Below are 137,159 nucleotides of genomic sequence, written 5' to 3'. Positions count from 1 at the left end.
CGTTTTGGATGTGTGCTAAGTCGCTTCGGTTGTGTCCAACTCTTTGCAACCCTATGGACTGTAGCCCACCAGGCTCTTCTGTCCATGGGATTCTCCAGGCAAGAATACTCCAGTGAGTTGCCATGCCCTCCTCCAGGAGATCTTCCTGACCCAGGGATCAAACCTGCATCTACAATTTCTTCATTGGCAGCAGGGTTCTTTACAAGTAGCTCCACCTGGGAAGCCCAGGTATATTTTTTAGAGCTTAATTAAGAAGATATCACCATAAAAGTTCTGGGTTGATATTTATACTTGGTGAGGGCTGAGTCTAGACAAGGGAAGCAAAATCAACATGAATTTTTATCATGTAAGAGTTGAAGTAGAAGCCATTATGTACTACAGTTGGTTAGCACATTTCATTGGTGTAATAATGACATCACCCTCCTTGTTAAGGGAATCTAGTGACACAGTCGCCATGTTTGAAGATGGACACCATGACTGGTGCTTCCACTAAATCAAAAGTTTGTAATTGGTCAAGGATTTTTAAAACTGTTTGTGTTTTCCTCCAGTGTTCCATCCCACCTCCACTCTTATTTACTATTTTGATGCAGATATTTGGGCTCTGGTCCATCTGAACGTACTGATTCAGAACTGCTTTCTAGATATGTGCTGGACTCTGCATTTTTCAGAAGCCAAATGTGATTCTTATACATAATAGTATGTTGGAACTAATCCTTTGACAAATGAAATCATAAATGGAACGCCCAAACACAAATGAACTATGCCACATTTTGGTCTTTTCATAGATGTATGCATTCCAATTACTTGTATGTGACTGGCCCTTCCCCAGCCATAAAAACATCCACCATGACCTTCAGTTCTTCACTCTTTACTTCCTGGTTTCCTAGCCTGCTGGCCTCCAAACCTTGACCTGTGATAGTAAGCTGATATTTCTCTTTCTTTTTGGTGGCCACTCTGGACAAGCTTTTCACCCTTCAGATCCATGCACCACATCACAGGGAAGAGACAAACTGGGGTCACAGGCAGTGGACTAGCAGAGTTGTCTTCCTGTCCATTTACCACATCAATAGAGAAAAACAAATTCATTCATCCACTCATTCATTTAATCCTTCATTTATTCAATATACATTTATTATGGGAATCCCTGGTGACTCAGTGGTAAAGAATCTGCCTGCAGTGCAGGAGGTTGTCTGCAACACAGGAGCTGCTGCTGCTGCTGCTAAGTCACTTCAATCATGTCCAATTCTGTTAGACCCCATAGACAGCAGCCCACCAGGCTCCCTCTGTCCATGGGATTGTCCAGGCAAGAGTACTGGAGTGGGTTGCCATTGCCTTCTCCAGCAACACAGGAGACACTCATTCAATTCCTGGGTCGGGGAGATCCCCTGGAGAAGGAAATGGCAACCCATTCCAGTAGTCTTGCCTGGGAAATCCCATGGGCAGAGGAGCCTGGCAGGGTACAGTCCATGGGGTCACAAAGAGTTGGACATGACTGAGCGACTAAACCACCACTACCCACCAAGCACTTTCTACACCCTGAAGATACGTTCATAGAGAAAACAGGCTTGGGACCCACGTTATGGTGTTTGTTTTCCAGCAAGCTTTAATTAGTTACTTTTTCAATTAAACTTGTGAATATTATAGAGAAAAAAGTGCTTAGTGAAATAAGTCAGAGCAAGACAAATACTAGATGACAGCACTTATATGTGAAATCTAAAAACTAATATAAATGAATATATATGCAAAAGAGAAACAGACTCACAGATTAAAAGAAAACAAACTCATGGTTACCAAAGGGGAAAGAAAAGTGGGCAGGGACATACCTCAGGTGTGAAAGTGCTTAGTCAAGTGGCTGGAAACCCAAGGGAAGATGGACAAGAAAGGAGCCTGATATCCTAGATCATGCCTGATCTTTACACTAAAGATTTTCTTCGTATTTTAACAACCATGTGAAGCCCGGGGAAGGGGAATTAGGGGATGCAATCTGCATGTCAAGCACTCTGCTCAGATCTAGAAGATGAATAGGAGAGACAGCAGGGAGAGCTGTCAAAAGGCTATGGCATGTGGAAGATGACTGTAACTGAGAGGAGAAGAGCAGCAGGCAGTGGAGGTGAAGAGAAGTGGGCAGTTTGGGGATTTAGGAAAGATTGGTGATTGATGAAAACAGGGGATGAGGAAGAAGGTGGTGTCAAGGATTATACCCAGTGATGGACACATTGCTCCTCCCTTGTGAACCCCTCATTCATGGACTCTCCTCCGGGATGGAGGGGGAGGAGCAGATGACAGACACTAAGAGAACAGATTTCAAGTGATCTATGCTCCACCTGCCCCTCAAAGCCTTCATCTACAACATAAAGAAAAGAAGAGTATTTCCTGCATAGGATCATGGGGTAGAATAAATGACTTAATACACATCAGCTACTGAGAACAGTGTCTGGCGCCCCATTGCTCCTGTCACTATTACTTCTTCCTGCACTGGCTCCTGTGGGAGAAGTAACAAGGTGTGGGAGTTGAGAGTGTGGGCTCTGGAAGCAGTTACACCTAACTCTGAATCCCAGATCTGGCATTTCAGCTACTATTTACTATTTAGCCACTATACCATTTCAGCTCTATTTTCGTCGTAATTAATTTTTTTAAAGTTAAGATTTCTCTTTAGCTCTACATTTTTTTCCAAATATAAGCTATTTCAAATGTCCAAAAATATGAAAAATGATGAATCAGGCATTCCATACACACTCCCAGATTTAACAAATGTTTACACTGTGCTTCACACCTACTTTTAAAGATGTAAAATGGTGCAAGACTTTATTAAAGAATTCTCTCCATGATTTCCATTTATTTCCTTTACAGAAGTAACTGTTATTCTGAAATTAGTGTGTCTCTCTCTGCTACCGGCTTCCCTAATAGCTCAGTTGGTAAAGAATCCACCTGCAATGCAGGAGACCCCAGTTCAATTCCTGGGTCGGGAGGATCCACTGGAGAAGGGATAGACTAATCCATCCAGTATTCTTGGGATTCCCTTGTGGCTCAGCTGGTAAAGCATCTGCTGCTACAGGTTTTTAAAAATACTTTTATTACATATTAGTTCAATTCAGTTGCTTAGTCATGTCTGACTCTGTCACCCCACGCCAGCCTCCCTGTCCATCACCAACTCCCAAAGTCCACCCAAACTCACGTCCATCGAGTCGGTGATGCCATCCAGCCATCTCATCCTCTGTGGTTCCCTTCTCCTCCTGCTCCCAATCCCTCCCAGCATCAGGGTCTTTTCCAATGAATCAACTCTTCGCATGAGGTGCACAAAGTATTGGAGTTTCAGCTTCAGCTACAGTCCTTCCAATGAACACCCAGGACTGGTCTCCTTCAGGATGGACTGGTTGGAACTCCTTGCAGTCCAAGGGAATTGCAAGAGTCTTCCCCAGCACCACAGTTCAAAGGCATCAATTCTTTGGTGCTCAGCTTTCTTCACAGTCCAACTCTCACATCCATACATGACCACTGGAAAAACCATAGCCTTGACTAGATGGACCTTTGTTGGCAAAGTAATATCTCTGCTTTTGAATATGCTATCTAGGTTGGTCATAACTTTCCCTCCAAGGAGTAAGCTTCTTTTAATTTCATGGCTGCAAACACCATCTGCAGTGATTTTGGAGCCCCCAAAAATAAAGTCTGACACTGTTTCCACTGTTTCCCCATCTATTTCCCATGAAGTGATGGGACCAGATGCCATGATCTTAGTTTTCTGAATGGTGAGCTTTAAGCCAACTTTTTCACTCTCCTCTTTCACTTTCATCAAGAGGTTCTTTAGTTCCTCTTCACCTTCTGCCATAAGGGTGGTGTCATCTGCATATCTGAGGTTATTGATATTTCTCCCAGCAATCTTGATTCCAGCTTGTGCTTCTTCCAGCCCAGAGTTTCTCATGATGTACTCTGTATAAGTTAAATAAGCAGGGTGACAAGATACAGCCTTTACGTACTCCTTTTCCTATTTGGAACCAGTCTGTTGTTCCATGTCCAGTTCTAACTGTTGCTTCCTGACCTACATACAGATTTCTCAAGAGGCAGGTCAGGTGGTCTGGTATTCCCATGTCTTTCAGAATTTTCCACAGTTTATAGTGATCCACACAGTCAAAGGCTTTGACATAGTCAATAAAGCAGAAATAGATGTTTTTCTGGAACTTTCTTGCTTTTTCGATGATCCAGTGGGTGTTGGCAATTTGATCTCTGGTTCCTCTGCCTTTTCTAGAACCAGCTTGAACATCTGGAAGTTCATGGTTCACATATTGCTGAAGCTTGGCTTGGAGAATTTTAAGCATTATTTTACTAGCGTGTGAGATGAATGCAATTGTGCGGTAGTTTGAGCATTCTTTGGCATTGCCTTTCTTTGGGATTGGAATGAAAACTGACCTTTTTCAGTCCTGTGGCCACTGCTGAGTTTTCCAAATTTGTTGGCATATTGAGTGCAGCACTTTCACAGCATCATCTTTCAGGATTTGGAATAGCTCAACTGGAATTCCATCACCTCCACTAGCTTTGTTCATAGTGATACTTTCTAAGGCCCACTTGACTTCACATTCCAGGATGTCTGGCTCTAGGTGAGTGATATTTTTGCATATATATATCTCTCTCTCTCATAAAAGTAGTACTGTTTTGTATGCTTAAAATTTTCATATAAATAGTATCATACTTAAAGGAGGTAGAATTTTTCTCAGGAAGAAAGAATGGTGTTAACATTTGAAAATCTATTGCTAGAATTTATCACATAAATAGATTAATAAGGAATTAACATAATTTTCTGAATATACTATAAGCATTTGCTAAATACTCATTACTTATTCATGATAAAATGCTCTTCAAATTGCTAATGCATCACACAACACCAAAATTTCTTAACTGGGGTATTATTAATATTTTGTTTCAGGAAATTCTTTGCTGTGGGGGCTAGATATATATTATACAATGTGTAGCCTGAAAGAGTCTCTTATTCATGATAATCAAAACTGTCTCCAGACATTGCCAAATATCCCTAGTGACAAAATAGCACTTGGTTGTGAAGCACTGTTAGGCAATTTTTTAATCCCTATGAGATTCAGTTTTCTCACTTACAAAATGGAGAATATAATAGGACCAATGCTACAGCAAACCTGTGCAATAAAATGACATAGTTACAATGCGTGCTGGCAGTTTCAATAAGCCCTCAATAAATGTATTTGCTTGATGGTGGTCACAGTGATCGTGATGATGGTGCTGCTGATGATACTGATGCTGATATGGGCAGGACAATACTGTTGAAAGACACACAAGCATGTTTGTGGTTTTGTTCTAAGGTTTTCCTCTTCACTCATCAGCGAGGCCCTCTGTAGTCATTTCCTTAGGGGGGATGATGCAGAAGAGTCAATTTCCCGCTTCAGGGAATGTGTGGTCTCACTGACAAGTAGCAATGGTTTTGGGAACGATGTGCTGAATAAAGTGGAAAATTTTCTACCCTGGTATAAAATCCTGGGATGAGGGGAAAAGGAGGAATCAGGATGCTACTAGGAGGATTAGGGGACAGAGTGGCCTCTGATAGGAGGATCAAACCTGGAGGAGCTGCCAAAGGGACACAGGCCACCTCAAGAGGCCTCCCATCTTCTGTGAACCCATAAGGGTCCGCTGTTTATCTTCCACATCCCTGGGAAACAAGCAAGCTCCAACATCCCATCTACTGGGTTTACATGAATAGTGCTTATCATCTCACTGAGGCTGCCAATAGCTGGCCTTGCAGCCTATGCCCAGCAGGGAACTCCATACGTACTGCCAGCACACTGCTCCCCTGAAACCAAGCAGGACCCTATGGGGCCCTCCTAAGCACAAGAACATTTCTGTGTCCCCCATTCCTTGTTTGTAGGAAAAAAGGTTCAGCCTCCTACACCTTCCATAAGTCCCAAAGGGCCAATTCAAACAGTGACTAGCTGGGGGGTGAGGGAATACAGAAAGAAACAAGAGTGTAGTGATGGGGGACCCTGTCGTGGCTCTCCCTTGAGAGAGGTGCATACATATCTCTGAGTTCCTCTACAGGAACTAATGCCCCCACCCAGGTGGAGGACGGTAACTTCAGGCTGAGCACAAGCAGACCCCAGATGGGTTAGAACCATAAGACTGATAAGTGAGATTCCTGGAACATCACCTTATTAAATCCTCCCCACCAGTCAATCAGATAAAGGTCGTGTACCCTGCAGCCCTACCCTCAAACATTGCCTATAAAAATTCTTCCTAGAAAACCATCAACAGGTCTTTTGAACATGACAAACCCTATTCTCTTGCTTGGCTCTGCAATAAAATCTTTCTCTGCTCCAAACTATGATGTTTCAGTCTGTCTGGCACACAAACTGGGTTCAACAGCACACTCGGTGATGCTATCTGTCCAGAGTGAACTGCACCTATCCGTGCCCTGGACGCTGATGGACACCTAGTGCATCAGGACCTGTGGGAACAGTTCTCCTGGACATCTAGATGGCCCTTGACAGTCTGGAGAAAGAGGATGTCTGGATGAGAAAGTCACCTTGCACCCATTCCTCGCCCTTACATGGACACAAAGGAAACACCCCAAAACCCCCAGTGCTGCATTACAAGTTTGTAGTTGTTGCTTTTTATCATGGAGACTAATGTTTGTTGCTGGACAAGTAACAAAACTTGCCTGAGTCTCAATTTCCTCTACTACACACGAGCCTGAAATCACTCAGCTCTAAAATTTTATGGTTTCTCTCTCTCTCTCCACTTTCCCACAGATTAACTGTTCTTCATAAATATGTAGTAACGGCTTGAGAAATATTCAGATGTCATCAGTTTTAAGTCACGAAAGATTGAGATGTAAAAAATAATATAAAAATGAAAAGTTGGGCTACTTTAACAGACAGCATGAATTGACTGCCAGGGAGAACTTGCTTATAAAATGCCAAATTAATGGCAGTTTTACTCAGTTTTTATTCACTTCCCTCATTTTCATCTGCTACGATTTTTAAATAGTACTTGCACCTGAGGCCAGAGTGTACTGACATTAAAACAGGTTGCCCAGACTTTAGAACCAACAGTGAAATGAATGTCAGAAATGATAAAATCAGTGATCTTTAGGTAATGGCAGTTGTAGGCACTACCCCTAGTTTACAGAAGGAAACTAAGGCTTTGAAAAGTTAGACAACTTGTCTCACATAATTATTAAATGGAGAAGTCAGAATTCAAGGCCAGGCCTACAAGACTATAAACTCCATACTCATAATCAGAGACTACTCAGGTACAGATTCTATACATTTTATTCCATGCGTCATTTATATTCATCTTGCCTCACTAACTTGCAGATTTAGCTAAATGGCCAAATATCAGAGCCAATCTTTCACCTTTCTTTCTTTCTTCTTTCACCTGACTCATTTACTCAGATCCCCTTCATTTGGAAAACCCATAATTTACAGGTTTGGGTTGAGCTACAGTGTCATCCACTAAAGAAATCATTTAGGGAAAACAAAAGCATGAAACTTTCTAAGAATTTTCTAAGTTACTCCTGAGGTTTTGCAAGTAGGCCACTGACTCTCAGCTTTTTAGACTAGAGCTAAATTCAAAAGGGACTATATTAAAAAAATGAGTCATTCATCTTTCAGAACTAATTTTAAGTGGTTAGAGAATGAGAAAGTTTGTGTAAATATGCTATGGTTATTAAATTCTGGTTTGGTCTACACTGAAAATGGATGTAGGTAAATATCAGCCATAGAATGGTAATTACTCAAGTTTGTGAACTCCCATATTGCTGAAGCCCCACCCGAGTGGATTTCCAACTTAAACTACTATATAATGAGACTGTTTCTGATTTTTCTTTTCATAGCAATAAGACAATACACTAAGAAAGAAAAGATGGATACGTTTGAATAGATAAAACAGTTTAAACTGGCATGGCAAAAGACACTATGAAAATAAAGTGAAAGTCGTTCAGTTGTGTCCGACTCTTTGCGACAGTCCATGGAATTCTCTAGGCCAGGATACAAGAGTGGGTGGCCTTTCCCTTTTCCAGGGGATCTTCCCAAGCCAGGGATCAAACCCAGGTCTCCCACATTGCAGGTGAGTTCTTTACCAGCTGAGCTACCAGGGAAACCCAAAAGATACTATAAACACAGCTAAAAGACAAATGAGGGGCAAAAGATTGACAATGTAGGTAATATACCTATGGTAAATATTTACACTATCTAAAGAATTTCATCATCAAACAAAACAATCTAATTGAAAAAGGACACAAAAATATAGTGACAAAAGCATTAATGACCAATAATCCTTTGAAAAGATAATTGAGATCACCATTAATCAAGGAAATGAAAAATAAGATAGATACGTAATTGGTTTATCTTTCAGATTAACAATGACAAAGTGCATAATACCTAGCGTTGGTAAGAGAAGAGCAATAGACACTCTTATACTACTGATGGAGGGTAATTCTGTAATATCTATAAAATTTTAAGCACAACTACTTTTGACAAATCAACATCACTTCTGGGTAATTTTCCTATGAAAACACTAGACACTTGCTTAAAGGACATATATATGTTCAATAATGGTTAATAAAATTTTTAGGAAAAATTTATATTAGAATTATTAGGGAAGTGAATGTAAGAATCATAAACCATCCTTAAATAAACTACTATGTGGTCATTAAAAATAATTAGGTATATGTGGATACACTGGTAGGGAAAGAGCTTAATATATGTTCATAATAAAGTTTAGGCAATAAAAGTCGTAAAGCATTATTATATTCCATTTGTAGTGATACCAATAATAGTTATTATTATTGACAACTGCAAATGGTTACTGAAAAATGTCTGTAAGGATATAAATTAATCTGCAAATAGTATTTATCTTTTAGACCTGTGACTAAAGTTGTATTCTGTAAACATCTGTATTGTTTGTTCCTTTGATAATAAGCATGGATTATTCTTTTCTTCAATTAGAAAATTGCTGGAAAATTTTAAGCAGTTAATCATTTAATCATTTCACTTTGAAAGGCTTCTAGAATATCCTAAAGCAAGTGAATAGATATATTCTAGGAATGATCATTCTGTATCTCACCAATGATACTTCAGAATTCAGGGCAGGCATCTGAAGGGGAGTAATTGAATCTATGTTAACAGAGTAGGGTGTTGTTTTTTGGGGGGTAAGATTGAGGAACACATGACGAGAAAATATTTCAGCTTATTTTAATATGTTAGATCATTTACTTTCTTCTAGGTATTAGTTTAGCCATGTAAGATGGCAATAATTATCCCTACATTAATTTCTTCGTTAGCTGTGCAAAGACAATGAATAACTCCATACAGGTAAAAACAGACATAACCTACAGGATACTCAATAAGTGTGATGAATTCTGTAACTCTGGATAACTCCCAAGTAATACTATATCAGTATTTCTTCAAAAGGTACACATTTGCTTTAGTACTTTCCCTGTGATCCACTATCTAAATTGCATCTGCCAGCATGCTTGTGGTCTATGGATTTGTAACATCATCCATCAATCATAGGCAAACTCTTATGACACAATAGGTTGATCAGAGGAAAAGATGGGCCAGAAAAATTCCAGTGTCTGGGAGTTACACTTAAAAGAGCAGAGAGTGATATTATCAATGTTAGTCATATAGCATTTAAACTTCGTTGTAACCTCCTGTGTGGTGGCAATTAAATTGTAGTAGGAGCTGTCAGTAGCATTAGTCACCTCCTCCAGATCCTGTACTAGATGATGACTATCCCCCCAAATCTGATAAACACAGAATAGAAGAGTCAAACTTTGCTGCCAGATAAAGAAGTTTAGCCAAGAGAATGCACTGGTCATAGCAAACACTCTCTTGCAACAACACAAGAGAAGACTCTACACATGGACATCAACAGATGGTCAACACCAAAATCAGATTGATTATATTCTTTGCAGCCAAAGATGGAGAAGCCCTATACAGTCAGCAAACACAAGACCGGGAGCTGACTGTGGCTCAGATCATGAACTCCTTATTGCGAAATTCAGACTTAAATGGAAGAAAGTAGGGAAAACCACTAGACCATTCCAGTATGACCTACATCAAATCCCTTATGATTATACAGTGGAAGTGAGAAATAGACTTAAGGGACTAGATCTGATAGACAGAGTGCCTGATGAACTATGGACGGAGGTTCGTGACATTGTACAGGAGACAGGGATCAAGACCATCACCATGGAAAAGAAATGCAAAAAAGCAAAATGGCTATCTGGGGAGGCCTTACAAATAGCTGTGAAAAGAAGAGAAGTGAAAAGCAAAGGAGAAAAGGAAACAGATAAGCATCTGAATGCAGAGTTCCAAAGAAGAGCAAGGAGAGATAAGAAAGCCTTCCTCCGCGATCAGTGCAAAGAAATAGAGGATAACAACAGAATGGGAACGACTAGAGATCTCTTCAAGAAAATTAGAGATACCAAGGGAACATTTCATGCAAAGATGGGCTCGATAAAGGACAGAAAGTGTATGGACCTAACAGAAGCAGAAGATATTAAGAAGAGGTGGAAAGAATACACAGAACTGTACAAAAAAGATCTTCACGACCCAGATAATCACGATAGTGTGATCACTCACCTAGAGCCAGACATCCTGGAATGTGAAGTCAAGTGGGCCTTAGAAAGCATCACTACGAACAAAGCTAGTGGAGGTGATGGAATTCCAGCTGAGCTATCTCAAACCCTGAAAGATGATGCTGTGAAAGTGCTACACTCAATATGCCAACAAATTTGGAAAACTCAGCAGTGGCCACAGGACTGGAAAAGGTCAGTTTTCATTCCAATCCCAAAGAAAGGCAATGCCAAAGAATGCTCAAACTACAACACAATTGCACTCATCTCACATGCTAGTAAAGTAATGCTCAAAATTCTCCAAGCCAGGCTTCAGCAATACATGAACTGTGAACTTCCAGATGTTCAAGCTGGTTTTAGAAAAGGCAGAGGAACCTGAGATCAAATTGCCAACACCCGCTGGATCATCAAAAAAGCAAGAGACTTCCAGAAAAACATCTATTTTTTGTTGACTATGCCAAAGCCTTTGCCTGTGTGGATCACAATAAACTGTGGAAAATTCTGAAAGAGATGGGAATACCAGACCACCTGACCTGCCTCTTGAGAAACCTAAATGCAGGTCAGGAAGCAACAGTTAGAACTGGACATGGAACAAAAGACTGGTTCCAGATAGGAAAAGGAGTTCATCAAGGCTGTATATTTTTACCCTGCTTATTTAACTGTATGCAGAGTACATCATGAGAAAGGCTGGGCTGGAGGAAGCATAAGCTGGAATCAAGATTGCCGGGAGAAATATCAATAACCTCAGATATGCAGATGACACCAGCCTCATGGCAGAAAGTGAAGAGGAACTAAAAAGCTTCTTGATGAAAGTGAAAGAGGAGAGTGAAAAAGTTGGCTTAAAGCTCAACATTCATAAAACTAAGACCATGGCATCTGGTCCTATCACTTCATGGGAAATAGATGGGGAAACAGTGGAAACAGTGTCAGACTTTATTTTTCTGGGCTCCAAAATCACTGCAGATGGTGATTACAGCCATGAAATTAAAAGACACTTACCCCTTGGAAGGAAAGTTATGACCAACCTAGATAGCATATTCAAAAGCAGAGACATTACATTACTTTGCCAACAAAGGTCCGTCTAGTCAAGTTATGGTTTTTCCTGTGGTCATGTACGGATGTGAGAGTTGGACTGTGAAGAAAGCTGAGCACCAAAGAATTGATGCTTTTGAACTGTGGTATTTGAGAAGACTCTTGAGGGTCCCTTGGACTGCAAGGAGATCCAACCAGTCCATTCTAAAGGAGATCAGTCCTGACTGTTCTTTGGAAGGACTGAAGCTAAAGTTGAAACTCCAGTACTTTGGCCACCTCATGCGAAAAGTTGACTCATTGGAAAAGACTCTGATGCTTGGAGGGATTGAGGGCAGGAGGAGAAGGGGATGACAGAGGATGAGATGGCTGGATGGCATCACCGACTCGATGGACGTGAGTTTGGGTGAACTCCGGGAGTTGGTGATGGACAGGGAGGCCTGGCGTGCTGTGGTTCGCAGGGTGTCAGAGAGTCGGAGGTGCCCGAGCGCCTGCACTGAGATGAACCCTGGCCTCCTCATGCACTGCTGGGTGCATAATTCACGGCAAAGCCAACACCAATCTGACACTCATGTCCACTTTCTCCCTTACGATCTTTCTTCACTGAAAAGGCAAAGATTAATTACAGGAAGGTTTCCTCAGTCTTCCCCACAGAAGGAGGTGGCCAGGAGACACTGATCTTCTCAAAAAGACTACAGAGCCAACTGTCAAGCCTACTTTCTTCCCTGATAAGAGACAGATGGGGTGGAACAGTTACCTCTCCCCCATCCTTGTTTCTGCCTGAAATGCAGGCATGCCTCCTGTGGAAGCCAAGCTAAGTCTAAGAGGAGAAGGCTGCGAATATCAGAGATGAGTACCTTGATATCACCTAGTTCCTTAGTCAGAGTCAGGAGCTACCTCCTTCCTTCCTCAGAGTTCTTTTTTGATTAGAAAAAAAAAAAATTCTGTTTAACTCAATATTAGATGGATGTTCTGCTACTTGCTACTGAAAATGATTTCTAATACATATTTAGTGTCAATGGCAACCCACTCCAGTGTTCTTGCCTAGAGAGTCCCAGGGATGGGGGACCCTGGTGGGTTGCCGTCTATGGGGTTGCACAGATTCGGACACGACTGAAGTGACTTAGCGGTAGCAGCAGTGTCAGTTTACTAATATGTAAAATGGGGTGAGTAATGTTTATCTTCCAGTGATGTACAGAAACATACATAACATCTAGGTATACAAATAGGACAAAATGTGTGATATATTCATATATTCAAATCAGTGCTCAAGTGATAGTCCTTGGAGAGGCCCTATCTGACAACTCCATGTAATTAGCATCTCTCATCATTATCCACTTTATTTTTCTTCATACAAATTTGTATGAAAGAAAAAAAATAGTATCAGCTTTTGTTTCTCTACTTATTGCCTGAGACTCTCCACTAAAATGAACCCTTCATGAGACTAGAAACTTTGAGTTCATTGCTGTAACTCCAGCACTTGGAAAAGTGTTTAGCACATAAATTACATTGAATAAATATTTATCAACTACTGAATGAACAAATTAGGGTATGTAACATGTTGAGGCATATAAACACCGTAATACATGATAGTGGTTTAGCTATTGATAAAACAGCTAAATAGAGAGTAATGGTTAATGCACAAGCAACACCCACTGAGAGAGACAGAGCCTGACAGCAAGAGGTCATTACATCTACCATGGAGATTTAGCGTACTCATGCATATAAAGTCATACAGACAGATGTTTACTGCAACACATCTCTTGTTAAAGCAAAACAATGCAATCTAAATATCCACAGATATGCAAAATAAATTGTGCATTCTTGTCTCCCTTCATTAATCACAACCTTGTGAAGGGGCTCACATAACTCGATGAAGTTATGAGTCATGCCTTGCAGAGTCACTCAAGATAGATGGGTCACAGTGAAGAATTCTGACAAAATTTGACCCACTGGAGGAGGAAATGGCAACCCACTCCAGTATTCTTGCCACAAGAACCCCATGAACAGTATGAAAAGGCAAAAAGATATGACACCAGAAGATAAGCCCCCCAGGTCAGAAAAAGTCCAACTGGGGAGACATGGATGGGTAATTCCTAATAACTTCAGAAAGAATGAAGCACTGGGCCAAAGCGGAAATGACACTTAGTTCTATATGTGTCTGGTGGTGAAAGTAAAATCTGATGCTGTAAAGAACAATACTGCATAGGAACCTGGAATATTAGGTCCACGAATCAAGGTAAACTGGATGTGATCAAGCAGGAGACGGCAAAACTGAACACTGACATCTTAGGAATCAGTGAACTGAAATGGATACGAATGGGCAAATTTAATTCAGATGACCATTATATCTACTACTGTGAGCAAAAATCTCTTTGAAGAAATGGAGTAGTCCTCATAATCAACAAAAAAGTCTGACATGTAGTACTTAAGTGCAACCTCAAAAAATGACAGAATGATCTCTGTTAATTTTCAAGGTAAACCAATAAACAGTAATCAAAGACTATGCCCCAACCACTAATGCCAAAGAACATGAAGCTGACCTTCTAGAATTAATACCAAAAAAAGATGTCCTTTTCATCATAGTGGATTGGAATGCCAAAGTAGGAAGTCAAGAGATAACCGGAATAACAGGCAAGTTTGGCCTTGGAGTAAAAAATGAAGCAGGGCAAAGGCTAACAGAGTTTTAGCAAGAGAACACGCTAGTCATAGCAAATACCCTTTTACAACAACTCAAGAGATGAGTTTACATATGGCCATCACCAGATGGTCAATAGTGAAATCTGATTAATCATGTTCTTTGCAGCCAAAGACAGAGAAGCTCTATACAGTCAGTAAACACAAGACCTGGAGCTGACTGTGGCTCAGATCATGAACTCCTTATTGTCAAATTCAGACTTAAATGGAAGAAAGTATGGAAAACCATAAGACCATTCAGATACGACCTAAATAAAATCCCTTATGATTATACAGTGGGGGTGACAAATAGATTAAAGGTATTAAATCTGGTAGACAACATGCCTGAAGATCTATGGACAGAGGTTCATAATGTTGTGTATATGAGGCAATGACCAAAAAAAAAAAAGAAAGACAAGAAGGTAAAGTGGTTGTCTGAGAAGGCCTTATAAATAGCTGAGAAAAGAAGAGAAGCAAAAGGCAAAGGAGAAAGGGAAACATATACCCAACTGATTGCTGAGTTTCAGAGAATAGCAAGGAGAGATAGGAAGCCTTCTTAAGTAAACATTGCAGAGAAATACAGGAAAACAATAGAATGGGAAAGACTAGAGACCTCTTCAAGAAAGTTGGAGATACCCAGGGAACATTTCATGTAAGGATGGGTATGATAAAGGAAAAAACAACCTCAGATAGGTATATGATATAACTCTAATGTCAGAAAATGAAGAGGAACTAAAGAGCCTCTTGATGAGGGAGAAAGGGGCTAATGAAAAACCTGCCTTGAAACTCAACGTTCAAGAAACCAAGATCACGGCATCCAATCCCATCACTTAATGTCAAATACAAGGGGAAAAAGTGGAAACAGTGACAGATTTTATTTTCTTGGGCTCTAAGATCACTGTGAATGGTGACTATATCCATGAAATTAAAAGATGCTCGCTCCTTGGAAGAAAAGCTATGACAAACCTAGACAGCATATTAAAAAGCAGAGACATCACTTTTCCAATAAAGGTCTGTATAGTCAAAGGTACAGTGTTTCTAGTAGTCATGTATGGATGTGAGAACTGGACCTTAAAGAAGGCTGAGTCCCAAAGAATTCATGCTTTTGAATTGTGGTGCTGGAGAAGACTCTTGAGAGTCCCTTGTACTGCATGGAGATCAAACCAGTCAATCCTAAAGGAAATCAACCATGAATATTCACTGGAAGGACTGTTGCTAAAGCTGAAGCTCCAATACTTTGGCTACCTGATGCAAAGAGCATTGGAAAAGATCCTGATGCTGGAAAAAACTGAAGGCAACAGGAGAAGGGGGCAGAAGAGGATGAGGCAGTTAACAGCATCACTGACTCAGTGGACATGAAATTGAATAAACTCTGGGAGATAGTGGAGGACAGAGGAGCCTGGAGTTTTGCAGTCCATGGTGTCACAAAGAGTCGGACACGATTTAGTGACTGAACAAAAACAACAACATCCATGTCATGGAATAATGTGATCATCCTGACAGAGGATGAGTGAGTGGATGGATGAAATGGAGTGAGGGCTAGAAGAGCAGAGTGAGAAGGCTCATCTTAAGTAAAGGAGACCTAAGTCTCACACCTGGACTGCTCTAGATTAGTACTGACACTTGTTGACTGTTTTGAGGCTCTGCCTTAGAGGTCTTTAATCCTGCAGTGTTGTCCATCAAATATATACCCTGTGTGTGTGTGTCCTACTAACTAAAAGGCTTACAAAGACAATGAACAAAACTTCCATTTTTCAAAAAGAAGAGCTACCTGTCAAAATGGAAAAGAAAATTGCAAAGGAAATTTGAGATTATTGAATTTGGCTTCCTCTTTTAAAGAACAAATAGCAAACTTAGTGAGACTACAAGTAAACTTGATCAATCTCATAAGGATAGTGAATGATAGAGTTGAGAGTAGTAATACTTTCTAAACAATACACTACTGATGGCCCACTGGGTGGCAGGTGCTGACCTAAACATCTTATACACTAGCTCTTTTCATCCTCATGACCACTCTGAGAGGCAATTTACAGTCAATTCTGTTGTAAAGAAGCTTAGAAACAGCCAGTTACCAGAGATCTCAAACGCTCCTATGTCAGAGGCCCAGGGTTCAAACCAAGGCTGGTCTGACTCCAAGTAGCATCCCATACATCATGCATGTTATCCTCACCCCACGTGTCTTCTGCATAGTGTGGTGAAACAATTCAAACAGAACATCCCTTGGCCATTCTCAGTCACATTCATTTTCACTTTTATGGGAGATGATCTGAAAGTTGATTATCATGAACTCTTGGATATACTTTTAAAAAACATTTTGATAGTCCTCTCCATTTTGAAGTATGCACATTCAGCTCTGCATGGTTTCTTCCAGGCAAACAAAGACAAATAGTCAATCAACAGGATGGCCTGTCAACAGATTCCAATAATGCAATGTTCTAATAAAAACTAGTTGTCTGTCCTAGAGATCTAGCACACGTATGCATAAAAAGACATAGACATAGATGATCACAGCTACACCTATTTCATAAAACCAAAATAATGCAAGGTGAACGTCTACCCACATGTAAATAAGTTGTAGTACATCTACATCTTCACATACTAATCAGCACTTAAGAAGAACGACCTAAATATATGTGTTCATGTAGACAATCTACAAAATACACTGTTAAGTGAGAAGAAAAACATAGAAGTAATCATAAAATATGGTCCCATTTACTTAAAATAATCACAAAGCAAAACATATATATTGCTCTCTGCACCAATTATACAGTGTATTCATGCCAAAACATCCATAAGACATACACACCTAACTAATATTAATGAGGTAAGGAAGAGGTTGAAGGGTTGGGGTGCAAGTGCAAAATTCCTCTGTTCTTCCCTACAAGAACTTTACCAAATAAATATGTATTACTTTATACTTGTACAGTAAAAAAAAAAAAAAAAAAATACTAAAACCATTAGTCAGGAATGGAGTCTGAAAATAACAATGTGCCCCGTGCAACATATAAGCAAATCTCACACTTAATTCCAAGTTTCCTTTCATGAGAAGTCTCTCAAATACTAGACAGTTATCATTTAGGAAACAGAACAATTTATTTTTCAATTTAGAACATCCACAAAAAATATACATTTTGATTGTACACTATCTTTGCTTGGCTCTGAGAAAACAATGATCACTTTAATGCCTGTTTCACATAAAAACAACGACAGTGAGCACCACCACAATATCCCACCCTCATGCTGAAGCAGCTTATCTGATTAGTGAATAGTCCCAGGGAAGAGAAATCGAAAAACTCTGTAATTATTTACATTCCTTCTTGAAAAGAAAACAAGAATGATCCTGGGAAAGGTAAAATACACTGACGTATTCTTCTGAAGAATGCTCCTGACTCCTGTGTCCGGAAGCCCCACACCATCTCCAGCAAATTAAGAGGAAATGGGTTAAGGACATCAAGGCGGTGAAAGCAAATTGTCCATTCACTCCCGGCCGCCTCAGAAGTCATTACTGAACATATTCCAGAGGATAATAAATAAAACTGATTGGGTGTGTGGTTAAGAGCTTTAAAGGAACCTGAAGCACCTTTAAAGAGAATTGTGCTGAGAGAAGAGTATTAAAAAATGAGGTATTTCCTCTCTTCACATTTAAATGTGGTGGCTTGGGAGAGAAACCATACTTGAAATGGATAGGAGTAATTTTCCATCATTATGGAAACCTTAAACCACCTCTGACTGCTTCCACCATCATCTCTTAACATCCTAGTAAATTGCAGTTATTTGTTCCAAACAAACAGAAAGGCCCATGGTAAAATGGAGCAATTTAAGGCTGCAAGAATACGACACCTGTAATTCAATTTCATGGCAGCTGGTTTCACAACATGCTCCTCTACCTCTGCTTATGACATAGGAAACTTCCCTCCAAGTGTAACAACTCTTCTCTCACTAAGCCGTGGACTCAAGGCAATAAGTGGACCTTAAATGGACAGAGACACTCATCACAGGCGAGGTATAACTCAGGTTCACTTCCCCGGGCAGCTTGACATCCACAAGGCACTGAGGCTAGCAGGGAATTATTAAAGTCTCAACTCCCAGTACAAAGCAAGGAAGGATTCTAGAAGAAGTGTTCTGGGGAAAAAAACACCCACCAATTATCACAACAAATCTCTAATATGCAACACAATAAAGAAGGAGCTATAAAAATATGTGTTTGCATATGTATATATGTATATATTTAGAAAACCTAAACTATCTTTTGTAAAAGAACTGTAAATAAAACACAAGCCTGCTAGTAACTATGACTGATTAAAATCTGATTGGTGGAATGAAATCTTAAGAAGTTAATCAACATCTGGAGACTATCTAAACCAGTATTAGTATTAATAATATTACTGAATGAGTACTTACCCTTGTGCTAACTGACTTCAGTATATTCTCACGACTTCAAGAACTGTAGACTGCCACTGTCACTTCCATTTTAAAACTGAGAAAACGAATCTCAGAAAGCTTTATACTCACCCAGAGTCACACAGCATATAAGAGACTAAAGCAGACACTCAAACCCTGGCAGGGAGATTCACACCTAGCTGCATCCCGCAGCGTCCTGCAACTTGCCCATGTGGATTAAGGGAATGCTTTCAAAATGCTGTCATGAAAACTTTAGACTCTGGCTAGTGTTTATAAAGTGCTACCCCACATAATGCCTCACTAATTTCTTCTATCAATACCCTAATAGTAAGAAAGGGTATAATTATCCTCATTTTACAGTTCAGGACAGGGAGACTCAGATGACGCCAAGGGAGTTGCCCAGAGTCTCACAAGTGGCAAAGGAAAACTTGATCCCAGAGCTTGATACCAAAATCTGCCCTCTCTGTAGGTCTGAGACTGGAATATTTGTTGACGTTCAGGGTGTTGAAGTCAAGTTGGTATGAATTCACATTGACTGGGTGGGTGTTTATTAAAAGGACGGTGGTTCTATTTGGATTTGATAAGAATATATATAACCCAGGACTTCCAGATACTTATTTTTGCATCAGAAGTTTCTACTTTTTATAGCTAGAGATTTATCACCTGTGCATCATTAGCTATAGGCAGAATCTGAACTATGGCAGACATAGAGACAGACAGTCCCAAGCTTGGGAGCTCCTTCCTCTACTGGGAGGGAACCAAGGTCATGGCAAGTGCCTCTGATACAGATGAAATAGGCTGAGGGCTAAGATGCATCAAAGAGAGCTCTCAGATGTTGGTACAGCATCAGGTAGCACAGAAGTCTACTTAAAACAAAAGAAAGGATTCCATAGCAAGATCCAGCCTCAGGTTCACAGACACCAGAGAGAATATTTAGTGTCACTACACTCAACTTCTGGTGTACAGGACAAGACCACATGGACTGTCTAAATATTGTGAGAGGAGGCAACGGGGATTCTTGTCCCTTTCTCTGAAAGCTGCCTTCAACAATCTTCACCATCTTATGTCATGCACAGTCCCAGGACCTTCTTGTTTGGCCAGCAAATTTAATAATATAGGCAAAGCTGAACACAAAAGATAGACCATCATATCACAGACACCCATGAAAAGGGCATTTCTCTTCTTTTCTTCTCTTCCCACATTGATGACAGAAAGGGAGATACTAAAAAATGTTTAGTCCAAAAGGAATAGCCACCTGTCTTAAGGGAAAACACCACCCTGGTCATAAACTCGAAGAAAAGGAAAATAGATCTACAGTGTATATAAATGGGTTGACTCTAACTATAGCATTAAGTGACTATGAAAGAAAGCAGTCATTCACATGTGTTACTTCAAATGCAGTTTCCACAGAAATCAGTTCAGGTACAAGGAGTGTTGTGGGGCTAGGAAATAGGAACAAAATCAGAGTATTTGCAATGAAACACCCCAAGGATCAATTTTTCAGTGCTTCAATTTCAGGTAATTTTAATTTTTCTGACTTTGGGGGATCAGTTTTATTTAATATGAAAAAGAAAAATGAGTTGTGAGAAATACAGTAAAACTTTATTTTTTAACAGAGCACCTACTGAATACATTATTGCAATAGTGGAAAGGCAAAGAAGCTTGGGTTCTTCCTAAGTAACAGGTCACCTTTATCAGTTATGGAATTATATGCAAACCATTCCCTGAGTCTCTGTTTTCTTATCTCCAGATAGGAAGATAAGAATAAAGCTTTCTTTTTTTTTTTTCCTTTTGAGGAGCTTGTGAGGATTAAATATGACATGAAATATAATTAGAGCAACACCTAAAACGGAGTTAGCACTCAAGAAATGTCATCATCATCACCACTGTTATTGTTCTAGATCATTTTGTGAGCCAAGAGGACAACTCTCAAGCAAAACAAGAAAACTCAGGGAAACTGATGCATGGTATGGCAGAGTTCATGAGTTCTTAATTAATTTCAATCAGATACAGCTATAACTAGATAAGTGTTTCAAGGTGATATCAAATAGTTGATTTAATAAAATTATGAGTATAAATTTCAAAGCTTATTGATGAAAAGTATCTGCCTTAAGATGTTAAATTATTCCAGAAAAACTGCCAGTGTCTGGAACTTCTGTTTGTTTTCCTTTTCTATTAAAGTCAATAAACTTCCACTGAACATGGGTGATGAGCTGGCTGCCAAGTTGGTCACCATGGAGGATACAAAGACAAGCTTAGCGATTGCCTTAATGGTGTGTAAGGTACTTTTTTCAATATCCACAATGACAGAAAACCTTTGTCCTTCAATGTTAGCATTGATTATTGGAAACAGTTCAAATGAGTTTACAGCCAAGAGCAGGCAGGTGACTAAACTGAGTAATAAAACCCAGGCCTGCTCCACAGTCAGATTTTCCCATGTGCCTCAAAATAATTCTGAAAGTAATTTTTCAAAGGGCTTTTGCAAATGAGCATTGGCAGCACTGCTGAAATTAGTGCATGGATCACTAAGGTGACTACTTTGAAAAGACAGCATTAAAATTTCAATATTAAAGGGCTGGAAAGACCCCCGCCCTCTGCAGCAGAGCCCATATTTTCTACTCCCTATTTATATCTTCCAAGGCCACTTGGTCCTGTTACGCACACACAATGCAAGCCAAATCAAGCACCTATTCTACCATCCTACCAACGGTGAAAGACGCCCATAGGTGACCCATGCATTTACCCCTCTCACTTTTCTAAATGGTTCAGGACACTTTCTTATTTCTGTCTTGCTACACTCAAATGAAGCATAACCCATTGCCTTCTGCTGCTAATGTATTTTCTGTTGCTCATGCTACTACCTCAGAAGGCTTCCTAGTATGCAAGCTCACAGGTCTCCTAGAAGGCACAGCAGCTGCAAAGAAACCACTGGAACAGTGTCCAGAGGGTAGTGGGAGTCCTTGCTATGATCCAGTTGAATGGAAAGACCAGAAGAATCCTGTCAGTCCATTTGCAGGCCAAAGCCCCGGTACACCCCAGACCAGTAATTAAGGTGAGCGCTCTGGAGGGAGTGACTCAGAATCACTTCCAAAGGGAAACAGACACGTTAAAGCTTCTCACAGACATCTGATAGTATGTTTTGACTTTACCCTTGACTGCTGTGTGACCAGGCACACATCACATCACACCTCAAAGCCTAAATTTTTTCATACAGGGATTTTAGTGGTTCCTAATTCATTAGATACTGCAGTGATTAAATGCAATAAAGCATGTGACACAGAGTAAGCACTGAGCAAGGCTTCTCAGTGGTGCTAGTGGTAAAGAACCCTGGCAGTGCAGGGGACATAAGAGGCCTGGGTTCAATCCCTGGGTCGGGAAGGTCCCCTGGAGGAGAAAATGGCAATCCACTCCAGTATTACGGCCTGGAGAGTCCATCGGATTGCAAAAAGGCAAGCACAACTGAAGCAATGTAACACACACGCACAAGCATGTCACAATTATTTATAGTTATTATTATTTTTATTACTTAGAAGGTCTTCAAGACTACAACTATTTGCTTAACCCTTCCAGTTAAACTGTTAAATAACTCACAGATTTTTCTTCATAAGAAACATGTACTTACCAAATACATAAGCACAAAGCCTCTACCATGCCAAACACCATTCTTTTTTCACGTTAAGTTACTCTTTTCACTGAAAACTTGTGTTAGTCTGTAGAAGGTTTGGATTCAATAAGACTTTTAAAAATGATTCTGCAACAGACCAAAAATAAAATGTCCCACATTTGGTTTAATAAATGCCTTACTTTCCTGCTTTCTGAAGTAACTGATAACCCTTGGTCTTAATTTCTGTCCAGTGGAGATTAAACCTTACCAGGTGATAGTAGGTGAGCCACACACAGCACGGCTAATTGGATTTTTAATCTTCACTAGTCTTTAGCAACAAACGCCCACAATGTTTGTTTGTTGGCTGCAATGTTAAATTGTCAGCCAATTAAATGCCAAAGGGAACAACTGGTTAACTGGATATTTATAGTGATTCATATCTGGTTTTCAGGGAAACATTTTAAATTATTTTCCATCTAAAGTATACAAATTGAAGCTGCCATTGAATTAAAATGAGAAATGTAAATACTCATCACCCAAGGAAAATTATTTTTAAGACAGGTATAATTACTTAAAAATTAAAATATACAGAATAATAATAGAAGCAAGTAAAGAGGAACATATATATTTTTTGTCTTTAAGCAAGGCATAATTCTAAAAATATTAGCTATTGAATATTAGAAGCACAGTAGAGAAGGACTCTAAAGCAAATGAAAGGTAAATTGGGTTGATAGTTGATATTCCCGATACATTGTTAGAACATCAAAAATTTCAGTCCATGAAACTGACAAGCAAACAATTATACTAATGATTGTTTTCCTTCAGGTTCTAATTATTGAATTCATAGCTAGTTTTTCTCCCAGATCTTTCCTAGCCCCCATTATTAATTTTCCATCATCATATAATCCCAATGCTTTATTTCTTTAAAGTGAGATATGGAATTTTCGGTTACAGTTATGGAATAACATTCCTCAGACTCAGAGTAAGCTGAAAACTACAGCTGTCTGTGTGTGTCTGTTTCAGTATTCTGGAAGAGAAGCTGGAGCCTTGGTATGTTCTAGCTTTGTCCTGTATGGAATCTCTTGTATAAGCCCATTTAGATATACAGATATAAAGCCTAACTACACTATCTTGAAAAATATTGTTTTGGGTGAGATGAGGGGGATGATATAAGCTTTTAACTGTTTCTGCCCAAGGATGTGCTCAGAGACAATGGAGCTGGAACTTGCCAGAAAAGAGATGCATGCCTGAACCAGGTAGACGTCATAAAGCACACCTAGCAAGGGCTTGGTGCTGGGCTGGGGCCAGGATATTGTTGTCCTACCCCTAATGTGAGCAAGCAACTCAGATGTGAGTAAGCATCTGTCAGCTCCTATGGGTGTCTCCCCTGGGCCCTGGCAGGGGCTGGAGGATATGCCCATTATCACTGACAGTTATCACTGACAGTTATCACCAAGCAACAAAGGAGAGGTAGAGAAAAAAGGAGAGAGGCAGGGGAAGAGAAAGGGAGTGAGGGGGGAAGAGGAGGAAGGAAGAGGAGAAGAAGAGAGAAGGGGAAGGAAGGAAGGGGAACACAGATGAAGGATAGATGAAGGAAAGAAGAGGAAAGGAGGGGAGTGGGGAGAAAGAACAAATCACGTCTTTTGTTTGATGTCCTGGAAAACTTATATACAACAAAATCTCTGTTCTGATCCGCAATTGATTATTTTTGTTCATTTATTTACTAAATATGTTTTTCTCTCTCTTTATCCCCAGGGTTAGGACAAAGGCTTTGGAGTCAAATGTCACAGTTTGAAAACCCAGATGAGTGACTTCTTAAACACAGTAGTCTGTGACCTTAAGAAGATCCGTTAATCCCTCTGCATTTCAGCTTCCTGAAATGAAAAAAAAGTAGAATAACAAATTCACCTTTCTTGGTGCTGCTATGAGAACTGGATAATATGAATAGTGTTCAGTGTACTGCCTGATACATAAGTAGCATGTTGTGTGAAATATAAAATATCTCTATCATAAGGGTACTACTAACACTTTCAAATCATATTTCTAAAAAATATCTCCTAAAACATTGATTGCAGGTATAAAATGTTATTCAGCATTTACTTAAATCCTAGCTACCCAAAGTTACTCTAAAAGCAGCTCAACGAAATAGGCTCAAAACCCAAGGAAATAAAACATAAAAATCTTTCTAAACCATGACGCTGTATGGTCTTAGGAAAGTAAAGACTATTCAAATATTCCACTAAAAGAAGTAAGTACAAACACCCCTCTCTTTTTTAGCTATATGAAACTGGGGACGTATTAAACAATGTCACTTAGCATGCTCTCCAGGCTGGATTTAGGATTAAGCCCTTGGAAAAACCATAGGAAAGGAATTGAAGAGAGGATGAAAGAAAAGAAACAGTTCAACCGTGGCCTAGCACATGGCAAAGGGTCTGGCTCATAAATATGAGTGAAATGAATGAATGAAGAAACAGGAAGAAAAACTGCAGCTGACTGTGAAAGGCTGATTAATGTGCTCAGCTATGTCACATTAAACTGAGAAATGAAGCCAGGCACCCATAAATGACCTCACTGTAGCCAGTGGTACTGTAAGTTTCCTCAGTTGGTAGTGAATTTGTATTTGGGCTGACCTTGAATTATATTCATTAACGTTCTATTGTGGAAAATGAGGCACAAAGAGAAGAAAAAGGTGAGGGATGTAGTCTTTGGAGAATAGACTCCTAAATTTGGGGGCACTGGAGACAACAAGGTCCTGATATGTGAAGAGTTTTGCTTGGGGTTTTAGATGAAAAATTCCTCCTACTTCTCATCAAAGAATTTATTTATCAAAATAGCAACTCAAGTTTACTGTGTACATTCTTGTGATAGACACAGGGTAGGCTGCCTCAGAAGAAAACTTGGAGAACTATACTATTATTCCTATCTCACAGATGAAGAAACAGAGGCTTGGTCTTGCATCATTTAATCCATGTGAAAATATGATCTTCATAGAACATTATTCACTCAATAATAGTATTTAATATCTATTACATGACAGGCACTGTACTAGGTGAGGAGTAAAGTTGAATAAAGTACAACTAGGAATAAAGCTGTTGAAACAATATAGGCATGTATGTCACCTTATGGACTTCCAAAAGCCTTATCGTATAAAATACATTTAAGCAATAAGAAACGTCTATTAAAGTGGAAAAATGCTACTCATCTAAAACCAAACTTCTTCTTATTGATATTTAGTGTAAAAAAGTACAGATTTTATAACTCATGTTCTAGATGGTATCTGAAGAAATGAAGAGAGGAAGTATTTCGGGAAAATAATAGCTAAAAGTGAAAAAAAAAAAAATCACTCAATGAAAGACCAGAAAACACTTTTGCTTTTCATCTTCAGTGTAATCCTCACATGGAGGCTTCCTTAACAATAGAGGAGCAACTAACATACACATTTTCAACCATATTCTGAAAATTCCTCTGTTGATTCACTCACATTTTATCACAAATATGCCTTTTAAATGTGGTGCTAAAGAAGACTCTTGATATTTCCTTGGACAGCAAAGAGATCAAACCAGTCAATTCTAAAGGAAATCAACCCTGAATATTCATTGGATGGACTGATGCTCAGTTCATTTCAGTCGCTCAGTCATGTCCGACTCTTTGCGATCCCATGAATTGCAGCACGCCAGGCCTCCCTGTCCATCACCAACTCCTGGAGTTGACTCAAACTCATGTCCATCGAGTCGGTGATACCATCCAGCCATCTCATCCTCTGTTGTCCCCTTCTCCTCCTGCCCCCAATCCCTCCCAGCATCAGAGTCTTTTCCAATGAGTCAACTCTTCGCATAAGGTAGCCAAAGTACTGGAGTTTCAGCTTTAGCATCATTCCTTCCAAAGAACACCCAGGACTGATCTCCTTTAGAATGGACTGGTTGGATCTCCTTGCAGTCCATGGGACTCTCAAGAGTCTTCTCCAACTCCACAGTTCAAAAGCATCAATTCTTCGGTGCTCAGCTTTCTTCACAGTCCAACTCTCACATCCATACATGACCACTGGAAAAACCATAGCCTTGACTAGACGGACCTTTGTTGGCAAAGTAATGTCTCTGCTTTTGAATATGCTATCTAGGTTGGTCATAACTTTCCTTCCAAGGAGTAAGCATCTTTTAATTTCACGGCTGCTAAAGCTCCAATATTTTGGCCACCTGATGTGAAGAGCCTCATTGGAAAAGACTCTGATGCTGGGAACGATTGAGGGCAGGAGCAGAAGAGGGTAACAGAGGATGAGATGGTTGGAAGGCATCACTGACTCAATGGACATGAGTTTGAACAAACTCCGAGAGATAGTGAAGGACAGGAAAGCCTGGCATGCTGCAGTCCATGGGGTCGCAAAGAGGCAGACATGACTTAGCAACTGAAAAAAAAAAAAAACAGCAAATGTCCTTTAACCTTTGGGTTTTAGCCGTGCCAAGCTAGTAATGTAACGTTGTAGCTCCTATCTACATCTGAACGAACCAAAAGGCAGGGAAGTTAAGTAAGTGAACTGGGCTGAATTGTAGCCCCTGCAAAAGATATATGTCTAAGTTCTAATATGTGAATATAACCTTATTTAGAAAAAGGGTCTTTGCAGGATATATAGTAAAGGAAAGGATCTTAAGATGAGTTCACCCTAGATTAACAAGGTAGACTTTAAATTCAGTGACAAATGTCCTTAAAAGAGAAGGAAAACAGTGGCACAAAGAGATGGCCATGTGGAGACAGAGGGGAGACTGGAGTTACTACCAAAAACTAAGGAACGCTTGAAGCCACCAGAAACTGGAAGAGACACAGAAAGATGCCTCTCTTTAGAAGGAGCATGGCCTTGTGAACATCTTGATTTGGGACTTCTGGCCTCCAGAATCATGGAAGAATACAGTTCTGTTGTTTTAAACCACCAAGTTTGCAGTAATTAGTTATGGCAGCTCTAGGGAACTAATAACAGCAAGCGTTCCCAGGATGATAAAAGTAAACCACAGTACCTTCAATCTTTCATGAAAGCTCAAAGTCTGAGTACTCATCATCCGTCAGAGAACACTCTCCATGTATTTGTAGTTTTGATTTCTTCTCCTCAGAGCTGATTAAATCTAGTCTGATTGTTTTAAACTCAGTGTTCCATTGGTTATAGACATTCCTAACTTCAAAATTAATCTAGTTTTAAACAGGCCAGCTGCCAACTCAATAAAATCACCTCCTACAAGTGAATAATAACTGTGAAAGATTTATAAGGAGCAGCAAGAAGGAACTAAATCACACACAGGAATCCTTCAGCCTGTGGCACACCCACCCAAGATGAACCAGAAAGAACGTCAAAGCTGTGGAAGGTGGGAGAGAAAAAATAGGAAGAGCAAGGAGACCATTAGCACAGGACTCTGAAAAGAGCATTCTAAACTTTTAAATTGCAAATGCAATTATTTCAATGTTCACCTCCTCCAACTGTTACAAGTAATACTATTCCTTCTTCTTCTTTGAATTACAAAGGTGTTCAGTGTCAATATTACATATTTTACACCTGATTCCCTATATTTCTGCAATGCCAGTTACACAACTGTCTTTATAGCTAATTCAAAAAGCCATTTAAGGGTAAAGACAATCTCCTATTTTCTTCTCTTACATCCTCAACTTATTTTCAAGGCCAAGTAAGTAGAGATATTTAAGAGATAATAATTGATCTATCTTTATATTCCTGTTATAAGTTTCTATTCTAATAACTATTTTGATTAATGAATACCAAAACATTGGCATGTCAGATAATATCTAAAACATAGGCAGCATTCTCATTTATGTGTGTCTATACAAACACTAACATGCCACAAAACTATTTGACCCTAAATCCGTTCTGGAAAGAGCTATCATCACATCCAAGTGTTCTAATAATATGTTAGACAATTGTTTTTCACAGAGGAGAATGAGAATAAAGAAAATATCTCCCATGAAATGTACAATGTAGTGCTTGCATAAATAATATTAAACTCAAATGTTGCTGTCAGATGTCCCAGTTGGATATATTACACATTGCATTGTATATAAGCCTACCCTGGTTCAAGAATATGTCAAATACTTTTGGGAAAAATCATAATAATAACGTCAATTTAGCCTTTATCTGGTCTAGACACTGTTTTAAAAATTTTACATTTATCAAATTTACATATTTGTTAAACCATTAAATACTTATGGAGTAATTTCATGTGTCATCTTGAGTGGGCCAACGGGTATCTAGACATTTGGCCAAAATTTACTCTGGGTGTCGTGTGAGAGTGTTTTGGAAACACTCTGGTTGTTGTGTGAGAGTGTTTCAAATGAAATGAACATTTTAATTGGTGGCCTGAGTAAAGCAGATTTACCTCCCTAAAGTGAATGGGTCATCCTATCACCTGAAGACATGAATAGAACAAAAAAACTAAGTAAGAGGAAACTCCTCCCTCCTGAGTGTTTGAGCTGGGACATTGGTCTTCTTCAGGCTCTGGACTCAGACTGAAACATCAGCTATTCTTGGGTCTTAAGTCTGCTACCTGATAGACTAGGAAATACACCATCAGCTCTCCTGGTTCTCAGGATTTCAGACTCAAAATGAACTACACATAGGCATTCTTGGGCTTCCAGCTAGCCAACTGCAAATATTGGTATTTCTCAGCTTTCAGAATCATGGGAGCCAATTTCTTAACTATACATCTATTACAAAATTAAATAAAAATTTAAATGCAGGCTTTGTGGGGGGACAGAAAAGGTTATCTGCCTGTAAAAGGCAGCACTAGCTATTTGATGAGGCAACGAATAAAAAGCTCTGATCACAGTTCCTAGGATGGATTAAATGCTCACTAGATATTGGGTAAAAATAACGAATAGAGATATTGAGGTTAAACTTTAGCATCAATTTAGTACTTTAATGCATATGTGCAAAAGTAATATTAAATCTGGCAGTCAAAAAAACCAACAATGTAATGGGGGAAATACAAGACGACCTGGCAGCCGGGTGTGAGAATAGGAGCATAGATGTCCAGGAAATGAGCATTTACCAGGCACTAGCTTGTACCAGGCACTTCAAAGACAACACAGCTTCATCAGTCCATTGAATTCTCACAGCCACAATATGCAGCTGATATCTTCTAAGCAGCTTCTGTCTGGCAGACCTGTGTTTGTTGCTAGGAAGACAGCTAGGTGAGCAAAATTAGGAGTTTCCAGCCTCATGGAGGTCATAGTCACTAATTAGCTGGTGAGGACTGACTGTATGAAGTGCCTACCTGGGCAAATTTTCCTGTAGAGGATCAGATAGTAAATATTTTAGGCTTTGTAGGTGATAATCTCTTGCACCCATTCTACTTTCCATTTTAACACAAAGGCAGCCTCAAACAATATGTAAATAAAGGAGCACTGCTCAGTTTTAAAAAACGCAGGGGGAGGCAGGGTGTACCCTGTAGATCCCTGGATGGCAGAAGAAGCAACTAGCTCCCATTGCAGGGGAATTAAGAAGGATTTCAATAAAGAAAGGAAAGGTGTGAAGTGAGCTGTGCTTTGAAAAGAAACACTAGACTCCCTAGAAAGGCCAGAAGTGGAAAGGGGACTCTGGGTCTCAGGAACAGACTATGCAAAGACACGGAAGCATTAAAGGACAGGGCTGACGGGAGAAGTGAGGAACCATGAGAACTGGAAGACCAGGGTCAGAGAAAAAGGAAAATTAGAAAAAGGCTTTTTGTACATAGCTCTGTGGCTGTTAGAAGCAAAGTTCATATTATCTTTCAGTGTTTCTAAAGGTCAAGCTGCGTTTCTCCTCCCAAAGCTAAATGATAACATGATGCAGTTCAAAAGCTGGTCATATCAAATTGCCATCTAATCATTTAATTAAAGCCCCATGCTGGCACCAGCCATCCTCAGGGCCCATTTTTCATTTGGGCACATTTCATTACACTTTTCAAAGCAAATTTGCCTTTTCAAAGGCAAAAAATGCAAATGACTAGGTTTGAAAGGAAATGCATAACACTCTGCATAATGACAGAGATTTTCTTGGAAAGCAGTAATGCACAGAAAGAGCTATCTTTAGGGACTGAGGATGGCTTATCAGCCCTATAGGAACTCTACATGATATTTCATTACAGCACCAGGATGCAAACAGAAGTGAAATACCAAATACACAAAAACTAAACAGCCATCCCCAGTCTTCTTTTTCAGCATCACTGAAACCACATTTTGAAACAAGATGCATCCTTTGGACCGGTAAGACCAAGGCAGGAAGTGATAAATGGAGGACATTTATAGTGTGGCCAAGAAAATGATGAAAAAACTAGGAGGAATTGACCTGTTCGAAGACAATAATAGGAACACCTAAAGGCCAATTAATATAAAGCGTTAGTGGGCAAATTCAAGTACACTCAAAAAAATTCTCAGGAATACGAAAACACCCACTTTAAGGCAGTAAAATAATCACAATAAGGGAATGAAAGTGACCTCAACCACATAAATCAGCATCTTCCTCTTCGGTGTGGGGAAACTCTCAGAAGCACTGCTCCCCAATTTCTGCATCTTTTACCTTGAAAGATGAAGCTGCAGCACAAAGTTTATGAATCTGCAGATCCCAAAGTGAGAAGCAATTAGTTCAAAGAAGAGCGAGTGGCAAAAAACGAACACCTGTTAATTTATTCTTTACCATTAAGGAGAGAAGGAAAGCTTAACTTTAGGCTGCCAGATAGACCCTTTCTCCCCACGAAAGTGCCACCAGCATCTGGAGCAGCAGCATCCACTGTGAAGTTGAGAGTCTGGATAAAGTTCAGGGCTGCAGACTATTCCGTTTCATGGCCAGAGCACATGTGGATATTTCAAACAAGAGCTTCTGATCAGGGAGGTTCACTAGTACTTGAATCATAGCTGGTTAGCTCAGCCAAAGCCTCCATCAGGAGTAAGCTAAAGACCTCATTCTATTACTTATATAGAAAGGATGGCCATCCCCAGCCGGGACCCCTACAGACTCAGGCATTCAGTGCAGAATACCAACCCAGCTTGGGGACATGGGGAAAAACTAGAGGGTAACAGGACTTTGACATAGCCTGCCTTACAGGTACTTTTTTTTTCCATTTTCATTTTAATTACATTGAAATATAATATATACAGAAAAATGTACATATCATAAATATATACCTTGACAAACTTTCATACAAACATACCTGTGTAGAAAATATTAGGCAAAATCATAACATTACCAGCACACAGAAATTGCCCTTATGCACTCTTAGAATACTCACTATCCTTACTTCTAACAACATAGGACAGTTTTGCATGGTTTGTATTTTGTATAAATGGAATCATATAGTAGATTCCATAATGTTTGGATTTTGGGGGCCCATATTAAATATGTGAGATTCATTCATATTATTAGGTCCAGTTGTAGATTATTGATTAATAATTTCCACTATATGCATACACCACAACTTATGTATCTATTCCACTATGCATAGTTGCCTACATCATTTCAGTGCTTTGGGCTTTCAAGAATAATGCTTCCATGAAGATCCCATACATCTGTTTTGGTGAGCATGGCAGGTTTTCATCTTGCCACTTTGATGTAGAAAAGAAAAGAAATGGCAGTGTGATATTTTGCCATGGCTGTGTCAAATTTGTAATGTTAAAACATGGAATCTTCATCTTTTGCTTGAAGTAATAAACAAAGCAGATGTTCCTGACTCACGTTCTTTCTCTGACTCTCCACCCATCTATGACTCTATCCCTGTCCCTTAGTATCCTATCTAGTTCAAGAGACTGAGATTGGGGAGAGATGAACAGAAATGAGCATTCAAGAAGCCCAGCAGTTCACATGCAATATTCATCACTCTCCTAAAATGAACAACAAAATATGCTTTTAAAATCACATAAGGATTCCTTAAAGAAAAATTTTAGGTAAGAAATCACCCTGCCTCCAGCACAGAAATCAATAATTATAAGACACTCTATTTTTGAAGTGTATCAAGTAGAAGCAGTCATTGAAAGTTATATAAAACTCACAATAATTCAAGCTTCAGATGGGAAAGGCTATGGAGGTAGAAAGGAAAGAAAAATTCTGTCTGACAGGAGTGTGTTCAAGCAACTGGAAGTCTAGAAGGCTGTGGGGCAGGGAGATGTAGCTGGCATTCGGGAAAGCCTTCCTAGCAAGATTTTTCTATTGCATATTTGGAGGGCCTGATGTTGAAGCTGAAACTCCAATACTTTGGCCACCTGATGCGAAGAGCTGACTCATTTGAAAAGACCCTGATGCTGGGAAAGATTGAGGGCAGGAAGAGAAGGGGATGACAGAGGATGAGATGGTTGGATGGCATCAACGACACAATGGACATGGGTTTGGGTGAACTCTGGGAATTGGTGATGGACAGGAAGGCCTGGCATGCTGTGGTTCATGGGGTCACAAAGAGTTGGACACGACTGAGCAACTAAACTGAACTGAATCAATATTCCAAATTTCTCATCTATGTGATTGCAGTCGTACTGACCTAAACCCTGGGTTTAAAACATTGATTGATTTAATCCAAACACAGCAGTCCTTTTATTTACTTACTTATTTATTTTAAGGCCATGGTGATTGGTTCAGGGATGGCTTTAATCCACTTTTGAGCCAATCAGTGTAATTCCTTCTTTTGATCTCAGACATTAGGTTGAGGGCATTAGGCTCCACTACCTAAGAGAGTTCAGTCTTTGTGAGACTCAGTCTTTATTGAGAAGACTAAACATAGACTTTACTGAGTCATCCTTTCTGGACTAGGTGGTATGAAATAGCAGGTTTGGAGGAAAAAAAGCAGGATATGGCAGGAGGGGCATGAATTATATAGACCTCAAAAACCTTAAGACCTCCTTAATGCATAGGACATGTACTAGAAAGCTTCCAATTATATCTTTTTGTCCTAAATGAAGCTGTATGGAAAGTGAGAGTAATTCCTCTATGTTTCTCATGTGAGCTAATGGATCCTCTTTTTAAAATATTCAGATTCAAATTGGGATTTCAATGGCACCCCACTCCAGTACTTTTGCCTGGAAAATCCCATGGACGGAGGAGCCTGGTAGGCTGCAGTCCATGAGGTCGCTAGAGTCGGACACGACCGAGCGACTTCACTTTGACTTTTCACTTTCATGAATTGGAGAAGGAAATGGCAACCCACTCCAGTGTTCTTGCCTGGAGAATCCCAGGGACGGGGAAGTCTGGTGGGCTGCCGTCTCTGCGGTCGCACAGAGTTGGACACGACTGAAGTGACTTAGCAGTAGCAGTGGGGCAACCAAGACTTTCAAAGGTGAAGTAAGTGATGTTTGATCTGGACCTGAAAACATATGAGGCATTCAGTGGATACAGTTGACATTCAACTCTGTTCCCAGAGCAAGCACAATAGGAATGAAGATGTCAGGAGTGTCTGTGGTCAAGTGCCTAGACTAGAAAGGCCTCACCGCAGACTGGGGAGGTGGTACTATGAAAGGCTTAGGACAGGTCAGAGATCAACAAGCTTTTTCTGTAAAGAGCCAGATATTAAATATTTTGTTTTGCAATCCAGATGATTTCTGTCACAACTACTCAGCTCTGCTGTTGTACCATGAAACCAGCCATAGACAGTATGTAGACAAATAGGCATGGCTATGTTCCAATAAAGCTTCATTTATGGACACAGATTTGAATTTCATATAACTGCCATGTACCACAAAATATTGTACTGATTTTAACCTTTTCAATCCTTTAAAAGTGGAAAAAACATTCTTAGCTTATGGGCCATAATTTGCTGACCACTGAGAGTGAGCACAAAATATGTACATTCATACTCTTTCTCCACCATGTGGAAGTTACATGCATGTCTGCTAGGTCCCTTCAGCTGTGTCCAACTCTTTGAGACCCCATGGACTATAGCCTGCCACACTCCTCTATACATGGGATTCTCCAGGCAAGAACACTGGAAAAGATCCCTTCTCCTCCAAGAGATCTTCCCAACCCAGGGAACAAACCTGTATCTCACATCTCCTGCCTTGGCAGGCTGGTTCTTTACCACTAGCGCCACCTGGGAAGCCCTGGAAGCTACATGTGAAGTGAAGTGAAGTGAAGTTGCTCAGTCGTGTCCGACTCTTTGCGACCCCGTGGACTGTAGCCCAGGCTCCTCCGTCCACAGGATTCTCCAGGCAAGAATACTGGAGTGGGTTGCCATTTCCTTCTCCAGGGGATCTTCCTGACCCAGGGATCAAACCCAGGTCTCCCGCATTGCAGGCAGACTATCTAACATCTGAGCCACCAGGGAAGCCCTGGAAGCTACATACCATTGGACAAATTACTACTTCATCTCTCTACACATCAGTTACTCCACAGATAGACAAGGGATCATTATAGTGCCTAGCTCACAATTTTGTTCCAAGAATTAAATAATCTAATCCACAGAGAAATGTTTAGCAACATGTCTGATACATAGCACCCAGTAAAGACTAGCTATCTTTCTTATGATTGATTAGGAAGATCCTTGGATGTGAGGCTACATATCTTAGTAAGAGAAAGTCATCAATGTTTTCTGCCTTTGGAACTTCACAAAGGCACCTGTCGCAAGGACGGGTTAGAAAAAGGAGTACCTTTTTAAAATTGACCTAATGTGTACCATCAATCTAGCTTAGCACATTCAGATGTTTATTAGCATCTTGCTTTTCATTTAAGCAGCATTCCATGTTTTAAAAAGAAATAAAGTCAAGATTTTTTGTTGTTTTTAAGAAATCATGCTCTCAGTTCCATGTAATGAATTTCTTTAGAAACAATTTTTTTCAGAGACTCAGCTGAGCTAATAAAAATTTTAAAACACATGGCCACTTCTGGTTTGAACTGCATTTGTCGGTTTTGATAATTTATTCATTGACTAATTAGTTCAGCCAGATCTTATAGACTGTGTCTCTTTCTACAAGCCCAGATGGTACTCCATCACATAGATGATAGGGAATAAGATCCCATACTGTATTTGTCAGACACCCTACTGAGGAACATAACCAAAAAACGGTTCAGTAAAGATTTGCATTTAATGTCTCTTAAGGTTCTCTGATTCTTTCCACCACTCCCCTCTCAAAACATACTAAAGATCCTAACCTCGTTTAAGATAATTAGCAAATCCCAGGCTTCATAAATATCACAGGGGAGCTAATGAGATGACTTACAGAAAGTTTGCAGCTCATTGTATAAGAGGGCACCAAGCCAGTTTGATTTCTCTGGTCCATGCTACAGGGAAACCAATTAGAGTTTGTTTCTGGTTGAATGATACAAACAAAAAGCATTATAATTTGGTTGAATAGATCTGTTAAAGTAAGAGACTGGGATCCATACTAATAGTAATAAACATGGGCAATAGATATGTATATTTCTCTGTTCCTGCCTCTGACTTGGGTATTCACTTAATGAGCAACTTGTATTTGTTGAGTAACTATTGTATATCAGGCACTGCACTAAGATCTCAGGAAATCTTTAAATAACCCTTTTTTTCCAGTTTTACGGATGAGAAAAGTGAGGCTTAGAGAAACCATGCTCTCACTCAAGTTCATAGTGCTTGAAAATCTGTGCTCTCAACACCGTCTCTTTCTTCAGTCTCTCTCTTTGCCCACCACTGAGTCACATGGGACAAAGGAAGACTCTTTGCTCAGCACCAACCTGCGTACACCTGCTGGGGAGAGCAGGCAAAGAGTCAAATATTGATCCTTTGTGCTCTTTCCCATCTCCATCTCTGCTGTGCTAGTACTTTAACTTAACCGTGACTGGATTAATTTTCAAAACTACGTCTTCAGGATATCTCTCTGCATCTGGAAGATCAGTATATTTATATCCATTTTGCAGATTAATAATATAAGCCTGGGGGGAATAAAGCAACTTGTTCCAAGTCCAAAACTAGTGGATGAATGAGTCCTATTCTTAATCAGATCTGGGTCCAAACATGACAGTGTTTCTAAGACTCTTAACACTTGAGCATAGTCATTAAGGTTCCTCTCATAGCCCCTTGGAGAAGGAAATGGCAACCCACTCCAGTATTCTTGCCTATAGAATCCTGTGGACAGAGGAGCCTGGTAGGCTGCCATCTATGGGGTCACACAGAGTCAGACATGACCGAAGCGACTTAGCATGTATGCATGCATTGGAAAAGGAGATGGCAACCCACTCCAGTATTCTTGCCTGGAGAATCCCAAGGACAGAGGAGCCTGGTGGGCTGGCGTCTATTGGGTCACACAGAGTCAGACACAACTGAAGTGACTTAGTAAGCAGCAGCCAGAGAAGGCAATGGCACCCCACTCCAGTACTCTTGCCTGGAAAATCCCATGGATGGAGGAGCCTGGTAGGCTGCAGTCCATGAGGTCACTAAGAGTTGGACACAACTGAGCAACTTCACTTTCACTTTTCACTTTCATGCATTGGAGAAGGAAATGGCAACCCACTCCAGTGTTCTTGCCTGGAGAACCCCTGGGACGGGGGAGCCTGGTGGGCTGTCATCTATGGGGTCGCACAGAGTCGGACATGACTGAAGCGACTTAGCAGCAGCAGCAGCAGCAGCTGTAGCCCCTATTCTTATATAGAAAGCTCTATCTTTTTTTGAGACAGCTATATAAAAACAAAAACAAATTATCAGTCATATCCAAGATCTTTAAAACACATATACAATCTACATATCCAACATAGGCATTAATGCTAACATTAAGCTAATAATTTGAGCCTTAGTTTCTTCATCTGTGAAAAGGGACTAATAGTACCATATCACTGCATTGCTATAAGAATTAAGTTTTTTTTTAAATACAAGTAAAGCAGCAGTACTCTAGCAGCTACTATAGAGAAGACACTCTGACCTGTATCTTTTGATATCCATCCATCCCTCCTTCCACTTGTCTATCTCTCCATCGCTACACCACACAGATTTGCTGATAGAAAGAGCGATGGGCTGGAAAGCTGAGTTCCTGGCCCAACTCTATCATCGGCTCTGCTGCTCTGGTCATCCTTTCGGCCAGGTTCTGAGACCCACCTGAAAAATGAGGGGCTTTACTGGATCACCCCTAAAATGCCTAATATCCCCAGAATCCACACAAGCATGTCACCATTAGAGCACACTGTGAAACAATGGCAACCACATTCAGTTTCCCAGAGTAATAGGCCAGAGGATGAAATCATATGCAGTTCTGTCTTAATGATCCAGCTGGTTTAGCTGGCTACACATTTTGAAGAAAGCTATGACTAGTCAGTGTAGTGGCTGATGAATTTCAGAAGATGATTTTATTGTGGTTATATAAACAGTAACTCTCAAACTACTGTGACTCTGGGTTGTTTCGGCATAAAGATCTGTTTTGATCAAGCTGAAAGTATCAATCTCTGAGTATTTAAATCTTGAGGAGGGCACATCCCTATTTCCAATAAAACAGGTTTTTTAAGGTTTGAAAATACCACTAAAGAAAGAGTGTTTATATTTCTCAACAATATAGTTAGTTAGTTCAGTCGCTCACTTGTGTCCGACTCCCTGTGACCCCATGAATCGCAGCACGCCAGGCCTCCCTGTCCATCACCAACTCCTGGAGATCACCCAGACTCACGTCCATCGAGTCAGTGATGCTATCTAGCCATCTCATCCTCTGTTGTCCCCTTCTCCTCCTGCCCCCAATCCCTCCCAGCATCAGAGTCTTTTCCAATGAGTCAACTCTTCGCATGAGGTGGCCAAAGTATTGGAGTTTCAGCTTCAGCATCATTCCTTCCAAAGAAATCCCAGGGCTGATCTCCTTTAGAATGGACTGGTTGGATCTCCTTGTAGTCCAAGGGACTCTCATGAGTCTTCTCCAACACCACAGTTCAAAAGCGTCAATTCTTCGGCACTCAGCCTTATTCACAGTCCAACTCTCACATCCATACATGACCACAGGAAAAACCATAGCCTTGACTAGACGGACCTTTGTCGGCAAAATAATGTCTCTGCTTTTGAATATGCTGTCTAGGTCGGTCATAACTTTCCTTCCAAGGAGTAAGCGTCTTTTAATTTCATGGCTGTAGTCACCATCTGTAGTGATTTTGGAGCCCCCAAAAAATAAAGTCTGACACTGTTTCCACTGTTTCCCCATCGATTTCCCATGAAGTGATGGGACCGGATGCCATGATCTTAGTTTTCTGAATGTTGAGCTTTAAGCCAACTTTTTCACTCTCCACTTTCACCTTCATCAAGAGGCTTTTTAGTTCCTCTTCACTTTCTGCCAAAGGGTGGTGTCATCTGCATATCTGAGGTTATTGATATTTCTCCCAGCAATCTTGATTCCAGCCCGTGCTTCTTCCAGCCCAGCGTTTCTCATGATGTACTCTGCATATAAGTTAAATAAGCAGGGTGACAATATACAGCCTTGATGAACTCCTTTTCCTATTTGGAACCAGTCTGTTGTTCCATGTCCAGTTCTAACTGTTGCTTCTTGACCTGCATACAAATTTCTCAAGAGGCAGATCAGGTGGTCTGGTATTCCCATCTCTTTCAGAATTTTCCACAGTTTCTTGTGATCCACACAGTCAAAGGCTTTGGCATAGTCAAGAAAGCAGAAATAGATGCTTTTCTGGAACTCTCTTGCTTTTTCAATGGTCCAGTGTACGTTGGCAATTTTATCTCTGTTTCATCTGCCTTTTCTAAAACCAGCTTGAACATCAGGAAATTCACGGTTCACATATTGCTGAAGCCTGGCTTGGAGAATTTTGAGCATTACTTTACTAGCGTGTGAGATGAGTGCAATTGTGTGGTAGTTTGAGCATTCTTTGGCATTGCCTTTCTTTGGGATTGGAATGAAAACTGACCTTTTCCAGTCCTGTGGCCACTGCTGACGTTTCCAAATTTGCTGGCATATTGAGTGCAGCACTTTCACAGCATCATCTTTCAGGGTTTGAAATAGCTCAACTGGAATTCCATCACCTCCACTAGGTTTGTTTGTAGTGATGCTTTCTAAGGCCCACTTGACTTCACATTCCAGGATGTCTGGCTCTAGGTCAGTGATCACACCATCGTGATTATCTGGATCGTGAAGCTCTTTTTTGTACAGTTCTTCTGTGTATTTTTGCCACCTCTTCTTAATATCTTCTGCTTCTGTTAGGTCCAGACCATTTCTGTCCTTTATCAAGCCCATCTTTGCATGAAATGTTCCCTTGGTATCTCTAATTTTCTTGAAGAGATCTCTAGTCTTTCCCATTCTGTTGTTTTCCTCTATTTCTTTGCATTGATCGCTGAAGAAGGCTTTCTTATCTCTTCTTGCTATTCTTTGGAACTCTGCATTCAGATGCTTATATCTTTCCTTTTCTCCTTTGCTTTTCACTTCTGTTCTTTTTGCAGCTATTTGTAAGGCCTCCCCAGACAGCCATTTTGCTTTTTTGCATTTGTTTATAACTACCTAGCAAACATATGACTTAACTCTCAGCTAGAAAAATAGAGTACACACAGCAGAGACTTGAAAGTTGGCTAGATTTGGTTTCAAATACAAGTTCAGCCCTAACTAGCAGTATGACTTTACACTACCAATCTAATTTTAGCACTTTTATATCCTCATCTAGAATATGAGTAAAATAATACTTAACTTGTATGATGAAGATGATGAAGAGACAATGGAATAGAATATGTAAGGCATCTAAAAGGGCCTTATGACTTAAAGTACCTGAAAAGGAACATACCCTCAACATGAACTGGGGTTTTTTCTTCCCTAAAAACCTGTTGCTTGCAATTCACTGCTTCCTGTCTCAGTGGACACCATCACTCATCTACTTGGACTAGCAAGAAACTTAAGAGTTATCCTTGTCACCCTTCTACTGCTGGTAACTTCCTCTTCTCATCCCCTTCGTCAGCGTGCACTGTCCGTTACCTCTCTCCAATCCCTCCAGTCTACCACCCACTCACTTCAGTCCACTGTCCTCACTGCCCTTCATGTTCCCACATTCTCAGGTCTGAACAGTACTACTTGATTCTCCACAACGCAGCCAACGTGGTTTTTCTCAATTGGGGTAATGTTGCTTTACAATGTTGTGTTAATTTCTACTGTACAATGAAGTAAATCAGCCATATGTATAACGTATACCCCCTCCCTCTTGGACCTCTCTTCTACCCTCTATTCCACCCCTCTAGTTCATTACAGAGCGCCGAGCTGAGCTCCCTGTGCTTCCCACTAGCTACTCATTTCACACACGGCAGCATATATATGCTAATCCTGCTCCCCAGTTCGTCCCCCCATTCCTTCCCCTGCTGCAGACACAAGTCCCTTCTCTACATCTGCATCTCTATTCCTGCCTGCCAATATGTCCCATTTTTCTAGATTCCACATGTATGCATTAATATATATGTTTTTCTCTTTCTGACTGACTTCACTCTGTATGATAGCCTCTAGCTCCATCCACGTCTCTACAAATGATCCAATGTCATTCTTTCATGCATGAGTAATATTCCATTGTACATACATATACCACACCTTTCACCACATCCCTCCTTATCTTTAAGACCTTCTGGACTCCCTGATATTCCTAAGGTAAGACCAAATTCTTCAGTATGATCTTGAAAGCTCTCCATGAACTTCACTCCTGGTTACTTCTTAAGCCCTGTCTGACCCTACCACCCACCTCGCTCTATGGGTTTTTACTAATATCAGCCTTTCTTGAATGCCTGAGGGTTTCCAGGACGATCCAACCACATGACCTGTACTTATACTTGAACGCTCCATTTATCAGCTCCCTCATACACCTCATATCTTAAGAAGTCATCCCTTCCACTTCAGCCTAGTTCAGCCCTCCACACATGCTTCTATGTAGCTTCATAAACTTTTGTTTTAAAATCTACAACAGCTTATGGTTAGAGGTTTGTGTAATTTTTGCTTAGTGTTTATGTCCCTCCTGTAAATTCAGTGTAAATTCAATGAGCAGGAGGGATCATTATCATTTCTGCTATTCTTGTTACTGTTTTCTGGTAATTAACAGAGAGCCAGGTCTAGAGTAGGTGATCAATAAATATTCTGGGACAAATGAATAAAAGTTATCTCTATGCCCTCTCTCCTCCTCTCTCTCTTCCACAAATATTTATTGGATGTCTACTTTATGCCAGTTATTCCATTTGAGAGTATTAACATTCTTTCTCAATCTCTGTTTGAACATTTTTAATAATGTGGCCCTCATTACCTCCCCAAGTCTTCATTTTCAGACAATACTAATTCTTTTGCAAAACAAGAACTTTATGAAATGTATCTCTCTGTAACTTCTATTCCTTTGTATGCATAGCTTATATTTTGCTTTCAAAATTACAGAGAATAAAGGCAGTGATGTTTACAAAAATTCATGATATTTCTTTGTTAACTGAGTTTCCATCAATATCGTGAGATTTACACTTGGTTTCCATGGTTCCTACAGTAGCACGTTTAAGGACAGATAAAAATGAACTCTATCTAAAAATACCTAACTTTAAAAAGATATGTTACATATCAGTTTCTAAACACAGAAGAAAAGGAGAGGAAGATAGAACAGAAATTTAGGGACAAATTCAGTGCTATCATAGACTCATCATAGTCCCTTGTAATATTTCGTCAGATTATCTATGTTTGCCACGAGACCACGAGTTTCTTGAGGATAAGTTCACGTCTTCACAGTAGAGTTTTTATCCCAGCACTTAGAGCACTAAGCCTTCAATACAAATGCACTGAATAAATGAAACAATGAGCACGAACACTAGAGCCCCAGCTCTAAGTTAAATAATAAAAACACTGTGTTATATTCTCTCATGTGGTAGAATGAGGTAACCAATATTTGAGATAGAACAATGTTTTTTAAACTGTAAAACAGTACACATAGTGTGATTCTATTTGAGTAAAACAAACAAACAAAAAATATGTGCATACAGATAAATGCACAGCATATGCCTAGATATCATCTCGTAAGGCATCCACACTCTTGACAGTTGTTTGTAGGCAAGTAATTTGCCTAAATGGTGTAGACACATTTACTTTTTATTTCACCCAAAACTGTATAGCTTTGGATTTGTTTGTGTTTTGATTTGGTTTCACCTTTATTTACAGTAAGAATATGTTCCTCTTGTGATTAAAGGAAACAAATTACAGAGCTATTACACAGTTAGAGGAAAGTAACAGGCTGATAAAGAGTCTGGAGCCCATGAGAAATGAATAACCACCAAAGGAAATGGAGACATTCAGCACATTAACTGTCTCCAAATATCTACAGAGCTCTTGTTCTGCAAAAGGGAGCAGGCTGCCGTCCGCAGGGCAGAATGAGGACCACTGAAGGGCCCAAAGGCTCAGGGATGTACATTTCAGTTCACGGTTCTTTCCCTCCTTTGAGCTTTTCAACAGCCAGTGTTACACCCTTAGAATTAGAGATTTCTGCAATATAGAATCCCTAAGATTATGTTCCAACTGGTGTCTGGGTGATATGGTGTGGGTCCATAATCTGCTTTAACTTCCTGAAGAATTCATCAACCCCCAAATAAAGGAGAACCAGTAGGGACTGAATGGCTACTTATCATTACTAACATAAGGGGAATCATACACTTTAAATTTTCTACATCAAATATTAAAAATAAGAAAAAAAACTGCAGTTCTGGATTTGTTTGTTTGTTTCTCCACCATGTAAATTATTTACTTTTCAAAATCAGGTATTACAGTTCACTGAGGGCAAAAACTATGTCTTATATGACTATATTTTCCTCTATATCGAGCACAGCTTCTTGTACAAAGAAGGTCTTAATAAATGTTGAAAAAGGATATGGAGCAATACATGAGAAAATTCTTATGGTAGATTCTTCCCTTTTCATTGTCTGATATAGTGATTATATCAGTAAAGTAGAATTTCATCTAGGAATTGGTGGTGACACAATTATGATGATGATAACTAAAGTGTTATTAAGCACTGTGTGTCAAGCACTTTGTTAAGCATTGTATCTGTAATAGCATGAGTAATTCTTAACAGTAACTACTTTAAAAATGAGGCTTAGATTAATTAAATAATATAAGGTTATATAAGTGATTCAAATCAGCTCTAGCATGTGAGGTCTTAACTTCTACAGAAAATTCTACTGAGCAAGTACAGTCACCTAGATTCTGGTCTTTTTTTTTTTTTCGGCCATGCCATGTAATTTGTGATACATTAGTTCCCCAACCAGGTATCAAACCTGCACCCTCAGTATTAAAAGCATGGAGTCCTAACCACTGGACCACCAGGGAATTCCCTGGACTCTGGTCTTAACTCTGTCATAGTGGTGTCAAAAATTTAGGCAAGGTGCTTCTCTGTCCTTTATTTTTCAAGTCTGTTATGTGGGAAACAGTATACTAGGAAAAATCTGGAGGGTAACACAGCATGGTAACAAAGAGCATGAACTGGGCTTATTCATTATGAGCAAACTACACTTCTGAGCATAATTATAATACTTTAAAAAAAATTAGTGTCTGCTAATGGGGTTATTTTTGTTTACTGACTTGTGTATGTTCATATGTTTTTACTTATATTTAGTAATTTTGGAAAGTATCCTGGATGTTGTACATGACACTTTGTGTATGGATTCTGTTATATTCCTCTGTATAGGCATGTTTGTTCTTGTTGTCATTTTCTTATTTTAGCAGACATTTAAATTGATGTAAAGTATAAATTCTGCCTCCACTGCAGTGGACATCAACTGAAATTTCAGTTCTTTTAGCTTTCACATTTGTATAGTTCAGAAGTCATTTAGAGCTTTGGACAGTTTATATGAAAAATTAAGGGCTCCCCTTTATAGTACTCTCCTTTATAGAATTTTCTCTTCTCCAGCTTCTCAAGTAGCCCCAAATTCTTTCTTCTAAATCCTCAGGCCAGTAAGATTACAGTTTTTAGCTCACATAGCAGTTAAAAAGTATAAGTAAACAGGAAACTCACCCAGTGTCATTCCCTTCTTTCAAATATCAACTCCCCTCCAATATCTGTCTGCTTTATGTCAGTCTACAGTGTTTTCATTATATATTTGTACAGTTCTATATATAAACATATATGCACATCCCCATAACATAATAATTGGTGGGAGGGTGATCAGATGGGAACCAGTTCACCTACAGCTTGGAATTTGAGGTCAGGCAGACTTGAGTCCTCACCCTGACTCTCCCTTATACAAAAGAATTCTAGCCACTGGGTTGATAATGGATTACAAGTGATTTCTCAGCCTTTATGACCTATTACCTTAATCACAGTTTATTCCAAAGTATAATATTTTCATTTTCTAAATAAGCTGGAACATAAGCTTGAGAAGCACTGTCTCAGACAAAGGTATTTCACCTCTTACAGTCTTTTTCCATCAAACAGGCTAATGATGACATCTCAAAGAGTTATAACTATTAAATAAGATAATATAGGTAATGTGTGAGACACTGAACATAGAGGCATTTAGGAAAAAAATCATATTATTATTGCTGAAAAATATTAATAGCTATTAATGCAAATGTAACTATAATTTTTGACTTAAATAAAATATCAACAATAATTAATGGTAATATAACTGTGATAGTAGTCCCCCAAATTACATGAGAATATTCATAGTTTCTCCTCCCTCCAACTTGTAAGGATAAAGCACCTGCTAGCTGAGTTTCCCGTACTTGACTCCTCCTGAAGTTGTAACAGCAATAAGAATTAAAGTAACATTCCTGTGTGCCAAGTCCCTTCAGTCGTGTCCGACTCTTACGACCCCATGGATTGTAGCCCACCAGGCTCCTCTGTCTCCAGGAATCTCTATTCACTATTCTTATCTCTATTCAGCATCTCTAATCAATATTCTTGCCTAGGAATCTCCAGGCAGAAATACTGGAGAATCCCATGGATCACATGCCCTCCTCCAGGTGATCTTCCTGACCCAGAGAGCAAATCTCCACCTCTTATCTCCGGCATTGGTAGGAGGGTTCTTTACCACAAGCACCACCTAGGAAGCCCAAAGAAACAGTAATTTTTTTTAAATGCTATATCAGGTAATGTTCTAGATGGTTTATGTACATGAACTTAATCTTAAAATGAATCCAATAATGCAAATATTATTACATCTTCTTTACAAAAGAGAAAACTAAGACTCAGCTTGGTAAAATCATTTATTCAAGATTAGACACCCAGGAAGGGCTGGAGCCAAGGTATGAGACCAGGCAATCTGCTGCCAAGGTCAGCTTTCTCAACAACTTTGATTTGGAAAGTAAAGAAACAGAACTGGGGAAGTATAACGATTTGGTGCATGCATGCCCAGTAGCTCAGTTTTGTCTGATTCTTCATGACCCCATGGACTGAAGCCCTCCAGGCCTTCTATCCATGGAATCACCCAGGAAAGGATACTGGAGTGGATTGCCATTTCCTTCTCCAGGGCATCTTCCCAACACCAGGAAGGGAACCCTTCGTCTCTGTGTCTCCTGCTTTGGTAGGTGGATTCTTTTACCACTGTGCCACCTGGAAAGCCAAAGGCTCAATAGATTTACACTAAAAGAGGCAGGGGGCGAGGGGTACTGCTTGATGGGGGAAAAAAAAAAAAAACTGGATCCACAAATAAGAGAAAAAAAGTCCAAAAAGAGATGAACTTTGGAGAAAGATCTTTGGAGAAAATATAGAGCATGTATCCAGGTTCAATGCATGGTACTGGATGCTTGGGGCTGGTGCACTGGGACGACCCAGAGGGAGGGTAGGGGAGGGAGGAGGGAAGAGGGTTCAGGATGGGGAATGCGGGTATACCTGTGGCGGATTCATTTCGATATTTGGCAAAACTAATACAATATTGTAAAGTTTTAAAAATAAAATAAAAATTAAAAAAAAATAGAGAGCATGTAAAATGAAATGTTTGGGGATGAGTGGACTTGGGGAAGAGGAGACTAAAGGTATATTTCTTCAGATACACTTGTTACATAACTTGCTTTGTATTCCTTTTAGGCAATTTCAAGACCTGAGATAAAGATACAAGTTGCTTTTTAAATTCTTTATGGTTTGGGGGCATGGAATATTTTTATTTCAGCTAAAAATGTGGCATCATATTGACCTTCTTTTGTTCTCAAACAATGCAGCTTCTGCTGGGTAATAACGGTGATCCAGACGATAAGACTGATAGTGAGGGTCATGAGGTCTAGTGATTAAGAGAAGAATAGGATTTGACATTTAAATCCCAACTTTGACTCTTACCAGTTGGGCCCTTAGACAAATTACTTAAACTCTCAGTGTGACAGCTGTCTCATCTGTAAGATGTGAATAATATTATCTACTTCACAGGTATATTAGTAGTGAGAAATGGGGTATTTTCTACTATATCAGTAAACAAGGATGTCACAGTCAACAGCCTCATTCCAGCCCTCCAATATGAGCTCCTGAGCCCTAAGGACACTCAGGAAGGAGAAGAAAACCTGTGATCTGACAGCCAACAGGACTATAGTTGAACCCCAGGGGAGCTCAGGATTTGAAAAAACATATCCTGATACTGGCCCAGGATAGCTGAGTTGCATGTGAAAGGCATGATTACAGTGAGTCTGGACTCTTGCATCTTTCCAAACATAGAAAAATGCTAAATTCCTTAACTTGGGATATGAGCTTTTCTTTAATTACCAATAATGCTTTGATGTTCAGACCACCTGCCCTTTGTTGCAAAACTTCTGGCTCCTCCCCTCGGTTCCTTGGTTCAATTTTTTCAGGGTCACTTGAGATGCTGTCCTGGGCTTGAAGTCCTAAAAGTTCCCATCGAATAAAACCTAACTCTCAACTTTTAGTCCATGAACATTTTTTAAGTCAACAATAGGACTAAATGAGATACTATATAAATATGTAGACTACCTGATATAGTGCCCAGCATTGTGGGGAATCAAAAACTATTGGTTCAGTTTCCTTCTCCTTTCTCTTCTTTCTCCAACTCTTAAATCAAAGCACTCCCTGCCAGGAATAGCTACTACTGTATGAGAAAAACCACTGACAGCTACTACCTTATGAGAAAAATCATCGCCATAGTATCAGCAGTTTGGTTAGTGGCCTAATTAAGTAAAGCTATTAAATTCATGTATATTTCAAATAGACCATATGATAGGCTAATAGAGGAGAAGAAAAATGTAGAGTGACTAATGACGTCCCAGGAACAGCCAGCCTATTGCCTAATAAACAGTCACGTTTGTGTGCATGCTTAGTTCCTCAGTCATGTCCGACTCTTTGCGACCCCATGGACTGCAGCCCAACAGGGTCCTCTCTCCATGAGATTTTCCAGGCAAGAATACTGGAGTAGGTACCATTTCCTACTCCAGGAGATCTTCCTGACCCAGGGATCAAACCAATATCTCTTGCATCTCCTGCATTGGCAGGCAGATTCTTTTACCACTGTGCCACCTGGGAAGCCTACATGTTTGTTTACTTATCTATAATTTGTTTATTTTACCTTTTTGGAGTCTCAGGATCAGAAGGGGCTGTCAGATGAGAAATTCAATCTGAAGTGATTCCCTAAACACACTTATCCTGGGGCAGACCCCGGTTTATTTCAGGCTGACAGCTGGCACCTGTGGCCCGCAGTGAAATACTCTCTGACACTGATAGAAAGAGACAGGTGGCAAGACTGCCACCAAATGCCACATTTGATCGATAAAGTGACCTAAGTATCACAGGCATCAGGAATGTCATTAGCAATCACTGCTTCCCCTGCAGAAAGCACCTACAGGCCAAGAAGGAACAGACAATGTAGCCCTTGAGTGTCTGTATATGCAGATGTGTGTACCTGTGTGAGAGGGAAGACACTATATTTAAAGAAAGAGCACTGGACCGACTTGGACTACAGGAAAGCTGGGTTCAAATCCTGACTTGGCTTTTAATATGTTACAGGGCCAAGGGTAACTTACAAATTTGTGAACCTCTGCCAGCATCCTTCTATCTCCTGCCTCTGTTCTCAGCACTTAAATGCTACTTCTTTAGGCAATCTGTCCTGGATCACCCCATTCCCAGACAAATTTCATTCTCCTTTTAATCAACTCAACACCCTGCACTGTGTTCATATCACATTTGTAATGAGATAAGTGTTGATTGCTTATCAACTTACTGTCAATCTTCCACACTAAACTGTAAGCTCCATGAGGACAGAGACTGAATCTTTATTACCAAAGCTTATCCCCAGTGCCTTACACAGTCATCTTGCCCAAGTCTGCTCACCTCAGCATAGAAGCCACCACAACATTGCATTTTGACTGCTCTAGACTCCTCCAAGTCCTTTCTCTAAAACCACTTGCTTTCTGGTCTTTTTTCTTTCTCTCTTCTCTTCTTTTAGAGATCCAGGCTCTTCTCCATCAAGTATCACTCTGTCTCTTTTTGCACAAATCAGTTTAACCTTTTGGCTTCCTTCGTTCTGTTTCTTTACTTGCCAAATTGTAACCATATTCCAGAGATGCTGTGAGTTCAGTTCAAGATCACCACAATAAAGCAAATATTGTAATAAAGCAAGTCATGCAAAGTTTTCAGTTTTCTAGCGCATGTAAAAGTAGACATGGCACCTGACTACACTATGCTGTAGTCTGCTAAGTGTGCAAAAGCATTGTGTCTTTAAACAATTATGTACTTACGGTAAGCGATCTTGAGAAAGAAGAATGGAACTGGAGGAATCAACCTGCCTGACTTCAGGCTCTACTACAAAGCCACAGTTATCAAGACAGTATGGTACTGGCACAAAGACAGAAATATAGATCAATGGAACAAAATAGAAAGCCCAGAGATAAATCTACGCACATATGGACACCTTATATTTGACAAAGGAGGCAAGAATATACAATGGATTAAAGACAATCTCTTTAACAAGTGGTGCTGGGAAAACTGGTCAACCACTTGTAAAAGAATGAAACTAGAACACTTTCTAACACCATACACAAAAATAAACTCAAAATGGATTAAAGATCTAAACATAAGACCAGAAACTATAAAACTCCTAGAGGAGAACATAGGCAAAACACTCTCTGACATACATCACAGCAGGATCCTCTATGACCCACCTCCCAGAATATTGGAAATAAAAGCAAAAATAAACAAATGGGACCTAATTAACCTTAAAAGCTTCTGCACATCAAAGGAAACTATTAGCAAGGTGAAAAGACAGCCTTCAGAATGGGAGAAAATAATAGCAAATGAAGCAACCGACAAACAACTAATCTCAAAAATATACAAGCAACTCCTACAGCTCAACTCCAGAAAAATAAATGACCCAATCAAAAAATGGGCCAAAGAACTAAATAGACATTTCTCCAAAGAAGACATACAGATGGCTAACAAACACATGAAAAGATGCTCAACATCACTCATTATCAGAGAAATGCAAATCAAAACCACTATGAGGTACCATTTCATGCCAGTCAGAATGGCTGCGATCCAAAAGTCTACAAATAATCAATGCTGGAGAGGATGTGGAGAAAAGGGAACCCTCTTACACTGTTGGTGGGAATGCAAACTAGTACAGCCACTATGGAGAACAGTGTGGAGATTCCTTAAAAAACTGGAAATAGAACTGCCTTATGATCCAGCAATCCCACTGCTGGGCATACACACTGAGGAAACCAGAAGGGAAAGAGACACGTGTACCCCAATGTTCATCACAGCACTGTTTATAATAGCCAGGACATGGAAGCAACCTAGATGTCCATCAGCAGATGAATGGATAAGAAAGCAGTGGTACATATACACAATGGAGTATTACTCAGCCATTAAAAAGAATTCATTTGAATCAGTTCTAATGAGGTGGATGAAACTGGAGCCTATTATACAGAGTGAAGTAAGCCAGAAGGAAAAACACCAATACAGTATACTAATGTATATATATGGAATTTAGAAAGATGATAACAATAACCCTGTGTACGAGACAGCAAAAGAGACACTGATGTATGGAACAGTCTTATGGATTCTGTGGGAGAGGGAGAGGGAGAGTGTGGGAAAATTTGGGAGAATGGCATTGAAACATGTAAAATATCATGTATGAAACGAGATGCCAGTCCAGATTCAATGCACGATACTGGATGCTTGGGGCTAGTGCACTGGGACGACCCAGAGGGATGGTATGGGGAGGGAGGAGGGAGGAGGGTTCAGGATGGGGAGCACATGTATACCTGTGATGGATTCATTTTGATATTTGGCAAAACTAATACAATTATGTAAAGTTTAAAAATAAAATAAAGTTAAAAAAAAAAAAAACCATAGCCTTGACTAGATGAAAAAAAAAAACAATTATGTACTTACGGTAATTAAATACTTTATTGCTGAAAAATTCTAACCGTCGTCTGAGCCTTTAGCAAGTCAAGATCACAGATCACAGATGACCATAACGAACATAATAAAAAAGCCTGAATTACTCAATCATTACCAAATTGTGATACAGAGCCACAAAGTTAGAAAATGACATACTTGTTAGATGGAGGATTGCTACAAATCTTCAATCTGTAAAAAAGCTGTTCGCAAATTGCTTTTTACAATTTGCATTTTTTACAAATTACTTTTTATAATTTTTTTTTCAAAGCAAATCACAAAACCCAAAGCACAGTGAAACAAGATATGTCTGTACAGCTTCTGAGAAGATAGACTTTGTAAGACATTAACTGGATTCAAACCTCAGCTCCAGCACTTCCTAAAGGTATTATGACTTTGGGTAAGGTGTTAGACACATTGACCCTGTCTCTAATTCTAGTGCTAAGTTAGTTTGGACTTGCTGTTTCCCTGCCTGGCATGGTCTCCACCTGACCCTTTCCTGGCTGCCTGCTTCCTAAAGGTTCAAGTCAAACAGGACTCCTGAGAAACATTTCCCGGAGCCCACACCCACCACTCTCTAATTCATTATTCTTTTAAGTTTCTTCCATAGCATCTATCACTGGCTGATACCATCTAGTTTATTTACTTGTTTAGTATCAGTCTTTTCCCACAACAGTGAAGATCATAAGGTTAATCACCTCTGTCTCTTTAAACACAACAGCCCAGTCCCAAACACAATTTCTGGCAAAGACTGGCTTCTCAACAAATATATTTTGAATAGACGATGTCCAACTAGTTCATAAGTAAATGAATGAATAAACAAAAGTCACTAATGTATCGTAACATCTAAATATCCAAAAACATGTAAAAATGCCTTGTATCATCCAGTATTCTCAGCTGCAAGCAACAGAAAACAATTCTGGTTGATTAAAGCACAAAAAGAATTTGATCAAACAGTATTAGTTAGCTCAAAAACTTACTGGAAAAATTCAAAACCTGCTAGGGGCTTAGGACCAAGTATATTACCCCAAATCAAGTCTCAGAATGATATGAGGACATCATCACTACTACTGTTCTCAAGCGTTAGACACGGCAGCTGGCATAATGACTATGTCCATTGCTTAGAGACAGTAGCAGCAGTGAACATTGGTAGCTTAAGAACCTTATCAATATATCAAGAACCCTGCCCCTCCAACTGTTGGATGAACACCAAGATTCACCAAGTAATTAATTCAAAACCAGGTCCGAGGCAGACACAACCAGTTGGCAGACTGTAAGCCAGATGCCCATCGTATTGTAAGAATGTGAGGGAAAGCAAGTAACCAGCATTCTCAGCTTCTATAAATAGGGAAAAGGCTGTGATGCTCACCTTGAATCACAGAGTAAAGAGTTCTCCAAACATTGGGAATAAGGATCAGATACTGAACAGTCAAAAATAATGACAAATTTCCAGTATAGTGCTCAATAAATATTAATCACAAAACAATCCAATTACCAAGCTTCTCTCTTAGAAACAATTGACAGTCAATTTTGTGAAAAGGGAAAATACAAATAAAAACTGCTGTTTAATTCTTTAAAGCTGTACCAAGTTGGAAGCACACAGTTTACATTTTCATGAGTTATTGAGTTTATCAATTAGCTGGATATTAAACGTGTTTGAGTATTGATTTGAGGGAATTTTGTCCTGCATAATTCAGTGCCATCAAAAAAAAAAAAAAACAAACAGGTTAGAGGTGCTCACCAACAGCTCTGGGGATGTGAGTTTGCTGCCAAATAAGCAGGTCATTTTCATGGCTTGCTGCTCACCAAGGAAAACAAATCCTCAACTGCTTTTCCAAAATGCAAAAGTCAAATATTTTTACTGAGACAACGGCTGAGTTCCTGTGTCTCTGCACTGTGCAACATTCTCTTCTTCTGCTGCTGCTGCTGCCAAGTCGCTTCAGTCGTGTCCGACTCTGTGCGACCCAGTGGACGGCAGCCCATCAGGCTCCCCCGTCCCTGGGATTCTCCAGGCAAGAACACTGGAGTGGGTTGCCATTTCCTTCTCCAATGCATGAAAGTGAAAAGTGAAAGTGAAGTCACTCAGTCGTGTCCGACCCTCAGCGACCCCATGGACTGCAGCCTTCCAGGCTCCTCCGTCCATGGGATTTTCCAGGCAAGAGTACTGGAGTGGGGTGCCATTGCCTTCTCCGCAACATTCTCTAACATTCTCTAATTCTCTGAGTTAGTTATTTGGTTTGTACACACCCAGTTTCATCTAACGGACACAGGCTAGGACTTCAGAACCAAGATACCATCTACTGTCAACCAAACTTGTATGATCAAAGTCACACTCAACCAAATTTGAATCTTCACAGGTGTCATAGAAGTAAGGGTAAAAAAAAAAAGAGAGGAGAGATGATATCCCCTAATCCCTGAGCTATCTCAAATCTTAAAAAGATCAGGCTGTGAAAGTGCTGCACTCAATATGCCAGCAAATTTAGAAAACTCAGCAGTGGTCACAGGACTGGAAAAGGTCAGTTTTCATTCCGTCCCAAAGAAAGGCAATGCCAAAGGATGTTCAAACTATCACACAATTGCACTCATCTCACACGCTAGCAAGTAATGCTCAAAATTCTCCAAGAAATTCCAAATGTTCAAGCTGGATTTCGAAAAGGTAGAGGAACCAGAGATCAAATTGTCAATATCCCTTGGATCATTGAGAAAGCAAGAGAGTTCCAGAAAAACATCTATTTATGCTTCATTGACTATGCTAAAGCATTTGGCTGCGTTAATCACAACAAACTGCAGGAAATTCTTAAAGGGATGGGAATACCAGACCACCTTACCTGCCTCCTGAGAAAGCAACAGTTAGAACTGGACATGAAACAATGAACTGGTTCCATATTGGGAGAGGAGTACGTCAAGGCTGTATGTTGTCCCCCTATTTATTTAACTTAGATGCAGAATATATCATGTGAAACGCCAGACTGGATGAAGCACAAGCTGGAATCATGATTGCCAGGAGAAATATCAATGACCTGAGATATGCAGACGACATCACCCTTATGGCAGAAAGACAAGAGGAATGAAAAAGCCTCTTGATGAAAGTGAAAGAGGACAGTGAAAAAGCTGGCTTAAAACTCAACATTCAAAAAACAAAGATCATGGCATCCAGTCCCATCACTTCATGACAAATAGATGGAGAAACAATGGAAACAGTAAGAGATTTTATTTTCTTAGGCTCCAAAATTACTGCAGATGACTGCAGCCATGAAATTAAAACCTCCCTTGGAAGAAAAGCTATGACCAACCTAGATGGCATATTAAAAAGCAGAGTCATTACTTTGCCAACATAGGTTCATATAATCAAAGCTATGGTTTTTCCAGTACTTGCGTATGGATATGAGAGCTGGACCATAAAGAAAGCTGAGTGCCAAAGAACTGATGCTTTTGAACTGTGGTGTTGGAGAAGACACTTGAGAAACCCCTGTATTGCAAGGAGATCAAACCAGTCAATCCTAAAGGAAATCAGTCCTGAATATTCATTGGAAAGACTGATGCTAAAGCTGAAACTCCAATACTTTTTGGCCACCTGATGCAAAGAACTGACTCATTAGAAAAGACCCTGATGCTGGGAAAGATTGAAGGCAGGAGGAGAAGGGGATGACAGAGACAGAGGATGAGATGGTTCAGTGGTATCACCAACTCAATGGACATGAGTTTGAGCAAGCTTTGGGAGTTAGTGATGGACAGGGAAGCCTGGCGTGCTACAGTACATGGGGTAGCAAGAAGTTGGACACGACTGAACAACTGAACTGAAATGAATGATAGTGTTACAAGTTCCTTGTGCCTAGATCATGGTTTCACTCAAATCCCTAGTTTTTTTGAGCTTGGTTCTTAGCTTCTCCTTATTTCTGTGAGATTTTCAAATAGAAAAACAAATAAAATAACAAATAGATATGGGCACATTCTTTCACTTTCAGACAATAAACTTTATTGTGTATGTGTACTGAGAACATTTAAGATCTATTCTCTTAGTAACTTTCAAGTGTATAATACATTTTGCTTAATGACAGTCATCTTACTGAACACTTGTTCCCTAGAATGTATGCCTCTTGTAAGGGAAAGGCTGTACTCTTTGACCCATTTCTCACATTTCTCACATCTACTCCCAAGTTCCTGACAACCACTAATCTGTTCTCTGTATCTATGAATTTGGCTTTTTAGATTGCATATAGAAGTGAGATCATACAGTAGTTGTATTTCTCTGTATGACTTATTTCACATAGCATAATGCCATTAAGTTCATCATATTGTTGCAACATGGCAGAACTTCACTATTTTTATGGCTAAATAATATTTCACTATAAACATATACTACATTTTTTATCCTTGCATCTTTGATCTTGTTCCTGATCTCAGAGGAAAAGCTTTCAGCCTTTTACCTTTAAGTATGATGTTAGCTGTGGGCTTGTCATATATGGCCTTTATTATGTAGAATTATGTTATTTCTATATCCAATTTGTTGAGTTTTTAATCATGTTAAGGATACTGATTTTTAAAAAAACATATATTCTGTGTATAATGTGTCTATCAATATAGTCATATGGTAGTTCTATTTTATTCTATTAATGTGGTATATCACTTATTGAGTCACAGATGCTGAATAATCTGTGGGGATATATCAATATTTCATTTGATCATGGTGTATGATCCTTTTAATGTACTACTAAATTTATTTTGCTAGTATTTTGTTGGAAATTTTTGTATCTATGTTCATCGGTGATATTGGTCTATATATTTTTTTTTCTTAGAGTGTCCTTATATGACTTTGATATCAGGCTAATGCTAGCCTCACAAAATTAGTGTTAGAATATTACCTCTCTTCAATCTTTAGGAACAGTTTTATAAGGAGTGGCATTAATTCTGTCAACATTTACCATTTAAATTTACCAAGGAAGCTGTCTGGCCCTCAGTCTTCTTGTTGCTTTTATTGTTGGGAGATTTTTGTTGTTGTTTTTTTAAAAAATTACTGATTCAACCTCCTTACACATTATTAGTCTGATCTTATTTTCTGTTTCTTCATGATTCAGTCTTGGTAGATGAGATGACTATTTAACCATAGCAAGTTATCCAATTTTTGGCACATAATTGTTCATAGTAGGCCCTTACAATAATCACCTTTGTATTTCTGTGATATAAGTTGTAATTTTTCATTTATAATTTTATTTATTTGAGCACTCTGTCCTTTCCCCTTGGTAAGACTAGCTAAAGGTTTTAATTTTGTTTACCTTTCAGAAGTACCTACGCTTAGTTTCACTGAGTTTTCTATTGTTTTCCTACTCTCTACTTCATTTATTTCTGCTCTGATCACTGTTATCTCCTTCCTTCTGCTAACTTTGGGATTATTTGTTCATTACCTCATTCCTTTGAAGTGTAAAATTACATTACTTATTTGAGAGTTCTTCTTTTCTTAATGTAGGTGTTAGTATAGAATTATCTTCTGTCCATCCTGATAGGGATTCTAGGATTTATCAGTGCTCTTCTATGGATACACCTATTTCATAGTTCTTGCTACCCAAGAGGACTTGTGTGGGCATACTTAAGATTATCTGCTGTCTCTCTATTCTTCAAAGCTAGGCTGCATGCTGACAGCTTCACTCTTGTTTGCTTTCCCTGGGGTACTGCATGCTGAGGTGCTTTCTGCCCATGCAACAGAGGCTGAGCAGCTGTCAGGGCCGGCTAGCAGTTTGCAAAGGATTGTACTTGCAACTCTCTGGAGGACACAAGAGGAACCAGCCACAGGATTCAGGGCTGTGTGGATGAGGCATGTGGAGCACAGGGGGTGACTATGTGCTAGCAGGGGGAATCCACAGGTCAGGTGTCCTTAGCTACTCAGGGGCAGGCTTTCTGATGGAATCCATGAAGCGGTTAGTAGGATCTACCTTCCTTTTGAGCCCTCTAAGAGCCCTAACTGCTGTTCTCCTAGCCCCTCACTGCCCCCAGTTGTGCAGCACACCTTAGCATTCTGGATGGGACAAGAACAAAGTGAGCTACTTTGGCAGTATCTCTCATAGCTGGGAAGCCAGAAGCGTACTCACAAGCTCTCAGTTTAACCCATGAAAGAAATCAAAGGTGAAGAAGGTCTCTTCTGGCACTACACTCCACCTCCTTGAAAGGAGGTGAAACTGCTACTCTGACTCTCAATGTGTCTAATCTTGGATTGTTTTTGTTCCAACGGTGTGCTTGAACATCTCCGCTGGACACCCCGACTTCCCCAAAGTCATTCATAGGTGAATAATTGTCAGAATTGTGGGTTTGGAGGGGAGGATGGTAGAAAACTCCTATTCCACCATTTTGCTGATGTCACTCCTACAGTGAGCTTTAAATGATACAGTCTCCTCTAGAAATAACTTGAAGATGGCTGATAGAATAATAAAAATGGTCAAATTTTAATTAAATATGCAAAACACAGATTCTGGGGAAAATGCCTTATAGGCATCATATCATTTTAACCTTTTCAAAACCTTCAAGACAGGTAATCACTTTTTAATCCATTTTGCAGCTGAGAAAGTTACAGCTTAGAATGGTTAACTGCCCCCCCCCCAAGGATGCACTCATGGAAATGGCATAGCTGTCAATTCTATCTTAAGCCAAAGCCCATACACTTGACCATTTTGCATGAGATTGTAAGAATGGGATTCATTCATTCACTTGCTCATTCTTGTAATAATTATTTACTGGACATTTATAGTATGCTAGCTTCTGTTCTAGAAATGGGGAAAGAAATAATTCTCTGTTTGTGGACTTACATTTCAATGGTGGAGACAAACAACAATAGTAGAAACCAAATAAGCATTATACTTTCAGATAATAAATATAAAGCAGGAAACTGAAGAAGGCTAAGGAAATATAGTGAAGTGGGGGTGATACTGATATTTGGTAAAAGAGTCAGAAACCATGTAGGCATTTGAGACAGACACAAATGTTGAGTGTTATCATCTCAACCCTGAATATTTAATTGGAAGGACTGATGCTGCAGGTGAAGCTCCAATACTTTGGCTACCTGATGTGAAGAGCCAACTCATTGGAAAAGATCCAAATGCTGGGAAAAGATTGAAAGCAAAAGGAGGAGACAGCAGCAGAGGATGAGACAGTTAGATAGCATCACCAACTCAATGGACATGAATTTGAGCAAACTCCAGAAGAGAGTGAAGGACAGGGAACCCTGGCGTGCTCCAGCCCACGGGGTCACAAAGAGCTGGACGTGACTTAGCAACTGAACAACAAACAACATCATCCCTCGGATAGGGGTGAGTTGTCTGAGCCTCAAGAAGTCATGTGTGGCTAGAGAAAAATGAGAGGGGATACAGGTAGAGAGTAGTCAGGCTGATAGGCAGGGCCAATGATATGGGAACTTTGGAGTCTGGCTTTCACTTGTAGTCCTATAAGTGGTTTATCCTTAGGAGATTCACTAAGCCTTCCTGGACTATTCCCTTATTTATAAAATAAGAATGTAAGAGATGTAGGAGCAGGAGACCTGAAAGGTCCTTTCTAGCCTTGACATTCTGTAGTGAGACAGAGAAAATGATAGATGACATGGAAAAGGTAAAAACTGAATAATGAATCCAGTCACTGAGGGTGGTCACCTTGAATGTCTCCATCTTTTTGCATATGAGTTGATGTGAGCCTTTATAAATAAAGCTACTCTTTTCAAATATTGTAGGCTCATCTGATAACCATGTTTGTTTCATGATTCATTAAGTAAAAGGAGATAAGCCAAATGCCCCTGACATTCAAATCAAGGAAATTAAAAACATTTGGAAAATCAATGCAAAATTCTACCACTCTGATGAAATATTTTGATCTGATGACGGTTCAGTGTGAGACAGTTATTGAATACTTCTATTGAACTGAACTCTTCCAGAAAAAAATAGCTCCTAGGACTGACTGTTTTGGGTGTAATTCAAATTATCCTTGAATTAAAATGAGTCAAAATAACCCATGAAATGCCCCATTCAGAATATAAAGCAAACCTAAATACTAAACCTAAATATATTTCCTGTGATTATTCCTAGTGTTACAAACTTTGCTGAGGAAAATACCTCTGGATTTTGTATACACACAAATAATGCTAAGAGCCAGGCTAGCTTCCCAGGGTGTCCAAGTTCCAGAAAATTTATTCATTCCTTCAAGAAACTTACCCTCTAGAGAAACCTACAGTCCAGAAATAATTAAATGAGTGAATTAAAAGCATGAAAAGGTACTACAATAAAATAGTATTGTATCAGAGGTGTAAGTGATAGGCTGATAGAGCCAGTGCACTAATGTCAAGTTGCAGAGGAAGCTAATGGCATAAACACAGACAGGAATTAACTAAAAGTAAAGGTGAACCCATTTCCTGATTCAGAGGCTATACATCATTTTGCCAAATGAAATGCTAAGAATAGCGAACATTTCCAGATTTATTATGAACCTGGAATTTATTCAGTGCCAAAAAGCTAAATATACTTGTGTATGTTTAATTAAGAGAATGCATTATTTAGCAGGATACCAAAAACACCTGCTCAACCAAACTAGATCATTTTGCTTCATTTCTTCAACAACTCCTATGCAATTAAAAAAAAAAAAAAAAGCCTACAATGTGTACGTCTCTTATAGAAACAATTATATAAATGACAGTAAATGAAAATAACTACAAAGGATACAGAATATTTCTGGTACATATGTAACTGAGTCTATTTAGATTAAAAAATATTTGCAGAAAAGTATTTATTAATATAATGCTAAAGTTGAAAAAATAATCCATTAAGCAGCTGAAGCAATTTTGAACAAAGTAGTCATTTGAATGTTTTCTACTTCTATTTTCTTATAACCTCCCATGGAACTCAGACTATAGAGGCTTATAATAAGTTTTACTATTGCAAATAACCAAAAAAAAAAAAAAAAAGATTTTTAACCTTAAAAAGCTTTTATAAAGCTAAAAAATGATAAGACATTTGACTTTTTTCACATATCACATGATTATTTAGTTTAGAAACATTCCCATAATCAGCATACAAAAAAAAAAAAATCAGCATGCAACCATTTGCAAATGTTAAACTATTCTAATCATCAGGGAAAATGTGAGTACCTTGGTAACAATAAATGAGAAGAAAGGAGAAAAACTAAAAAAAAAAAAAAAAGTAACTCTAGAATCAAAGCCTCAAAACAAGATTATAAAAGTTTTATCAAAAGATCTGATACAAATGTCAGAGATTTCATTCCTATGATGGTTCTCATTGGAATGTGACCTTTCACCTCAAAATCATTCCAAGTAATGAGGGCAAGAATATCTGAACCCTAAAGTTTTCAGTGACTCCCAACAGTCAGGCATGAGAGTTGTCCCTGAAACTAAAAAATGTGTGAATGGGAATGGACTCACTCTTCAGATCATCTCTCTTAGCTTCCTAAATCATGATATTTAGAAAGAATGTTCATTTTAGCCATTATAAGTGTAGAACAAAACATTATTAAGACTCTGTGAGCTAAAGTGAGACCACACTTACTGGACCTCTATAGATGCCTAAGCACCTAGTCTACCCCATTCTTGAGGATGACACTCATTGACCTGTGGAAAGGAGCATTCAAAAAAAACATTCATTCTATTTTCATGGCTGAGTAGTATTCCATTATATATATATGTGTGTGTGTGTGTATGTGTATATATATATATATACACACACACATATTCTTTATCTTCTTTATCCATTCATCTGTTGATAGATATTAGTTTATTTCCATGTTTCGGCTACTGTGAATCATATTTCTATGAAGACAGGGGTGCATGTATCTTTTTGTAAATCAACAATATTTCAATTTTTAAAAATTGGTACCATTTTTCTAGATTCCATATATGTGTGTGTGTGTTAACATATGATATTTGTATTTCTCTGACTTCCTTCACTCTGTATAACAGGCTCTAGGTTCATCCACACCACTACAAATGACCCAATTTCATTCCTTTTATATGGCTGAGTAGTATTCCATTGTATATACGTACCATATCTTCCTTATCCATTCATCTGTTGATGGTTGACTCCATATTTTAGCTATTGTGAATAGTATTGCTTTGACAACAGGGGTGCATGTGTCTTTTTGCAAATCAACTATAGTTCAATTTTTAAAAATTGAAAACTTTTTATTGACCATCACACTCCAACCATATCACAGGACCTATTGTATCCTTTGATAACTAATGTCCTCTCCTCCTCCCTCTCTGTCCTCCAGCCACAGAAATTACACTTTGCCTTAGCAATATGCCTAAGAGGTTAGGCAAACTCCTCCCACCTCAGTTGTGGAAGTTGTTCAGCTCATTCATCTCAGATCTTCATGTCTCCTGCACATTCTCTAAGTTCTTAAGAGAGTTCTTAGTTAATAAGCCACCTGTCATCACTGTCTTGTGCAAAAGACTCTTCAAGTTGTACAACAGTTTTTGTAGGGATCAGGCACTTGCTCCAAACCATGAGAAAAACAAAGACAAATGGAGGGTTGAAAGAATCTCTTACAATTACAGGGCATAGGGAAGACACATGTAACCATCTACTTTCAAAGGGAGAGTGTACACTGGTGGGTATAAGCAAAGTACTATCAGCACATAAAGAAAAGAACAGGATGGTCAATATAGAGGACTCTATAGAAGTTCTGCATAGAGAGGATCTTGAGTATTAAAGGACATAGATTTTTCTTGATGGAAAAGGAAGAGTAGCATATTCTGAAAGGGACTAAAATAAGTGACAACATGTTTCCAGTGAATGGGTAGAATGGAAATGGTACATAATCAGGTAGCATAGCAGACACGTAAGCACTACTGGTTGCATGAATGATTATTAGGTAAAGGCTATGGAGCAGTGAGTGAGGGTAAATAACACCTGGAAAGAAGTTGAATATATGGAGAAAAGCTTTGAAGTCTCTGCTAAAAAGAGAAGATTCCATCTTGGAAGCAGTAAGAGTCATGAGAAGTTTTTCAGAGTGGAAGGATCCAGATCTATGTTTTAGGGGGGGAAATGTGGGAATGGGTAGGGCAGAAGCGATTAGTAAGGGAGATGATTTCAAGAGCTCAGCTACTATTAAGACTAAATGTGATAAGTAAATGAAACAGAAGCAAACAAGAGGGAGAGGTATTTGATAGGGAATTATAAGGTTAATTACAAATTCTCTGTGAAAGGATAATGGGAGATGCAGACAGGGAGAATAAAAATGTTCTCTTTTCTGAATCATTGGGCTCATACAAAAGCATTTGCTGAGATGAGGCATGCCTGCTGTTCTATAGGAGTCATTCTCTCATTCAAACTGAAAAGCAAATAAATGCACAGGTACTTGAGGTGATCCCATGGGGAGAAATCAGGCCTGGCCTCATGGCACATACTGTCTTATCACCCAAACTTACATCAAGATTTCAATTCTGAAAATAAATACATTCATACCAATTAAAAAGAGAAAAAAAAATCAGTAATATCTGTCACAAACGTGGAATTAGATAAAAACTGGAAAGTCACTAGGGGATCAGAATTGGGAAAAGAAAAATGATTTTTCTGTTCATTTTATACCCTTCTGTACTGTTTGAAATTGTTATAATGAATTGAAATTAACTTTAAAAATAAAGATTAAATAATAACTAAAAATCCATTCAAAGTTCAATAGACCCAAAAACCCAATCTCAAAAGGATTCAGAATATAAAGAGAATTCATGTACATTGTAAGGATGTTGTAGAGGATATTTGCTTCCTGTTGTTATATAAAATACATTTAATATATTGGTCCTGACACTTGGTAGAAAATTTCAGAGAGAAAATCCAATTTTTCGTTATTTTCTTTGCTTATTATTGAATGTGGGACCCTGAAGACATTCATACTTTCTTTCATATGGACTGTATGTTTTTTTTTTTCTTTTCTTTAAAAGAATACAGACAAACCACATTTTGTTTTCTATAAATCAAGATCCAATTGATTGATACATAATGTCATCCAAACTTGACATCCTCCTGTGAAGAAGCAACTCAATTTCTGTATGTGTAATTCATTTAAAAAGCCACTACCACAAAGAACCCTTCCCTGTAACTTCTATATTAAAGAAAGCCACCTAGGGAATGCTCCACAAAAAAATAGCTACGTTCCGTTTTTTTCCCCCAAGCTCCTCAGTAGCAACGGTCATGAAGTATTATTGGTGAGAGTACATATTATTCACAATTGTTTCCTTATGCCTATTTTATGGACATAAGATTTTATTCTAGAATACTGAAGACCTGACTTCTTTTTCCATGAGCATGCCATTTTTTATTTTTTAATTCACACGTATTTGTTCTGATAACAAAAGTAATAATGTAAGTTCAAAGTAGAAAGTTTAGAAAATATTTTTACAGTGTGAAGAAAATTTAAAGTACTGAGAAAGGAAGGAAAGATGGAAAGGGGGGAGGGAGGGATAGATGAAGGGAAGGAGGAAAGGAGGAAGGGAGAAAGAAAGAAAAAGCAGCCTCTGACTCAGAGGCTGACCTACCACTCACTGCTGGCCATGTTATTTTCCTGTTGAATAAACTATCATACAAAATACCAACCCTAGACAAGATCAGTCTAAGACCGTGATAAAATGAGGTTAATCAAGGCTACTTCACAACTTTGTCTCAGCACAGATGAGTACAAAGTCACTGTGCCTCCCACAAAATATCGAGCACTCCCTTTTTCATTCAAAATGTATGCCTGCTACTTCTTTACCAATTACATCTCTATCTTTACCCATCTGCCCTCCCTACAGATGAGACTTATAAGATGCTCAGTCACAGAACTGCCCCCACTTCCTGACAGCACTTTTGTTTCCTTAGAATCTCCCACAAGTCAGCCAACCAAAGCCCAAACTCTGTAATAATCCTAACACTGTCTTGCTAAGACACCCCATGATTCTCCATGGTGTTTGTCCTCCTTGGCTATGACTTGTTCAGCTACAGGTACAGTCCCAAAGGTCTTTTATTGGCAACACCTGTAATGCTATCACTGCAATATTCTGGAGTATTTCTTCTTTCTTTGCACTGTGACAGATAATAGCTAAGAGTAACTAACACTTACTGCATACTTTACCGTGCTCCAGTCTCTGTTCTAAGTGCTTTACTCATATCACCTAACTTAATTCTCACCACGACCCTGTGCTTGTGTGTGTGCTAAGTCTCTTCAGTCATGTCTGACTCTTTGCAACCCCATAGACTGTAGCCTGCCAGGCTCCTCTGTCCATGGGATTCTCCAGGCAAGAATACTGGAGTGGGTTGCCATGCCCTCCTCCAGGGGATCTCCCCAACCAAGGGATCGAACCCACATCTCTTAAGTCTCTTGGATTAGTGAGCATTTTCTTTGCCACTAGCACCACTTGGGAATTCCAGCCATTGTTCTGAACACTTTACTTACATTACCTAACTTAATTCTCACCACAACCCTATGAAATAGATATTATTTCTGTTTTAAAGAAGAAAGACAGAAAAGCAAAAATAAATCAGTTATATGTTTAAATCAAGGATTCTCAACCATCACAATATTAACATTTTAGGCTGCATAATTTTTTGTTTTTGAGCAGAGTTGTCATGTGCATTACAGAACATTTGCAACGCACTTGACCTCTGTCTACTAGATGCCAGAAGCAGGTCCTTCTCTTCCCTAGCTCTACTAACAAAGTGTCTCCAGACATCATACATGTGTCCTGGAGACAAAATCACCCCTGGTTGTGAACCCCTGCTTTAAGTGATGGGGATCATACTGTATATAATTTAATTTCTAGGTTTTTTTATTTAAAAATTTATTGTAAATATTTCCAAATATTAACTTGATTTTTAAAAACAAAACTTTAAAACCATAAATTTTAAAGGGTATAGAAATGTATACACTTTCATTTATTTAAACATTCCCTACCATGGACTATTTCCTTTGTTTTCCATTTTTTGTTATTGAAAATAATTCCCTATGTAATACCTTTGCACACAAATTATTTTCTATTTCTCTGACTTTTCTCCTTAGACTCATTTATTAGGAAAAGGAATTATGAGGCCTCAAGGTATTTTTATTTTCTTTTTTATTTTCTTCAGAAAAAAAGGTATACCCTTTACTTTGATTTTATGCACCAATTTATTCCACTAAAATAAACAAGATATATACCTCTCTTCCCTGAACAATCTGAGTAAGCTACATTACTACTCTTCTTGCTGAAATATGTGTTATCTCAATATTTGCTATATTCAGAGAGTGCCTAATTGGAACCAGAAATCCAGCATCCAGACTTAAGTAATCACAGGTAGCAAAATACAGAGTGAATGGGATTAAGTGGATGGAAGATGAGGCCTAAGAGACTGTGACCAAGCTTATGAACAATCTTTCATGCCAGATGCAATGGGTTGAATGGGGACCCTTACAATTCATGTCTATCCAGAACTTTGGAACGTAAACTTATTTGGAAATAGGATCCCTGTAGATATAACTAGCTCAGATAAGGTCATATTGGATGAGGGGTGGGCATAATCCAATGACTGGTATCCTTATAAGAAAACAGAAATTTGCACACAAAATGAAAATGACAATGAAGACACAGACACATACACAGAGAAGGTTACATGCAAACAGAAGCAGAGACTGGAGTGATGCTTCCAGAAGCTGAAGCTTGCTAAGGATTGTCAGCAACCACCAGAGGTTAGGAAGGAAGGAAGGAAGGCTCCTGGCTCCTCCTCCAGAGCCTTCAGAGAGAGCATGGCTCTGTTGACACCTTGATTTCAGACTTGTGGCCACCAGAACTGTGAGGGAATAAATTTATTTTAAGCCACTTCAGTTTGTGGTACTTTGTTACAGCAGCTTGATGACACTTATACATACAGCATGAGGTTTGGCCTTCACTTTGTCAGTGAAAAACCACTGGAGCAAGTTCAGTAGTAAATTGTTAGTAGCCTAAGGGAGGTCAGTAATCTGCAGGCGGGGGAGGGGGAACAAATGTTAATTTTATTTTCTAGAAAAGAATAATTACATATGTATGTGTGTCTGTGTGTGTTTATTACTCTCACCATAATTTTACAAAAAAAAAAAAGGAATATTTTAGCACCAGCATAAGACTGGAAACAAATAAACTTAGACTATGATTTAAATTTAAATATAATTCTATAATTTCTTCACTTCTTCACTTTGGTAAGTACTAATAAAATTTAGTCAGGGGGACTTCCTTGGCGGGTCAGTGGTTAAGAATCCTTGCACTGCAGGGGACATGAATTTGATCTCTGATTAGGGAACTAAGATCCCGCACACCACAGTGTAACTAAGCCCTTGAGCCACAACAACAGAGTCCCTCTGGAGCTCATTTGTCACAACTAGCGAGAAACCATCGTGCTGCAAGGAAAGATCCCATGTGCCACAACTAAGACCCAATGCAGCTAGAGAGAAAGAAAGAAGTATAAAAAGAAAAAAAAAAAAATCAGTCATGAATCAGCACAATTCTACCCATGGTTCATTAAATCCTGGCTAATTCTAGACTATTCACAAGTTTAACCATCCTCAAAGTCTTCCTTACAGAGAATTATTCCCCCATACATAGGAAAGTTCCCACAAAATACACCACCATTATACAAACCTTCTGGAAATCAAATGCACTGTCTTGTACCCTCTTGGTATTTTCACATGTTCAACTTATTTTAGTTTATTATAGAATAAATCATGAACAATGGGAACCCAGGAATTGAAACGGGGTCTCCTGCATTGCAGGCGGATTCTTTGCCAACTGAGCTATTAGGGAAGCCCTAAAACAAATTCTGGAGACCCCAATTCAATTTGATCATTTAACCTAAAGAAATGCTCAGATACTCAGAAGGATTAGGTCCAGCTACTCAACTAGCTATGGTTTTTCCAGTAGTCATGAGAGTTGGACCATAAAGAGAGAGCACCAAAGAACTGATGCTTTTGAACTGTGGTGCTGGAGAAGACTCTTGAGAGTCCCTTGGACTGCAAGGAGATCAAACCAGTCAATCCTAAAGGAAATCAACCCTGAAAATTATTGGAAGGACTGTTGCTAAAGCTGAAGCTGCAATACTTTGGCCACCTGATGCAAAGAGTCAATTCATTGAAAAAGATCCTGATGCTGGGAAATGTCGAAGGTCAAAGGGGAAGGGAGCAGGAGAGGATGAGATGGTTAGATAGCATCTAATGACTCAATGGCCATGAATTTGAACAAACTCCACGAGACAGTGGAGGATAGAGGAGCCTGTCATGCTGCAGTCCAACGGGTTTCAAAGAGTTGGACACAAGCTAGCAACTCAACAACAAAAATGAACAATTCAACTAGTGCAGAGCATGGCTAGTACTGTTTAAAACCATATATTTTAACTCCAAACTTATGGTTCTTTCCTCCACTACTCTACTTTGCCTTTGTTGGTTTTCTGCCTGCTTCACATTTTTCATGTTTTATCTCCCCAACTCAGCGTCCTTCTCTTGAAAGTCTAATACCACTTCTTGGGTATCCCTCTATAGGCCTTTTTCTGGCTAAGCAGTCAGTAGCTGGAAAAGAAGAAACATATAAAAAGGCTGATCAGATGTGATCCTGCTGCTCCAAGTATTAGTCCTTTCCTTCATCTTTCCAAAACTTTAGCTAAATCAGGTCCCTTCCTTTCATCCAAGGCGCTTCTGCTCTGTCAACAGCCTTGCGCATGTTTTATCTTTCTTTATAACTCATTGACGGAGAAGGAAATGGCACCCCACTCCAGTACTCTTGCCTGGAGAATCCCATGGGTGGAGGAGCCTGGTAGGCTCCAGTCCATGGGGTCACTAAGAGTCGGACACAACTGAGCGCCTTCACTTTCACTTTTCACTTTCATGCATCGGAGAAGGAAATGGCAACCCACTCCAGCATTCTTGCCTGGAGAATCCCAGGGACCGGGGAGCCTGGTGGGCTGCCGTCTATGGGGTCACACAGAGTTGGACACGACTGAAGCAACTTAGCAGCATACCTCATTGAATCATATGCCATGGCAAGACATGATGGGGTTGGATAAAATTGGTAAAGTTGTTCTGTGTCAGTCAAAATTATAATGTTTTTTGTCCATATCTAAAGGAAGACAATTTACAAGAAGAGCAAGGGAAAACGATGCTATGGACTATGGGATAAAAGTTGAGGTATTTACTCTTTGTCTAACCGGCAAATATTTTCTTAATCATCTAACCTATACTGCTTTTTCCCTGTCGTGTGATACACTGTAAAACACTTTAGCCAAGAGACTCAATTAATTAAATTTAAATGAGGCCCTTAATTTCTCTAAGACTCAGTTTCCAAACCCATAGTGTGAGAATTCTGAATTTATCATATTTACCTAAAGAGTGTCTGTGAGTTACCAAATATCATAAAACCTGTAAGATGTTACATAAAGAAAATAATGATCAGCTTACTAGTTAAAACAGGTAAATAACTCTCTGCTGGGGGAAAAAATAGTAAATTGCCAAAATAAAAGGCACTAAACAAATACTAAGTACTCCTGGTAAAGAAATATTGCTTGCATTAGCCAAATCTGTTTGTCCAATTTCTGTGATGCTTTTTCTTGCTTCTCTAGAACTCTAATCGAAAAAGCAATGACATTCCTCAGTTTGGAGAGCCTGTCACATTAACATATCGATCAGTGATGGCTTTTCCAAGGGCCTTATGTGGAAATATCCATTCACAAGGAGCCTATTATATAAAGAGCATGAAATAAATAAATAAGAATGGCCATCTTTGTCATTTTTCAGCTGTCTTCACTGAAGTAAGGAATCAGTTTTTGTGGTTAAAGGTCTAACAACTTCTGATCTTAACCATTAGTACCAGACAAAAGATTAAGGCTCCACTGATTTACTGCCAAAGCCCAGAGAGGTATTTCAGAGATTTGTCTTTAAACCTCCAAACCTTGATAATGCACCCCATTAATATAATAAATTTGAGTATATACTCCTTAATATATGCACTTCATGGTAAATTACACATATACTATTATATTTGTATATTATGCACTTTAGAAAACATACAAAATGTTAAAAGGGTGAAATAAAAGTATATAAATACAAAGCTCTTATTGAAGAGCACCTGAATAGTCTTACTGACCTCCATGCAGTATGTGAACCCACATAAGAGATTTATCTTCTATCACATCAAGGAGCTATATACTACTAACAGTGGTGGGTATCACCTGCTTGTGCTGTCCTGTCCCAATTAATAACTATGTTTCATCCTGTATGCTTATGATAATAGCACTCATAAGAGATAGACCTCTTCTCCACTGTACACATTTGTTCATTACCCTCTGGATCACTGGGGCATTGTCTGATGTCCACATTTCTCAGTGGGCATTGACTGAGCTGGAGCCTCTGGTGATTTATCAGTCTTTCCAGATGAAATAGTCAACCTCACATGCCTTCCTTCTCTACAATTTACTTTTCTTTGGGGGCTGAAAATACTGCCATTTGCTTGAAAGTACTTGCATGCCTTTGCAGCAAAATATTTTTACTAGCAAAGAGAAAAGAAGCAAACCCAGCATCTGGGACTGTAACCCAAAAGGTAGTGCTAATAAATACCCAAATACATATTAACTTTAGAAAGTACTTACCAAATGTAATTTTATAAACTATTAAATTTCTTGGCAACTTCCTTTTTCCTTTAATTTTATATTCTGTTCTTTACTAAGCCATTTTAAATTTTAACACGAAAGTAATGTTTTAAATGATGAGCACCACATAAATGAATGCCATTCAGGAGATAATCCATGCTTACTCTATTTCTGTGGGTATTCTCATTACACACAGGATATTGATCACCTAGGTGTAGGAACTTGAGAATAAAGAATGAGGACTCAAATGGGAGATGGGGATTCAGCCAAGTTCCTACCAAGACCCTCAAGGGCCAACTGTGGGACTTTGGCAAGTCACTTTACTTCTATGAATCTCACTGAATACTATCAATTCAAGTACTGAGGACTGGGGACAATTCATGGCTACCAACAGTCTTCTTTCTAAGTCACACCTCAAAGCCCTCATCTTGTGAATCCAGAGCAACAGATCTCAAAGGAGGCCTAGCAATCATCAAACAACATATTAAAAATGAGGAAACAGAGGACCACAAAGTTTGACTACTTGCCAAACTCATAAAGCTAGTATTTTCAAACACCAGAAATGATGGTTTTGATTTAAGGAGGAAAATTGTCTAACAAATAAATGAATTCTCCCTGAAAGTCCTCAATAAGTCAAGAATTAAACCTGTGTCCCAAGTACAAGTTCCCAGCTCTTTGCACAGTATACATCTTTGTCACTAGTCCTTACACATACTAGGTGCTTAAAGCATTCTTGTTAAAATAGGCTGAAGTGTTCTAGCTGAAGGGCTACTTTGAAGCTGTTATAGATTGCACTCTCATCCCTGCCTCTTCAAGCCTAGTCCATTTTCTAAGTATTTTCCAGTGACTTTAGCGAAGGTTTATATGCATGTGGGTATTTTTCAGCATTGCCTCTGATAATAGGGAGTTTGAATCAAACTCCATCTGTTGCTATAACCAACATTTATTGTGCAGTTCTTAAAAGGGCTGCTCTCTACGTGAGCTGTTTTCTTTCCAGTTTAAATAGCTAAAATACTCTGAGGCTTCCAACCCCATTTGTAGTTTGCATCTGACCCCCTCCTGCCTCTTCAGCCTCCTCATCTCACCTCTATCTCTTTTCAGATTCTTAGCTCACTATTACCCAATCATCACTCACACATGCTCAAATCTTTCCCTTACTAAAATCAAGTAAAACAAGGTGAAACAGTTTCCATTCTGTGCATTCCTTCTGCTGTACCTCACCCTCCTTCCTTAAGGCACAAACCTCTTAATAAAGTTGTCTGCACACTGTGTCACTTATTCTCGGTTTCTGCTCTTACCTTCACCTACTACAATCTGGCTTCTGCCTCCAGAACTCCAACAAAACTGCTTTCCCTCAAATCACAACCAGTCCTTGGTTGTTAAATCCACTTGGCATTTTCAAGGCCTTCCTGACACACTGCATTGTTTCGGGTTTTTTTCCATCATCTTTCATTGAAGTATAGTTGATTTACAATATTGTGTTAATTTCTGCTGTTAAAAAATGACTCGGTTATACATAGATTCTTTTCCATTTTGGTTTGCCATAGGATACTGAATATAGTTCCCTGTGCTATACAGTAGGACCTTGTTGTTTATTCATTCTGTATATAAAAACTTATCATCTGCTAAACGCAACCTCCCAGTCCATTCCTCCCCCAAGCCCCTCCCTTTAGGCAACCATCAGCCTGCTCTCTGTGCTGGTGATTCTGTTTCTGTTCCACAGACAGGTTGATTTGCAACACTGCACACTGCTGATGTGCCTTTTTTACCTGGATCCAATGACCAGTATTCCTTGAGTTTCCAACCTCCTGAGACACTCTTTATGTTTCGGGCTCCCTTATTTACCTTACTCCTTAAGTTTTGATATTGCCCAAGGTTCTGTTCTAATTCTTCTTTGTACACAGTGATCATATCCATGACCTCAGTGATCTTCTACACAGTAGTGAATGCCAAGTTCGCCTCTCTAAGCCAGGCTTATGGAGACTGCCTACCAGAAACCTTCACTTATCAGAGTGGTGGATACTCCAGGGTTCCACCCCAGATCCCTTCTTCAGATCTGGCATAGCTATCCTACTCTCCTCCATCTACTTGCAATATCGGCTGCTAACGGCTCACAGCTATGTCCCTCACTGGCTGGACACTGGCCTGTTCTGAGAACTGTGCCATTCAAGTTCTCTTGTGCATTAAAGTTATGCCCTCTTCTGGAAGGCAGGCACAGAAAAATGGTTCATGTGGGGATAGAAAGACCAGGCCCTTTTGCCTCCATGTTCAGTACCATGAAGTGGCATCCAGAGCTCCAGGTTGAACTGGCTGACTTCTCATTCCAAATCTGCTTTTCCCTCTGTCCATTCTTCCTCTCATCACTTCTCTATAGGATTATCTCTAACGAGAACCCCCAATAAATCTTCTGTGTTCAAACTCTCCATTTCAGAGTCTCCATTGCACAGAACCATCAATTGAAAACTCACCACACCCCACTACAAATTTATACAAACTATTGTTCCTTATTTAAAACTTTACTATTTAATAGAAGGAGAAGGCAATGGCAACCCACTCCAGTACTCTTGCATGGAAAATCCCACGGATGGAGGGGCCTGGTAGGCTGCAGTCCATGGGGTTGCTACGAGTCAGACACGACTGAGCAACTTCACTTTCACTTTTCACTTTCATGCATTGGAGAAGGAAATGGCAACCCACTCCAGTGTTCTTGCCTGGAGAATCCCAGGGACAGGGGAGCCTGGTAGGCTGCCGTCTATGGGGTCGCACAGAGTCAGACACAACTGAAGCGACTTAGCAGCAGCAGCATTTAATAGAAACCATATCTTCAAAAGTCATATCAGGACTCAGGGGCAAAGGCAGAGATCTCCAAACAGCTATATTTTCCTTAACTTGTCAGGCTTGAGCAGAGTTTAAACTAGCCCGGCCCTTTCCAGGCCCCAGTCAATTCTGTTGGAAATTGTCTGCACTTCATTCAAGGACCTAATTCAAGCATAATCACAGCTTCTACCTCCTCTTTTTCCATCTACTTTAAGATTTACCATCTCAGTATATGGCATCATCATACACTCAGGTGATCAGGTCACATACTCAAGAACAATCCTTAACTTCTTCCCCTTATCTCAACTACTCACCAAGTCATATCAATCCCATTTCCCCAATATCTTTCAGGTTAATCTTTTTTTTTTTTTCCTCCATTTTTACTATAACTTCCTTATTTAAGGAAAACATTTCCTTTCCAAGACTACTGCAGGGCATCCCAACCAGCTAGCCAGGGCTAGAAGTTGATCATCTCACCCTTGGGCTGGCTATATGGAGCCTGAGGTTTGCAGGACATACCATTACAGAAACTCATGTCCATATGCCCATCACACAGTGAGGCCAAACAATACCAAAACGTCGGAATTTGGAGCAGAGACAGGTTTATTGAAGGCCATGCAAGGAGACAGGTGGCTCGTGCCTTAAAAACCCCAAATTCCCCAAAAGCTTGCAGCAAAGCCCTTTTCTAGGAAAGGTGAGAGAGATGCGTGGTTAATTGTTGTGAACGTCTTGGTGTCAGATCCTTTGTTCTTGAGGTCAGGTCACAGTCAGCTAGTCATGTTCCTATAAATCTTCACCAAACAAATGTTATTCTCTGTTTTGACAAGAAAGGGCAATGTCACAAGACACAACTTTCACCCTCCGAGGTCCTGGTCTTGGCTCAGAGGAGGCAGAGCCCAGCTAGCAGTACGCTCAGTGCCAGGTCCCCAAACCCTGCTCACCTGTCATCACTGAGGGAGCCAGGTGCCTAGGACCCAACTGGCCCTCAAGCTCCTCAAACCACTGGCACCATGGGGACAGGTCTCTCAGACTATGACCCAAGTAGACAGCTGCTGTCATTAGGTTGCAGAGACAGGGATGAGGGAGAGGTTCACTGCCACCTCAAGGTCTGGGCCGAGACAGTGTGTGGACTTGGCATGGGCAGCTCCAGAGCCCTGCAGGACACAGCCCCCAACCTGTTCCCTTGGCTCCAGCTCACCTGATGATCCTGAGGAGAGAAGGTCAGGATCCGCCTCTTACCTCACTCTCAGCCTGAAGACCACCTCTCCTCTGACTGTTGGCTGAAATTAGCCCACTTGTGCTTAGTCACTCAGACATGTGCAACTTTTTGTGACCTCATGGACTATAGTCTGCCAGGCTCCTCTGTCCATGGGATTCTCCAAGCAAGAATACTGGCGTGGGTAGCCATTCCCTTTCCAGAGGATCTTCCCAATGCAGGAATCGAACTGACATCTTCTGCATTGCAGGTGGATTCTTTATTGTCTGAGCCACCAGGGAAGCCCCATGGGCCCACTAAGGGTCACTTACTGACAACTGGTCACTTGATACAGGGGCCCACTGTTGTGCCAATCAATGGCTGAACAGGACCACTAACGGTCACTCATTGACAGTTGATCGCTTGGGGGAGGGGTCCACTGCAGTACCAACCAATGACTGAGCAGGACCACTAACGGTCATTTATTGACAGCTGGTCGCTTGGGGGAGGGGCCCACTGCATTACCGACCAATGGCTAAGCAGGACCACTAACAGTCCCGGGGTAACTGCTGCCTGGTAACAGGGTGTGGGGTAATGGCACATACTAACAGCTGCGTGCTAAGGGCTGTGCACAGCCAAGCTCTATTATAATATCACTCATTTGCATCTATCCAAGAATAACCTCTCAGGCTTCCAAATTACCACCAGGGTCCTGCCATTTGTCATACAATATTATCATTTTCTGTCTATGTCATGCTGCAAAAAAAGACAAGAAACTGCTCTTGCCACTTCATCCCAGTTGGTCCCTCTGCCACAGGTTTCCTCCTCCCTATGCTAGATGATAAGTCCACAGGAACTCAGGAACTCAGTACTTTTTTTGTCTTTCTGTTTCCCAGAGTTCAGCCTAAGACTGGCATATAGTATTCACCAAATATAATATTTATTGAATAAATCAATAAACTAGTCAATCCATCCTCCAAAAGAAGTAATGAAGCAGAGTTTGAAAAGGTAAAGGGGTAATAATGAAATAAGAACAGGAAAGGAAAAGAAATCAGTTTCTCATCCTTCCAACAATCTTGTGATTGGTGCTGAACAGACTGCTACAAAGAAAAATCTATTTTAGAGGATAAGAGAAATGTTGGTAAAGTCCTGGAAAACAAGGTTTTAAATTACAGCCACATTTTGTCCTTTTTAGTGTGTAATCTCTAAGAGGGTTTATAATACCAGCTTGTGCAATGAAATAGTTCACCTGGCAGATGAATCAATAAACACAAATTAACAACAATAATTAAGGAGGAAAAAGTAGGCAGGAGACAGAACTAGAATTGCTAAGTAAACTTCATTTGAGGCAAATCCCTGTCTGGAATGGAAGTTTTATAACTTTGGTCCTGCTTGTTGTATTATAATTCTTTTTGACAGTGGAAAAGCACTGGGCAAAAAGTGGAAAAGTAAGTGCTCATGTCCCAGCTCAACTATGTACTAGGAAGGAACTTAACTTCTTTGAACTCACATGTCTTTGCCTGCAGTAAGAAAGGATTAGATTGGATGGTGTTTAGTTCCACTTCCAGCTCCAAAATTCTATTCTGATATGTCCTATGTTCTTTTTAGTTCTCTGAAAGTGTTAGTCACTGATCATGTCTGACTCTTTGGGGACCCCATGGACTGTAGCCTGCCAGGCTCCTCTATGCATGGGATTTCCCAGGCAAGAATACAGAAATGGGCAGCCATTCCCCTCTCCAGGGGAACTACCTGACCCAGGAATCGAAGCAGGGTCTCCTGAATTGCAGGCAGATTCTTTACCAGCTGAGCTACCAGGGAAGCCCTGGTTCTCAGAACATCTGCCAGTTCTCTGAATATCTGCCAATTCACTGTTTTCTGAAAACAGGAAAATGAATTCAAACTGGCTAGTGTTTTGTTAGTGTTATCTAAAAATAAACTTCAAAATAGGGATCAGGAAACTACTCCATGGAAGCAATGCATATCAGCAAGCTAGAAGCTTTTTACAAGCACCAATTTCAGCCTTCTTCTTCATCTCTTAAAGTATGTGTTTCAAACAGGAAAGATAATGAGAGACCAGACATACTTATTTACCAAGCTGATCTATGGAAGAAAAGGAGAAAATAAAACATGGAAATTTAGACAACTGTTGACTCAAGGGATCACAAAAGAAAGACGTCTCAGAAACTAGAAATGGAAATGGAAATCCAATGGCTACTGGCAAGTAATAACAGGATCTAATCAAGGATTAATTATCCTTCCTCTTCCACTACCTTGTTCCTATTAGAAAGAGATGAAGTAGATAAGGCAAGTTTGGTGTTCTAGAAGTATATGGCCTCACTTTCCTGTATAAACTACATCATATCACTTTACCCATTTATAAGTTCTGTTCTGGCTATCTATATTTACTGGTAAATTTCCAGGAGACCAGTGTTACTATTTCCTTTTTCTCTTGCTTAAAAGAAAGGTACATTCATATCAAAATGTTTATATCTTGAGCAAATATATTTTTCATTCTTTTGAGGGGGGTGAAATATGAAAGAGAATCACCTGAATAAAAATTTGGACCATTCCTAAGATGTGGCCATCTGGCAAATGCCTCGAGGCATTAGAATTCAGTTATGAGTTGGAGATCAAGAGAAATGTAGCCAAAAAATATAACTCAAACATATGCTCTTCCTAACAAAGTAAATAAAACCATTAATTCCTACTTTAAGAGAATTCTCCTCTGCAACCAGACACACTGAAAGAAGCCCAAGGGCTCTTTGAAAAAGTCTTATTAGTGGTGACATTAGAAGAGCTCTGGCCCTTTGCAAAAAAGTAGGCCCTTCATTGGGAATAAACCCATCTCACTGCCAACCTTTGTAGAGGTGCACACCCTTGGCCATCTTTCCACCAAAACAGATTCGCCACATGAGAGAAGAGTGAGTTCTCTACTGAGGAGCCATCTTTAAGCCTGGCATATCAGTATTTCTAGGAGCAAAGTTGCCAGTGATCTTTTGTTTGCTATTTAGAAAAGTTTACTTTCCAGTTGGCTGGGATGCTAGTGATGTTTCCATTAAAAACATACCCCTTAACTCTCAAAGCTCAACTTTGATCAATAACTTTATTCTAAGTAGCAAAACGTCTAATGAGAAGAGCAAGCCTTACATCATTTATTTTCTATGGACAACACCATACAACCAGCTTGTTAGTTGCTGTTGATTTGCTCCTCGGGAAGCCATGTCCGGACGCGGCAAAGGCGGCAAAGGCCGGGGGAAAGGCGGCGCTAAGCGCCACCGCAAGGTTCTGTGCAACAACATCCAGGGCATCACTAAGCCTGCTATCCGCTGCCAGGCTCGTCGTGGTGGTGTGAAGCGCATCTCTGGGCTCATTTGCAAGGAGACCCGTAGGGTCCTAAAAGTATTTCTGGAGAACGTGATCCGGGACGCGGTCACCTACACCAAGCACGCCAAGCGGAAGACTGTCACCGCCATAGATGTGGTCTAGGCTCTCAAGCGCCAGGGCCGTACCCTCTACGGTCTCGGCGGTTAAGCTTTCCGATTTGCCCTCAGGAGCTTGATTTTTTTGTACCCAACTTGCATTCACTCTTCACCAGTCCTGCAAGGTGGGTCTATACCACTAGCAATCTCATTTGACACCAAGGGAACCTCCTCAAGTGATACTGTTCACCCAGAGGAAGTCAAGGTAATCCCTCTCAAGCAGTAATGGGTAACAAATTCTCCATTTGGCCGTGAGCAAACGGAGTTCAGAGGTGAGATGTTTTACCAAAGATCACTGCAAACAGGAGGGGCATATTTCCAGGGGTGAGAAGATAAAGTTATGGCCAAAATGTCAAATTCAAAGGCAAGCAGTGTTTTACATGTAATGACTGATTTTACCTTCATTATATGAGACTTGGAACTGCTCAATACAGATGTACTTTAAATAAAATTAAAAAAGAAAAGTACAAGGAGAAAAGTGAAAAATAAATTTAAAAAATAACAAAACATTACCCCCCCAAAAAAAAGGGAAAAATAAAAGTTATAAAAGAGCAAGAGGGTCACAGTTTAAACAACAGCAAATAGAAGGAAGCCAAGTAATAGGCTGGCTAGATAATTATAGACAAGTCATTTCACTTCCCTGATTATCTTTCAAAGATTCTAGAATGCACATATTCCTCCTGTGGACATCTGTAAGAAGCTTGTAAAGTGACAACACTGAAATCTGAAAAAGTCTGAATGTCCCATAATTGCAAGCTGTTACTATTACCAACATTCCAATCCAGTTCAACTTCCTTTCCCTGAAATTCTAAATGTAAACTTGAAACATAACCACAGCCAACTTTTCAAACTTTTCTCAACAACAAGGCATCCTCTGTAGCCCTAATATTACAGATCTCCCAGGGGTAACTTGAAAGAAACAAGAAATGAGGTTGGAAAAATGAAGATCAATACAGACCTGATGTTCATAATAAATCCAAGTTCAATGTGGGACAACTCCTAAACCCTATCTGTCAAAAAGAAGATTATCACCGCCCATGATAACCAGGAAAGTAGGGCCACCTGTGGTGAAAACTCAAGATCAGTGACCTCTTGTCACACTGTACTAAAAGTCATAATTTAAGATTTTTAGAAACTTTAAAACACTAATCACCTAAAATATAAGCAGAATAAACCCAAGTTATTTCTGAAACAATTTATATCACATCCAACTTCTGTTTTGTCTTTTGTTATCACTTCCTCCCAACAACCCCCCCAATTAAAAACAAACTTAAATGGGGCTCACAGGAAGTAACAGGATTCTGTTGGAAAACAGTAAAAAAAATGGCACATATCTTCTTTGTTTTCAGGGTGGGTCTGTGTATACATCTCTGTATGTTTCACACTTGCTAAGAACTCAGTTTGTACAATGAATATATGGCCTTCGGGGCCTTGTTAAAAGGGCTCCTTAACCAAAGATAATTAATTCTGTTAAGTATTTTTCTTTAACACATATATAAAGATACCAACCACTTATGTCCAAGGGGAGCTGCCACCTCCTTCTGCTTCCCTCTGTCTTCCATATACCAATTCTGGCACAGTACCCACGGCGCAGTCAAGGTGGGACTCAGCTTTCACTCCCGAGGAAGTCTTCCCAAGCCTATTTTTGGAACTGCCACCCAACATTATGTGACATATATTAAATGTACTCATGTCCCACTTTAAATATGTGTGTGTATGTGTGTGTGCGTGTTGCTACAAAGATTTTGCAATGTTTTCAATAATTCAGTTTTTGAACTTTGGTTATAAGTAACTCATTTTTTCAGGGATTATTAAGAAGTGAGAAAATCTAACTTACAAACTCTTTTCAAATGTAATATAATTTTTTAGAGCTTAGCATGGAACAAAACGTGAAACTGGTACAATATTATGTTTCACAAACATCTTTTTAAACTTCATTTTATATTGGAGTACAGCTGATTTACAATGTGGTGATAGTTTCAGGTGGACAGCAAAGGGACTCAGTCTAAAATATACATGTATTCTCGCCCTCCCATCAAGGCTTCCACATGACACTGAGCAGTTCTTTGTGTTATAAAGTAGGACCTTATTGGTTATCCATTTTAAGTTAGTGTGTACATGTCAAAATTTAATTAAGTATTGGTTAATTTTGATTTTTCATATTTCATCCGTAGCCACTGATTTATACATTTTTGTCCATGCCCTGTGTCTATTACTCTCATCGTCAGGGTCTTATATGTAGTTAACCTGGGTTTTATTTTATTATCATATACTTAGGCATGTATTATTTAAATCATGCATTCTAAATGAGGGAAATTATACCCCTAAGAGGATGAAAACTGGTTACTGGGGAATTAAAAATCTTACTAAAATTGTGTATGAAGCACACATATACAGATAGAACATAAACAGTAGATCTGTAATATAAATTTCCATGGAGTAGAGGGCAATTAGAAAAAAAAATTCTAGAAAAGTTCTTGGGGAGCATAATGGCAAAAAGGCTGAGAAATACTGCTTTGGAATGTACTCATGTGCTTTATATACATCTGTTTGATTTTCCTAATGCAGCTGATGCTATTTAAGAATAAGGATTACATCTTCTACTTTTGTGAATGTTTATACCACCTGCTCAAAGGTCCCAACTTTTTTTGTTTTCCACCCTCCTGAGAAAACATTGCAGTCTAATTTTATGCAACTTTGAATTATGCAAATCTGAAAGAATGTCATAATAAATACCCAAGGTTCAAAATGTGAAATAATGCACATTTCTTCAAACTAAAAATTTGACAAGAATTGCCTGGCTTCAAAGCTGGTAAAAGCCACGTGAATTGATAATCAAGTTTACTGCCAGGTGGTAGCATTCTAAGCATAGAAATTCCTTCTATCTTTTGTAGGGGACAAATTATGTGTAGGAGAGGGACACTTCTCTCCAACAAAATAATTGTTTTCATTTCAGAATCTATTGAAGAATACATGCAGTGACTCAATATATAACTATTATGATTATATTTCTCTTTATAATTATATATAGTATGTAACCATAAAAAAATTATATATACCAAAAAGTAAGTTTGGAGATGCCTGAAAAAAATCTGTGTAACTATTACACATAAACTTATACAGCAGAGTCTATTTTGGCCATTAAATTATCATGTCCACTTTTCTTTATTGCCTATGGCCAAGGATTTGGCTATCACTGTGGCAGGGCTATCTGCCATGTGGGATACTGATTTGACTAGACTTCAGGCTACATATACCACTGGGGACAATCAGCAGAAGTAAGAGCCAAGAAGCACACCTTAATGTCATCTAGAACACTGGGCTCTCTGCACCTGGCCCAGTGCTTGGCACATAGTAGAAATGAAAATGAATTACTTGTTAAACAGATGTAAGATCTTGGTCACAGCCTTGCAGTAACACTTGATGCTGAAAGGCAACCAAATGCCTATTGTAATGATAATATATAGCCCCATTTATTACAGAAAGACATTTATAACTTCATCAAAATGTGATGCCAAGCCTGTTGACGGGATCCTGGTACACTGTGAAAACCACAACAGTGTTATCAATATAAGGCACAATACTGGGAAAGGAAGATCCAAGTTCAGGTTCCCTTCCATTCACTCTCACTGAGACCTGAGGTGAGTCACTTGTGTCTCTGACCCTTGATTTGCCCATTAATAAAATGAGGGCATTGGATAAGTGGCCCCAAAGGACCAAGAGAGTTTGAAATTTTATGAGTTTTATGCTAAATAAAAGCTTATCAGCAATTTCTTATGGTCTGTTCTGTTCTGGATTTGAATTTCCAACCTATATTCCTGAGCCCAATAAAGAAGAATCTGTTTTAAAAGTCCTAATATTTTTGCCTCTGAATTTTGCATAGTAAGCAGAGACTAAATTCCACCACATGTTTACAATGTTATGGACTTATATCATTTAAAAAAAAAAAAAGGTACCTTCACATGTAATTCAATGTAATAATCATAAGTTTTGCCTAAAGAAAGGAATGACAAATTCCTGAATTTAAAGGTGCTTATAATTATTGAAGAAACAAAAACTAGGTATGTAAAACAATCAAATAACAATAAGGCATGATATCTGTTTAAATGCTTAATTGAATGAGCTCAACAGCAAAAATATAAGGTACTAATTAGTGCTAAGAGTGGTCAAACTGGGAAAGGTCAATGTTTACAGAATTTCTGAAAAATTCAATGAAATCTCTTCAGTCCTTTATAGACTAGACTCATCCCTAACTTGTCCCTTCACCTGGGTAATCATTCCCAGTTCCTTCCATCATTTCTCTTACATAAACCAACCTGGTCTGGACTCTTCCCATCTCTCCTCACTACCTTCATCCTTGTTCAAAACAGGTCATTCAGGACTAAGATAAACTGGTTATCGTGTTCCTTTCCAAAGGAAATTAGTGTGAACAAATGAAAGCCATGTAGTGAGGGAAAATACATTCAACACTACAATCTGGCTTCCAAATTGCGCTTAAAATACAAAAGCCATATGAGTTGGAACAAAATGACTTACTCTGTGGTTACCATGCACCGAGCAGGCTGTACCACTTCATCTTGGCACTGTTTGAAGAAACTCGTCCTGAATACCATTTGGACAGAACCCAAGGTGTTCATGCCCCAGTGAGAAGCACAAATCATTAAAAGAAAAATGTGGAAAGCAGTTTTCCCACTGATGTGTAATTTCTCAGTGTTATCGCCAGCACAGAGAAATGCTTTGAAGGTGAACAAAAGCTAATATGAAGCACTGCAGAAAACACTAGTGGTACGTGTTAATGCACCTACCCTCTCTGAAGTTTCCATAGTGTATTCCTATTCCTCTACAACACCATCTGTAGAGATGACATGGTGCTTAGACACATCTGGGATTTCACCCAAGTATGGCGTCTTTTCATGCCCCTAATATGGTGAGCGCTGCTGCTGCTGCTAAGTCACTTCAGTCGTGTCCGACTCTGTGTGACCCCAGAGACGGAATCCCCGTCCCTGGGATTCTCCAGGCAAGAACATGGAGTGGGTTGCCATTTCCTTCTCCAATGCATGAAAGTGAAAGTGAAGTCGCTCAGTTGTGTCTGACTCTTCAGGACCCCATGGACTGCAGCCTACCAGGTTCCTCCATCCATGGGATTTGCCAGGCAAGAGTACTGGAGTGGGGTGCTATCGCCTTCTCCGAATATGGTGAGCGCAAGAGTCATCAAATCACTAGTTGGTAAAATTCTTGTGATTTCTACACAAGGGAGGTATTACCAAGGGAAGTATCAGTGCTGTCAAAGCTGGGAATAAATGGAGTTTCTGACCATACTTTCCATCTAAGTCTAATTATGGAGAGGACGAACACTTGGAAAGAGAAAGAGTTTTATGAACAAAGTCCTTGGGCCAGAGATTGAGTGGTTAATGTGTGGAAGGCTATTGCCCACCTCCTCAGACTGGGGCTGTCCCTTTAGAGAAGAAGCTGCAGGCAGTAGCTGAAGAGGTTGATCTTCTGCGAGACCCTATAAGATGCACAGCACAACAGAGCTGGTGTGTGTAGTACAGGTGACAAAAGGGTCACTGATTGGAAATCCAGCCATCCTATTTTTTCATGCCACATCTCTGATCTAACCCCTTGACATGATACTTTCAGAGCTTTAGGACATATCACTTTATAACATTTAGTGTTCCCATGGCGGGTACTGGCAGTAGTGGAGGAAGGAGACGTTCCCAAATGAACTCATAAGCAGAGAACATCAACACTGGAACAGAAGCAAGAGAAGAAAAACGCAGTGGCCGTTACATCGTAAATCTGACTGACAGAGGAGCCACTTCAGCACTTTCAGTGCTCTCTATAAGACTGCCCAGTGGGTGGGAGGCTCAATACTAGCAGGTCTGAGCAAGAATCAGACTGTAGGAAACATTGGGTTGACCAATAAGACATTTGTGAAAAACCGCAATGAACTTTTTGACCGATCCAACATGTATACCACTCGGAACTTATCTGTGCCCAAAAGCTACTGAAGTCAAGAGGATGTTTAGATTTCAACCCATTTATCTTTGCTTATGATTTGGCAGGCCCAGGTAAAGGATTCTTCGGGGGACTACATTTAGCACACTCATAGAAGATTACCTTCTGTAAACTTCAAGAATAAAATACAGAAATAAAGCTTGTGGGAAAAAGTTTTAATTTATATACAACAAGCAATATTTGAAAATGGTGGTCAAAATTGAATAAGCTGTACATCCTGAGACCCTAGAAATCCTGGATTTCATAGACTAATATGGGCTGTGGCCTTTCTATAAGTGGCAACATCACGTTCGTGATCACACAGGTAATGGCATATAACACATTGCTATTCAGCTGACATTTACCCTACTTATCTTTGATATGACAGCCACTGAAGTCAACTCTGGAATGGAACAAGCAGCTAAATACGAAATTAGACCCTCAAATGATCCTCTCACAATTTTCATGCATAAGCTGTATAGCTCCCCTTTTCGAGAAACAAAAACCAAATATTTATATAGCAGATTCTAAAGCAATTAAAGAAATAGAACATAAATGAATCATCAGGTTAAGGGAGTATCATCCATTTGACAGTGCACTACCCTAAAATTGGGAATTTTTTGTGTCTGTGATTCATTTTCTCTTTTCCTACAAAGAGACAGATTATGTACCATTTATTGCTTTTTCCCTCAAGGAGGAAAAATCATTCTATCTGTAGGCAGTATAGTCCATCTTTTAGTTAGTTCTTTTGCACTGACTCACTCAAATTTGTCATCCTGGTGTTGTGCTTTTTCATGGTGCTTTGTGGATATTTTTTATTATCAGAACTGACATGATGTACAACCACCAAGCAACTATCTTGGCTAAAAGTCCCTGAGCTAGGAAGTCTAATGACCTTCTTGGGATCAAAGCTCAAGACTGACTTTCCTCCCTAATTTGACTTGTCTATCACCTAACTTATCTCTGCTGGATTTCTTACACTGCTTAATTTACTAAAATCTGTCACTAGAATTCTGCAATCTTATTATTTAAAAATAAAGAGAGAGAGATAGAAAGAAGCTTTAAGTCTTTTGCATTTTTACCTGAATCACTAATTCTTAAACTTCCATACTGGATAGAAGAACCTTTTCATACAGGATATATTAGGCAGAACTTCCATCTAAAAATGGGTAAAAAGGGATCCTGGGTTAGCTGAGGATACTGTGGAGAGAGGCTAGTCAAGTAAAGATGATGAATCTAGGCCACAATCCCACAATTATTTCCCATCTTCAACCAACCACCTGCTATAGATCTTCTACAGTACAAAATTTGAAAATGAATAATTCATAATAATATGCAGATTTGTTTTAAATAATGGTTAAACATTTTACATCTGAAAAAAATGAGCATACATGATATCATCAACCTACTCTAAATATGGCTATCACTTGCCTTTGACTCTCAGATTATTAAAACATTCAGTGCAGTGCAGTTCAGTAGCTCAGTCACGTCGAACTCTGTGACCCCATGGACTGCAGCATGCCAGGCTTCCCTGTCCATCACCAACTCCCAGATGTTGCTCAAATTCATGTCCATTGAGTCAGTGATACCATCCAATCATCTCATCCTTTTCATTTCCTTCTCCTCCCGCCTTCAATATTTCCTAGCATCAGGGTCTTTTCTAATGAGTCTGTTCTTTGGATCAGATGGCCAAAGTATTAGAGCTTCAGCATCAATCCTTCCAATGAATATTCAGGACTGATTTCCTTTAGGACTGACTGGATGGATCTCCTTGCTCTCCAAGGGACTCTCAAGAGTCTTCTCCAACACTACAGTTCAAAAGCATCAATTATTTGGTACTCAGCTTTCTTTATGGTCCAACTCTCACAACCATACATGGCTACTGGAAAAATGAAAGCTTTGAGTAGATGGACCTTTGTTGGCAAAATAATGTCACTGATTTTTAATATGCTGTCTAGGTTTGTCATAGATTTTCTTCCAAGGAGCAAGCATCTTTTAATTTCATGGCTACAGTCACCATCTGCAGTGATTTTGGAGCCCCCAGAAATAAAGTCTGACACTGTTTCCACTGTTTCCCCATCTATTTGCCATGAAATGATGGGACCAGATGCCATGATCTTAGTTTTTTGAATGTTGAGTTTTAAGCCAATTTTTCACTCTCCTCTTTGACTTTCATCAAGAGGTTCTTTAGTTCCTCTTTGCTTCCTGCCGTAAGGGTGGTGTCATTTGCACAGCTGAGGTTATTTCTCCCAGCAATCTTGATTCCAGCTTGTACTTCATGCAGCCAAGCATTTCCCATGATGTAGTCTGCATACAAGTTATATAAACAGGATGACAATATATGGCCTTCACGTACGCCTTTCCCAATTTGGAACTAGTCCATTGTTCAATGTCCAGTTCTAAATGTTGCTTCTTGACCTGCATACAGATTTCTCAGGAAGCAGGTAAGGTGGTCTGGTATTTCCATCTCTGGAAGAATTTTCCAATTTGTTGTGATCCACACAGTCGAAAGGTTTTGGCATAGTCAATAAAGCAGAAGTAGATGTTTTTCTGGAACTCTCTTGCTTTTTCAATGATCCAACAGATGTGGGCAATTTGATTTGTTTCTCTGTCTTTTCTAAATCCAGCTTGAACATCTGGAAGTTCTCAGTTCACACACCATTGAAACCTTCTTAGAGAATTTTGAGCATTATTTTGCTAACGAGTAAGATGACTGCAATCGTATGGTAGTTTGAACATTCTTTGGCATTGCCTTTCTTTGGGATTGGAATGAAAACTGACCTTTTCCAGTCCTGTGGCCACTGCTGAGTTTTCCAAATTTGCTGGCATATTGAGTGCAGCACTTTCACATCATCATCTTTTAGGATTTGAAATAACTCAGCTGGAATTCCATCACCTCCACTAGTTTTGTTTGTAGTGATACTTCCTAAGACCCACTTGACTTTGTACTCTAGGATGTCTGGCTCTAGGTAAGTGATCACACCATAATGGTTATCTGCACCATTAAGATCTTTTTTGTATAGTGTATTTTTGCCACCTTTTCTTAATATCCTCTGCTTCTGTTAGTATAATTAAAATATTATATTGTAATTTCATCTTAAAAATATTCATTCTCTAGTAATAATTCATAAATTATCGGATTTTATCTTGAATTCCCTGAAAAAAAAAATCCCAAATTTGCCTTTATTTGTTAAACTGTTTAGAGAACTTCATGTGCCCAATACTGGTAAGGACATTAATATTTTTGACTAAAGTCTTCCATGAAAGATTCACAGTAAAGTTCAAGAGCCTCTCACTTTGTTAAGAGTCTGGAAAACCGTGGAAGAATTGTGCAGTAATTCTTGGAAACTGATGCATTGATGACCTCTCTTAAAAGAGACACTCTTTTCTTGCCCTTGGAAGTAACTGCTATTATATATTCATCCCAGTCAAAAAGGTCTATAATCTTTGCTGTGGTTCTTATAATCTTATTTTGCAAATGCATGCCATCCTAGAAGTGGCATTCTGGTGATTTTCAGAGAGATACTTAATCACCAGATAAAGCTCTCCCTCCATAATATGAGAATGTTCTCTGCATAAAGGCATTGTGGAAGAGCGGGTGAATAAAGGAGAAAATGATGGTTATTTATAGAGATATTTACAGTACTGTTCCATCAGGACCCCATTTGTCATCAAGTATTAAAGAAGATCCCTTTGGAAAATGCACACTTTCTATCTTCTGAATGTTTGCTAAGCAAACCAACTGTTTTTAAGGTTTATTGGAATAAAATAGCTATGGGTATTACTGGCACTTAATGATTCACAGGCTGAAACTATACTTCCTTTAAAATGGAGAGGAGAAAATACACTTTCTTCTTTTAAAGAAATCAGCAGGGGACCTGTCTAGAGCATCTGGAGGAGAATTACAGACAATTGCAGACAGATTATCTCCCACCTTCTTAGAGCCTATGTTCACCAGATGATTCGCCTCAAGCTAATCAATGATTTAAAAATGAAATCATGCTTCCTATGACCTTCATGAATGAAGAGGCTACTAATGGTTTATCATCAGTAGGGTATGTTTTCTGTTATAAAACAGGTAGAAAGTCAGTCATCTAGTCTTTGCTACCTTCATTTCACAGGTACTTATTGAGCACCTACTATGGTGTACGGCAGACTGCATCCTTTGAAGTTTATAGTTGCCGTTCGATGATGTAAGCAGACACCAGCAAGACTATCTGTTTGGTGAAGTTGTCATAGTATAGAATTTGTGACTCTCAGTTCCAAGGAGTTCATAAATGATGCTTCCTAATTCCTAGATTTATCTGCATGTGTCCATTGATGAGTTATAGAAACAAAGCTCATACGAAACTGAAGAATAAGCCAGTGAGAAAAATAATTGAATGCAGGGACCAGGGAGATGCAGTGTATCCCAACCAATGCATTCTTAAGAATTATAAAGAAATAAGTTCAAACTCTCACTTGCTGTCTGACTTTATATAAGTGTAAACTCAGACTCTCAATGTCCCCATTTATAAAATGGCAATCATACCTGATTTCACAAAATTGTGGCTATTAAGTGAATAATCTTTATGTAGTACTTATCACACATTAATTCAAAAAATATTTTCTGAGCACCTGTTATGTACCAGACATCATAATAACCACTGGGAACACAACAGTGAATGAATTGAACAATGGCTCTAAGGGCTTTTGGAGGCCAGAGTGCAAAGAAGAGAAGGTTGATGTCCATCAGTACAGGGAGAGTTAGCCACATGCTCAGTGTAGGCATTACCTGTCAGGTGAGCAGGTTGAGTCCTGCCAAACATCCCTCCATCATTTTTTTTTCTAGCTTTCCTTGGTTGTCCAAGGTCCCTTATGATTGATAGCTGCATTCAACATACATCTCCAGAAAGCTAACAGTAACTAATAATAACTGAGTATATACCATGTGCCTAAAATAAAATTTACTCTACCTAGGGATCTGGTCCCCTCTCTAACATGATTTTCCCATCTATTTTGTTTTAATCCAGTTAGTGTATGTAGTATATTTGTTAATGTGCCAAGCTAGTATAACAGGAGCTATGCTTTCCAAATTTCCTACATGAGATGTCTCATCTGAGAACTGGGAGACAAAAGTGAAATTGTTGCCACCTTTTTACATGTGAAAGGTAGGTGCAAGGCACAAGACAGAGTTATAGCGCCTGTGTGTTTAGTTGCTGGATGAGGGTCACCAGTTTCTCCTGAAAGTTAATTCTAACATGGAAATTGGCAGCAGTGAGTTATGTGTGTGGATTCCCCTGTCCTCAAGGACTCTGGCCCATTCTTGCAGGTTACAGCTTGCCCTTGCTTCCTCCACTTCACATCCATCTTCCTTCCTGACTGCCTGGGTGGCTCACTTCAAATTCCAGCACAAGACACCAAAGCAACAGCCTCTCATCTACTATGTAACTAGTAGACGAGAAATTATCATTGGGAAAGTTAAATCTCTATATAAGTCCTATATATGTTATCTAGGGCTTCTACTTCTCTGACTGATAAAGCGTTAATTTCAGACCTTATTTCTCTAAAGGCAGTCATTCCCCTTTCAAAGTTCCTGGGAAGATGACTGAAGGAGAAAGCCACTTTGATGAATCTCTATCTTTTAATGATTTTGAAAAAATATTTTACTGAGATATAATTCAGATACCATAAAACTACCTTTAAAGAATACAATTCAGTGGTATTTAGCATATTCACAGATTTATATAATCATCACCACTATCTACCTCCAGAATATTTTCATCACCTCTAAAACCTGAAGTCCACTAGCAGTACTCCCCATTCTTCCCTCCCCTTAACTCATAGCTACCAACAACCTGCTTTCTGTCTCTATAAATTTGCCATTTCTGGGTATTTCATATAAATGAAATAATACAGTATATGGCCTTTTGTGTCTGGTTTCTTTCATTCAGCATAATATTTTCCAAAGTTCATTCATGTTGCAGTACGTATCAGTAGTTCCCTTCTTTTAATTACCATATAGCATTCCATTGTCTAGATGTACATTTGATTTATCCATTCCTCAAATGATGGACATCTGGACTATTTCTAATTTTGGCTCTTATAAATAATGCAGCTGTGAACATTCATGTACAAATTTTTGTGTGAATGTATGTTTTTAATTCTCTTCAGTATATATATTTAGGACTGAAATTGCTGGGTTTTATGGTAACACTATGCTTAACATATTGAAGAATTACCAAAGTGTTTTAGAAAGTGGCTACACCATTTTACGTTCTCACCAGCAGTGCCTGAAAGTTATGGTATCTTCACAAACCCTTGCAATTATCTATCTTTTTGATTACAGCCACCCAAGTGGGTGCGACAGTCATCTGATTATGTCTGCCCTCTCTTTTGAGATGAGTCTAGGTGATCAGAAGGAAGAATGACAACTCTATTGACTCAGGGAAAAGTGGTTTTCTTTTTGTTTGTTTTTGTTTTTCTTTTTACCTTGTAATTTACAGAGGTAATATTACGATGATCAGTATACTTTGTATTGGCATAGCGTTATACTAATAGGAAATTCTTTCATTATAACATACTACTTTCTCCTTTATCCTTCAAGAAAGACAACAAAGATGCTGCTATTTTCACAGTATCTCCAGTATATGACAATGCCCAGTAAACAGTAGGATCCCGGCTGAATAGCTAAATCCCATTCATCTTATAGATGCTGCTACTAAGTCGCTTCAGCCATGTCCAGTTCTGTGCGACCCCATAGACGGCAGCCCACCAGGCTCCCCGGTCCTTGGGATTCTCCAGGCAAGAGCACTGGAGTGGGTTGCCATTTCCTTCTCCAGTGCATGAAAGTGAAAAGTGAAAGTGAAGTCGCTCAGTCATGTCCAACTCTTTGCAACCCCATGGACTGCAGCCCACCAGGCTCCTCCGTCCATGGGATTTTCCAGGCAAGAATACTGGAGTGGTTGAGGAAACTGAAATTCAGAGAAGGAAACTGTTGTGTTCAAGGTTGTCCAGTTAATGACAGTTTCCTAACTTACAAGTGGGTGCTCTTTGCAAAAGATTAAATGTAATTTAATAACTAATTGAAATGAAGAATGATGTTTAACATATAAGTAATGCACATTAGATCAAAAGATTAGATGTTATTTAAGCTATTTCTTTAAGAGTATAACTTTATTTAAAAACTATACTAAAAATCACAATTCAAAACATGAGGTCATAGTCAATAGCACTTGGGTTAGCTGACCATGAGTATAATCTTTTACATGAAAGCATTGTCTAGAAAACTTACTCATCTACATCTTATACAAGCATTTAACAGGTAATATTCTGTTTAAAAATTCCATTAGAAATATAAGATAATATATGAACAAATAAAAACTGATAGGAAAATAAAGTCTGGTTATTTTAACCACTGACAGTTTTACAACACTTTGAATTTACTAAATGTTACTGGATTGTCCTCTTTTAAATGGTCAAAATGGCTAATTTTATGTTCAGTTCAGTTCAATTCAGTCACTCAGTTGTGTCCAACTCTTTGTGACCCCATGAATCGCAGCACACCAGGCCTCCCTGTCCATCACCAACTCCCAAAGTTCACTCAGACTCACGTCCATCGAGTCAGAGATGCCATCCAGCCATCTCATCCTCTGTCGTCCCCTTCTCCTCCTGCCCCCAATCCCTCCCAGTATCAGAGTCTTTTCCAATGAGTCAACTCTTCACATGAGGTGGCCAAAGTACTGCAGTTTCAGCTTTAGCATCATTCCTTCCAAAGAACACCCAGGACTGATCTCCTTTAGAATGGACTGGTTGGATCTCCTTGCAGTCCAAGGGACTCTCAAGAGTCTTCTCCAACACCACAGTTCAAAAGCATCAATTCTTCGGTGCCTAGCTTTCTTCACATGTTACATAAATCTTAATGACAATAAAAGGAGGTTGAAATTCTAAAAAGAAGCCTATTGCACATCTTAGTGATGAGTTCTATTCTATCAAGATTGGGCAAGACCACGAGGGAGTGACATACAACATGGTTGCCAGAGAAATAGACTCCCCATTGAAGAATATCCAACAGCTATAGAAATATACCACGCACATTTCCCCAAATCCTTCCTTCTTGTGATTTTAAACCAAGCCATGAGAGACAAAAACAGATATTCTTTCCAAAGGCATATACATATACACACTATCGCACTGTCTCACATGTGTGCATGGTCACACATTTAGCATGCAGAGGCAGAGTGAGAAATTCACTGAGATCACTCAGGACATCTCTGAGATAGCTGATGAGTCAAGGCTGGCATGAAATCAATTGCAGACCTCCTAACACAGAGCTCAAGCTCTAAAGCCCTGCTGAGGTCTTTGTGCTCCCAAATCCCTTTAATTGTGAGAATCCCCACAGTGAGTTGAAAGTTGTTTTCTATTCAAGCAAGGTAAAGCTAGATATTTAACAGAAGCTGAATTAAGTGAAAGTAAGAAACACACTGTGCCCAGGATTGACATTTCTCTATAACTACTTTGTCATCCTGAATCTCATACTGTTAGGTGTTTTATGATCTATTAAATTAAATTTTTATTCTACCATTACTGACAATTAGAAAGGAGTTCATAATCCATTGGCTAGTCCAAAAGGGTTTTGGTTTTGACTTGTATGCAATCCATGCCCATTAGAGGGCCTACATCATTCCTCATCCCCGGGGTAGGAAGCTGCTGCACCAGAGGCTCCTCTTTAGCGAAGAAGTACTCAGGCTTCTTCATAAGCAAGGACTGGGCCTTGGACTAGCCAATGGAATTTAAGCCATGCTTACAAGGTCAACCAGTGGGCAGGCAGTTTCAGGTAGTTTGGAGACTTATGAGGAGAACTTGTTGAAAACAAAACAAAGACTCTGTCCCAAGAAAACAATGGTTATTAGCTGGTCCAAACATATCTTCTCTTTTTGAGTCTGTACAAAAATACACGGAAGGAAAGAGCCAGTTGATAGTAAAAGGAGAGCCTAAAGAAAGTGAGGGTGGGGGGTGGCTAAGAACCTAGCAAAGCCCAGAGGAAGCCCAGAGAAGACCACCTCGCATCATATGCTCAGGGAGAGACGGCATGACATCCTTATAAAAATGCCTTCTCTGTTTCTTACAACATACAACACACAACACATGAACTCACACAATAAACAAAATTCTATTCTTGTTTCATGTTCCAGCGATGTTTAGTTAGTCCAATTGCATACACAATCATAGTTCAAAGATTTGGTTGAAAACAGCTGAAGTATAAACATACGGCTGGAGAGAAAAGAGATTCTCTGTATATAATTCCTTTCTACAGAATGCTATCTAATAGCCCAAAAGTTAGGGCAGCTTCCCTATGCATTATATATGAAGGAGAAAAAACAGTCTTGGGCATCTACTTTGAGAATTCTATTGGGCACATGAACAATCGTAATATGCTTAATTTTGAGAAAACAAAGGTACAGCAGAAAAACAGTAAATGCTTACTGAGCACATACTATATGCCAAATTTAATCTTGATAATAATCCCACTGGGCACTATTCTCATCTCCAAGTTGCAGATAAAGATATTAGGGTCAAGAGGTAAAGTCAGCAGCCCAGGTCCAGAATAACTAAGAATCCAAGGCAGGGATCCTGACCTGGTTGTATGTCTATAAGGACTATATTTTAATGGTTACATTCATCTGCCAATAATTAACTACATGACCCTGAGAAACCAATTAACTACCCTGTGCTTCTTCATCTGTAAAATAAGAATATTGGCATAGATAACAACCATAATTACTTTTGGCTTGAAAATCCAAAAGTATGGATAAGTCACTTTTCAGTTTAAAGAGGAAACATTATTATCAACACTATCTAACATACAAACCCTCACTTTGAGAAAAGGCTGACACATAGTAGGTGCTAAAAAAAGACTGAATGAATAAAAAACGCACACTAGCCTCATTAAACATATTATTAAATCCTCATATCTTTAAGACTCAGTTACCACTACTATCAGAGAAGGCAATGGCAACCCACTCCAGTACTCTTGCCTGGGAAATCCCATGGATGGAGGAGCCTGGTAGGCTACAGTCTATGCAGTCGCAAAGAGTCGGACATGACTAAATGACTTCACGTTCACTTTTCACTTTCATTCACTGGAGAAGGAAATGGCAACCCACTCCAGTGTTCTCGCCTGGAGAATCCTGGGGACGGGGGCATCTGGTGGGCTGCCGTCTATGGGGTCGCACAGAGTCGGACACGACTGAAGCGACTTAACAGCAGCAACCACTACTACTCCTTTCTTACAAAAGCGGGAATTGAGCCTTACAGAAGAAAAAGTGACTTGCTTCCAAGTCACACAGTAAGTGATGAAAATAGCTTCAATACAAGCAGCTTCAAATCAAAATGTTGGAACTTGACTAAAAAGATAAAAATTGCATGAGTCTACAATTTCAAGTTGGCTTAATCTTTAGTATAGGATTGTTTAAAATGTTTTATACCAAACCATGAACACATAGACAGGATAGATTTCAGGAAACCTACAGTTAAGAACAGGAAATCTGTTATTCTCAGTAAAATTCCAGTAAGTCATTACTCTCTCATTTCTAGTCTTGATCCACAAAGTGGGGACAGACTCTCGCCATACAGGTAGAGAATAAGGAAAGGTTAAATGTAAAAGTAGACATAGAAGTTATTTGAGAGTCATGGTGCAATACAAATGCAAAGGTATGTTTTTGAATATTTTCAGAGGTTCATCTTCCAGGATAGATGGCAAATAAGAGACTTCTGAAGCTTTCAGACTGGTGAGGTCAGAATCATTTTAAAAATGAAATGGGAATATACTCCCTTACCAGGTAGTTTTATAAGATGAACACAGGACTCAGTTAACTTTCTCAGGACTTGCTTGGTCCTTGATCCAGATCTGCATTTACTATTCAAGGAACTCAGGCAAATCACTAACCTTCTCCAGGCACCACTTTCCCAGGTCAGAGGAATCCCAGTCTCCTTTCAGCCCAAAGAATTTCTGATTTCACTTGTGAAATTCAGTTTCAGGAGCCCCAGAAACCTCAGTACTTTCATTCACATGGCCACTTTTGGATCAGCCTATCTGGTTACACATAAAAAACTAACTCAATTGTTGTGTTTCTTTTGTATTTTATACTGACTTTTGAAGCATAGGATATATCCCCAGACTCCAGAATTTGATGATAAAGTATTTTAAAAATACTTCCTTAAACTCTTGATTGAATAGTGAAAACATAACTTACCTTCTATTCATATTTTCAAAGGATTTCATATACTTCTGTAAAATGCTCTATCAAAAACCTTATTTCTTTACTTTGAACTGAAATTCTTACTAGGACAGGTTCCAAAATCTGCTATAACACTATTTTCAAAAAGATGAAAATTGTGTGTAGGGTGAGGAAGCAGTTGTTATCCACTTGCTGTTATTGCCTTTTTGTTGTTGTTGTTATTGCTTTTAATCAGCTTTCTCCATACTCTGTTTTATGATGCTTTTACAAATCGATTCAGAAAGGGGGTGGCCACAAAGACTCAATTCTAAGAATTTTGTAGAAAAATTTATTACTGACTTTCAAAGATTGTAGAAGTTAGATTATTCTGGAATATGAATACCAAATGAAAATCTTTAATATCATGGAAGATCCAAATGAACAATGCAAATTTACTTTTAGAAGACTATGTGTGGGTTCACTTCAGTTCAGTCGCTTAGTCATGTCTGACTCTTTGCGACCCCAATGGACTGCAGCATGCCAGGCCTCCCTGTCCATCATGTGTGGGTAACCAAAGAACATAGCTTTTGCTGAGTTAGGGAAAGCCAACCTGCATTAGTAAAGATAAGTCATAAATTTTATAAAGAGGCATAGTTTAATCAATTCAAGTATGAACTGCAGTTTTACCATGCTATGCTTTTCTTTTTGGAGTTTATTTTTTGGATAATCCTGGCTTAAAAAATAGTTAAGAATTCTAAGTTTCATATGAACTGCCTGCAAAAGGGAATTTCCAAAGTGCTTAAAATTTATTTTCCTTAGTATTTATAATAGTTCCCCTTCAGCTGTCATGTACTATTTAATTGGTCATCAAATTATTTTTCAAAGATTCTGTTAAGGTAAGTTTCAATCTCATTGCCCTTCATAAAGCTTACCATAAATGCTAACTAGTTGTTAGATCTGGGGCAAAAAAGTCTAAACAGGAAATTATGTACAGCAAAGAGCAGTTTTAAATCATCATATTTATTTTTCTCAAGGATTCTAATCTAGAGCATGCTACTAAAATATCATTTCCAGTGCATGGGAAGAAACACATTCTTTCAGGGTGGAAGTGTTAATTAATGTGCATGACATAGAGAGAACAAGAAAAAGGTTAGCGCTGATGCCTCTGCTAATAGCATTTCTAAAAATAGAGGGGTTTTGAAACAATGCATTTTCATGTTAGTTAACTTTCTTAAAGTCCTAGGATTAGTGATAAAATACATTGATTGGCTAAAATAAAATCACCAGTTACACAGATATTATTTACATGTATTTCAGTATCAACCAGTTAAATCATTTTTTTCTCATCAAAACTGATGTCATAGTAGGCAAGGTGTGATGGGTTCCCTCCTTCATATAATCTCCTCCAATGTTTTTCTTGGGTTAGCAACAGGAACAGATTTCACTCTGATGTGATTATCAAAATGCCCTATAAATTGCTAGCACAAAATATAAATCTACTTGTCTCCTTTTTCAGTGTTGTCTAATGTCATGTCCCATTGACAACTTATCCCATAAACACACTAAGCTTTCTTCTGGTCCTCAAAAACATGAAGCTTTTCTATAATTCTAAGTCCTTGCCTGTCTCTCCATGTTTCTCTGCCTAGAACGTCCCTCAATTCTCCTCCAGGTAAGCTCTAGGAAGTTATTCAAAGCACAGATCAAGTATCTCTTCTGATAACATCTTTCCTGACTCTCCTAATTTGGTGGATCCTAGCAGTTGTCTCCACAATAGCCATTTCCAATCTCTCTCTTCCTTGCTGGACTCCCATTTGAGAAACTAAAAATTAATATTCATCTTCTGTGTTTCCTTTGCAGCCTAAAGTATTCAAGTGACTCAGGTCTAGCCAATGAGATGTGTGATATCTGCTTAGAGGCATCCAGGAGTACTTTTACTTCCTAAGAAGAAGTGTGTTAAGAGAACTCCTTCACTGACCACCTGACTTCTTATGTTCTTTGACAGTAATTGTATGAGCCTGTGATTTCTGAGTCCCAGGAGCCATTCTGCAACTCAGAAAAAAATGATGAGGTTAACAGAAAGGAAGTATGGGAAGAACACATGTTTACGACATCATATTGAAAACAGTACCAACCCTGGGATCATCTACCAAAAAGGTCTGACTTGTTTTAGCATCACTGACTAACTGCTTTTGAGAGAATCCAATGGATATTCCTAGCCAGGGGAAATACTCCCAAAGCATTCCTATGATCTCTCTCTCTCTCTCTCAGGGCATCTATTCATACTGTTGGTGTATTTTTTCAATGTACACCTCATTTTAAAGACTGTAAAGAGGTTAACAGGGGCTTCCCAGGTGGCACCAGTGGTAAAGAACTTGCCAGTGCTAGAGACATAAGAGATCCTTAGGGTTTGACCCCTGGATCAGGAAAACCCCCTGGAGGAGGGCATGGCAACCCACTGCAGTATTCTTGCCTGGAGAATCCCATGGACAGAGGAGCCTGGCAGGCTACAGTCCACGGGGTGGCAAAGAGTCAGACATGACTGAAGAGACTGAGCATGCCCACATGCACAAAGAGGTAACAAGCCCTGGCAAGGATGTGGAGAGATAAAGGAAACCTTGTGAACTACTGTTGGGAATGTAGATTGGCTCATTCACTCTGGAAAACAGTATGGAGGTTCCTCCAAATTAAAAATAGGACTACCATATGATTCAGCAATTTCACCTCTGTATACACATCCAAAAAAATGAAAACAGCATATTGAAGAGAGATCTGAATTCCCATATTCATTGAAACATTATCCACAATAGATAAGAAATGGAAATAACCAAAGTGTCCATCAACGTACAAAGACATTGTAATATACATATATGCACAACAGAATTTCAGCAACAAGAAAGAAGGAAATCTTGTAATCTGTGACAAGATCAGTGGACTTTGAGGACATTATGTTAAGTAAATTAAGTCAGACAGAGAAAGTCAAATATTGTATGATATCACTTTTACATGGATTCTTAAAAAGCTGAACTCTTAAAAACAGAGAGTAGAATAATGGTTTCCAGAGGCTGGAAGCTTAGGAAGGGCCAACGGTGGGAGAATTGGGAAGGCAGTATTGCAACTAGTAGGTAAGTAAATCCTGGAGGTATAATGTATAGCATAGTGATTACAGACAACAATAATGTATTGTATTTGTATTATAAATATCAAAGTTGCTAGGAAACTAGATCTTAATTGTTCACACCACAAAGAAGAAAAGATAATTATGTGAAGTGATAGAAGTTCCAGCTACACTACAGTGGTAATCATATTACAATATATGGATGAAATCAACACACTGCATAACAAACTTATACAATATCATAGGTCAATTATATACCAGTAAAAATAAATTAAAAAATAAAGATTATAAACTCTCCCTTCCCCTAGCATCAGATCAAGCACAGAGCAGAAAAAAAAGTCTATTCATGTCTATTCAGATAGACATGAACCTTGCCTTCATGGGACCAGAAAACACACCATAAACCATTATCAGCATTTTGTTCAAATACATATTTGAAAAACAATATGTAGTTTTGCTGAAAGAAAAACAGTCATACATGTGATTGGATTACTGAACTCAGAAAAAAAAATATTATTCAGATTATCAAAGATAGTGATTTTCAAACTTTAGGTTTGAGGGTTATTTTTTCACCAACACAAATTTATATGATGGATGGGAGGAATGATCCTGCCTCCTAGGCTGGCAATTGCCACAGTGACCCTTGAGGTATCTCTGAAGACCCTGGGATGCAGGAGAGCATAAACTGAAAATGACAAATTAAAAAAAAAAAAGACAAATTTATTTCAATTAATTTAAAAAGAAGGACAGAAAAGTCCCAAAGGCTAGAACATTCAAGTAAACACCCTTAATAGCCAGAGAACTGGAACTAGAACCCAGAGGCTTGGTGTCTCCATCCCAGCATATGCCCTTCTATCCCGTGATCCACTGACCTACCCAAACTGAAAGTCAAGAGATATTTGTAAAGGACTGAAAAATCTGAGATAGATGTTTTTCTGGAACATGTTAATATATCCCAGGAAAAATGGAGAATATAGGAAAACCAACCAGCTTGGGAAAATCAAGGATTCCTGTCTGTCTCACCAGACAAGTCAAAGTGTGAGAGAAAAATGTGTTTAGGTCAAAGGTCATATCTTTCAGACAATGGCTGCAGGTCAGTTCTCTCTTGGAAGAGGGGAAGTTCAGCTAAAACAATGTCAACATTTTTCATTTTCTGGGTTCTGTAAGGCTTCACTCTGCCTATTACGCCCTGAGAAATCACTTTATACTCGCTTCCTTGCAATGTGCTCCTGCTTTGTTGTATAAAAGCCAAAGGGAAAGTAATCTCTAAATGGGTCTGCATCCCACAGAGTATTCACTTAGATGACATTCAAATCTGTTTTTCAGGTTTTTTTGGTGCCATTACAAGAAATCATACAGTCATTACACTTCAAATCTGACAGTTCTTTCACAGCATGAAAGGCAGAAATTAGGTCCAAATGTATTTATTTAAATGCAAGGTTTCACTTACCACCAGGACATTTGTGAAGACTGAAAGATGACAGCAGATTGGGACGTCTGCACGATTGTTATTTTATGAACCCCCAACTGTGGATCGCCAAGCTCAAATATTTTAAATTCAAACAATAAGCCCGTTAAAGAGAACTTTCAACTACTATCTCTCCCTCCAGTTATTCAAAGAACTCCATTTAATTCACTTAGCAATCACATTTCCAAATGAAAGAGAAACTTTTGCTAAGAACAGCTTTAGAAATATATTTGAAGACAAAGGATTCAATCAGGCAGCACTTAATCAGATTTCAAAACTTCCATCAGAGTTGTACCTGAGAACAGAGCATAAAATGTCAATCTTACTTGCACAGTGTCCACTCATGTGGACACTGCTCTTGCTCCTTATTTTGTAGGAGTAGGAAGACAATTTTCCTGTAAAGTATCAAAGCTCTTATAGACCCTATATGCCTCCAATGGCAGTGGACAGGAGGGAATACATAAGCTTGATTAAGACTCAACTTTTTGTAAATCTTGCCTCCCTTTGGTGACCTCAGCACCTGAGGTTGTACCTCCCCAGGCCCTTTACACCAGGAGTCCCTGATGATCTAATGCCTGATGATCTGAGGTGGAACTGATGCGATGGTAATAGAAATAAAGTGCCCAATAAATGCAATGTGCTCAAATCATCCCCAATCCATCCCCCTTTCCTGGTTCATGGAAACACTGTCTTCCACAAAACCAGTCCCTGGTGCCAAAAATATTGAGGACCATTGTAAAGTTTACACCATGAGTAGGAGACAGGAAGGAAGCCCTTTATTCTCAGTGTCCTGACCCAGGATGCCTTGCCACTATCTTTAGGGCTCAAAAGGGAAACCAACTCCTTGATCTCTCAGTACTCATGCTTTCCTCTACTTCCATCTGACCCAAGTCTAGCAGCATGAATTTCGTTATGCATTTTACCCTGTTTATATTCTGTCATCATAAGAAGGCCCCTATTCTCAGGTCCTCCCTTCATCTATCTTCTAATCCCCAGAAGTAGTGTGGATGTATGTCCTAAGTTGTCATGGAAGGAGAAAAGCATATAACCATGGTTTCAGTAAATTATTGTGTGGAAATCTCAAGGACCCTCAACACAACAAGGCTGATGTTCTATATTTCCCTGCATGATTACTCTCTAACATTCCTAGACAACTACTGATTTCTCAACACATCTTACTCAAAATCTTCAACACCTCCTTTCCATTCTAACACTTAGCTGATGGACCTTGGCTACTATTTCCCTGAAAAACAACAAAACAAAAAAAGCAAACAAGCGAAAAAAAAAAAAACAAAAACTGAAACAATTGGAAGACAATTTCCACAGAAAGCCACCTTACTTTTCCCTCTAACTCTATCCTCATACTACAAGGACATAATCATAGCCTTTACTCTACCTCCCCTCATATTTCAGTAGAAAAACTCTTTGTATTTCTAAGGTCAGTGCATTGCACTTGTGTATTAGATCCAATCTCCTCCCACCTACTCAAAGACACAACTCCGGCCATTCTTCCTTCTCACTCCAATTTCGTCCTCTCTATTGGATCAATTCCGTCAACAAACAAACATGCTGTTGTATTGGTAATGTTTTTTATTTAATTGTTTGAGCCCGCTGCACTTTCCAGCTACTACTTCCCTTTACAGCAAAACTCTTAAATGTTGTCTCTACTATGGTCTATTAGAGACCTTTAAATATCATCAAGCTTTCAATTATTTCCCTGTCGGTTAATGCCTCCCACACTCATAATTCCAAAAGTCATTTCTCAGTCATCTTAAAATTTGACCTATTAGCAGCACTTGACACTAACTGACATCCTGTTTTACTGGAAACACTGGAAGGGTTTTCTGTGAAAGATCAGAAGTTCAGGTCAGTTTTGGACAAGTAATATTTTAGATGTACATCAGGGGATGGGTCCAGGCTGGAGATCAAAACTAGGGAGTCATCATCATGTGACCTGAGATAAAAACCACAAAACTGATGAGAGCACTAAAGAAATAAGCAAAAAATCAAGTGCATCTTATGGGAAAAGGGGATAGTCAGACATCCCAGTAATCAACAATTCAAAGACACATGGAGATAATGGGAAAGGAGATGACGCAGGAACCTTGTAGGAATGGTGAAAACTTCAGGAAGATAATCAAGGGTTAGGTGGAGAAACATTTTAATCACCAGAGATTCACAGGGGCTTGGGAAAGCAGACTGGCCACATGAGACCCCACCTGTGTAAGAAATAGAAAGAAAGAGGGGATTATACTTCCCAAGATCTACACTTGGTTGGGTGAATGAAGGGTAAGGAGCAAGAATTTAGGGAGTTGGATGAGATGGAGAGTGAGAAAGAGACAGAGGAATAGAGAAATATGTGTGATCCCTGTCCCAGAACCTCTAGGCATCTATATCAAACTTACCAGTACACAGAATGTTCAGTGTAAATGGGCTTTTCAATGGAAACTGTATAAGTATCAGATTCTGTGTCTGGCCATAATTCACATCTAAGAGGGAGAAGGCCAAAGGGATTCAGATCTACTGGAATAAAAGCAGCACAGTGAAGTTTGATAATCCCAGGTGGAGCTAGGTTGGGGGTAGGTCTTTAAGCTGGCCCAGATCCTGAAATGGAAAGCCAATTGCAAGAAAGCTCACATGGTATCCAAGTTTCATATATATTACCTTATTTAATACTCACTTGTGTTTATGATGTTTGAACTAGTGTCCCAGCCTTCTGAACCACAAAAACCAATCTCTGCCTTTTGTTCACTATTCCTTTCTCTGATAAATGATCTTAGTAATCAAACGCAAAAAAAAGAAATGTAGTCAACTGTTCTTATAATTCAACTCCATTATCCTGAGTATCCAGGGAATCTCAGAGTTAAGGTTTTAATATTATTTATGTCGACATTTGGATGACTAAATTGCTTTCATTGTTTTATTCCATAGATTAGGGAATCTTTCATTTATAATTGGTATATTATTGACATAAATATTTTCCTTTTAAAAATAAACTAAACTGCTAAGACTCAAAAATCAAAAGAATTTATACAAATATCCCAAATTCTAGGTCATCATGAAAAAATCAGAAGGCTAGACAATACGCGCACAGACTCGGACACGACTGAAGCAACTTAGCAGCAGCAGCAGACAATACAAAACCTGCACTCCCAAAGAGCAACGATTGTCTGGTGCTGAATTTCTAACCTTTACACAGGGTATGTGTCCTTCACTCCCTGGAGCACCACTCACTCCCTGGAGCACTACTCACTCCCTTGAGCACCAGCAACTTCACTCTTTCTTGTCCTGCCTAGTCCCTGTGAGCATCCAAGTTTGTCATTCCTGCCTAGGTTCAAAACATTCCATGTATACCTCATTCTTGCAATGAATTCAAAATACAATTCAAAATAAACAATGACCCATGTCCAAATACATAAGTGTGCAGACTAATCCTAGAGTCACCTAAGCAAGTGTACCTTCCGCAGCAGAAATAATATACACTAGGGTATCATCTCTTCATAGATTACTTCTATAATTCTCAAGAGGAACACAAGAAGCAGTTGTAGGTTCCGATGTTGTCGCTGCATTCTCTCAGTTACTAAAAGCAGGGGAAAACATGTTGAAGGATTTTTCTCATGTTAACTAGGAAAATACAGGCAGGCCTTCCAGGAAGTGGATCGTGTCTTACCACTGGGATGACTAACAAGAGCTGTAGTCCCTGGCACTTCTCCAATATGGGAGTTCCGTGGGTATGAGTACTCCACCTGAATGCCATTTATTTGCCAGACATGGAGTATATAGGCCAAAGAACCTAAGATTAGCTGGGTGCACTGTCATATTGATTTCATTTCCATTTTGTAGGACAAATTGAAAGAGTGCCAAGATAGTAGTTTAGCAAAACCCATATTGAAAACAAAAGAAACTCTTAAAATTATTCTACTTTGGAATCTGTGTTCGACTTTTTGCAACCCTATAGACTGTAGCCCCCATGCTCCTCTCGTCCATGGGATTCTCCAGGCAAGAATACTGGAGTGGGTTGCCATTTCCTTCTCTAGGGGATCTTTCAGATCCAGGCATTGAACCAACATCTCCTACAGCTCCTGCATTGCAGGTGGATTCTTTACCACTGAGCCACCAGGGAAGTCCTTACTACATTCATAGTCATCATCAATAGCAGGATGAAAAATAGGGGGACATGAGAACTATTTTTGCAAAACTGGAATATAGGCAGTTTAATAAGGCCAGCTTCTGATTTAACAAAGAAGAAATGAGGCTCTAGGATAGACATTTACTAGCCAAGACCACTCAGCTCTTTAAGACAGAGCTCAAAAGTTCTACTTCACTTTTGGCCATAAGGAACAAGCCCAAGGACAATCTTGGGCTGAATGAGTGGTGACCAGAATAAGAAACATACAAGGGAAATGAAGAAAAACTGAACTGGGCTTCCAGAACAGAAGGCTCCAAATACTGGTTTTATATCCAGTCTATTTAGGTCCATCAGCAGAATAAGTTTGAAAACCTTTGCTCTTTAATATTATTCTCCACATATTGAACTTTCTCTTTTCTCTTCCAGCTTGAGTCTTAATCCTCCACAGGATATTTGTTATTTGGGGGGATATCTAACAATCTTTTTTATCTGCTTTTGGGACATCCCAAACTTTTTGGGAGAAATTCTACTCCTGTGTGGTGGGCAGGCCCACTGAGCCTGATAATCAGGTTGTTCTGCCAGTGGGATGGCTATATGACCTAGGTTAGGCCAACTGGATTCTTTTGCTACCATCAGAACCACCCCAGATGATAAATCTTGAGCTGAGTGATGCAAAAATGGGAAACCATAGGTTGGAGCTCATTCTTATCCACAGTGAAGACAGTCTTGGTAAGAACATTTGTTCTTGCTCTCCCATGGCTACTCCACAGCTTCCCTGTGTTCTTTCCTCTTCTGGGCATGGTTCTCCATCCTTTTATTCTGTGAACTTTTATTGGGTTGGCCAAAAAGTTTGGGTTTTTCTGTAAAACTTTTTGGCCAATCCAATACAGCCCTACAACAAATCACTTGTCTCTTTAAGCTTGGCCATACCAGATTTCCTGAATCCAAAGAACTTACATCAAAAAAACTCTGTTGGGTATTTGTCTGTCTCTACAGAGATTCTGTTCATTCCTGGCATTTGCTCTCTGGTAGCTTTAGCTTGTCCATGGCTCATTATGGTGTTCCAAGCCTCACTACGTAGCCATGACTAGGAAACCTTAATGTAAGCAAGGGGGAGTGGTTCTTAAACATGCCTTTCCATCTAGGTCATACATGAATCCAAAGTCAGGAGCTGGGGCCTGTGAATATGCATTTTCACTAGAACTCTAATTGATTCTGCTGTAAGTTGTCCCTAAAATATGCTGCTCTGTATCAAAAATGCTCAACATTTGTTCCCAACTGGCTGAATGGCTTCTTCTATCCATATTTCTCTGCTCATGTTGAAACTTGACAAATCCCTGTATCCCCGTCTATTGAAGTAAAATGCTGACTCAAGAACTAATGATTGGGAAACATGAAGATGTAGAGACAAAGAATAGCTGTTGGGATGGGGAACTGGCCAAACTTTAGTCTATAATTCTGCCACACAGCAGAATCAGCAAACTCACAGTTCCGTTAAAGTATAAAGGCCTGACTCACATTCCCAAGTAGTTTTTACAGGAAGCAGACCCCTCTCCATTGAAAACTGCTGACCACAAGAAATCAGACCCTAGACTGGTTTGAAACCATAGGTTGATACTTGAAATTTCACCTTGATGCCAACCAATCTAAGAACTGTCCAGGAGCTAATCACACCTTGCTCCTTGAGTACTACAAAACAAAACTCCTCACTACCCATTCCAGAGTAGGTCACACAGTTTTGAGGCCGTTATCCTGCTATGGCCCCCTTCGCCTGGCAAAGCAATAAAAGCTACCCTTTTCAACTTCATCTAAAACTCTGCATCTTTGTATTCAGCACCAGTGAACCGAGGCTAAGTTTCAGCAACAATGTTTGTGAGAAGAAAGTCTGTTGGGCGCAGTTCTCTTCATATGTCAGGTCCATCGAGTCTGTAGAATGGTTCAGGTGACCACTCTCTCTGTGCAGCGACCACGAGACTCTGCAGGAGCTAAAGAATGGTCAATCAGTTCATACCAAGCCATCCCTAAGGTAGGGTCTGCGGTGTGGTTTTTTTTTTTTACCCGAGGCTATGAGTGACAGGCAATGCATGTGATGCTACCTGATACCTGAGTTAGAAAGCAGGTTCCTGACTACCTTGCCAGCATGCCTTTCATGTAACATTTAGAAGGTCTTTCTGACTTGGTTCACCCTTTCTTTGAAAATACGATCCAAGATTTAATGAAATGTGTTTAAATTAACAATTCTCCTATCTAGGAGGTACAGACCTCTAATGAATTGGAAGGCCGATTACTTACATATCTGTATTCTCTTGTTAATCACTTTAATTACCACCTTCTGAATCTTCTATGCAGCAAAAACTCAAAGAAGCCTTTCTCTCCAGAGAATGATAACACTTTCCTGTGGAGCCCTAAACTTCTTTATAGAAAACTAGGTCTTAGAGTACTAAGGTAAGTCTCATTTTTACGGAAATGTATGATCCAAAATGCCCAAACTTCCAAAATATTGTAAATGTGAAAGGAACCATACTTATTTTTGAAAATAAGACCAAAAAATATCTACCTTGGGAATTTACTTAAACAGTCTCTCTGTAGATGAGTTTATTTTCTAGCTTCTTTCTATATTCAGTGCTTACAGAGGCCTAACACGGGCTAAGTACTCAACTAGGAACACAAGATATCTCACATAAGTTCCTTGCCTTCAAGGAACTGAGAGCTTAGTAGTGGAGACAGATAAGAAAAAAGCATAAGTAACACACATGTGACTTAATGTAAATATGTATGAATACAGCGTTACGAGGTTAAAGAAACCAATCATTCTGTGATGAGAGGAGTTGGGAAAGAGACAAGATGGAGGACTGAACAGAGTTTGAGAGAACCAGCAAGGTAACCAGAGTAGGAGAGTGGAGGCTGATTAAAATAGACTCAAGATTCTGTACAAAGGTATAGACATGAAATGAAGAATCCAGCGTAAGACTGGACAACAAGAGGAGAACTGGGAAGATTTGCTGTGAAGGACTGATATGCCTCATAAGTGGAGAGCTAATGAAAACTTGTGATCTACTGAACGTTTTTAAAAAATAACTTTAAGAGGAGGGGAGCAGACGGACTGAGAAGGGTCAAGCTGGAGCAGAGGGATCAGATAGAAAATTGCCTTCGGATCACAAGAGAGATCTGCAGGAACCAGGATGGAGAGGAGGGAACTAGTCGAGAGCTATTTCAGAGACACAATGGGCTGAATTTGCTTACAGAGGCTCAAAGTTATTAGAAGCATGAGTTTTGGGGTTAAATGAAGTTGAATATAAACTGGGGCTCTGCCACCCACTAAATGTCGACCATTATACCAGTTATCTTATCTCTCTGAGTTTCATATTCCTCATCTTTAAAATGAAGATCATGTTATTGAGAGGATTAAATAAGCTAATGGTGTAAAGCACTTAGTATAAATTAAAGCCTAGCATATAATAAATGCTTAGCATTCACTGAATGCTGGTATTATGACTATCATTATTATTACAAATATTCTAATGAATAATTGATGGAGAGAGATAGCAGAGAAGGTCATTGGAAATCACTATCAAGCTTGAAAGTCTGGTAAATGATAATGCCATTAATGACAAAGTCAGTGACTATAATAATGAGCATTTACTGAGAGTTTAACATATGCCAGACAGTGTTTTCAGAGGTTCGCATACACAATCTCCTTTAATCCTTATAAGAATCCCTGATATTATCATCTGCCCTTTGCAGAGGCAAAAACTGAAGTACAGAAAAGTTGAATAGCTTGAGTAACAAAGCCAGTAAGTATAGGAACATAGAAACTTTGGTTTAAGATTCTACATATGCACAGAGAAGACGAGGGATGTTCTGGGATGGGTAAAGGGACCTTGGTGAGGGAAGAGAGATATCATTAGCTAGGTGGAGTTTAACAAGCTCAGAGACACTGACGTGGAAAAATGTAGTAGTAAAGTTAGAAATGAAGGTATGTTCATAAATCATTTTTCTACTCAAAAGAAAGACCAAGGAACAAAGAACCTGAGATAGCAAAGCATGAAGAGCTACTGCTAGCAGGAGATAAATCAGAAAGGCAGAAGTGCCTCAAAAACAAGTTTGCAAGGCAAAGAGAAAATACAACTGAAATAATGCAAGCTCAATTTCCATGCAAACTTCTCAGGAAGCAATCCACATGTGATGGAGAGAGGCATCTGTACTACTCCATTCTCCCAACATTTACATCCCCAATGTCAGCCGTGAGAGTCACAAGGCTAGAGTTGTTCCTTGAACAGCTCTGTCTCAATGAAACAAAAGGGAAATCAGGATTTTTCCTCTTGGGGCTGCTCATCAGGAGGTTTCAGATGGCAGAGAAAGGAAGAATGTGGCTTTCCTGCCAAAGACTTCACCAGGGGCTTCTGGGAAATCCACAGCCCCATCTGGTTCTGAACGACAAAGCTCACTTGGCAGTCACTTCTGAGGGGAACAGCCCGCATCAGTTAGCCTTCCTAGTGAGCGCTCCCTGATACAGCATTCACAGAAGACTGCAGGGAAGGTGGAGTCTCCACTGCTAGTTCTGGAAGCTTGCCTGAGAAATCTTTCCTCATTCTAAACTTGTCACTATTCTTGAATACCTGAGCTTTTTCCTTCCATCTTTATCATAAAAGCATCCTTTGTAACTACCCCAGGATTTATGGAATGTTTTCCTCTAGAGCACATAACACCTGGGTAACCTACCTGACCCATGACTTACATCCCTGTTCTAAGGCTGCATATAGACACACACAACCCTCGCCCCAAAACAGGCACCTCTGCTGTCAAGTTTATGCCAAATGAACCCTAACCCTTATTCTGATTGGACAAGGGATAGACACATGACTCAGAGTTCACCAGTGAGATTCTCTCCTCTGGACATTTACAAGCTCTGGATGGTTTGAGCTAATATCATCAAAGGGCTGCTGCTGCTAAGTCACTTCAGTCGTGTCCGACTCTGTGCGACCCCATAGACGGCAGCCCACCAGGCTCCGCCGTCCCTGGGATTCTCCAGGCAAAGACCACCATTTGGGGATTCTCTTTTGGCTGTAGAAAGATTGATGCAGAAAGCAGACACACAGGGAACACTCCAGATCTTCCTTCCAGTCCCTTCCAAGGCCTAGATGAACTTACTGCTTTAAAATGTTATGAAATAACCCTGTTTTTCCAATGAATTACCTTTTTTGGATTAGTTCGAATCAGGATCTGTTACTTATAACCTAAACAAACTCCACTAAGATATTCAATAAAGAAAATTATATAAATGCAAATATTGCTGGAAATTTCACTCTCCAGAAGCCCAAGATAAGGCAGAAATGAGCCCTCTCTCTCTATAATATATTTCTGGGCAAAAATAACAATGATGATGATAAACAGAGTTGCTTATACCTTTCACTTTTCAAAATGTGTGTTTTAGTTTATGTTATTTAATCAAGACTGTTGGTATGGCATTTCAGTCTTTTCTAGTAGAGAGTGAAACTAAAGCACAGAAAAATACCCTCATTCAGCCTAATTTATCTGCATTCCTGGACATTCCATGTAGTCATGCTGGAATTACTGGTTTGAAAATTTATAGTATTATTTGAAATCAATATTTGGGATGGATGGATCACTAATTAGGAAAGCCTCATCACCACTTGATCTTTTCTTTTTTAACAGTAATGTAGCTCAACTCCTTTGAACCTACTTACAGTGAAAATAACACATTCAACATTTCCTTTTGGAGAGTAGATGTTCATGTCTGCAAACCTCAAGCTGACATTTAATATGCAAGATTACTGCTGGACAAATTTCAAAGTATGAAAGATAAGCATTCTGTTCATAACACACCTTCAAGAGCATAAGAATGTATGCATCATATTATCACTATTTTTTTAAACTTTGCTGTACCTCCTAATATAAAAAATCTGGTGTGTTTTTAAGTAGTTTCTCTCCACCTACTAACTGCCCTTCCCATTTCCTGTCTAAATTCTCTGTGCTTTCATAAACCCTGACTTTTGATGCTTGCTTATGTTTCAATAGATACTATTAACATCCACTTGGCTATACGAGGCTGGGAACTCGTTGAAGATAGGGAATTTATCTTTTGTCTCTGCATTCTCAGCACCAAATGCATAAGCTTTTAACTATTTGCTGGATGTGAAAAAGTGAGCATGCAGCTCATGGACAAAGAGCATATGGCTTTAGACTCTGTGGGTAACAATTCATGTTTATTAATGAAGTGCATACTCTTTCACTCATGACACACATTTATGCTAAATGTTATGGGGAGGAGAAAGTCGAGGAAAAAGCATAAAACATTATTCTTTCTGTGATGAAGTTTACAGACAGAGTACTTATACAAAACTCATGACTATTTTTTAGCTTTACTGAGCTGTGATTGACAAATTTAAAAAATGTATATATTTAAGGTATACATGTGAAATTTTGATAAACCATCTATGCTGTGAAATGATTACCACCATCAAGTTAATCAACATTTTCACTTCATACAGTTATTCCTTTGTGTGTGTGTGTGTGTGTGTGTGTATGCGCACGCGTGTGTGTATTGAGAACATTTATGATTTACTATCTTAGCAGATTCCAAGCACACATTATTATTCACAATAGTCACCACAGTGTACATTCACAATAGTCACCACACTGTAAAAGAACTTATTCATCTCATAAATGAAAGCCTGTACCCTTGGAAACATGTCACGGCTACTGTCATAATCATCATCATCAACCTATTTATTAATCATTTATTATATATCAAGCATTCTGTTAAGTTCTTAACATGCTTTATTTAATTATCACAAGCCCTTATGAGGGAAGTGTTATTACTAATTCCACTTAATAGATTAAGAAACTGAGGCTCACAAAGTTCTAAGCCATTTGCTCAAGATGACAGCTAGAACATAATTTTGAACTCAAATTTGCCTATCTCTAAAGTTAATAGCTAACTCCATGCCAGAAAGAACTATACCATCTTTAAGGGTATAAAGAATACAGAGAAGAGAGATGAGATGAGGCAAGACTTGAAAAAAAAAAATCCAATTCTTGATAGATCTCAGAATATATTAACCTGAGCATGCTTATTTGGACATAGGCATGTATTATAAAACTGCAGAACTTCTAAATAGTCTTTCTGAAGAAAAGCCCTTAAGTAATGGTACAAAACAGTTTCTATAGAAGTTGAAAGCTTGATGATGAGCCAAATTTACTGCTGAAGGTTAAATTGGAAGGCTCCCAGGCATCATGGCAGAGGATGGGGCAGGCCCTGTGTGGGATTTATTGTTCCTGAGGACAGCAGCCCAGCACCACTAATCAGATCATACATCAGTAGAGTGATTACTGTTGACTCTTTTCGACACACAGAAAGACAAACAAGTGGTTTGAAAGTAAACGAAAGCAGAGTCTCTTAAGCTCCTTCATCTCGCACGGGAAAGCTATGAATCACCTTGGTAAAGGATTCATCATCTTTAGGTGTCACCTGGGTCATAACAGAGGTGTTAAGTTCTGTGCAAGATGGCTTATATCACAGATACAAAATGAAGAAGCCAGGAAGAATAGGGCAATAACAACCTCCAAAAAAAAAAAACGATTAGTGAGAATGAATTCCCTTTATGGGTACATTTACATAAACAATGTGATTTGAAAGAGCTCTGAATTGAGAGTCACATCTGAATTCTACTTCCTGTTCTGCCATTAATTATCCCATAGGATTTTGTTGAAATGCTCTGAGCCTTCATTTCCCTATTTATCAAACAAGTAGTTGGCTGATGAACCCTTTAGTTCTTAATGTTTTACACTGGCATTGATTACAGGTGGAAACATCATTTAAGGAAGTGTAGACTGAAAGTAAAGTTAGTCAGACAAAGATAAACATCATAACACTTTTATGTGGAATCTAATAAAAGTGTACAAATGAACTTATCCACAAAACAGATAACAGAGTTACAGATGTAGGAAACAAACTTATGGTTACCACAGAGTAAGTGGGGAGAGGGCTAAATTGGAAGATTGGCACTGACGTATAGACACTACTATACATAAAATAGATAACTAATAAGGACCTGCTATGTAGCAGAGGGAACTCGACTCAATGCTCAACAATGGTCTGTATGGGAAAATAATCTAAAAAAAGTGGATATATGTTATATGGATAATTGATTCACTTTGCTGTTCACCTGAAACTACCACAACCTTGCAAATCAACTATTCTCTGATAATTTTTTTAATATTATTTTAAAAAGGAAAGGACACCTGGGTTGTAGTCTGATTGCCCAGATGAAAAATTCCCGTCTCCTCTCCAAGCCTTAGTTTCCTTGTCTGTAAAATAAAAACATCGGATTGAAAGGTCTCCAAGATTATTTTAGCTATAGAGGTCTTAAAATCTCTATTTTCTTACTCTTACAATACTAACTTTAGGAAATAACACAGGTGATCATTTTGCCTCTAAGAGGAAGGAATATTTTCAGCTCACCCAGGAGTCAAATGCAAGTAAAATTCTGAAATAAAAACAACAGAAGGATGGATTAGACTCTGACAATACTAACAATCTATGTTCTTATCCGTGGGGGAAATGTAGGGGCTGGATTTTTACAGGCAGAAACAGAAAGAACATTTTCAAAACTTTCCTTGTGAGAATACAAATGCAAATGCAGGTTTGCTGGCTGGAGTTCAGCTGAGTAGAGGCATAAGGTCAGAAATGCTGGTACGATTGTGTGGGTGCAAACTCAGGCATAACGACAATGTAAATCATAACATTTCTTTATCCCACCATCTCATGTCCCTTAACACAGTGCCTTGTAATAGCATGTGTGTGTGTATTAATGTGTTTAAAGCATACCTAGATATCTCTGACTGACAGGTTTTGGCAGTGTTCTGTGACACATGCCAAAGGAGATATGTGTTAAAGGATCAAAGTGAATTTTTAAACAGCCTATTAAGTAGCAAAATTCAAGACTGATGCACATATCACCATCTCCATCCCTGTAGGGAACTCCATCCACTCAATAGTGAAGTCAGAGTACCTGCTATTAAGACAATTCAAATTTTAAGAATATTCCTTCTGAGCATTTTGAAAGCAATGGTATCACTAGAAACTTCAGAGGTACTAACATTTATGGAGATTTCAACAGGCCAGCTATGCAGGATGCTAAGTACTTTTGAGGCAGGACACAGATGGACCTCTCCAGGGTAAGTAGCTGGTGTTCATTCCCTGTGGATAGAAACTCCAAAATATCACTAGCAGGACAATCTGAGAGTGGAAGCTAGGCCCCATCCAGATAAAAGACACCACATATTTTTCATTCTGCAAGTCAAGAAGATGTCTCCAACTAGAAAGCTCCTTGGAGGTCAAAAGGAAAGTGATGCTAAGTTAACCACTGGCCTTTTCACTGGAATCCATCTTGGCTGAGAGATGCACTCACACATATGGGAAGATCCTGAGATGTATTAAATATGGACTCAGAATAAGGCAGATAAAAATGCCTGGCCAAAGGAAAACTGAATGAAATGCCCCATAAAAGTGATTCAAACTCCACTGAGGGCGTGACTATCTCTGAATCCACCCATGTATCTATCCACATGTACTGTATTCTTCCTCCTCCTAATAAACACTCTACTTGTTTCACTGCTTTTCATCTTTGTAGGAATTCTTTTCTGCAAAGCTGAAGGGTCAGGGCCTTGTCACTGACCACTGGTCTAATGGCTAGGATTTGGTTCTCTCACTGCCGAGACTTGGCCTCAGTCTCCGGCCAGAGAACCAAAACTCTGCTTCAAACCACTGAAGGAAAAGACCACCCAAGATCACTTTCTAGGCATGTTCTCATTAAATCCTCACAACCACCTACAGAGTAAATATGAACTTGCAACCATCTACAGGGTAAATATGAACCTAACAGAAGTTAGGTTCTTTGCCCCAGTCACATGTATAATCAGCAGAAGAACTGGCTTCTGAACTGAGGTGCAGCTAATTCCAGAGCACCTAAATCTTTCATAGCTGCTAGTCTATTGGTGTTCCTGTACTTCTGCTACTCATGTGCTATACAAACATGGAGGTGTTATGCAAAACTCCCCAATTCAGCTTTTCCAGCTAAAAAGGGAGAAAAAATACAATAATAAAATCTTTGTGTTTTTTAATATCAAAGACAAAATATAAACACTTAAATTAAACCAAACTGTGCAACGCCTATGAGAATAGAGGCAAGCCAGTTTCCATTTTCATGCCTGAGTCTTCCAATCCATCAGTTTGTTAAAACAAATGCTTGATTTTACAGAGATCTGTTGAGGATGACTTTTTTAAATGTAAAAATTATCTAGAAAATTGAAAAGCTATGTACAATTTGTTTTCACTATTTTCATCATCATTTGAACATAATAAAATAAAATACAGTTCTTGGAAAAGAAAAAAAATTCCTATACTTTCTATATTTTTCTTTAAAAATATATTCCTTTAAAACTATATCTCATATGCTGAAAGACTTTAGAAGCCTGAAAGATTACTTTGCAAGAAGTGACATGTGCATCCAAAGGAAATTCTGTGATTATTCAATTGTTCTAATCACTCATCTTGGAGGTGTAAATTTGGAGGAGACAACACTATCAACAGAAGTTGTCAAGAATGTTTTCAATCAGCATCATTTTGACCCTGTCAATGGTACAAGCAGCAATGCTCAATTCACAAAGCAATGAGCATTAGCAACCATTAGCAACAGCCTCCCAGATGGGAAGCACTAAGAATCTGGCTACACAAAGAGAAATCACTCTGGTGTACAAAATGAGCAGTTGACGCTTTTAGAAATACAATTTGCTATTTGACATATTTCATTAAATATGCACCACATCGATGAGCTTTAAATTTGAAGTTTACATAATAGGAAAGTTGAGTTTTAGAATGAAAAAAATATATATAGATTTTGTCTAAAACTCAAATAATTTCTAGAGCAAGAAAGAAAAGATTGGTCAGTTCAATCTAGCTAGCCTCCAGTACCAAAAACGTGGACAAAGTATTCGATAAGTCCTAAGTCTTGCAAGAGGAAAAGGGGACAACAGAGGATGAGATAGCTGGATGGCATCACCGACTCGATGGACGTGAGTTTGAGTGAACTCCGGGAGATGGTGATGAACAGGGAGGCCTGGCGTGCTATTCATGGGGTCGCAGAGAGTCGGACACGACTTGAGCGACTGAACTGAATGAACTGAACTTGAAGTCTTGCAAATGTGGTACCTGATGGCAGTTATTTCCTTTTGAGTACTGACTGTGTTTTAACTCTGTTGTATAAAATGCAAATTTTACCAATCTTAAAAACTAGCTATAAAACTGCAAGGAAGGAAATGGAAACCCACTGAAGTATTCTTGCCTGGAAAAGCCCATGGATGGAGGTGGCTGGTGGGCTACAGTCCATGGGGTCACAAAAAAGTAGGACATGACTTAGCAACTAAACAACAATAATAAAACCACAAAATATATTTCTTAGTGGTCATGAATAATCCAAAACCAAGTCAAACTAGCTAGAAGTGACAAAAATTCACATGATGTTCAGCTTAATATATAAAATGAGACTGAGTTCTGAACTTGCTTCTTGTCTCCCTAAATGTGAGAGTCCAGTTTTCTTTTTAATTTTAATTTTTCTTTTCTCGACACACTGTGCAGCATGCAGGATCTTAGCTCCCTGATCAGAGACCAAACCTGCATCCTCCTCCCCAAGGGAAGTGAAGCAGCTTAACCACTGGACCACCATTAAAGTCCCCAGAGTCCAGATGTACATGTATACAAATGTATGTGTATATATATAGTCATGTGAATATATATACAGTCATGTGACCATATTAATTCTGCTTGATCTGAAAATAGTACCCACAATATTATAAGGGTTAACAAGAATCTGAGAATCTCAGCTCTATGCAACATTGTGACAAATAATATTGCCTGGCAAATTTAACAGTCACTTTTCCCTTTCTTTTGTGCTAAGAGAATCCTAACTTGTTTATCTTCCTCCAGATGGAAACATCCTTCAGGGATGCTAGATCACTCACTAGCTTCAGGGGAAATCTTGATTATTCTAATCCAGGCAGAGTGGTTTTATTTTCCCTGTAAAAAAAATTGCTTTAGGCATGGACTTGTGATAAAATTTGACCAGAGAAATTTAAAGCAACATCTGTTTGGGGACTTCCAAAAATACCTTCCCATTTTAATAAAGGCAAAATTGGATGTTACAGTTTTCTAACTGGTCACTGTTTTTTGGTTGTGATGTTCTGAATTGCTTTGAACTTGGCAGCCCACATAAGAGAACAGGAAAATGGGGTGGGGTGGGGAGGGGAACAATGAAGTCCATGACAATCACTAAACTGATGAATCAACCAACTTTGCAATCTATCTCAAGACTTCTTATCAGATGAAATAATATTGTCACTTTTTTTCCGTTACTTGCAGCCCAAAACATCCTAACTACTTTATATGTCTACCCCTAGACTAAAAATTCCAGTTCTATCCTAAGACCACTGATGAACATATACAGTCTTAAAATAATTCAGTCACCAACACTAACAGCTTGCTCTATATTACATAGTTGGGGAAACAATTTTGTATCATAAGAGATACAGTGCTTTTGGCAATTTTCTCATGTCTACTAAATAAAAGGTGATGCTTATTAAAATATGTATCAGGAAAGACAAGTGGTATCAGAAAGAGTTTGCTCTTAACATATAAGTCCTACATAATAACGCTTTTGTACACTCATAAAGAATATTATATTCAAGGCTCTGAGAAGTCTCTAAGACTTCAATAAAACAAGATTAACTTTATAGGACTTAACCAAGCTTTTTTTCATATAATCCCTTTTTCTTTAAACATATTACTTGATCTAATGGAATAAATACTTACTAAAAGAACTTGGACCCCATGTCCAAGGAGTGGTGGCTGCATGGGTGCAGGAGGGCCAAGAGGAGCTACTCCATGTTCAAGGTCAGGAGGGGTGACTTCGTCCAAGGTAAGGAGCAGCGGCTGCACTTTGTCCAAGGTAAGAGAAACCCAAGTAAGACAGTAGGCATTGCAAGAGGGCATTAGAGGGCAGACACACTGAAAGCATAGTCACAGAAAACTAGCCAATCTGATCACATGGACCACAGCCTTGTCTAACTCAATGAAACTAAGCCATGCCGTGTGGGGCCACCCAAGATGGGCGGGTCATGGTGGAGAGGTCTGACAGAATGTGATCCACTGGAGAAGGGAATGGCAAACCATTTCAATATTCTTGCCTTGAGAATCTCATGAACAGTATGAAAAGGCAAAATGATAGAATGAAACAGTATGAAAAGGCAAAATACTGAAAGAGGAACTCCCCAGGTTGGCAGGTGCCGAATATGTTACTGGAGATCAGTGGAGAAATAACTCCAGAAAGAATGAAGGGATGGAGCCAAAGCAAAAAGAATACCCAGTTGTGGATGTGACTGGTGATAGAAGCAAGGTTCAATGCTATAAAGAGCAATATTGCATAGGAACCTATGCAACATAGGAATGTTAGGTCCATGCAACTGGAAGTGGTCAAACAGGAGATGGCAAGAATGAACGTCGACATTCTAGGAATCAGCGAACTAAAATGGACTGGAATGGGTGAATTTAACTCAGATGACCATTATATCTACTACTGCGGGCAGGAATCCCTTAGAAGAAATGGAATACCCATCATGGTCAACAAAAGTGTCTGAAATGCAGTACTTGGATGCAATCTTAAAAATGACAGAATGATCTCTGTTCGTTTCCAACGCAAACCATTCAATATCACGGTGATCCAAGTCTATGCCCCAACCGGTAACACTGAAGAAGCTGAAGTTGAACAGTTCTATGAAGACCTACAAGACCTTTTAAAACTAACACCCAAAAAAGATGTCCTTTTCATTATAGGGGACCTGAATGCAAAAGTAGGAAGTCAAGAAACACCTGGAGTGACAGGCAAATTTGGCCTTGGAGTATGGAATGAAGCAAAGGCTAACAGAGTTTTGCCAAGAGAACGCACTGGTCATAGCAAACACGCTCTTCCAATAACACAAGAGAAGGCTCTACACATGGACATCAACAGATGATCAACACTGAAATCACATTGATTATATTCTTTGCAGCCAAAGATGGAGAAGCTCTGTACAGTCAGTAAAAACAAGACCGGGAGCTGACGGAGGCTCAAATCATGAACTCCTTATTGCCAAATTCAGACTTAAATGGAAGAAAGTAGGGAAAACCACTAGACCATTCAGGTATGACCTAAACCAAATTCCTTATGCTTATACAGTGGAAGTGAGATATAGATTTAAAGGACTAGATCTGACAGACAGAGTGCCTGATGAACTATGGACAGAGGTTCGTGACACTGTATAAGAGACAGGGATCAAGACCATCCCCATGGAAAAGAAATGAAAAAAACGCAAAATGGCTGTCTGAGAAGGCCTTACAAATAGCTGGGAAAAGAAGAGAAGTGAAAAGCAAAGGAGAAAAGGAAAGATATACCCATTTGAATGCAGAGTTCCAAAGAATAGCAAGGAGAGATAAGAAAGCCTTCCTCAGCGATCAATGCAAAGAAATAGAGGATAACAACAGAATGAGAAAGACTAGAGATCTCTTCAAGAAAATCAGAGATACCAAGGGAACATTTCATGCAAAGATGGGCTCGATAAAGGACAGAAATGGTATGGACCTAACAGAAGCAGACGATATTAAGGAGAGGTGGAAAGAATACACAGAAGAACTGTACAAAAAAGATCTTCCCAACCCAGATTATCATGATGGTGTGATCACTCACCTAGAGACAGACATCCTGGAATGTGAAGTCAAATGGGCCTTAGAAAGCATCACTATGAACAAAGCTAGTGGAGGTGATGGAATTCCAGTTGAGCTATTTCAAACCTTGAAAGATGATGCTGTGAAAGTGCTACACTCAATATGCCAGCAAATTTGGAAAAGTCAGCAGTGGCCACAGGACTGGAAAAGGGCAGTTTTCATTCCAATCCCAAAGAAAGACAATGCCAAAGAATGCTCAAACTACCGCACAATTGCACTCATCTCACACACTAGTAAAGTAATGCTCAAAATTCTCCAAGCCAGGCTTCAGCAATATGTGAACTGTGAACTTCCCGATGTTCAAGCTGGTTTTAGAAAAGGCAGAGGAACCAGAGATCAAATTGTCAACATCTGCTGGATCTTTGAAAAAGCAAGAGAGTTCCAGAAAAACATCTATTTCTGCATTATTAACTATGCCAAAGCCTTTGACTGTGTGGATCACAATAAACTGTGGAAAATTCTGAAAGAGATGGGAATACCAGACCATCTGACCTGCCTCTTGAGAAACCTGTATGCAGGTCAGGATGCAACAGTTAGAACTGGACATGGAACAACAAACTGGTTCCAAATAGGATAAGGAGTACATCAAGGTTGTATATTGTCACCCTGCTTATTTAACTTATATGCAGAGTACATCATGAGAAACGTGGGGCTAGAAGAAGCACAAGCTGGAATCAAGATTGCCGGGAGAAATCTCAATAACCTCAGATATGCAGATGACACCAGCCTTATGGCAGAAAGTGAAGAGGAATTAAAAAGCTTCTTGAAGAAAGTGAAAGAGGAGAGTAAAAAAGTTGGCTTAAAGCTCAACATTCAAAAAACGAAGATCATGGCATCTGGTCCTATCACTTCATGGGAAATAGATGAGGAAACAGTGGAAACAGTGGCTGACTTTATTTTTTGGGGCTCCAAAATCACTGCAGATGGTGACTGCAGCCATAAAATTAAAAGATGCTTACTCCTTGGAAGGAAAAACGACCAACCTAGATAGCATATTAAAAAGCAGAGATATTACTTTGCCGACAAAGGTCCGTCTAGTCAAGGCTGTGGTTTTTCCAGTTGTCATGTGTGGATGTGAGAGTTGGACTGTGAAGAAAGCTGTGAGTTGAAGAATTGATGCTTTTGAACTGTGGTGTTGGATAAGACTCTTGTGAGTCCCTTGGACTGCAAGGAGATCCAACCAGTCCATCCTAAAGGAGACCAGTCCTGGGTGTTCATGGAAAGGACTGATGCTGAGGCTGAAACTCCAGTACTTTGGCTACCTTATGCGAAGAGCTGACTCATTGTAAAAGACCCTGTTGCTGGGAGGGATTCAGGACAGGAGGAGAAGGGGATGACAGAGGATAAGATGGCTGGGTGGCATCAGCGACTCGATGGATGTGAGTCTGTGTGAACTCCGGGAGTTGGTGATGGACAGGGGGGCCTGCGCAGTGTGCTGGGATTCATGGGGTCGCAAAGAGTTGGACACAACTGAGCGACTGAACTGAACTGAACTGAAAAAACTTTGAGAAGAATTGTGAGCTTGCTTGTGCTTAGTTGCAACTGACTCTTTGTAATCTCAGGGGTTGGGGCCCACCAGGCTTCTCTGTTCATGGAATTCTCCAGCAAGAATACTGGAGTGGGTTGTTATTTCTTCCTCCAGGAGATCTTCCTGACCCACAGGATTGAACTGGAATCTCTAGTATCTCGTGCACTGCAGGTGGATTCTTTACCCACTGAGCCAAGCATTAATTCACAGTAAAAATGTTGACTTCAATACAATAGAAGAAAATATATTGATAATTTTCACCATTTAAGCCTTCCTAGTTGTAGTAAATGTTTTTAAATGAGAATAACTAACAATTATGAAATGCTTACTCTGCATGGGGCTCTGTCAGAGCCACTTTAACTCATGAATTGCAGACACTCAGATGCAGAACCTCATTTAACCCATGACGAAAAAGAGACAAAGAAAGACAAAAAACCCTATTATGCTCTGACTTAAATCACACTCACACTTCACAGTGCCATAAAAGGAAAAACTTTATCTTACACTTAACACTTTTGAGCAAAAAAAAGTCCTATCAAATAGCATGTGGGAATTCAGTGTCAACTAGCATCTGAAAACCTGGGCTGATGGCTCCAGGATGCAGTGATGTTGATATGATCTGAAGATACTTCTAATTAAAAACACAGTTGGATTTAATTTAATCCTGTCACAAACAGCTACAGTCTTCCTCTTAGCAGCATTTGCATTTATAGAAATCCTTTGGAATTGTTTAGGCTTTAATTTTGTAAAGCCCATAAGACCTTGGCACATCTTTTATGAGTAAAAGGAAAGACAGCTGAAGTTTAAAAGGTTTTTGAGCATCTCAACACAGTATGTTTCTTGAAGATTGGGGAAGTATTCCAAAATGCTGAGTATAAAGTGGGCATAAAAATAAACATTTGTCAGTTGGCTCTACTGCTCCATGTTTTTCATTAGTCTAACTAGTACATCCTTTGCCTAAGAAACACATCTTAGTTAAGCACAGTGAAGATCATCAAATAAAGGTAGAATATGTATGTCCTTACCATGGATTAAAGTATTTTAATAGCCTCCTGTCATCTGACTAGCAATCAAGTGATAAAATGTTTTTTAGTATCCTAAGTAAACCTACATAGACAAACACCATGAGTTTGATCAAACCATAAGTACATTTGCCCGTGCATGTATATTAACAGAAATAGATATCATCAAATAAGCAAGAAAGTTAAGTTTTAGATGAAGAAATTATAATTTTAACTCTTAAAAACAAATATACAAATTTTCTTCTAAGGTCAAAAGGCTTGGCTTAAGAGTGTATTATGCTTCAGATAAATTCTAATGTTCTCCTTCACACAAAATATTGTATTAAGTATTTTAGAAGGAAGGTAAATAATACGTAAATATAAAATCACCTCCGTTTATGCTGTTTTCTTTCCAATGTGTTTTGCATCTTTTTATTTTTAAAAAGTGTGATACTGTTGCTAAAATGGGAAGATATACAGATGTTCTTGTACTGATGTCATTCTAAATATAGAGGGAGATGTTTTGGAAATTCTCAAAGCATCTTTCAGAAGGAAGCTGGAGACTGGGGAAGGGGTAAAGGTCATCAGACCCAATTGGTAGATAATGTCTGATATGCCTTCAATTATTATTTGCTTATCCTCAAAATGTTAAAATAACATGCATTCCTTCATAGCACATCTCTACAGTCCTAGCAGGCCCCCTGAAGTATTGTCAGTTTATCACCCACGTGTTGCTCACAGAAGTGAGGATGGAGATTATGTCCACTCCTCAGAAGATTATGCCAGAACTACCACAGGACCACCAGACAGCCTTGCTTCCGGGTTGGACAGCTGCCATTACAGCTTTGAAGCGAAGGGGAAAAAAGCCACAACAACTTAAAAAAAAAAAAGCAAAGCCATCCTGAAAATCTAAATTCTGGTTACAAATAATACACTGGTTTCTGAGAATATAGAAACACCTTTAAATGACTGTACTTTGATGGAAGGCAGATGGAGACCTAGAGAAATACCATAAGTTTTGCAAGTGTCTTTAAGAGCAAATGAACCAGGTTATGTTTGAGATAAGTTTCCCAAGTAAAATGCTCTGCAAAGGGCTCATTTCTGTCATCCATATTTATATAATTTTCTTTTTCTTAAAGATCTGTTGAGTTACAGTTGACATACATTAAACAGCATCTATTTCAAGGGCATGATTTGATACTTTTTAACATATGTTCACATCTACGGAACTATCTCAACAATGAGGATGAGAAACAAATCCATCAGATCCAGTAGTTTCCTTGTATTCCTCTGTAATATTTCTCCTGTGTCTCCAATCACCCTCTTCCATCCCAGGCAACCACTGACATGAGTTATACGTTGCCATAAAGTTAACTTGTGTTTTCTGGGATTTTATATAAATGGAGTCATACAGTATGTACTCAATTTTTGTCTGGCTTCCTTTACTCAGCATAATCATTTCGAGATTCATCCATGATGCTGCATGCATCAGCTGTTTTAATGCCAAGGACTTTTACACCTCATGGATATATCACAATTTGTTTATCCATTCATCTGTTGCTAGACATTTTTGTTGTTTCCAGTTTGGGTTATTACAGATGAAGCTCCAGTGAACATGCATGTATAGTTCTTCGGTGTGGACATATGCTTTCTTTATTCTCGGGTAAATACCTAGGAATACAATGGCTGGGCCATATGGTAAGGGGTACATGTTTACTTTCTCAGGAAACTATTAAACTGTTTTCCAAAGCAGCAGTATTATTTTGCATTCTCACTAGTTATACATGAGAGCTGTTCCACATACTCAAAAACACTTGGTATTTTCAGGTTTTTAGAATTTAACTTTAAGAGTTCTAGAGGTGTGCTATGATATCTCCCTCTGATTTAAATGCACATTTCCCCAATGATAGTGATGTTGAACATTTTTTTCCTGTGCTCATTTTCCACTTATGCATGTTCTTTGATCAAACAACCCTTTAAATCTTTGCCCCATTTCCACTGGATTGCTTTTCATTATTGAGTTACGTAAGTTCTCTATAAGAGAGACTCTATAGTCCATGTCCTTTGTTTAATGTCTGTTTGGAAAGTATTTTATCCCAGTGTGCACTCTGCTTTTTCATTTTTTAAAACTGTGCTTCTAAAAGAGCAAAAACATTTTTTTTTCCTTTTGCTCTTTGTATTATGTTAAAAATCTTTGACAAACCCAAAGTCACCAAGCTTTTTTTCCTATTCAAGAAGTTTCTAGAAATCCAATAGTTTTTGTTGTTGCTACTGTTACTTTTAATATATATCTGTCCTCTCACTGTGGTAAATTGTAAAAACTGCTCTTTCCTATCTTTCATATCTTCATGAAAACTCATTTCCTACAACTGAGTAAGGCCAGAAGGTGTTGTTCACTTTTTATAAAATGGCAAGTGTGTTTATCCCCTTCTTTTGAAAAACTAATTCAGAAAAGAAAAAAAAAAGCTCCAACATTGTATAAAACATATATGGTCATAAAAATTGCTGTTGAATTCCAAGAAAACTCCTGCTGATATGAGCAATGGTGTAAATGTTCAAAGAAGTCTAGGGTACAGTGAATTGTTTCCTTAAAGTGTGTTGGAACTACATAAAAATTGGTCCTGGCTGAAAAGAAGGAAGATTTTAAAGATTAAAAATAGATGCCATGTTAAACCTTCTGAGATGGTATTTAAAACTGAAAACTAAACAATTTAAAACTTTGGATAAGTTGCTTCCTGCCTTCCTTTTAGAAGTATTTTTCCCCTGGTGAGTCATGAAATTATAACTGCACAGTGGTGTGCCTTTTTTTTTTAACTTTTAAGAAGCATGCTCTTATTGAAATATAAATATTTTGTATTTATTCTTTTGGTTATGAATTTCCAAAGCAAAATGGTGGTAGATGATTTAAAATAGGCAAGAATAGTATTTCAAGTGAGTTCAACATAAATGTTGCTGGTTTCTTACTATGTTTATAACTAAATGATGTGCTAAAGCACCAATGCTGGCCATGAAGAAACAGAAAATGGGATAATAAATGAAATCTGTTGTTTAAAATATTAATTTCTTACAGATGTCCTATTCATTGAGAGATATATAACCTCATGTAATCCACGCTAGTGAAGACGGTCAGGAAATAGAGAGATAATTTATGCTGGAAGGGAACAGAAAAAACCATTTATATCAATAACTGGTGGAGAATAAGGATTTTAGGGATTATCTCAAAAGAAATTAAGAAAAGATTGGACGTGAAGGACTATAAGACAAGGGTGTCGAATAGAGGGTTCATTCATCAGATGTAAAGTGTCAATGACCAGTAATCATGGCAACTTCATGAGTCACTGTGCTAGAGCCTGGATCAATAGGGATCAGTTCAGTTCAGTCGCTCAGTCGCGTCCGATTCTTTGCGACCCCATGAATCGCAGCACGCCAGGCCTCCCCGTCCATTACCAACTCCCGGAGTTCACTCAGACTCACATCCATCGAGTCAGTGATGCCATCCAGCCATCTCATCCTCTGTCGTCCCCTTCTCCTCCTGCCCCTAATCCCTCCCAGCGTCAGAGTCTTTTCCAATGAGTCAACTCTTCGCATGAGGTGGCCAAAGTATTGGAGTTTCAGCTTTAGCATCATTCCTTCCAAAGAACACCCAAGACTGATCTCCTTTAGGATGGACTGGTTGGATCTCCTTGCAGTCCAAGGGACTCTCAAGAGTCTTCTCCAACACCACAGTTCAAAAGCATCAATTCTTTGGCGCTCAGCCTTCTTCAGAGTCCAACTCTCAATCAATAGGGATAGATGAATATAATTAAAAACTGTCCTTAGAAGATCAGCCAAACAATAGTAAGAAGAATGGCTAAAAGAGAAGAAGGAATAAAGGGAAAACAATGTATTTGGAGAAACTTAGGAATAAAATGGAGGGTAACCAGGCTAGGTAAGAAGGATCAGTGGAATTTTTTTTTAAGGCAAATCAGAGCTATTGATATTTTAAGGAATGATGCACTCTCTGCTTCACTATATTTTCCATGATTATAGGAACCACATTTTCCCTATTCATTCTTTCATTCCCAGAAGTTAGCACTCTGAAGCAAGGAATAAATGAATCTTATCTGTACCTTAAGAATACTACTGTTCTTAATCCACAATTACTGTCATAGATTTCAACATTCTTCTCTTAATAACTAACAGAACAGGTAGATAGAAAATTTATAATGCTACAAAAGACATAAATATTATCAACCAACGTGACCTAATTGATATTTATAGAATACTCCATACAACAATAGCAGAATATATAAGTGCATGCAAAATATGTATCAAGATTGGCTATATATGGGCCATTAGAAAGTTTGAATGAATTTAAAGGGATTCAAATCATACAAAGGATATTTTCTGACCAAGACAGAATTTGATTATAAGTCAATAACAGAAGGATAACTGGAAATACCTTCAAAAACTTAGAAATTAAATAACATACTTTGTAATAACTTTTGGCTAAAAAAGAAATTTAAAAAGTAGTTTTAACTGGATGAAAATGAAAACATATCAAAATTTGTGGGCTGCATCTAAAAATAACATTGAGAGGGAAATCTAAAACTAAACATCTACATTAGCAGACAAGACAGGTCTTAAAAATCAAACCTCAGATTCCATGATAATTAATTAGAGAAATTAAGAGCAAATAATACCCAAAGTAAGCAAAAGAAAAGAGTAAGAAAATAAATTTTAAAAGGGCAGAAATTAATAAAGCAGAACAAAGAAAAAATAGAGATAAAATCAGAACTGGTTTGTTAAGAACATAAGTATTAATAAAACTAAAAATTCCCTAGTATGTTGATCAAGTAAAAAAGGGGAAGTTATATATGCTTATTATCTCGGTTGTGGTGACTGTTCATAAGTGCGTATAGATATACGTCAAACAACAAATTATGCACTTTAAATACATGCCTCTTACTGTATCAATTATACATTAATGAAGTTTTTAAAAAGAAAGAAATACTGTCTTAGTGAGGGTCTCAAAAGGCTTCTATTTCATATCATGTCTTAGTATCAACTTTTATCAACAATTAAATCCACATATAGCCTTTCTTTTCCTGGAGACTTCATGTGATCCTGTACAATAGCTGTAGCTAGCAAGCTGTGAGTAGAAGTATCTAGGGTTCTGGGGAAAGTCCCTACTTTACAAATAAAAGTGAAATACATCCAACTAGTCAGTCTCTCACTCTGATTCTTTCTTCTACTTTGAAACTACACGTAGTGTCTGGGAGTGTAGCAACCATCGGGTGACTCTGACAGCAGCTAAACCAGTGCCAGTCACCACCCACCTCTCTACATGACGTCCCTAATAAGAGAAAAATAAAGCTCAAATGTTTACTTCACTGTTTGTCCGGTTTTATTTGCAGGTAGATACTTTGTAGAGAAAAAAACATAGCTCTTTCCCATCCTTCGTGACTTTTCATGCATTAATATCCCTCTTCTACATCTCTACCAGAATTTCACCCCCCTGATTTCTCTTCCTGAATTTTTCTGTTCATTTTTTCAGTAAGTCTTAACAAACTACAAAGGTATTTCTAAGAACCATTGATATTTCACCAAGTTCTAAAAATGTAAAATTCATTCAATGACCAGTAAACATACAGAATATCTTCAACACTGGCCACCAGAGAAATGCAAACAAAACCACAAGATCCCAATTCACATGTACTAAGATGGCTATAATCCAAAAGACAGATGATAATAAGCACTGGCAAGGACATGGAGAATAGGACTCTATACTGCTGGCAAGAATATAAAATGGTGCAGCCACTTTGGAAAAGAGTGTTGAACAGAGTTATCATGTGACTCTGCAACTAAACTCCTAGGAAATGAAAACATATGTCCACATGAAAGCTTGCATACAAATGTTCACAACACTATTATTATTCATAGTAATCAAAGCAATAAACAACTCAAATGTCAATCAACTGTGAATGTAAAAATAAAAAGTGGTTGGAGAAGGCTCTTAAGAGTCCCTTGGAGAGCAAGGAGATCAAACCAGTCCATCCTAAAGGAAATCAGTCCTGAATATTCACTGGAAGGACTAATTATGAAGCTGAAACTCCAATACTTTAGCCACCTGATACAAAGAACTAACTCACTGGAAAAGCCCTTGATGCTGGAGAAGCTTGAAGGCAGGAGTAGAAGAGGACAATAGAAGATGAGATGATTGGATGGCATCACCGACTGGACAGACACGAGTTTAAGCAAGCTCCGAGAGTTGGTGATGGACAGGAAAGCCTGGCGTGCTGCAATCCATGGGGTCGCAAAGAGTTCAACACAACTGAGCGACTGAATTGAACTACATATGAAACTTGAAAACATCAGGCTAAGTGGAAGAAGCTAGTTACAAAAGACCTCACATTGTATGACTTCATTTATACAAAATGCCTAGAAGAGTAAAATTTATATAAAGTAGATTAGGGGTTGCCAGGAGATGGGAGGAGGAGGGTAATAGGGAGTAATTGAAATAGAAAGAGTTTTTAGTTCGTTATTAATTAATCAAATATTTAGCTGGAAGAATCTGGTTTTTACTCCCTACATAGGGACTTAAACTATTAGGTAGTTTACCTGTTTTCACTCGTCTTCCAGTGCAAGTTTTACAAAAGAACTGCTACCAAGAGATGCCCAAAGAATAGAGCTCAAAAAGAAGTGTAGATTTTTGCATGTCTCAATGAGCCCTGGCTAGAAACCATTTACCACTTACTATTTTAACCTTCAAATATGTAGAAGTATGGCCATGTTACACTGATGAAGATACTTAAGAGTACCTCATATTTGTATCATGTTTATAGTACAGAAGCAAATGGTCTCTTCCACCTCTAAAATTTTATGTTTATAATGCCATCTGATCTCACAACCCCAAGAAGAGATCAGGCTTAACTTATCATATAATTGTTGTCATTTAACATGTTTGTTTGAACAATGTTTTTCTAAAGTTCAAAAATCTTGGATGTTCTATCTAAATAGAATATAGGGAAATAGTGCATTTACACTACAAACTGACTTCTGGACAATCCTATGGTTGAAAATATGTAATGTGGCAGCCAGAACAAAGTTCAAGATATAGAAGTATTAACACTTCTCAAAGAGACATATAGAAATAAAGATTCTCTTAGCTAATTACCCTAGACTATTTTCTTAAGAAATTATTTTAAAGAGTCAAAAATCACCCATGGGTAGATTATTTGGAACAAGCATTAGAAGCCAAAACGTGAATTCACATTTCCCTTTAAATTACTCTTCATGTGCAAGCCCAGGCTTTGCCATCATCGAGAGTCCGCAAACCACAGCTTCATCAGCTCACCAGTCTTCCATTTCTTTCCCTGATGGTGTCATCATGTCATAAAATAAGGCAGTCTTTTTAGCTCATCTTCTATTGTCTCAGTTTGTCTCTTTCTTTTTCTTCTTCCTTTGCTATTATAAATTCATAACACCTTAGGCCTGACCTGCTTTAATAGATTCTCAAATGCTTCTCTCCAAAAGAATATAAAGTCCATTCTAAAGAGTCTGACAGGAGGCAGTGCTTTATAAAATTCCAGTATACAGTAGAAAAAAATACATCCCTTTAAAGTTTAAAGATTTTATTCCCCTCTACAAAAGATACTCACAGAAAAAAGCTCCTTTTAAAATGTCTTGCCCTGTCGCTTCATTAATATTTACATTTTCTCTTATGCTGGTGGCTACTTACTAGATATCTAAGTATGTTTCTACTGTAAGGGGCAATTTTCCCCTAGTTTTTCACAGGCCTTTCAAACAGTAGATCAATATTCACTTGGTGGATTTTTATTCCTCAAAGACACCTAATTGCCTTTGATTCCTCGTTCCTAAATATTTTGATTGTGACCTTCCTTTGAACTCCACTTGCTAAGGAATGGGTCTATGCTTTCTCTTTGACGTTCTTTGACCCCTTGTGGTTCTTTGCACCCATGGGGCGCTGGCAGGCATGGCTGTGAAATGGGGGAGGATCAGGCTGCGGCCAGTCCATAGTGCCTCTGTGCAAATTAGAAAAAGGCACCTCTCCCGGCAGCAGCCACAGCCCTGCAGGTGTCCAGCCCAGTAAGCAGAGTGACAGCAGGACTCAATACCTCTCATCCTCTCAGCCAGGTAATGGCCCTCAGCCAAGCAAGTGCCCAACATCCATGAGGTCCTGGGAGTCATCACCAACCTAATGACTTCCTTTCAGTCATCCTTCACAAACCCCTTATAAGCATCCGGCTCCATTCAGCTGTTACCCTGACCCCAGTGGCATCTATAACCTAAGAGGCTGAAATCCCAGGCTGGACATCCCCTGTCCTGTGGATATGTCTCTCTACAGCTGTGGATATGAGGCAGAGGCTCAACAGGCAGAAAAGGATCACACACCCTGATTTTCAAGTCTTATTTTTCTTATCTGTCTCACTTTGAGTAATTTACTCAGTCTCTCTGAGTCTCAAGTTCCTTATCCATGAAACTGGGAGAGGAAAACCCATCTCACAGTGTTGCAGAGAGGAACAAGTTGCACGTTGTATGTAAGAGTTTAGCATGGTGCCTAGAGAAGAAAAGCCTCTCAAAAATGGCAGCTGCTCTAACTCTTCTGCATGTGCATTTTAAAGAACATTTATTGATGGATAAACTGCCGAAAATCAGCAAGGTATTTCCACTACTGAATTTGTTGCCATAATAAGGCATTTTTGCCTCACTAGCATGGCATTTTGCAAAGCGAAGATTCTTAAGGCCCAAAGGACAACTGTGAATGAATATTTAGAAGTCTCCAAATCAAATGATGTGTTAACTCTGAATTCAGGCTTCTTTCCAAAGAAATCTGACATTCATCACATAGCAGACTCAGGAAAGATTTTCACCTCAGTTTTCTAACATGCAAATCTTTTGATAAGAATTTTTAACTCTCTGTGGATCAATATTTCTTGAGCAACTACACGTACCAGGATGTTTCTATGAGCTCCTCTGTATAGTAATCTCATTTAAATTTCCCAACAACCTTGAGCACTGGGCATCATTATCTACCCTGTAGAGGTAATAAAACTGAGACTCAGAGGGGTGTGCCTTGCCAAGGTCACACAGCTAATGAGTCTCATTAGAATTCATGTTTTATGACTCTTAAAGAATTTTTTGCCATTATACCACTCTAATTTTCATTTTGATGAAATCCTAACTACCCAGGCAATGTGGGGTGCTGAGAGAGAAGTCCCAAAGGAAGAGAGGGTAAGCATTAACATTCCTCCATGGGACAGCAAAGCTGCTAATGGAAATTTTGGCTAACTGAGGCACACTAGAATGGTGGTAACTGCCTTGGATATCTACCAAGTGAGGCTTAGAATTCTCCTGGAGAGGGGCAACTCAGGCTCAGATAGCTGAAACCACAGAAAATTCCCTCAAGGCACCGTAGCCTTGGCTCAGGCATCTGAAGGAATATTCAGTGCATCATCACCATCACCCTGCCCTGCATAAGGACAGGCTCTGAGAAGCTGCAAGCTCTTGGAGATCTTCCCAGAAACTGGCTTCTGTACGGGGGATATCTACTTGGTATGAAAAAAAAAAATGTCCAAGTCCTTTTCAACACAGATTTTTTTTTTAATCCATAAAGTTCTGATATAGATTTGTTGCTCCAATTATAAGAACATTTCAAATAACAACAAATGTTGGTTCTCAACATTTTGTTGTGTGTGCATATGCTTTTAGTCACTCAGTTGTACCTGACTTTTGGAGACCCCAAGGACTGTAGCCTGCCAGGCTCCTCTGTCCGTGGGGATTCTACAGGCAAGAATACTGGAGTGGGTTGTCACAACATTTTCTTAGATGATATTATAAACCCAAATCTTGCCTATACCAGACAAGCAATGATTTTAACATTAATAACAGTTCACTAACAGACCGGGAAAAATATTATATAGTTATGGCAGTTAATTCTCTCAGTATAGCATCTGGCGTTACATGGTACTCAAAGAAGTACTTAATAAAAAAATTTAGGACAAACAGGAAGATAGCCAAACTACTCAATAATTGGCAACAGAAATGCACATGATGTACATAACCATTTCCTTACAAACACATAGCCTCCTTTAAGTTTCATCTACAATTCTGGGAAAGAATTCTATTCAGTCATTTGTCTGTTGGCTGCCTCTTTAACAGTGGTGTTACTGGACTTTTAAAATTAACTTCCTAGCATTAAAAATACAGTTAAATGTGGGGCAGGGTTTTAAAGATGTCAATAGTTGATAAAGGTTCCTATGCGTATGTTTGTGATGTCCTAAGCATCGTGCTGCAGTTTCATATAAATTATCTCATTTGATCTGCCTGGAGATGTTCTCATTCTCCTTGTAGAGATGGGAACTAAGGCGCAGCTTCCTACCCTGCCAGGAAACAGTAACTTGTTAACTTCGTTCTTCCTCAGCCTCATCTTTCATAAGTAGCTGTATCATCACATGCGCAGAGTTTACGGGTCAGAAAAGGCAGAAGGCCCTCCCTCCTCCTGAGGGCTATCAACTCCCATTGCTTCAGTCAACTGTCCACTTGCTTCTTCTCCCCTTAAACACAACTGTTCAGCTCTTAACAGTACTTGCTTTGGCAACTGTTATTTCCTCCTAACCAGACCTCTGACTCTCCTGATTCTCTTCTCCAACTCATCCTTCAGGTTCCAGAGTTTCAGCATGGTAAATCTAATGATCTGCTGCTTCTGTAGCTAAGACTTGGGTGGTTCCCACTCCCAAGCACCACACTTACCAAACTCTCTTCAGCTTCCTTTCCAGCCCTTTGCCATTACCCCTCCCTCGACAAATCTGTGCCCTGATCAGCCAGCCATTCTTTGAACCTGTTTACTTGCAGGTGTAAAATTTCCGTCATAACTCATCTACCTACCAAAGGCTCAAGTCTCTACTTTCCTGTTTTCCCGCTCAGTCCCCCACTACATAGTATAAAGCCTGGTTCCCAGCAGAGGCTCAGAACACACAGCAGTTCCTCTTCTTTTTACCTTCCTTGCTTGTGGTCCTGCAGCATTTTGTTTATGGCGCTGACGTTCATTTTTACCGCTGTTAGTTCATTAACCCAGATTCCCAGGCAGCAACACCCATCCACATATTTCTTATCATCCCATTGCCTGGCACAAGTTCTGACTTATCACAGTCCCTAAAATAGTTTTCTGAATAAATGAGGGCTTTGGCAGAGAGGCAGCACATCCTAAAGACATGGAAACAGGCTCTAGATTTCCTGGACCATACTTGGTGTATACATGCAGGGCCCTGCAATTTCACCAGTGGTCTTGAACAATGGACATCTTATCAATACAGGGGAGAATAATTACATTAAAATATTTTTGCTCCACAATGTTATAATTCTGTAAAGCAGGGCCTCACATATTAAGGGGGATGTCCCCCTGATTAGCACAAACAGACCGTCATACCATATAGGGAGAGTTAACAGCAAATGCCTCTGTTGAGTCTTCTTCCTAACTACAAAAATTTCTTCATTCATAAATCTCTCTGCATAAGTTACAGAACTAAAACAATGATGCAATATGCTCCATGCCCACCTTTATCCCTGTTGAGAATATTTATCTATTTTCTGACCCTGCAAAGATTTTCATCCCAAGTAATTTGCTTTGAAAGCAACAATTGTGAAAATGGACTCTATTCATTCTGCTGATAGTGATAAGCCAAAATAATAATCAAGTACAGTGACCTCTGAGCAAAACCAGCAGAGATGGAACAAGGTTCACCTGCAAAAAGACATCATCTTGAGAGCATTTCAAGAGGACATTTTAACATGACTACTCCAAAATTAATTTTGTTTTTAATTCTGATATAGGAGCAATATACCTCCATGGTAGATTTCTTAGTATTAAGAATTCAGGGCAGGTGGAGGAGTCTAAAGAAGTGGTATTTAAGGGAAAGCTTCATTTTAAGGTAACCTGTATAAGGACAGACCAGATGATAGAATCATCAGAATATTAAAATCCTTGATTTTTCTCCTTTTCTGCCCATCACTCTACATCTGGGGCTTCTTCTGGCAAACAAAGAGAAAACCAGACAGAGACGGACATGAAAGTCATGTTTATTAACTAATAGATCCCTTTAAAGTATTTGGTTAGGGATGAGGCAAAAACTAATAATGTAAATAAGACATTATGGGGAGTTAACTGGTGATTCACCAATCATGGTCAAGAAGAAATTAGCAGCCCATTCACTGATTCTGTCACCTTAATAATTACAACAGATATATATATATATATATATATATATATATATATATATATATATATAATTCTTGGTAAAGCAGAATTAACACTAACCCTTTAAAAATTGTAACAGATACCATTTATTAACACTTTTAGCACTTACATTTGCCAGGCACTGTTCTAAGCCTTTTACAATTATTAAGTCAATCTTTATATCAACCATGGGAGTTAGGTGGTATGACCATTACCCACATTTTACAGATGAGGAAATTGAGGTGCCAAAAGTCTAATTAATTGCCCAAGGTCTCAAAGCTGTGCTGCTACTGCTGCTAAGTCGCTTCAGTCGTGTCCGACTCTCTGCGACCCCATAGACGGAAGCCCACCAGGCTCCCCCATCCCTGGGATTCTCCAGGCAAGAACACTGGAGTGGGTTGCCATTTCCTTCTCCAATGCGTGAACGTGAAAAAAGGGAAGTCACTCAGTCGTGTCCAACTCTTAGCAACCCCATGGACTGCAGCCTACCAGGCTCCACCATCCATGGGATTTTCCAGGCAAAAGAGAACTAGAGTGGGGTGCCACTGTCTTCTCTGAGAGAGTCAGTATCCATATCTACACAATGGGTACAGTGACAGTCCTCCTGAGTCACAGCCTCATTAGAATGACTGAAACAATTAAAATCATTTTACAAATTGCAAAGTTTTACACAAATGTGAGAGAATGGAGTAATCAAGGTAAAGTAAGCATCCTGATGACTAAGACAGACTAAATTGGTTCATTCATGCAACAACTGTTCTTGAGTCTTTGCTATGTATCAAGTACAATAGTCTAGGTGCTGGGCACCCAATAGTTCTCAGAAACAATTAGGAGGCTCCCTGCCTGCAAATTTGGAGAAGGAAATGGCAACCCACCCCAGTATTCTTGCCTGGGAAATCCCATGGACAGAGGAGCCTGGTGGGCTACAGTCCATAGGGCCACCTAGAGTCGGACATGACTGAAGCGACTTAGCATGCACACTGCCGGCAAGTAGGATTCCTTCTGGTAAACAAAGGAAGGACAAGAAAGAAAAGGACATGAAAGCCATGTTCATTAATTAGCAGGTCTTTTCAAAGTACATGATAAAATAATTACAATATAGTGGGATAATCTGAACTATTGACATAGAAAGTCAAGCCCCCTTCAACCCTGAGAGTCTACAACTTTGCTTTTAGCTTCCTAACAAGAGATCACCTCTATTTTTCCTTAATTCACTGATAATACCAGCCTAGGATTACCAGCCACTTTGCTATTCATCTTAGTAAAGTCTAGTCTCTATAAGGATGATTCTTCACATCCCTTGCTATTTCAGAAAGGTCACTCTTCTATGTCAAAGTTGCTCATTTACCCTGAACCCTGCTGCCCCTTACCTGTTTTTCCCATCTCTGTCACCTGCCACACCCACATGCAAATGTTTTCCTTTCTGTCACCTGACCCATTATTCCTAAGCACTTTCAAATAACTAAAGCCTCCCTTCACCTAAATCCTAAACCACTTCAGTTATTAATCCATACTAACTTACAACTATTTTAGTTTTCTTTCCTTTTACTCACAAATGTCTCCCACAAGCAGTCCATTTTGCTAAGTCCCTTCATGTGCTTAGACACAAATCACTATTTTTGCCTCCTGCTTCCAATATTATCTCTTTGTTGAGACTTCACATGAAACTCTACTATGATGGTCTTCCTCTGTTCTCATAGCCCCAGCTTCACTTGTGAATTTAACACAGCACATTTTGAATATACTCAACTCCTTGATTTCCCTAAGATTGCATTAAGATGGAGGAGCAGTGCTGGAGACAGAGAGAGTAGGAATGCAGGACTGGCTCAGTTAAGGTGCTAGAGCTATGACCTTGGATAAACTATTTAATGTTTCTAATCCATGTTTTTCTCCATCTCATAAACTGAGTCTAAAACCTGTTCTTATACATGAAACTGCTCTGAGAATTAAATGACCTACTGCATGTCAAGCCTGGCACATAGTATGATATCAGTAGGTATCAGCTATCATCATGATTATTATTACTACTGCTATCAAAAGATGCTTACTCCTTGGAAGAAAAGCTATGACCAAACTAGACAGCATATTAAAAAACAGAGACATTATTTTGCCAACAAAGGTCCGTCTAGTCAAGGCTATGGTTTTTCCAGTAGTCACGTATGGATGTGAGAGTTGGACTATAAAGAAAGCTGAGCACCAAAGAATTGATGCTTTTGAACTATGGTATTGGAGAAGACTCTTGAGAGTCCTTGGACTGCAAGAGATCCAACCAGTCCATCCTAAAGGAAATTAGTCCTGAATATTCACTGGAAGGACTGATGCTAAAGCTGAAACTCCAATACTTTGGCCACCTGATGCAAAGAACTGACTCATTTGAAAAGACCCTGATGCTGGGAAAGATTAAGGGCAGTAAGAGAAGGGGAAAAGAGAGGATGAGATGGTTGGATGGCATCACTGACTCAATGGACATGAGTTTGAGTAAACTTCAGGAGTTGGTGATGGACAGGGAGGCCTGGCATGCTGCAGTCCGTGGGGTCGCAAAGAGTCGGACATGACCGAGTGACTGAACTGAACTGATCATTATTAATACTACCATTGTTATTACCATGATGACTACAGGTACTGCTGCTGCTGCTAATGTACATCTAACCTCTTAAACTCCTCTGTCTCCTCTTCATTGTAGCCTGACATTAATTATCCTGTATGATAAGCCCTCAGCCACCTACTCTCAGGAAATCAATCTTTATCAATTATAATCTTAATACAAAATACAAGGCCACCTATGAACTGTTTCCAAAATATCTTCAGTGGACCACGCTGACATCAAGACATCCTCAGCTGGCTGCACTGACATCACGGCCTGTTCATCATAACCATCAGCATATTCTCCCCAAGTACCACCAACCTCTGAGAAATGCCATGTCCTCTTCGGGACCTCACACTTGAAAATTGGGAGTAAACTAGATCATTGTCCTTTGTATCCCTCATTACCAACTCCCGTACTCTGAGTGCTCTACCTTTGCTTTATTTTTCTGAATATTCTCACCCTTTTGCTATGGTTTAAGCCATTACTGCATGCTTAATATGACATCCAAGATTCTCTCTGTCCCAATTCTCTTTTCTTTGCTGATACATTCACCACCAATACCAGTTTAATGCAATCTTGATTCCAGCTTGTGCTTCCTCCAGCCCAGCGTTTCTCATGACGTATTCTGCATATAAGTTAAATAAGCAGTGTGACAATATACAGCCTTGACGTACTCCTTTTCCTATTTGGAACCAGTCTGTGGTTCCATGTCCAGTTCTAACTGTTGCTTCCTGACCTGCATATAGGTTTCTCAAGAGGCAGGTCAGGTGGTCTGGTATGCCCATCTCTTGAAGAATTTTCCACAGTTTATTGTGATCCACACAGTCAAAGGCGTTGGCATGAAAGCAATAAAGCAGAAATAGATGTTTTTCTGGAACTCTCTTGCTTTTTCGATGATCCAGCGGATGTTGGCAATTTGGTCTCTGGTTCCTCTGCCTTTTCTAAAACCAGCTTGAACATCTGGAAGTTCACGGTTCACGTATTGCTGAAGCCTGGCTTGCAGAATTTTGAGCATTACTTTACTAGCATGTGAGATGAGTGCAATTGTGCGGTAGTTTGAGCATTCTTTGGCATTGCCTTTCTTTGGGATTGGAATGAAAACTGGCCTTTTCCAGTCCTGTGGCCACTGCTGAGTTTTCCAAATTTGCTGGCATATTTGGCAAATTTGCTGTCTCACACAAGAATGCCCTAAATGAAGAAGTGGGACTGACAGTATTAAATTTTGACTCATGAATGCTCATTTTCTTTTCTTTAATATTCCCTGTGACAAAATGAGTGGTCCACACAAAGCACTGGTGCTGCTCACTGTAGTGCATGGTTGTTTATGGAAAAGCATGTGTGCAACTGTTTCAGTTGCGTGTTGATGTCCCTGGATACCATTTTTATTGAAAACAGACACTGAGATAAACTATGGCTATTGTGACTTGGATAGGTGGTAGGCATCTTTCTGAAACTCAAAGAAGCAAGCCTGTTACTTCAAGAAAAACCATTGACAACTTTCATGACCAATGATAAAATCTGATTAAATAAAAGGTAGAATTTTGGAAAACTTGCATCTTTGTGATCTTGATAGTTTCCTATGATAGAAAGGCTCTTCTAAGAAGATTGGTGATAGAGGAACACATGTGACATTTAACAAATAATATACAGTGAAGTGTGTCAACATTTGGAGATCTGCATCATTTATGAGTCAGTATTTTCTGAACGACCAATGTATGATGTTAAAATATCATGCATGGGTACATGAAAGGCAATCAATGGATTTTAAATTAATAAAGTAAAAACAGTAAACAATATGCCTCAGATTCTACATTACAATTAACTTTCTGGAAACCTCCAGTTGTTGAGTTTCACTGTAGCATCAAAGAGCAATATCCACAACTATTTGAAAAGGTTATTAAAATATTTCCTCATTTTCCACTACATATCTGTACAAGGTCAGATTTTCTTCATGTATTTCAACCACAACAATATATTACACCAGATTCAACACAGAAGCAAATCCAAACATCTATTAAGCTAGACATTAAGAAGACTTGCAAAAATGTAAATCAGTGCTATTGTTACTGCATTTTAAATTTTTATAAATTATGGTATTTTCATAAAGGGGCTTCCCTGGTAGCTCAGGGGTAAATAATCTGCCTGCCAATGCAGGACACATGGATTCAATCCCTGAGTCAGGAAGATCCCCTGGAGAAGGAAATGGCAAACCACTCCAGTATTCTTGCCTGGGAAATCCCACAGACGGAGGAGCCTGGTGGGCTACAGTCCATGGGGTCCCAACAGAGTCAAACACAATTTAGCAACTGAACAATACAACAACATTAAATATATGCTATTTGTTAACATGATGAGTTTATTATTACTTCAAGTGAATTACTAATGTTTAAATGCTTTAATTCTGAATATAATAATTATCTATATATCTATATCTATGTGTATACACACACACATACACACA

At 39.1% G+C, this 137,159-nt stretch overlaps 1 protein-coding gene across 1 annotated transcript; it reads left to right on the top strand.

The window, feature by feature from the left end:
- The first annotated feature begins 35,544 nt into the window (after positions 1 to 35,544).
- On the top strand, positions 35,545 to 77,799 carry LOC147369752 (histone H4-like). Its single transcript, XM_086412627.1, has one exon. The coding sequence runs from the start codon at positions 76,345 to 76,347 to the stop codon at positions 76,609 to 76,611; it is 267 nt and encodes an 88-aa protein (XP_086268753.1). The 5' UTR covers positions 35,545 to 76,344; the 3' UTR covers positions 76,612 to 77,799.
- Positions 77,800 to 137,159: the final 59,360 nt, after the last annotated feature.

Source organism: Bos grunniens, chromosome 7, assembly GCF_055505025.1.
Source record: "Bos grunniens cultivar Pamir isolate PY7600 chromosome 7, Bosgru_T2T1.0, whole genome shotgun sequence".
NCBI classification, from domain to species: domain Eukaryota; kingdom Metazoa; phylum Chordata; class Mammalia; order Artiodactyla; family Bovidae; genus Bos; species Bos grunniens.
Note: the sequence above shows the minus strand (reverse complement) of the source record. Positions and strands in the feature narration are given on the sequence as shown.

Excerpts from the sequence above, each read along its gene's own strand:
- LOC147369752 (XM_086412627.1), top strand. The coding sequence starts at position 76,345 with ATGTCCGGACGCGGCAAAGGCGGCAAAGGCCGGGGGAAAGGCGGCGCT.